The sequence below is a fragment of the Sinohyriopsis cumingii genome, chromosome 2 (assembly GCF_028554795.1).
Source record: "Sinohyriopsis cumingii isolate HCF-2022 chromosome 2, ASM2855479v2, whole genome shotgun sequence".
NCBI classification, from domain to species: Eukaryota; Metazoa; Mollusca; class Bivalvia; order Unionida; family Unionidae; genus Sinohyriopsis; species Sinohyriopsis cumingii.
In genome coordinates, this window is record NC_142962.1 from 5,728,229 (window position 1) to 5,872,407 (window position 144,179).

At 38.7% G+C, this 144,179-nt stretch overlaps 4 protein-coding genes across 9 annotated transcripts in view; 1 reads left to right on the plus strand and 3 right to left on the minus strand.

The window, feature by feature from the left end:
• LOC149804279 (interferon-induced protein 44-like) overlaps nucleotides 1-9,969 on the minus strand; it is a 66,464-nt gene extending 56,495 nt beyond the window's left edge. Inside the window, exon 1 of the mRNA XM_089938348.1 lies at nucleotides 9,800-9,969. The gene's annotated coding sequence lies outside the window, so the exon portion shown is untranslated. The remainder of the gene's footprint in view (nucleotides 1-9,799) is intronic.
• Nucleotides 9,970-39,151: 29,182 nt separating this feature from the next.
• On the minus strand, nucleotides 39,152-99,496 carry LOC149804280 (interferon-induced protein 44-like). 2 transcript variants are annotated; one of them, XM_089938333.1, is made up of 8 exons: nucleotides 99,181-99,496; nucleotides 72,592-72,768; nucleotides 49,634-50,181; nucleotides 46,726-46,784; nucleotides 45,863-46,060; nucleotides 42,123-42,269; nucleotides 41,248-41,419; nucleotides 39,152-39,818 (listed from the first exon to the last, which is right to left on the minus strand). In XM_089938333.1, exons 2-8 carry the CDS (start codon nucleotides 72,621-72,623, stop codon nucleotides 39,508-39,510), a joined length of 1,467 nt encoding a protein of 488 aa, XP_089794459.1. In that variant the 5' UTR covers nucleotides 72,624-72,768; nucleotides 99,181-99,496; the 3' UTR covers nucleotides 39,152-39,507. The 2 variants fall into 2 exon arrangements, with proteins under 2 accessions (XP_089794459.1, XP_089794467.1); XM_089938341.1 differs by lacking the exon at nucleotides 72,592-72,768 and having other exon boundaries at nucleotides 99,181-99,495.
• Nucleotides 99,497-125,835: 26,339 nt separating this feature from the next.
• LOC149804281 (protein CFDP2-like) lies at nucleotides 125,836-126,708 on the plus strand. Its single transcript, XM_089932122.1, has one exon. The coding sequence runs from the start codon at nucleotides 125,836-125,838 to the stop codon at nucleotides 126,706-126,708; it is 873 nt and encodes a 290-aa protein (XP_089788248.1).
• An 11,184-nt stretch (nucleotides 126,709-137,892) lies between these two features.
• The window catches only part of LOC149804282 (interferon-induced protein 44-like), a 74,872-nt gene continuing 68,585 nt past the window's right edge, over nucleotides 137,893-144,179 (minus strand). For all 5 annotated transcript variants that reach the window (XM_089938385.1, XM_089938366.1, XM_089938359.1 and 2 more), the window contains one exon: nucleotides 137,893-140,616. In XM_089938385.1, coding sequence (XP_089794511.1) covers nucleotides 140,303-140,616 — 314 coding nt within the window. In that variant the 3' untranslated portion in view covers nucleotides 137,893-140,302. The remainder of the gene's footprint in view (nucleotides 140,617-144,179) is intronic.

The window sequence follows — 144,179 nt, forward strand, 5'->3', positions numbered from 1 at the left end:
ACGTGTACGACATCAAAGGCATTGTCAAACGCAGAAACCGTAAAGTGGGCAAACGACGTGTCAAAGAAGTCAAAGTACGTTGGAAAGGATATCCACCCAGTTTTGATTCTTGCATCGACGCTTCACACTATAAAAAGAAGTGACCATCATGCCCTTTCACACAGATTCAGCTACTGCGATCACTCCTTCACCCAATTCTTCTTTGCAAGATTTACAAACACAACCCTTGTGGGTGTGGTATGGAAAAAGTGTGCCTAAAACGCAAATCGTCTTTTTCTGCCAAACCTTCGTGGTGTATTGTGTCATCGGTGCATCCATTGCCAATTTGAGTTTGCAACAAGGAGACAAACACTTGTGGACCATTGTATTGAGCAGTTACATCGGTTACCTGCTTCCTAATCCCTCCCTGAAATTCTCCTCGAACGGGAACCACGGGAACCTAGTGTCCAGTGCCAGTGCCAGTCACCAGTCGAACAACAAGAACCACAACAACAACAACAACCCCATTTTGGGCGGAGACACTCCTCTAACTTCCAGTATCGCCTCAGAGAGCCACAAAACTCTGGAATTATGAGCAATAACAACCAATTTTACTTAACCTTACCCAGTGACAGTTACATGGAGGTGTTTCCCAAGAACACGTTGTGCTGTTTACACGGTCAAATTACCTCAGACCATCCAGTTAGATCACGAAGCCCATTGGGAAGTGGCTTTAGTGGAAATCATTCACCCAACACAAATCAAAAACATCACCGAAAAGCAAAACACTTTCGAGGTGGAAATCCTGAATGCCCAATTGGAGGAAGAAATCAACAAAATCGGGTTTTTAGGGGACACAAGACCAGCCAGCAATCCAGCCTTCATTATCTACACCTTGAAAATTCCTTCAGGTTATTATTTTAGTGGTGAACATTTGGTGGACACTATAGCGGACAGGTTCAACTTAGCCTTTGGCAAAGCACTGAACAGAACAAAAAAAAAGTGTGAAGATTGAGTACCATAAAGTGGCTCATCGTCTCGTGATCAAATTTCAAGATACGGACACATTGTCCCTCAGGTTCAATGGTAGTTTGTTTGAAATTTTGGGTGGACATGCAGAAATGGTCGCAAACAATATGAGCCCCAAGATCAAAAGTAATATGGATTTTTACAGAGCTTTTGGAAACCCGGTAGAACTGAACCAAGGACTTAATTTGATCTTTGTGTATTCCGATGTGGTGGAGTACAACGTGGTGGGACACACCTCTGTTCCGTTACTGCGTGTCATTCCTTTCAAAGTGGATAGTACCACAAACAATGACCAGGAAGGTGCAAACACCTATCACGTACACCGTGAATTTGTACATCCTCACTATTTGCCCGTCAGTAAGTCGTATTTAGACACTGTCAACATTGCTATAAAAGGAGATCTGGGACAAAATATTCCATTCTCCAAAGGGAAAGTTACAGTGAAACTCCATTTTCGAAAACGGTTCTCTAACGAATTGTAAGTCAAGACAGCGAGGACGGACATTTTCACCCTATAAAATCCGGCCAGATGCGTGTGGAATTTCAGTTTGCAGAAAATCTACGCGCAGATAATACGGTGAACGTCATCCTGTATGCTGAATTGGACAATACGATATAAACCAACAGTTTGAGAGAAGTCATTCCAGACTATTAGAAGTCATGGAAGACTTTTATCAATGTTTGTATAGTAGGGATTCTTTGGACATGGAATGTGAAGATCCTGAGGAAGGAGAACCCCAAGACAAAGACAAAGAAGTCATCATGATGAAGTCTAGATGGCCAGAACAAGAATCACATTTAGTTTCCTGTTATGCTATAGTCTTGACAGAAAAAAATTAAGGACTTGATCAAGAAAGATTGCTATGGATGTCATAACGATCATCCCAGTGAAATTCAACACGATAAATGCCTGATGCTGAGTCAAGAAGAAAAAATTGGACGAATATCTGGACGAAGCTTGGAGTCTCATCTCGGACGAAGACGTGTTACAACAGTGGTATAAAGGCTTGCGTGAACATTATTGTCCTCCATTAACAACTCAAGAGATCCATCGCATCGAAGCTCTGTTGGATCAGAGTGAGGAGACAAGGTGAAGAAACGGTTACTTGTCAGACATTTTCAAGCAAAAAGTCAGGATCGAATTGATGACTTATCATTACCTGTGAAGAAGAAAAAAAAACAAAAAATGGATACCTGAGAACTTTATTTCCTTTTGAACCATAGTTTGTACACTGCTTCTTGGAATCCTGTCGTCTGTGCTAAAGATGAACTCCCTCAAAGGGCCAATTATGTTAGACAAACGGTATGGCAAACTCAAATGTAATTATCGGAGGCACTACGTTCTTTTCTGGGGCCCCGAGTGGCCGAGTGGTCTAAAGCGCTCTCCGTTACGGATCACTGTCATCTCACCTTTGTCTGCGTGGGTTCGAGTCTCGGATTCGGCTAATGTGGGTATGTGAGAAAGCTTGCCAGTAGCTTCTCGTGGGTCGGTGGTTCTTTCCGGGTTTTTCCCGGGTTCTTCCTCCACCATTAATACTGGCCGCCATGTATAGCCTATCGCGTGCTGAAAAATGGCGTTAAACCCTACAACAACAACAACGTTCTTTTCTCACTCCGATACTACAGGCAATCTCAGCTGAAAGAACAACCACAGCAACAATAACAGCGACAGACACCATAACAGCGGATTTGAAACTATCTACCTCAACTAAAGAATTAGTATCAGAACCAGAAGAGGAAATTGAGGCGGTTGAGGAGGAGGAGGAGGGGGACGCTGACACTCGTTGAGAAGTACACCGAAATGGGACTAGATCAAGCATTGTATGACGTCAACAAAGCAGGGTAGTTTATTAGAGCCATACAATACGTTGCCTACAAATCTCTGGACACCTTTAAACCAAGAACTTCTCAATGGGGATTAGGGTCAGAGTTCTTCCCCAATTCTACAGACAAACCTACACTGGATACCCCCTCAGTCAACTGGTAGAAGCCGCTGCTTACATTGCCGCCCATCATGGCTACGCATTTCCTGATATCAAGAATCATGAGACTAGGAGTGCGGGAAAGAACGTGAAAGCAAAAGAGAGACGTGTTACCTTCTAACAGAAAAAACAGCCTTTTTTAGGGCTCCAAAAGATTGCTTTTTGTTAACTAGGGAACCATATTTGGCTTGGTATCCCTCCTTGACTAAACTATTCTCGAAACAAACTTGACCCATTGGAACACCGCAACAAACTTAACTTTTTAAACCTAACAGTGACCAAACTGGTAAATGTCGCTTAGACATAATAATTTAAATAAGATCAGTATGGCTATTTTTATGTACACTAAGTACTAATATTAGATAGATATGTTAGCAAGTAGGAAATTTAACAGAATCGTTAGATTTGAACTAATTGCACAAGTGGTTAACACATTATTGGTACTTTTTACTGTCCATTAGCAAAAACGGGACTTGATTTGAAATAAGTACGGGCTAGCGTTTTGTTGAGTACTTAACACCCATGGCTGTCTTGCTGAGCACCTTTTCCCTCCTTTACCACGCTCGGACAGAAAAATGAGTGTGTGGTGAGACTATTCCCACTCATGTTTAAAGCCTTTCAGTCAGGTTGTTAAGGACTAGTTAGTCCTACACCTGAGTGGCTAAATTTAAAAGTAGTCTGTGAGTACATAAAAGCCTGGGGGATGAGGCTCTCTTTCCTTCCCCAGGAGTAATTAAAAATCACGCGGTGCGTTATTAAACCAGTGATATATGTACCATTAGAGCGAAAATCACTTTAATTCAAGTAAGCAAGCAAGCAAGTTCGGGTACCGTCTCTAGCACTCTTGATGACACCAACTGTCTGGGTTATTTTCTTTCTTGCAAGCCCCTATGTTCCACTTCTGTTTGTGATAATAACTTGTGATACTTCACATTTTCTAAAGTGGAAATCGTTACAAGCCGTACAAAATACAAAACTTATATGACTTTGGCTTTTGACACTTGCACAGACTCTTCACTTTATAAGTGTCACGTGAAAATTGTATATCCAATTTTTACCATTTTCAAAAACACGCACACACTTGCAGCTTGACCAGAAATATGTACATCTTGTTTTGTGGATAAGTCACAGACAAGTCCAAGCATATATAGGTGGTTATGAACGTTAGAAATATCCCCTCATTTTTTCAGAAATATCAAAGCTTGTATGTGCATTTTCCCTTTTCCACTCTATATTAGTGCTTAGATTTGTTCCAAAAAAGAAAAAAGAAACGAAACAATTTTGAAGAAAAAACAACTGAATTTTGAATTCAGGTTTCTCTCTGTTTATAATTTTTTTTCAAGTTGATGGTGCATGACAGAGTACATTCGCCTACCTTTCCAAAGTGAGAGCCATTTCTTCACATGTCACTGCCTTTGTTAAATTCGGTTTCATTGGTTAGTTATCGTTAATCTTTAATTTTTTGTTGCATTTCTTTTTGATAGAAGATTTAAGGCTTTCTAGTGTTGTAACGGTATTTATGTTGTTTAGTCTGTTGATGAAATTATCTATAGCAAAGTGCTTAAGATTTTTTCAGGTTTTTTATTATTTCAAGCCCTACAAAAGGAGACCAAGTTTGTCTTCAAAGAGGATTGAAGCTCTAAATTACACGGGCGTGAAGAAAAACATCGTTATGTTCATTCTAATCATGCTTGCCGTATCTCTTTGTGTTTTAGAGGTCATATTTCTTCTTAAGTAAATACACTCATCAATAGACAGACAGATTGGGTCATCATCCTTGAGTTTCACTGTACTTTCGGTTCTTTACTTCATACAAACCCCAAATTTATCAGTTTGAAAAAAAAATATAACATGCCCCTCAATACTGTAACACATCTGTTCTGACTCTACCGATGTGAGTGTGAGTGTTTATGTTAAAATGTTTAAGTGAGATATAAAAAAATGGTCAGCTTGAAAACGCGAACCAATACTGTGACGCTCAGTATTTTGATGTGGTAAGAAGAAATGGTACAACACAGACAAAGAGGGCTTGTAAGTTCACATTTCAGTCTGTCTGCACTGTAATGGTAACAACGCAAGAACATAGGGATTATTATGCCACACAGTCCTAGAACAAAACAATGCATCACCCGTTGTAAGCCATTTCATTGGCTATACTTATTTTCTTACCGCGTTCACTTCGAATTGACTTGAGTAGCTATTCAGACAGTGACGAGAATGGCCATGCTTTACTGGTTCTATCCTATAGGCGATTTATATAAAAAATATTTTTAAAAATTAAACTAATGCACGAACAATCGTACTATGGGCGATCCCATGGAAATTGTGTCCGTCTTATTGCAAAATACATCAACATTTAATTTAACCGTGCAGATCGCTAGAACAAACCTCTGATAATATACATTTTGAAAAGTGTTGTGTGACACGGATTGCCATTGTCGCTTGGTGTCTGCTTTCTTGTTCGAAAAGAGATCGTTTCGTCTTGACTATAAAAATTTAATTTGATTAAGTTTTACGCACTACTTGAACTCATACATTTACGTTGTAGGTGTAAGCCGTCGTTCTCAGTTTTCTGGAAGTTCGTTTTTGCGTTTCTCAGATGTGATACTATTTTTTATGGACCGAACGAAATTTCTTTTGGCGTGAATCAGGACTCGTGGTTTTGTGGCATAATTGGAGAGCATTGATTAAAGCTCAGTTATGTCGTCTTCGAAATTGCTGACACGGGTCTGAGCTAACACTTTAGGTTTTGTGTGAGGCGATACGGTACATCATTGCCTTTTACTTCCTCAATGAAATCGTTTCATCTTATTGCAAAATTACATATGACTAGGTTTCATACGCAGCAGGTCCCTGTATATAAGGAGAGTGTCTTAGCGTCAGAGTATTCATTCCGCTCTCAAACGATCACGAAGATGGAAGAGTCAGCACAGATCGACCTGCTGGTCAAATATTTGCTAAAAGTCATACGAAAGCATAATTCACAGGCGAAAGTGGCAACAAAATTTACTCTTTTGGTCGTTGATTTGATGAGAGTCATACGAAAGTGTGTGCTAATGAAGTTTTCTATATCTGCAAAGGTAAATGGGTATTTGTCTCCAAAATACCTGCTTCGTCTAAGAAAGAGAGACAAAAGTCAAGATACCTAATATCGTTGTCAGGAGAAAGGACACTGGAATTCAGAGTGCCCTACGAGAAAAGAGAAGAAACAAAAAACAAGACGAAACAGAGAAGAGGGATTCAGAAGAAGAAGAAGAAATTGAAGATGATGAAGAACTTGTGCCAGTAAAGACATGGAAATGGAAAAATTGACAATGTGAGCCGATGCGTTGGCCCTGATGTGAAATTTCATACTACCTTCTAAAAGAGAATAGACCAGAAAGAAAACGTAAGTGTCTCTTGGTCTTGACATTGTATAATAAGGATGGCGTGTTTTGTTTCTACTCACACTTTATGAAATTGTGCTCTTTCACTTCTCTCTATCCCTCTGGATCATGTTTTAGTTAGAATTGAAATGGAAGGATGTTTTCCTTCACGCACGCTCTTTAGGCATGCAAGTCCGTAAACAATAGTCAGTCTATTCATCCATCATTTTTGTGTCTTGATGTTTCCTAAAGCACACACTGATGCCATAAAATAACGGGTTAAATGGGTTTTGTAGTGTTGGGAGTGGGGGTGGGGTGGGTGTAGGTGTTTGGCAGAGTTGGTGATTGCAGGTGAGGGCTTAGGTGCTTTCAAAAAACTTTTTCTTCTTCACTCTGTGTTGATGGAATATAATGGGTTATTTTCTTCACTCTCTGTTGATAGTATATATAAAGGGTTATTTCTTCACTCCGTGTGGATAGTGTATAATGGTTTTCTTCTTCTTCCCTCTGTGGTGTGCGCGTGTGTGTGTGTGTGTGTGTGTGTGTGGTGTGTGTGTGTGTGTGTGTGTGTTAGCGTAAGTTGTGTAGATCGTATATTTGGTTGTTTTTTTTCTTCCTCCCGAGTGTGGATAGTATATTTGGGGTTTGTATGCGTTCGCGTACGTTTGTGTGGATAGTTTATTTGGGGTTTGTATTATCTCCCCTCTGTGTTGATAGTATATTTGGGGTTTGTTTTTTCCTCTTCCCTCTGTGTGTGTGTGTGTGTGTGTGTGTGTGTGTGTGTGTGTGTGCGTGTGTGTGTGTGAGTGTGTCTGCGCGCGTATGTTGTGTGTGTGTGTGTGTATTGGTCTCTGTTTGTCCCTATAAAACTCACTTTATCCCTATCAGATACACTCTACCTACCTACAGTAGCGCGTATTCAGGTCAGCCACTTGTAACACTGTTGCCATTTGTCCCCTAGTGTTCAGTACAGTGACGTCACTGACGCTGGAAATTTTGAGACTATAAATATCGACTTGGGGATTTCCACATTTTGTAGCTATACATATATACTAGAATTCATAAACAGGAACGTCACTCAAGCTGAGGCTATAAAAAGATAGTGGGATTTTCCAAAGGAATAACCCACAAGTTGGAGCTATAAATAGATAGTGGGATTTCATAGGAATTTCAGCTGATTATAGATACATAGGTATTTATCCACGATCGTCACAGAAGTTGATATTGTAAGTAGTTACTAATTTTATCCATTTTAGTCTAAACCATTGTAACTTAATTTTCGGGGATATGTTTATTTTCCTTTAAATTCTGGGACAATTTCGTCATTTTAACGTTACTTTTAGTCACATCCATTTTGTCGTTGAGCATTTCCTTGATTATAGCTATTTATAGCATCATTACAATTATGCAAATTTTTGAACACCCCAGCAAGATTTCAGGTCTTGGTAATGCTTTATATATAAATCCCACGCTTGTACTAGTGTATGTATGTTTCTGTCTCTGTTGTGTTTGACCCTCTACCATCAATGTCCCTAGATAGTCCCACCATGTTCAATTCCCCTTGACGCTATACAGATCCACCATGTTCAATTTCCATATGTTAAATTCCCTTGAGGCTATATCCCCCAGGGGTTTCCGTAATGTTAAATTTCCCATTGTCCCTAGACAGTCCCACGATCTATTCCCCATGTTAAATTTCCCACTGTCCCTAGACAGTCCCACGATCTATTCCCCATGTTAAATTCCCATTGTCCCTAGACAGACCCACACTATAGTCCCCTGTTCCATTCCCCTTGTCCCTAGACAAGCCCAAACTCTATTCCCCATGTTAATTTCCCTTGTCGCTAGTTAGACCCACACTATAGTTCCATGTTAAATTCCCCTTGTCGGTAAAGTGACCCACGATTTATTCCCATGTTAAATTCCCCTTGTCGGTAAAGTGACCCACGATTTATTCCCATGTTAAATTCCCCTTGTCGGTATATTTGCCCACGATTTTTCTCCATGTTAAATCCCCTTGTCGGTAATCTGACCCACGATTTTTCTCCATGTTAAATTTCCATTGTTGGTAATCTGACCCAGGGGTCTCTGTAATGCTAATTTCCATTGTACGTAAAGTGCCCCCATTCACTACTCAAGAGTACGGCAGAAAACTCGCTAGCAATAATACTAGAATAAAAAAATTGCATAGAAACTGAGGCCATAATCTTTGAAAAAGCGCTATCTTGAAAAGGTAAGTTTTTACCTCGTCTTCTGTTTGAAGCGAAAGTACAGATGGCTCAAGAAATGCAGTTTTGTCCCTCTAGATTTAGCATTCAGATCCATCCAATTCACATATTTCCACAACCCGACCGGTAGTTTTAAGTAATTTCCAATGCTAAATGTCGACTTGTTGGGAAGGAAGGGAAGAGGGTGCTGCATAAGTGGCTTGATGAAAAGTTAGTACATGCTTGTGTTATTTCTAGTAAAGTTTTACTAACCATATTATTAACTGTTTGTTCCTGAGGAAGTTCAACAAATAAGCAATTATTATGTAAACTATGTAATACTGTCAGTTTTAATTAATTACAAAATGTTTAGTTTATGCTGTGTTCATTTAAAGTCATATAGGCAAAATACGTGACGTAATGACCAACGTGGGAGCATAACCCTCAACTACAAAACTCATGAATAAGGGACTCTATATCCTAGGTTGATATCACGTTTGAGCATTCACTACAGTATGCACTCACATTGAGTTGAATCTCCTTTTGGTCTTTTTTTAAAGGAAGATATAGGCCTAGTTGTTACAAATATCGCACATAATGTTCATGTTATAATGCTCCTCGTCGTAAGAGCTAGAACATGCTCGACTCTTCATTTTCGTTATCACCTCTTTTCTAGATTAGGAAAGGCCTATCCTCCTGAGTGTTTGTCTCAATTTTTTCTTAGAAAAAGAAAGCGAAAGTAGAACTAATATTTCTACGAAACGTAGTTAATATTCATTTGTGAACCGTTCAAAGATTTAACTGAGACGACATAAAAGTGAAGGATTCATAAACGAAACTTTAAAAATTATCAAACAAGTTATTATCCATTATTTTTTATTGCTTCTGGGTTCACGGCCCACCCCAACCACTCAGGTCAGAGAATAATGTTAAAACAGGGACGGCTTGGTTGTCTAATCGATGATAGACTTCTTAATTTTGGCATAGACTCAATACATCTGCTGCATAGATAGTACAGAACATTTACGTTTACCTTTTTATAAAAAATCTCAATCCTTGTGCTGAATTTTTAAAAAATCATTTTCAATGATAGACAAAATGAAAGTACTCGTGATGTGCGAGGTATGCCCTATTTCAAAGTCTACATACATTACACACATCACAGCTCATGTGGGTTCAGTTTCATTTCACTGTTAACATGAAGTAAAAAATGATACTAAAGGAAGGTATCATTTACCTGATTAATCCGCGGGTATTTCGTCAGGTGTGTTTATTTCGCGAGAAGACCTATGGCCACGTGTACTATATGTATCAGAGTTTAAAAACAGATATTCGTCTAAGCTGTAGGGAGCGTTCTATGTTAGATGGTGGCGTGGAGTCAGCTATTTCTCCTCGGCTTAGGTCACAATTTACAAACTTCCTGTCTGCGAAGGAGAATTCATTGAAGAAATTCCACACATGAATCAAGCAGAAAAAATGTTTAATGAGAGTAACACAAGGTAAAACCAGGAAAGATGTCACCAGTATACAATATATTTATTGTGTTAAAACATAAATATATGACTCCTGCACAGAGATATAATTTGCTTGCACTCTTGTATTGTAAGAATAAACGAATGAAGTTAATTTTCGAACCAAATAGTATTTTCAGTGCTTAAAAAAGCGAGATAATAATTAAAAATCTTAGAGTGACTCTAACAGAAGAAAGATGAAGCATTAGCGTTTTTAGTCATTTTAACCTAGCAGGGGGTAGCAAATGTATGCAAATCATATGGGCCCTTGAATTATTTTTTTATACTATAGATTAGGCAGGGGCCCATCGGTAAACTTTGCATAGGGGCCCGCACAGGGGCCCAAATATCATAGCGACTCCACTGTAACCTAGGTTACCAATGTGGTGGAAGATAACTGCATGAAAATATGGAAATACAAATTTACTTACTTGAGTATTTCATGATAGAAGCTACATAATTACCAAATTGTATGCATCTACACACATAAAAATACTGACATTCCATTTATGAAAAATATTGCTTCTTTTACTAGCTTTAGCCTACTTAAGGTTTAATGGTTCAAACAATTACAGATATTATTATTACCCAATCAGTCCAAAAATGTATGTTGTTTTTGTTGTTGTGCTGTTGTTGTTCTTCTTCTTCTTCCATTTGTACATGCGATTTCTTACTTGGTACAAACACACCGAGACACAAACTGTATCCTATCCTGAATATATAGTAGCTAATGTCAGAATAACAGTTACACAATGGATCCATTGTGACAGAAATGATAGGGTATAACGGTACTATAGTCTTAATATACCTCCCCGTTTGTTTGTAACCCCCCACCCACCACCACCACCAGAGACGGCGTTAGGAGTTCTCGGGGCCAGAGTATCGGTATCTCTATTGATATGCTACTGCAAACACTGATTATGTCTAGACTAGATCAACTTTTGCGATTTTGGCGCACGAATTTAGTTTTATCATTATTCATAAAAAAAATTCCTGTTTGTGGACAACGACTCCCGCGCAACCCTGCGAAAATTTGAAAAACTGAGATCCAAGTTATGTGACAGCCGTTTCCCGCTAGTGGCGTTAAAAAAATGGCTGCATCTTTCTGCATCTGTGCTGCCACCTGTTAAATGCGTTACGAAGTTGACTAAGTTGACTTCGCAACTTTGCGTGCATTACGTGCGGTCTTTATCAGCGTTTCCAATTTTCAGGAGAATATAGCTTGGCAAACTCATAAGGACGACCTTAGGCCTGAAGAGCGGGGCTTGGGGGGGTTGCCCCACTTGACACCCCCAAAGGCCCTTCATGCCCCCTACGGATTTAAAAAACGAAAATGAGATTAAAATCCACAGAAATTATTCACATCGTCGATCATTGATTTATAATATCAAACTGGATTGTGACCAGTGGGGCCCTAACGCGGTAATTTATGCAAAACCTATAAACGAAATACATTAGCAAGGGAGGTTGCAATTAGGCACGAAAAGTGATGTCCTATAATTGTATTACTCAATCAATCTAACAGTGTTATACAGAGTCAGCATGCTTCACATTATGTTGATGGCAATAAGTTCACTTTGACTTCATGTGAGTGCAAGTGTATATGAATCACATATACCTGTAATATTTAAACATCGATGTCATAGGTCACAGGTAAGAAAGAAAAATAGCGTCCACGAGAACTGAACGTGACCAATAAAAGTTCGTTCACTATGAAATACGAGCAACCTCGAACATTATATTTAATATATGTCTCCGATGTAAAATCTCGACCTTTGACGAGCGTGGTATTTTGATCGAGATGGTAATAGCTCATTGACATATATTTCTTACAGGTACAATAAATATGGGTCTAGTGAACTGGAAGTTCAGTATCATCTAATTATATGGGTCTAGTGAACTGGTAGTTCAGTATCATCTAATTATATGGGCCTAGTGAACTGGAAATTCAGTATCATCTAATTATATGGGTCTAGTGAACTGGAAATTCAGTATCATCTAATTATATGGGTCTAGTGAACTGGAAATTCAGTATCATCTAATTATATGGGTCTAGTGAACTGGAAATTCAGTATCATCTAATTATATGGGTCTAGTGAACTGGAAATTCAGTATCATCTAATTATATGGGTCTAGTGAACTGGAAATTCAGTATCATCTAATTATATGGGTCTAGTGAACTGGAAATTCAGTATCATCTAATTATATGGGTCTAGTGAACTGGTAGTTCAGTATCATCTAATTATATGGGTCTAGTGAACTGGAAATTCAGTATCATCTAATTATATGGGTCTAGTGAACTGGTAGTTCAGTATCATCTAATTATATGGGCCACATGCAGTGTGAGAATATGCTATAAATTGTTAGTCTTTTCGAAAATTGGGAGAAGCTATTCGGTAAAAGTTTTGTAATCAGAGAGCAATTAACTCGCCACCACGATATAATTTCGTCACTGCCCAAGGCCCAACCAGCTAAACATTTTCCACTAATATCTTAAAACAAGCAACATCTCTGATCACATTTATATTGGAATTACTAATCTATAATACAAGTCACATAGCCCATGTACGCGCTCTAAGTCACTTTTTTCAGGTACAGGTGTCATTTTGGAGAATTTGACAACACATACCTTTTAAGTAGCGTTTATTCACTTTACTTCCCGTCTTTTCCACAGGGCGGACAAGGGGTGGGTGGGTCGGGGGCAACCGGGGATATATCGCCGGGGCACAGACCCGTAAGGGGGCCCGAGCCGAACAACACTTTTTAATTTTATAAAAGAAAACTTTTGTTTGAACAAGAACTAAGAGAGACCCGGGTGTTTCTTACCCCACGGCCCGTGATAGCTCTCTACGGCCCTGTTTGTCCATCGAAATTCCTTTGTAGATTATTATATAAATTCCTCGAAAAATGCTTATCGGCAAGTTCAGTGATAATGTATTTGACATTTTTAGGCACAATCAAGCAAGCGGGATGATCTCATTTAAACCGGTTTTGGCGCACGCTATGAAGTAAGAGGGAACGCGCCTGCGGTTGGGAAGAAGTTGTACTTCAAACATAAGCAAAGACGCCACAATGTCATCATTTATAAACAAAGCCATGTGAAAACACTGGCTGGAAGAAAATAATCGGCACTCAAGTCCAAAGTCCAAAATATTGGAGGCAATTATGTGACTTCGTATATATTTTATGCATTGTATGTCATGTCTTTTATTTCAATTCGTACATAATACCTATTTAATAAACGTAAAAGACTAGAAACATGATTGTCAGATCAGAATATTTTAGTTAAATTTTGCATCATGCTAATTGATCATTTGGAGAAAATGTCACATGTACAAGCTAAGAATAAAACTTATTGCATGCTACTCCTCTATCCCATTTTAAGTTGAACATGCATACAGGATATGAATGGAGATGTGCGTGACTTCTAGTTCACGCGATCGTACAGTGATTCCCCCTGCACTATTAATAGTTCAATCCAATATCGACTCTCTTGACCCAATGTGATGCCGAACTGCTATTGTGAAAGTCCATCGCAATCGATAAATTTCGTCTGGAGTGTTTGTATGGACAATTAATGTGTAGATCACTCAAAAAAACACGATTGAATACACTATTTTTATAACAATATTACAATTAAATTTCAAATTTTTTTTTTATATATATAATTAAATGCGCTTGCGTGACCCGTATGAGGTTTACTATTATCGCGTCTTATTCTTTCTCTCCCTCTTACTGTTTTGGAAATTATTCGTGCACGCATGACCGGATTAAGAAGGTAGGGATCGCAGTAACAATTTCAAAAAGCGGACCCCCCCCCCCCAAATAAATAAATCCCATTTCAGTGCCTTGCGGAGTATGCTCCCTAAAGCAACAGCTACATTTGCCCCGTCTTTAACACGGCATTCCATGCATGTTGTAAGTTACAGCCACCGCTGCATACAGACATAAGACGAGATCAGAGTGGAAAATTGAACCTCTTTCTGTTGAGCGTATCTATGATTCCTCGAATAATAAAGCAAAATTAATTTTTTTTTATTTTTATAGAAAGAGGAAGATCAATGCTTCGAGTGACATGAATGGTATTGCTAGTGGATTATGGGTTGCACATCTTCAGTTAAAGTGAGGTTGTGTGTATATAGCGTGACCGAAGCTGGGGGATAAAGACGTGCAATTTCCTCCAGGGTATGGGCCAGATATGCGATGTTTAACGCCACACCCTATGGTGTAAATAAGTGAATATAACCGGATTGAATTGCAAAATCAACAACCTACAGAGAGCGCCTTACTCGTGGCCCATGTATGTACTGACTTTTTCGCCCTTTGTATACAGGAGTGTGCATTTTCATTTGGCGAGATACATCGCTCACCCAGCATCAGTTTTGGTCTTCTGTCTGCATCTAAGGAAGTAAGTGAACATTTTAAAAGGTGTATGGGGCATCCAATAGGTCGCGTGCCGCACCCGCGCGCTGCGACATGTCGATATTTCACATAACACAATCTGCTGAAGCACGCTGATAATCATCCCGTCTGACTACAAATAGTCCCAGTTGCTGTATAGCTTCCTTACGTGCTGGATGACATGGACTAAACTTTGCGTCTTCACGCTCAGCGCCGACGACAAGACGTGCTACGGCAGATCAACTACGCTGCAGTTTCAAGAAGGTTATGCTGCTGACGGAGTGTGCGGACCTCGAGCTGAGTATTGAAACGCCGATTGTTGTCGTGAACTCCGTGATGTTGATCTCCAGCGTCGACGAGGCTCCGGGGCCCGACCACGTGGACCACGGCAGAGATAAAACCATTATCTACGACGACGTTATGCTGGAGACAAATCTTATGCAGGAAAACATGAGAATACCGAACTATATTACATGGCGTATCGCTATTATCGTGTCCGGAACGTGGTCCTTGGCAACGTCAACATTGTCGTAATCTTCTGCGGGACCCACGCCCACAAAGTGCAGAACGTACACGCCACGTGGTGACATGCACGTTTTCGATTTCATTGATGAGGTCAGACCCACGCCACACAACTACGCCATATAAATATCGTAGTGTCTGCCATTTATCGGACAATTAAGAGTGTCCCCATGGGCAGAGGCCAGCAAGCAGTCGGCCCTGTCCATTCAAGATGTGCTGAATATTTATAAGTTCTTCAACAGCCCTATAGGTCTCATAAAATAATACGTCGACGCCAATCACGTGGCCTAAACACTTTGTCATCCGCCAAGGTGATTTAGCTTTCCAAGACTGGCGACATGTGTTAAACAGCGTTGACGTGGTCTCAAACAAGATTGTCAATGTGGCGGACCGATTATAGCCCTAAAATGAGGCAACAAAAGGCTAAGTTCACCGCCGTCGGGAGAGTTCTAATCTCTACTAATTAACACATACCGTGACAATAGTACGTGACTCGCTGAAGGAAAAATGCATGGCTGCATTTGTTTTTGCTATAAGCGGTAAGATATGGAAATTTACCGTAAAGGTAGTTAGCACATGCCATTGCGTCCACCAAGGCTGGGACATCATGCATTTTCTACTGATAGGTAACCCGACGGATGTGAGCGATAATGCTTGACACAAGCCTTCATTGCCCGTTTTCTTATCGATAGGGTGTTAGAGTTCCGACTGAGGCCTACCTTGTTCATCGCTTACAATTTTTTTTATCGTCACGCACTCTCTGTTCTACATATTGGACTGGATTGTCTGAACAAAGACGCAGTATGCCTGTAAGAATCTATTGCCACTTGCGAAGAGCCGGTGCATCTCGGCTCGGTTTCTACAAAACAGTCGTAGGGATGCAACCTGGCGGTACCCACGACAGCGCTTGGCCGTAGTCATCAAAACAAGCTCTCAGCAAGAGTACAAAACACTGGTGTCAGAATACCTGAGCCAAATCAGGGTCGGCAAGGCAAGGTTGGAATGAGGCTGGACACCAGATAAACATAGATAAATGGGGCCACCATGAGAACCCAAATCCAACTAGCTGACAGCTGAACGGTTGTCACGCTTTGGGTACAGAAAACGGTGCCACCTTTTGGGCGAATAGAGCGCAACTATTACGACAACGACAACGCGGAGTTTGGCCCTGATCCTCAAGCGCCGTGGCTTTCCACTTTTGCGGAAAGAATAGCAAGGCGACAGAAAAAACGTGCTTGAGATTGAAAAAGATTAGCTGTGATGTGCCACAGTAATTAACGAAAAGCAACTGCTCATTAAGGAACAATATAGCTGTACCCTCTGCTCGACAATCCTCAGGACTTTCGCCTGAAAAGAATCTTGAATGTAGAAAGAGCACTGCGCGAAAAGGTACGGCCTTTGGAAAAGCACTGACATACTGCCAACGTAGTCTACGCCGTTGCCGACGCTGATTAATGTGTTCATGCGGGGAGGCGAGAGTAGGCTTAGGGGTGGGTTGACGTGGCAGTGGTGTCAGATGTAAGCATGTTGACGGCGATCATTGTAGCCCCATTGCGGTTAGCCTAAAACTCATGTACCTCTTTTACGGCCTGCTGTCCATAGCCCCACGAAGTCCACCCCCACATGACAAAGTCCGTGTCTCTACTAAAGGCAAGCTAAACGCGACATAGAAGCATGCATTTTGGGCGTTGCCCGACAACAACGTCTTTAATGATGACTTCGGATTTATCCTCGACTAACAAGACAACAAGGAGATTCCTCTAAAGCTAACGTTTCTCTCAGTGAAGCAATATAAAGCGTGCTGCTTGCCAGCGCAAGGGACGAAATCCGCGCAGAGTTCCTGAAAAAGATGGTTGTAGTTGGGAAATTGACACCGCCAAGCAAGTTCACCAAAGCATCAGTTTTCAGGGTCTCACCCCCTCACCAAAACTTCTGCACCGTATAACGCGATCTGACGGTGATAAGCCTATATTGCTAAAACTTAAGCACAGAACGTCGGCCGTATTCGGTTCCTTATGAAAGCTTTACGTCGAAACATAACTGAGTTGCTGAAATATGGGGTGAATATCCCTAGTATGCATGACATATTTGGGAAGTGGTCGCACAGAGTTGCACGATCGCATTCCCTGGCCTCTCCGCCGCTTTCCACGAGCGCTGTCACCCGCAGCATACATGCCAACCTGCAAAGACTCCAAAGTTCCCTGGAGACAGCAGTCTGCGGGCTTGGTGCCATGGAATCAGGAAAACCCAAACTCATGAACCGCCCTATGTGGGCGGAACCATAACATTAATATTGCCTCTGATGGGAGAGCTGTAATTCAAGACCCATTAACTCGCCCTGGTCATTGCCTTTATTCTAGTCTACTCTGGCACCGCAGTCAATCGTACAAGAGATAAAGCATAGCGCCCGTGGGCGCCCACCCCTCCCTTTTGTGCTTGAGAACACGCCGCATGCAAAACACAATCTCTATTAATCTACGTCTTAAAAGGCCTGCGAAGAATAGTGTTCGTCGTATATCTCAATCCAACTGGTAACAAACGCCCCATCACACTATTCTTTTTTTAAGCATCGACGCGACGAAATGACGGCTCCTACTAATCTCCCCAATCTAACAACAGACAAAAAAGAGGTAATTATTATTTTTAGATGTATTGCAAATAAATAAACATACCATAAACAGTTATTTAATCCATCACAAAAAGTAATGTCACTTTGTCATAGTTGGTGCGTTATGTCTGAATACGTTTTAGAATTTTGTCTTGATTGGTTCTAATTATTCTTACCTATGTCTGAATTTTTCCTTGACAAAATTAAGATACTTCTCGCAAACCGATTCAGCCTATATTTAGACAATATTCAGAAGATCAACAACCTATGTTCAGGTTGATTCAGCATGATTAAGACATTATTTAAAACATCACTCAGAAACGATTTGGAAATTGTTCGGAACAAAAGTCAGATATTGTTTAGAAAGAATATACTCACATATTTGAGATAGAATTAATTTTTTTCCACAAATTACATACTCTTGGTATGTATTGTGAAAACTTAGTTCTAAGATTATAATCTGGAGTGTCTCATCACCGTTTAAGTGTTCATTTCGACATTAATCAGTCGAAATCACAATATTAATTGCTTTAATCAAATCAATGTCTAAGGCAAACAATTTTCTGTCTTCTGCTTCACAAAACGACGTAAAGTTGGCTGTTAATGGAGATAATGCCAAGTTGATAAGTATGAAGCTAATCTCACTGTGTAAGGACAGGAAGGTTCAGTATTTACACAATTTTAAGACACAATTAACCCATACGGGAACTGCACGCCAACAAGGATGATTATTTGAACATGAACATGGAGAATATAAGGGTTTTGCATCTGTTATTTATTATTACGGTAGCTCATTTTCAAGCAGTTTGTTTATATGTATTACTTTCCCTTTACCTGTGAACGTCTGTCCCTTTACCTGTGAACGTCTGTCGTCGGACCTGCTTAAGATTTTATTTGAAGCTCCGTGCAAAGGTATGAAGTTCGGTGTACGTGAGACTTCGTCTTCCCATTTGTTGTTGTTCCCATCTCAAATTCACCAATCCTGGTTGATATGAATATATTTGTCAATATTTGTCTCGCCCGTGTCGGCAAAAAGTTATATACTTTTGTCTTTTGCATAAGACCATTTCGCTGACGCTATAGCTTGTGCAGACCTGAAGAGTATTAAATGTTTTGATCATGAATGCTTATCACAAGAAAAATATGTCACAGAGGTTTACATTTGATGATGAAGTGGTTGCTGAGTATAATATAATCTTGGGGTTTGTACCGAGAATTTAAAGTTATGGAGTTATGTTATATATGGCGAGCAGGGAGTCAGATTATATAACCCTGCGACTTGCATTTCCATGTCTCAGTGCAAACCCCAACGTAGATTATGTTTCTCACCCAATTTTTTTTCTTTAAAATTAAAAGAACCTTTCATTTGTGCAATAGAGTTTAACACATTATTCATCAGTTCCTAATATTTCTAAACATCTATCTGTAACCCATTCGGTCTTATAATGCGTTATGAAAATCAGTATAATCGTCTGAGCATAATCCAACTATATCCGCCGCTTATATAATCCCATTTCAAAGAGCAATTGAACAGATATAATGGTTACGCTTTGCAATTATTGAATCAAGAGGTACAGAAGCACGTGCAATTAACCACGCAATGGATTATTTATAGATAATTATAGATCTGCATCTTTATCGTATATAACTCTATTTTCTTTGGAGGAGGTGAAACTGTTTATGACATAATGGTGTTGTAATTGATATTTACACCGTGTATGAAAGGCCCTCCAAACACCGTTCCTAACTGACAAGCATGTGCTGGCTTTTCTACTTCACGGTTTTTTTGAAAATGTTTATTTTCTGTCCTGCATAATGGCAAGTATTGCTTTTACTAGTGCAATGAGATGCTACAGACAAATCTGCTTCCTGAATAAAGATAAATGATTCCATGTGATTGGTAAATGCAAGAATTGTCAATTCTGATTGCATTTTCATCTTTGATCTAACTGGGGTACAGGGAGTGTTTGGTAAAGTTTAAGGTACGCATATCTGGCGTAACACATTTCTGGTTGAAAGAGTTCTGAGTTTTGTGGCCATTTTGATGTATGTATATCCTGCGTGTCTGTGACATTTTTTTGTTGGATTCTGACATAAATATGTTTTCACATTTAAGTTTGTAATGCGTTTAGAAGCATACTCAAACACGTTTGCTTTCACAACCATTTATTTTTATTAGTGTCCTAAGCTTCTATGCACTAAACAGTGTCCATATAAAACATTCCTCATTTTAGAAATGGATAGTCAGGATTACAAAGACACTGGGACGTTTGTTCTTATAACATTTGTAGATAGTTATAGGACACATTTTGGAAAAAAGAGTTAACATTCATCCTTGGTATTTCATTTCTCGTGTTTCCTACGTCCACTCTTGTACTTGCCTTTGTCTGTCTATCGTTAAACTCTACATATTCTAACTGACGTCAACAATCCTGCTTTACAAAGATACCTCCCCATTTGTATTTGATGTGTTCATCACCCCATCCCCATACACCAAAAGTGCAACGCATTGTTAAACCACAGCTAGGGATACTAAATAGCTAGACACACACACACTCTCAAAATGTTTTTGTATAGTTTGTTATCCACGTTGGTGAGATCTTAAATTGCTTTATGAATAAATTTCTTTATTTTATAGCAAATATAAGGTTTTAAAGAATACGAGGCCGTTCATTACATAATGTGCTTTGGGTAATCAGCTGATCATTGAATTCATTCATAAATTTATTTCCCTTGTAACAAATTCCAATTATCTATTATTCTGCATAATTTTATTTGCTCATACATTATACTTTAAATTCAATTTTGTAATAGTGGTCAGACTATAGGCCTTCGTTACCTTTCAACATTATTGGCTCTTATTCACTTCCACCATCGGGAAGAATAAAAAGGAAAATTCTTGATATAATATTACTGAGATCCGGTTCTGGCACTTCGTGTAAATGGCATTTCTCATTATTTGTCTGCATACATTCTTCTAAAAGCTATATTTTAACCAATGTTTTACGTTTAGTATTCACATTTTCTAGCTCAAAAAGAAAATATGAAACAAATTCTAAGCCCATTTTCGTAAATCTACTCTCAGTCACCGTTTCAAATTTGTCTTTCCTCTGATGATTATGTTATTTTCTCAGCGAACATTGCATGGATTTCAGAGACACTCGAATTATATTTGTTTCCCAGTCATCGAGTGAAAGGAAAGGTCTTCTGACTCATTTGGTGAATTTGAGCAAATTAATAGCTGATGCGTATCAAAAGTTTGGAAAGTTTCATAATAATAATAATAATAATGAGGACTTTGTATAGCGCCTAATCTTTAAAAGCTATAAGCGCTTTACAACATTAGACAACACCTATAAGATAATAAAAAAACATATAATAATATTATTACAAAAACAAACACCATGAAATTAGAAAAACATTAAAAAATAAAAAACATGCTGAGAATATTTCAGGTAGAAAACATTAGTAGGTCTTTAGGTTTGTTCTTGCAGTCGAAATAAGTGAGTTTTGAGAGCCCTCTTGAATGTGATCACTGTGCCTTTGTGTATAAGTTCAGTGGGCAATTCATTCCACGTTGCTGGGCCCTGGTATGCAAAAGAACACTGTCCATATGACTTTATTTTCATAGTTGGAATAATGAGTATACGATTGTCAGAAGAGGAGCGTAAGTTTCTTGCTGGTGTCTACACGTGGGTGAGATCAGATAGGTATGTTGGACTAGAGTCCGACAGTGAAACGTAGCACAGAGAACAAATTTTGTGTTTCATTCTGGATTGAATGGATAGCCAGTGTAGAGTACAGAGCAGTGGGGAGGTGTGCTCTGATCGTGGTACTCTAAGTACGATCCGAGCAGCTGTGTTTTTAACTTTTTGAAGTTTCTGGAGTAGATATCGAGACGAACCAGACAGAATTGAATTACAATAGTTCAGTCTTGAAAGTACTAATGAACACACAAGTGTTTTAGTGGCATCAGTAAAATTGCCAAGCACCGAAACTATGCCGGCGGCGGTCAGTAAAATAATAAATCAAGCCGCAAATCAAAAACTAGCGGCGCTTGAATCTGACGCGCAAAGAAATATCACAGCAAATTTAATAGCAGGAAGTGGACTGTCATCCATTTGAAATCACACGCAATAGTATAAAATGTTTAAACCGATATCCGATATAGCATTTAATATAGATACGCCGGTTCCCAGAGACAAATCAGTGCGTGATTATCAATTTTATTCCTACGATGCACGAGAACCAAATCAGCGAGGACGTATTGAACTTCAAGTTCACGATACAAGTAGATATTTCTTGCCATCCGAGGCGTTCGTTGAAGTAGAGGGCAATCTTGTAAAGGCGGATGGTACTAACTACGGCGCTAATGACCGAGTTGGTTTTGTCAACAACGGGATCATGGCACTGTTTGATAGCGCCGCATACATGATTGATGGACGAAATATTGAATTGATTCAGAATGATGTCGATGTTGCCACAACAATAATTGGTCTAGCGAGATATTCTGACGACTTTACAAGATCAGCTGGTCCATCAATGATGTTTGCCAAGGATATTACCGACAACGCCGATCATATTCAGTATTATATGAAACGACCAAAAAAGGTCACTACCGCTGCTGATGACGCAGATGTGGAGCCGGTAGTTTTTGGTGCTAGCAGGACTTATAACCTGGCATTTGCAACACGCCAAGCAGCGCTGTCAGGGAATACCAGAAATTTTTCATGAGCGATTCCACTCTCTCACATCTTCGGATTTTGCGGAGACGTCAGAAAGGTCATCTTTGGAGCTAAACACACAGTTATGCTTCATAGAAGAGGCGACGACAATAATGCGATCTGGCGAGGAGCTGGTGATACTGGTATGGTAACAATAACGAAACTTTCATTGTGGATGCCGGTATTAACTCCATCAGTCACAGAAGAGCCGCGATTGCTCTCTTTTATGAATCAAGGTGGTAAATCGTTGTTATCGTGGCTTACAGTAACCACAGACGCCGTCCCAAGTGAAGTCAGGGATGTGTTTACTTGGCATATAGAATCACAACAGGAGGTTTCTGCACCATGACATATATTTATTGCGCTGTAGGATGCTAGTCGGATGGGTAATCAACTAAAGTCCCATATGTTATTTGAAAAACTTGACGTTACTGAGGTTTCGTTGAGAATAAACGGCCAGCAAGAACCATCCGAAGATATATCATTAAGTTATACAAATAATCATGTGGCGCGCGCATATCATCGCTGGCTGACATTCTTGTCGCGTAACACAAATATAGATACTGGCACGCAAATATCACAGCTTGATTTTACAAACTTGTATCCGATTTATTACTTTTCGCTGGACCATCTTGACTTATCCAAGCAGTCTGTTGTTGATATTCACTTTCGAGCTCGTGTCGGCGCGTTACCAATCCCTAATCCTGTTGCTCATGCAGATGTTCCCGGTCCCTACAGAGCAATTGCTGTTATACTCAGCGATAAGGCAATGTAGCTTGAAGGTACTAGTGGTCGAATGAGAATCGTTGATGCGCCAGTAGAAAACACGTAACATTGCTAAAAGCAGCGCAATTAGATCGATCACGTTAATTATAAAAATGTCATATAGTCACGTTAATGTCACTCTGACTCCTGGTCAAGCCAATAAATTACAATCAGCGCGGGCAAGCACATGTGGGGCAAAAATAACTTTAAAACACGATCAAATTACTGGAGGTCCAAACAAGTTATCGTTGACTAAAACACAACTTAACCATTTTAATAAAGCAAAGCAAGCGAAGACTGGGGCCAGGCTTGATTTTTCTCCATCCGCGGTCAAAGACATGATTAAAACCGGTGGTATATTTCCTCTTCTCGCAGCGATACCAGTACTGATTGCCGCTGCTACCCAGCTGTTGCTAAAGCCGCCGCGTTAGGAGCTGTTGCAACCGCTGCCGGAATAGCACTGAAAAAGGCGACCGGGAAAGGATACAAAAAAAGGGACGCGGGCTAAGACTTCCGAGAACTCCGCCATCGTGGTACCCAAAACGGTTTTAGACGTCACTCTGATGTCCAATTTTGATTTACTCGGTGCTGTTAAATAATTAAATATAAAAAATTTCAGAGGCGTCTTTATGCGAGATCAGTTACCGAGCCAACCAAAAAACCCAGAAACCGGAATCTCGATAACAGCGATGGTCCAGGAACTCACTGGGTTGCTTACGCGATCGATCCACGTGGAATTATCTATTTTGATTCGTATGGGTTAGCACCGCCAGTTGAATTTCTCAAATATACAAAAGACGCCCCCACCCCCGACAAAGTCAAAGACAAAAGTTTGGTACTCAACGCTGCCAACACAAACACTGACCGATCCTCCGATATGTGGCCGTGAATATTAAATGAACTTAATGCGATGTCAGCGTCAACCAAACCACCTCACAAAGTTGTGCACGAGTATACCACGGGTCGATTTAAACAGTTTCCTATCAAATAATGGTTGATATTTACGGAAGATCTCTTCTCAACAGAAAAGTGAAGCGCACCGACATAGACTTATCAAAATATGCGACCAAAGATGAAATCGATAATCTTTTAAGTCTGACTGCAATAGACCCAGATGAGGTTGTTATTTTTTAGGACCGACACGGAAAACTAAAAATCAGCGATATCAAATGGCATGAAATAATTTGTAGGGTTATTGGAGCTACTTCGGGTAACATCCCTGTGTTCACTGATAGCGGAAAAATCAGAGATTCGCTGATATCAATCGTGGCGTTTTGAGATGATACGCAGAGAGCTGCAGGGGAACGCGTAAAAAAGACCGGTGATACAATGACAGGTGAACTCAGCATGAACGGTAACAAAATAGTGGTTATAAGAGATCCAACATCCCCGGAAGATGCCGCGAACAAACAATATGTTGACGCCATTGACGGTAAACTAACCACGTTGCGGGCCGAGTATGATGTTCATGTAAACGCGTTCACCAGACTTCGTAGAAACTTTCAAAAAACCGATGCTGCCACGGATAAGTTCTTTGGAACTTCTCCCGTCATCGACATGAAACTTTCTGACATCAAGACCAACATTGACACGATCAAACAAACACAGCAGGATATCGTAGCAGGGATTCCTGATATCGTTAACAAAACCGGTTTGTTTAAAGTCCCCACTGGAGTTACTCCCGGGTATATTGCCAACATAGTATACACGACATCATCTGGATTTGCAACATGGTCTAAACAAAATAATACTATCCAATATACCGCAACAGTCACTGGAGTGTATAGACTTTCTGTGTTCAGCACCGCTAAATTTGAAATTTTTACAACATATCCCTGGAGATATTCCACCGACAAGTTTTCCGGGATTGTGACTATCATATTAAACAAGGGAACCGAAGAAACATTTATACTGGAAGCAGAGGATAAGAAATTAACCGCAACATCTTACTGGTGGTGTTTGGAATTTGTAGCTGAAACACCTCAATTGTTTACTGCTTTATATAATAAAATGGCGCTAATGAAGGCAGCATCAACGACAACGATGGCAGATGCGCAACAATATAGATATGATCAAGTACGCGAATGGCAATCAGAGTTAAAAAATACCATCAACGAATGCACAATAAAAGTAAAAAAATACAAGCGGCGTGTAATCATCCTAGACACAATAGTGTATTCAGTGTCCGCGTTAGTTGCATCCACAGGAGTATAAGTATCAGCGCTAACACCAATGACAACTGCAATAGCGGTCACAATCACAGTTTCAACATCAACGACAATTGCAGGCGTTGCTAATATTATCGCGAAAAAAATATCCTCGTGCGCACTAAAAAAATTGCAGGAATATAAAAAGTTAAACAATGCAGCCACGAGCACCTACTCGAAATTGTCGTCGCTGATATCATCAAGTCTCGACGATACAACAATATCAGATTCCGAATTCGCCGAAATGGCAAAGATATATGAAGACTACACCGGTCATCTGAAGCGACAAAAGATAAATAACAACAATGACGGAATTACTTCAACATATAGTCGAAAATACAAGCCTGAAACGAACATCTTTAATAACAGTAACCTCAACTAGACCAGAATTCAGCATTAATTTTCCAACTGCGATTCCAGTAAACGAGATCGCGTTAGCACAGTTACGAGTATATCACAGTTGGCCCAATATCAGATCAAGATCGTTTGGTGGATTGCCAGCAAATAATTCACTGGTATTTGCATATAAAAATAAACCCGATGGTACACCAGACTGGAACGTCATTGGGTTACCAACCGGGTCTTATCAAATCGAAGAAATCAATGAAGAATTACAACGTCGAATAAAAAGTATCACAACAAAGGAATATAAGATGACAATAACTGTTCATGAGCCAACGCTGTCTTCTGCCATCGAAATAAGCACCCCAGCTTAGCCGTGGATATATACAATAGTTCGATCAGAACAGTGTTAGGATGGCCTGAGATTCCACCCGAGGCCCCACCGATACTATCAGAACCGAAAAAGTCTGATTTTACCTCCGACGAAAGTTCGTATCATAGTTATATTCCAAAATATGAAAATAATCCGTTATGGAAGGCCATAAATGTTAAATCGGATAGGGGCAGATTTGTTACCTCATCGGGTAGTATTAAGCCTTGGACGTGGTATTATGGATCACCGCTGCGACCGTATATCGAGCAAGATATCAAAATTACTTTTGAAGATATTAGTTAAGAGTATGAAACGCACCAAAAAAATTACATCAAATATTAACCGAGTATCTCCTTGACACGTCGTCGGCAAAACATGAAATTATCAAGCAAATAGAAATATTAAATCAAATACAATTTGATTTTGAATTTATTCATCAAAGGTTTATAACAACAGCAGGTAAATCAGCCTTTCTCAGTTATTATAAAATAACAGAGGCTGATTGGCCAAATTTTAAATATCCGGGATTCAACGCAGACGAACTAAAGAAATCAACTGACAAAATCGTTAGTGAGTTCTTTGATGACATACTTGCACAACACAGGCGATCACTACCACCGGCAACTGTCCTCAGACACAACAATGATCCCGAAGGGCAAGGTCGACATGTATCTCCGGGCATCGTAAATATAACTGAAGTGGTCGCGGTCAATCTTGTGTGTGATGTCATTGATGGCAGTTACAGCATGGACACGACAGTATCAAATCAAGCCCAGCAAGGATTGATTCTTTATTCATTTACGCCGAAAGATGTACCACCTGGATATCTAATCGTGCAAGAGCCGATCAATCCGGTCTATCTACGATGTCATAACAAGTGGCTGACCAGAATAAATTTCGCGCTGACAGACCAACGTGGTCATCTTCTTGATTTTCGAGGTGAAACACTACATATTAATCTGCTAGTGAAATCCTAAGGATTTTCAGTCTTAAAACTTTTAATCGTAAAAATATTTTATATATTTTGTGCACACTGTCCGATTTGCTAATTTTGATAGAGTGTTTTCTAGTAAAAATCACAGAAATCGACGAATTTGCTAATTTTGATAGGGTGTTTACTAGTAAAAATCACAGAAATCGTCCAATTTCTAAATTTTGATAGGGTGTTTACTAGTAAAGATCATGCGAATTTAGTAAAAAGCAAAAATATATATATATATTTATTTTTTTACTGAAAAATCGTTTACGATTTCACAATTAATCAAGCAAGTATTATATAATGTATCACCGTGTAAAATGTTTCATACATAACAAGGAACGTCTTGATGAAGCTGTCAGTACCGGAAAAGTTACCCCGGAAATAATAGTCGTCGGTGAACGATTTTATGCTTACTGATAACCAACTACAGCAACTAAAAAACACCATATCGTGAGCGCGTGCTGCAGTATATCTCAAATTTTAAAATATATACGCGTATTTAGATCTTAGATCAGATTTATGAATATGTACCACCGTGTAAAATGTTTCATACATAACAAAGAACTTCTTGATGAAGCTGTCAGTGTTGGAAAAGTTACCCCGGAAAAAATAATTGTTGATGAATACGGCAATGACGATTTTATACTTACTGATATCCAACTACAGCAACTAAATAAAGATCATATTGTGATCGCGCATTGCGGTATACATCAAATTTTAGAATATATACGCGTATTTAGATCTTAGATTAGATTTATAAATCTTAAAATATTATCTAACTGATGAAAGTAAAAAAATATATCATTTTTTTTACTTTCAATTTCATTTCCAAGTGCTTGACTTCTAGGTATCAAATCAATGTGAGGTATTTACTTCCTCGTCAGCCTTGACTTCGTCAGCGGACATACAATTTTTTAACTTCCTTACACGAGTATTTATTATCTTCCTTGTTTCATATTCTTGAGCTAATTCCAAACCTAATCTTTTCAATTGCACGAGACAATGAAACAAATTCATTTATTTGTGCTTCTTCTACTGTAGCAAGCGATTTATATAAATTTGTTTGGATCATCTTTATAAATCGGCACTGAGCAGGAAGAATATAAAACCCTGCGCATTTAACTTCATGTAGTGATTCAAAATCAGACATAATTGTTTCAGGATTTAGTGATATATTAAATCCGCGCTCTTCTAATTTTTTAATAGCAACAATCACATCATTGATATTTTCGTAATTCATATATATTTAAATATTATATATTTAAAAGAAAAAAAGAACAGTAGCCTGATGAGCGGTTATCAATCATGAGTCTTGCATTGGCCTATGGGTCTCCACGAGATCGTTTCAGACTTGAGATTTTTTACTTCCTTGATTTTGTCAAGGTGATTTTTTCTCGGTCTTACAGAGCTTTTCTGATAGTTTCTCGGCATCCCCGTGATCGGTTCTTTTAGCCATATTCTTTTTGACCCATGTGATGTAAAGCTTTATACATCGGCCACTGTTTATTTTTGGGAGCTCCATGTACATACCCCCCCCCCAAATCGAATTCCCAGGGGTGAAAAACACACCACCACGATTCGAGATATGTACACGAGGCCCCTGCTGGAGCCCCCATTTTATTATAAAATCCTATAAATTGGGACCGTCGACAGTATGTCCGTGACGAGATTCGAAAATGGAATCTGATAAAGTCGGGACGAGAGTCAAACGCTTTACCACTGTACCACGGTCACATCTGATAATACAGGATTTAAAAATTATCATATAGGTAACTTGACAGACAGTTAACAAATTCAGAACTAAATTTAAATTCTGAAATGGATTTTAAACACTGAATTTAAGTTCTGAACTGGATTTTAAACAGTGAATCTAAATTTTAACACAGAATTCATATTGCTTATGAAAAATAACACTTACTGACAAACGCGAAAGTGTTATAGACTGTGACGCAGTGTGTATACATTTGGCTGTAAAAAATAATAATAACTGTATATCGCTCTGCCGCGCTGGATAAATTTACCTGTAATGGCATCTCAAGGAGTGTTGCGTAATCACCTTGACAAGGGGGAGATACTTGTATCATTGACTTTTACACAGTCGCTGTAGAGTTATCTACATAAGAAAATATGATTCAGTTGTTAAGCTTGTATGAAAAAGACGATTTGATTTTATTTTCTGCAACACGTTGAACCGAACGCGAGTTAATACCGAAATACTTGGCAGCCGCGGTCATCGACTGAAATATTTTCTTTTCAGGGGTACTTATGTTGAAAGATCTGACAACTCTGGAAATTTTTACAAATTTGCTAGTACCTCCTCGTGCAGAATTTTCGCTCTGTGTTATGGCCTGTAAATTTTGAAGAGAGTTATTAAGTTTTTGTCCCTCAATGTGATCAATTACACAAAGAAACACTCGAACACGAACTTGTGATTATAATAGCTTTTATTCCTTCCAGCAGTAAATCTAAGATAACCAGCATTACTAACAACACCAACTAGTTTTTTTCAGCCTACAATGCCTAACTATTCCCTCACGATTCGCTTCGTAGTTATTGATGATAGGATGCGGGACAAATTCTTGGTTCATTTATATATATAATGTATTTGTCTAATTTATAATTTGTCTGAAAACTTAGTCACGTAATTACGCTCACATTTCAGCGCAACATCGTTATTTTTTTTTTTGTTATAATATCTTTTAAGTTCACGGTATCTCTTTCCTCCGAAACTGGCACATAACTGTGTTTTATCTCTGACCCCAACGCCACATCGCAGGCATGGTGTTGGTCCTAAACTTCCCCTTCGGACGCTTTGGGAATGTTTCCCGCAGAATTCTTTTCTGCAGGATTTATTACAAACAGTTACAGATCCAATTTAAGCCACTTGCACTGGTTCATTATATATATAATATTTCTTATTTAAATGTTTGTCTTAAATATAATATGGAGGAGCTTAAAAGAATCAAGCCCTGGAAAGCTTCTAGATTCGATCTTGATAGGCTAACCCCTGACTCGAGGAGACGAGCCCTGACTGATCTGTTTGATATTATCAGAAATGCCAAAAAAGAATTTCGTAACGACGGTGCATCTTACGTATGGTCCACATTTAAAATTATATGCGAAACCGAAGGTGTCAGGGACGCTACAATGAATGATGCACGAGCGAAAACAATTATTGATTATCTCTTTGATAGTCAGAAATATTTTTTCAGAATAAAATTTATTGTGCAAGCAGATTCCGATACGTGAATTATCCGTGACAAAAATGACCCTGTCCTTGCTAATGGAAAAACCTTTCTGTTAAGTAAAGATTCCAAACCAGGAATGCTGACTGGGATTGATAAACCATATCACGTTCGAGCATATCCTGTGACCGCGGTCATTTATGGAATATATCCGATAAAAAAACCAAAAATCAATAAACTCACCCCGATGAGATTATCAAGGCTGAATTGTGTAGCCGAGCGAGTAATGGAACATTTTAAAAATGCGATGCGCGGAAACGGTCTAACTGATCTAAGACGTTCCAAGATAGCAGTGTGGGCTGAGCGAGTCAAGGATACAGGAGCGTCAATAAACGATGTCGCCGAGCTAGAAAAAGCATTAAGATTTCCCATAACCGTAACAACGATAACAGAAGAAGTATTATACAAATCGAAATATAATCGATACGGAGCTCCAATAAATATCATTGATCATAACGCTCACGCTTGGACTAACGCAGTTACGATATTTCCGTGGGATCGTGATCGTGTTGTGAAATATTATTCGGGAAATATATTTGATTTTATTAAACAAATAAGTAAAAACGACCCTGTGTCGATGTGGTTGTTTAAAAGTTCCGAAGATGGCGAGTATGATCAATTTGTAGGATCCAACGGTGAATTATACCGGACGGAATCTCTGCAACAACAAATGAAAAAAACTCGCAGAGAAATATTCAGAAAACACTGAGCAGTTATTAACTAATTGTTTTACAGTTCCGAGTGTTGCCGCTCACACCGCCAGAGAGAGAAATTCGTGGAAACCAACCCGAAGTGAGTTTCTCGAAGACATACAATTGAGTTGTGTCGAGTATGGACACGGCTGTTTGTGGAATACCAAGTATGACCACAGCGAGATGATTTCCTTGGATATGATTGCATGTTATCCGGGAAGCTTTCTCGGGATGGGCGAGTGTAACGAATACTTTAAAAGATTTGGACATCCCACGAACTCGATGACGCGAGTTGCTATAAACGGTCCTTTACCCGATTATTCCCTGACAGGATTTGCTCGTGCGACGTCGTTTGAATTTGCTAAAGAGCTTCATCTGTGCTGTTATGTTTGGTTTGGCAGTCACTTCTCAGAGAAACGCTGGGCGCCAATAGTGTTATTGCGATATATGCTTGACAGCCGAATACTGGTATCGTTGTTTGTCAGTGAAGCAATCATATCATATCGACCGCAGACTTTGGTTTGGTTACCAACACCGGAGCGTATCAGTCTCGATGAAGTCACTGAAGAATATGCACGAGAGAGTCCAAATACTCCCATGGATGTCATTATTAAAGAAGCTCCTAAAGTTCGTAAGATTAAACTCAACAACAGTGAAAAAACAGCAAAAGATCTTGCTAGAAGAATAATCGGTAAATTTACTCAAGGTGGTGCATATGATCATAAACTACATCACTCACGATTGATTATCGATGATGCTGAATTAAATTTTATAATTGCTGATACCACTGCGAGAAATATATTTTGTAATCGGGGGGACGCTTTTTTGTCCGACGGGAAAAAGTTAGGCACAATTGTTAAGTTATATTAATGGAGAATCACCTCAATACACACATTTAAGATCTTCGATGCTGGCTTATGTTTCTATAAATTTGCTATCAATGATAAATCGATTTCCCGACACTGCAGTTAGAGTTGCAACGAATTCATTTTATATCAATAAAAGATATTCAGAATCACCGGCTCGTTTTACAAGCACTGATGAATCATAGAGTTCGTGGAGAATAAAAAAGGAAATGTTACGTTGTTATTGTGAATCCGCTGATGTTGAAATTAAGGATGATTATTGCAAATCAGAATTATCAGAAATGTCGAATGCACCATCTGTGCATGATCCAATTACCAGACACAAAACCGTTTATTTGAACGGACTGGGTAGTTCTGGTAAGACAACTCGAGCGATTGAATCATTTCGTGGAAAATCGAAGATTTTCGATTCAGATATGATTGTGCTAACACCTACACACAGACTTGCCAGGGAGATGAAACAACGAGGAGTTAATTCTTGCACTTATCACAACTTTTTCAAATGTAGCGGTGGTGTATGGACTCCAGATCGAATGGGAACAAAATATATTCCTGAGAAAGTAATCTGGGACGAAATAGACACAGTGTCGTTAGATATATTAAAATTGTTCCTGGATTGGCTGCTAACAAAAAATACTGCAGTGATAATGTGCGGCGATCACTGTCAGCCACCACCTTTTGTTGGTCTATCTCCGCATTTGTGGTTAAAAGATTTTGTTGATTATTATGAAGAAGTGTCTGATGATCATAGAGCACTTGATGCAACGTTGAAGGAATTTAAAACATTAATCAGATTACAACGAATAAAATTCAATGTGAAATCATGCGCGAGATGATTCCTGAAACTTCAATGAGCAACTTTTGGAAAACGTGGAAACCAGACGATTTGATAGTGGCAAGTAGAAAGATAGTCAGAGACACTCTTCAACAGCAGTTATTTCAATTACAACAAGAAAAGTTTCTAATGTTGCCAGTACCATTGTGTTATAGACCAGCTGATACGCGGTTACAGAATATCGACGTTGATATTCCTGGGAACTTGACCTTGACAGAGTCAAGGAAACAGAATTTAGAATTGAATGATATTGTTGCAGTTGATATCTATGTTGTTGAAGATGCACTAAAAATGAACAAATCCCCGTGGACGCTAGGATACGCAATGACGATACATTCGTCTCAAGGACTAACTATTTCTGATACAGTTGTTTGGATTGTTGATGATCGAATCGAGTGGTCAAACTTAGTTTACTTGGCTGTGTCCAGAGTCAGAAGAATATCTCAACTGCGAAGAATTGTCTTGGAAGAGTCATTGGCTGATAATAATGAAAACAAGAATGATATAATAAGAAAAAACTTGCCGGTTACAAACAGAGTGACAAAAAAAATAATCGCGATTTCGACCTTGATGTTGAATTTATTTTCGCGCTGAAACAACAGCAGAATAATCACTGTGCGAGCTGTAATTGTATAATGTTATGGCAGTATTCGGATAAATATTCAAGACAGTTCACCGTAGATAGAAAAGATAATAGTCGCGGTCATACACGCGATAATGTGATGCTGACCTGTCTTGAGTGTAATCGACGTCGGGGTGCTAGTTAAGTGATTTGGGCGGTACTTGTGTGTCCTCGGGAACTACTTGTAATTGCTCACGTGTGAATCTACGTTGAGGAGCAGTTGAATCCAGCCTGTAGATTGCTGGTCTACCAGTAGATCTAGTTATGTTATTTATCTTGTGCGCGGTGATACTCCAGATAGGATCAGTCGCTCTTTTTTACCACCTTCAAGTTCATCTGGTTCATATAAATATCTCACAGTGACATTACCCAGTATTGATTGTGCTGAAAAACCACGTCGTTGTACAGGTATATGTTTTTTGGTGACCGCGATGGCAGGTTTCATGTTGGTTGTTCGAGTAATTTCATTATTTAATGCAGCTATCACGCTTGGTAATCTTGCAACCCATTCGCGCGATCTCGTATCCTGAATGAATTCCTTCGCGTATTGATATCCAAATAACCGCTCAGCAAGTGTTCGATCAAATCGCTCAACAATTGCCTGATCACGGTGAATTGCAGTATGTCCTCGCCTGATGGTAACGTTATGTTGCTTCATCGTTGATGATACTGCACCCTGAAATTCTCTGCCAGGATCAACTTGTAATAGATGTGGCCATCGTAGACCACCTCGTTGATAAATTCGTTCAAACGCAGAAGCAACCTCAGTTGCTGTTTTAGTCGCTAACGGTTCCGCGTCTTTGTATCTACTTGCAACATCAACTACAGTTAACGCGTACTTGTATGTTTTGCGACGAATGGTATCATGTGGTAGAAATATTATATCAGCCTGATGAACTTCATTTGGCACAATAACATCAAAATGTGCAAAGTGAATTTGTTTAGGCGGTGGTTGGTAAATTTGCCATATTGCTTGTTTGGATAACCAATCTGCTGCAGTATCACGTGTGACTTTTGCTGCACTGGCATGTTTACTAATTGCTGCGCTACCCCTCCAGTATCCTCGTGGGGAATAATGAATCGACTCCATTATAATTAATTACCAGCGCCTAAAACAAGCTTAGATTTCGTTGCAGATTTTATTAGCCAACTAGCTAACTTTTCTTTGAAAGATTTGTCAGTGATGGAATTTAACGCGTGAATTAATTTCACATCCGCGAGATGGCGCTGTTGCATATCTTTACTTCGGTAAGCTACATCATGAACATGACATGCTTTATCGATAGCATTTATCGGATACTCGCCTGGATTGGGCTGATCTAAGGCATCAAATCTGATATCAAGTCGGGTTCCAGGACCACAGTAATTATATCCTGGAAGATGTTTTTCTCCGGGATATTTTGTCCACGGAGCTCCTGTCAGCTTGGATAACTTGGCTGCGATATCACCTCCTTTTTGTTTTTAGATGACTTTGGTTTCGGCACTCCACTGGAGATAAATTTATATTTCTTTGTACCACATCGTTCACACTTGCCTGTAAGCGCTTGTCGATTATTTTTTGTTGTAGTGGTTGTTATGTCCGCAGTTGGAGTACGTGCACTACATTTTACACAATATAAATCCATATTCTTTTATGATATATCTAATGGAGATCACTGACTTTTCTGCTACAAAACGACGAGAGCCTGTTAAGCATAACGCAGCACTACCAAACTCTGTTCGTATGATTATAATTGGTCCATCTGGGAGTGGTAAGACGCAGTTGTTACTTAATTTAATAATGAAATGGATGAAGTGGGATAAGTTGTATTTGGAAGCACCAAGTTTAGACGATCAACGATACTACGAAGTGTTAAAAGAATTTAATGAAAGTGCAAAATCGTTAAACGACGGCGATGATGTTGTTGAGTTTATTACTAGTATTGATGAATCACCGTCTGTGGATGATCTTGATAGGAGTATTAATAATTTAGTTGTGTACGACGATGTGATGTTGGACAAACAATCAAATCCTGCCAGGATATTTTCCAGAGGTAGGCACAAAAACACAGATGTCATTTATGTCACTCAAAAATTAACACAAATACCGCCAGTAATCAGAGAGAATTGTAATATTATTGCTGTGTTTAACGGAGTTGGTAAATACACACTACAATATATTTGCCAAAATTGGTGTGACGGCGACATGGACTATAATCAATTTAAACATTTCTTCGGTCGTGCTAAAATAACCCCGTACGGGTTTGTAACGATTAATTTACATGATCCTCGAACACGGTATCGTGTCGGGTTAGATAAAATTTTTGGATAAATAGAGAGCAGCAGAGAGGGCGACGACAACAAAACGCAGCAACAACGGCGACAATTGAGTTTACAACGGCGTAGGGTTAGCCCTCCATTTCGGCATTTGGAGGCTTCTAAAAAGTTGTGGGATTTGGCCCCTCTGCTGGGGGCGACGACAACAAAACGCAGCAACAACGTTTACAAGCGTCATCGCGGATTTATAAAGGGTTTATTTCGCCCTTTTTGCCTGAAAAGTTGTGGGATTCGCCCTCTCTGCTGTTTCTTCCTTTTCACTTTCTATTTGTAATTCTCTCTCTGCTTGTTCACATTGCATATTTGTTTGCACTTGCCAATCTTCTCCATCTCTCTCTTGCCTTTTTCTGCAATTGTAATGGTATTTGTTTCTTTCTCTCCTCTTTCACCAATTGCAATTGTTTTTCTTTCTCCTGTAACTAGATTTGTCTCTCTCTTTCATCATTCTGATGCTCATACTTTCTTATCTTGATTACATTCTTGTATTGTAATTTCAATTCCATAACCTACAAGTCTGAGTCAGATGGAGTCTTACTAATCACTTTTATCCAAAACATTCTTTTCTACAAAATACTGAACTATAATATTTTTGTTATTTCTTGCTTCGTTAAAGAAGCATTCACCTCAGAAAGATCATAATGTCTGGCAAGCTGGATTACTTCATTCATTTTAAAGGACTCTAACCTTTCCTGGACAGGATTTAAAATAAAGTTATCCACTTTAGATGACATTGATAAAGCTTCTTGGTTTCAATGAAATTTCTAAAATATCTAATCATTAATGGGATTAGAAAATTCCAAACAACGGTGTATATAAATTTCAAAAACAAATGTTTCTAAAATAATTTAGAGAAATTCGTAACCCAAGGAGGAACCTCCAATTTTCTATCACGACGCTATCATCTTAAAAGAAGAAAAAAAAAGTGAAAAGTAACAAGCTTTGCAAAAGTTAACAAATAATTTATGTCCCTAGAATACAAAATGAAAATTGAAATAACGTACTTACGGTATTGCGAATTAAATCCCAAATAATCCTAGAATTACAAACACAAGTCCTAATGATTAGAGTTTTGAACAAACTTTAGTGGAAATCAAAATAAATCCAAATATAGAGGTGTTGATGTGCCTATAGTGGCACGTATAATGGTGACGTTCCAACAGTATTTTGTTGGATCACAATAATACAATTCTAGAATGTATTCTTATTTGAAATTTCACTATAGATTCAAGTCTTTATTTCAAAGAATGTCATTTTTAAGAGCACTTTGCATTTCCAGAGAAGAATCACTTAAATTAAATAATTTGAATACATACATCCAGCCCAAATGAACAATTGGACACAACAATAGTACAACTTATTCTACCTCAAGTTCTTATAGCATGAATAAATAATTGCTTGTAAAACAAGATTAGATAATCTTCTAACTGACCTCAGGTCACAATTAGCATTTTTTAAAACTAGTACTTAATGGAAAATAACCTTCTATAAGCATCTTAATATTAACTAGATAAAATCTCAGTTATAATCTGAACATAAAATGTGATAAAAAATGTCCTAGATTCAGGCAAAAATAATAATCCCAATAGTTAAACCTTACTCATATAGAATATTTTAGCTATACATGAATTGTTAACAGAATTAAAAAAATCAATGATTCAGGTCAGGTGCAAATTGAACTTGACTTTGGACAAGGTCAAGTCCAACATACAATGTTATATTATCAATAGCATATAATGAAATTAAAACAAAATATAAAGCTAACTAGCCAGCAACACAAATTAAATATACATGACAGGAGAAATTGAATGCAACAAGGTATTATTAATACATGTCTCCTGATTAATGGGAAGCAGACGAATTTAAAAACACTGCAGTATATCCAATTTAGAATCAAAATAATATAATATTATTATATACTCATTTTTTTCCGTTACCTTAACATTGTCAGAATCGTGGAAGATTTTATGATATTGCACACATTCATGTTGCACTCACATGCAGCACACGTGTGCCCAATAGCATATTAGGAACTACTTTGTAAACAAATCATGCACACTCGTGTAGCAGACGCTTTACGTTTTGGTTGATTAAATTTTTTTCAGAATGAACTAAAGCAGATGTTACGTGGAAGGCCACATACCAGCCACTTTGCTACATTCCCTTTTAACTTTTTTGATACGTTGTTTTGGATTTTGGCGATGGATGCCATATTTCATAAAATTGGTGAGTACCTACAAATGACATGCAATTTACAAGGCATAAACTGTCTCCTTTATCTGGCAATAAGAATGGCAAAATATACTTAAGTTTTACATCCTGAATTTCCTCAAAATGTACTTTCTTAGTTCTGCAAATCCGAATTACATGAGCCATGTCATGGGTTCTCAAGCTTGATTACGTATTTCGAAATTCTATTGTACTTTCGACTTTATTCCAAGTGCAATTACATCCTCCTTACTGCACTCAAAATGAAATAAACATTATATTCCATAGTGTCTTTTTGATAATCGAAATTGAATGACTTCATATTTTTCCCACATTATGATTTCAAACATTCTATGGCAGAACAGAAACACACCTGCTCCGTCGCCGCTGAAACCCAATGTACTTCATGTAGAATTTGCACATAAATCCAGTCTATAATCACAAAATTTCGTAAAAACGGCAATACTACCAAAATCTATTCATTCCAGATCAAATGGAAAAGTTTTTGCGATGAACATTCATTCACAATATGACTCCAAATTTCAATTTTAGATAGACTAGACGCCATTTTCTTTCAAAATGTATGTCTAGCATGCGAAGAAGTTCATATTTATCTGGGCGGAGCTAAGTGCGCATCAATAATGTTATTGTTGTGTAATGATGATTCTGCGCTTGTGTATTTAGCTTGGAATACGGCATACATTGAGTTACTTTGTTTGGTGAAATGTATTTTTGTTTACATAATAAAGCCTTAGGTAGAATAAGAAAATGATCATATAATAAAAAGGTTACTGCATTTGTATGGGAAAATATGAACTCGTTTTGTCGGATGGATATACTGCACTCCCAAGGTCATGCAGTATTTCCATCCGAAAAACTCGTTCATATTTTCCCAAACAAATGCAGTAACCTATAAATATAAAATAAAAACCATGATCTGCATGGTCATAATCAGTATTAATTTGCATATGGTATGCTCATCAGCAGAAGAAAAATTAGTCACGTGAATCTGACATTATATACAAACCGTCGTACGCACCGCTGTATTGCTCATACTACCGTCTGACTGACCAATTAAGCTAATCAGATTTTATTCGGCTGTGTGCAGATCATATATCAACCTCTAGTCATGTTTGACAAGAAAGGGATAATTAAACAAATTTTATCTGCCAAGCACGGTCTATTGCTTCCGATTTTCGTTGACATAATCACAAACCTGGGCTAATTTTCTTATATTTAACATTACCTTCAGTCATTCTAAATGTCCCAAAATATATGTAATAACAATTTTCGTTTTATTTTAGTGTAATCACATTCCGTAGGCATTATTTAATTATAAAATATTATTATTTGTGAAGAAAAAACAAAGTGATACATTATTCTTTTCAGTATTCATTTATTTTATTACTCGAAGCTTATACACACAAGTTTGCAATGTTTTTAAAATACAATTGAATGTAACAATGACACGAATGTAAATACTTGTAAAGGCTTTTTCAAACCAAAGGTTCATTTATTACATAGCTGTGGTTACAGAGAAGTCTTTTTTAAAGCATTTTTATTCTTTAATGTCTTCAATATATGTAGATAACCATTCAATCCTTTTTCGATTGTTTTGCATTATTTTCAAATCTCCACATATGTAACATTGACACAGTGTGGTTGCTTTATATATCTACCTTATATGTTTGTTTAAACCACCTAATTATGTATAAGAGTTTCTTTCGTGTATTTATTCTTTCATTTCCAGCTTGTTTATCCCTAATCTGTCGGGATTATCCAGAAAGTTGAACAAAAAATCCTGGGAAAACCTCAGAATTTGTCGCAGAGCCAACAGTGCCAGGATGCTGACATTGATATCTAGTTCAAGCTCCTTTTCATAATTCTTCAAGGGCAGCACGTGTCCCCGTGGTAACCCCATGACCTGGGAGACCTTGTCCACAAGACTGGAAATCATCCCACTTTTGAAGATGACGGTAAGGTCCTCTTCTACGTTGCGGCACACTTTGTCTACTTTTGTTAAAAGAACAACTTGAGGAACACCTGAAAATATTCACAATATTTCAAATATTCAGAATTATCGGATATAAGTTGTAACTTTCTTCAAAAGTTCTGTTAAAAGAACTAGTTTAGATACACTGGAGCATTTTCAAACATTTCAGGTATTCTGTATTATCTAAAATCCTTTGACCAAGAGAAAATATGAATTATAGGAATTACTTTGTAAACGTACCCGAAGACCTGTGTATAAAACTCCATTTAACTATCTCAGATACTGTAGCAGTGTGTAACAGATACGGTATTATTTTCAGTCATTGAAATAAAGCTACCATTTACAGTTGTTTTAGATATAGCGTTTGCTATACTTGTGCACAAATACATGGTAAACTCAAATCTTGAAAGTGTATCTTCAGGTCTGCTAATATTGGGATATATAAATTGCATAGAAACAATTATAATACAATTAGTATATTTCTGGCAAATGCAACGTCAAAATGAAAAGAATCTCAGGTTGATTGGATATCACTTACCATCAATAAAGAGTCAATAAAAGTTTATTGTTTCCATTTTAAATCCAATCAAAAGGATATTAAATAAACGAAGCATTGTGCAATTGATGATGCAGTATAAACCATTGTAAATAATGAAATGCAACTACTAGCAGCGATGAAATGAAATGCAACAGAGGAGAAGTCTGAAACTATCACAATAAAAATGGTGAATGTATGGTATCAGGCTTTTTAAAGAGTTTGTTTTATCTCACAATGCTATTGCTTAAAAACTAAAATTAATCACTGCTCAACTGCAAAACACAATTTAGTTTTATATCTATGTGACAAACATTAATTTCTGCCCATTAAAGATTTGAAATTTTTAATAAGAAAACATTTTCATTGTTATGATGCTTAAACATATGGCTGTGATATAACGTGATATAAAATAATACACTTCTTCCAACAAGAAGAAATCCACCATCATAGATCTACAGAAACTACTGAAGAACGACATCATATAAAATCAATACGTATTGATAAAAGAGAAACAATGTTACTGTGTGTCGCAGCATCAAGAACATCATGAACTACTTTTAAACACATAAAGCTATTAAAAGTAAATGTCTGCAAATGAACCTAATAGTTATCCTTCCTGCCATTTTACATGTGAGATTCATGTACATCTGAAATATAAACATGGCTTAATTGAAACCATAACGAGATACGATGGCTTCGCAAATATGAAATAGAAAACCATTCCAATAATTATTTTCTATATGATGATACATCGTCAAATTGATTACTTTAATTATAAAGTAAACGTCAGTGAATCCTCACAAAACATAGTTCAGTCTCCAATATTAGGCTGTTTACGATGAAAGGGTTTGAGAAGGCATAATCTTGTGATATTATATAACGCCTTATTTAATTGATGTTATATAACGCCTTATTTAATTATTTGTACTGATAATCTTTACCTATTTGGTTCATTTTTGTTTGCATAGCTTTCATTCTCTCGAGCGTCTTTTCCTGTAGGACATCAACGGTACTTCCATCCAAAACAAAAGCAACACAGTGGATCATGTCCTTCAATGATGGAGCTTTGATATATCCAGGAGTTTCCCGAGAAAACGGCACTGATGGGTTGAACTGAAAATAGATTAAAGTTCATCATTAACATTAAAATGAAAAAAAGTTCATGGAGCTTTAAAAGAGTTTCTTATTTAAAAGTCTGTATGTATTTTTTGGGTCACATTTACAAGTAGATGCTGGTATATCACAAAACAACAAAACTGACACAATTTTTGTTTGACAAAGAGGGTTAGGCAATGGTATGTGAAGAGTAAAACATACAAGCTTTATAATAAGCATCACAAGTAGTTATTAAGGGATTAAATCTAATGGGGAATATAAAATGTGTTGTTTTAAGAAGCCATGTTACGAGAGAAGAAACTAAATCCATCGATCTGTTAATAGAACGAAAGGCATGGGCCAATCTTATAATATAACCAGTCGATTGTAGGGCAACATCAGTTTGAAAAGTAAGCAAACAAAGTCATGATGATAAAGTTGAAAATAATTTGCTGATAGACTTTGTTAGTGTGATAAGTACTATATTATCGTATTAGAAGTTTTATTAGTAGCATGGATGACAAATTCTTAGTATTAAATGGCCAAATATAAATGCAGCCCAATGTTGCTTCAAGCTTTGATATATATTTCATATTTGGTGAAGTATATTACATATGAAAGTTACATCTAACTTTTGGATATATGCTTCCATGAAACACGTACCAACTTTAACAAAAGTAAATCAAACTATAATAATTATGCAACTGCATCTTGTAAGCACCTGATAACCTTCTGGCACATTCCCATCTATCATAAAGCTGATCTCGTAAGCATCCAAACCCTGACCCTCCTCTAATCCTCGGGTGTCGCACAGTCTAAATGGAAGAGGTTTGCTGGAAGCAGCTGACCGCACTTGGTACATACGATACTAGAGAGAGTTTTAAAGAAGAAAAAGATCAAACAGTATATGGTATGATAATATTGGTGTTTATGATATTCAAACAAAATATTTTCCATTCTGTGAACATTTACTTTACTTGGTTAAATGGTTGTATATCTTAACCATATTATATACCTGGGCACCCGATCAAAGAGCAATTGTATTAAATGTGCTCAAACATGAACTGCTTTGTTGTATGTTGACGTCTGCATGAGCATCATGCACAAGCATATTCTTTCAGTAGTCAAAATATAAATAAACGATTGCTAAATTTGGATTTATTTGTAGAAACATATCAAGTAAATAAAAGGAACAAATGGTTGAGGAAACTGTTGTCTCGCAAATTATCGTAGTAGTCAAAATATAAATAAACGACTGCTCAATTTGGATTTATTTGTATAAACATATCAAGTAAATAAAAGGAACAAATGGTTGAGGAAACTGTTGTCTCACAAATTATCGTGGACAGGTCACCATACATATCGTCTGAGTCGCTTTCCTTGGCCTCAATGTCATATACAGGTGCTTACGTAGAGACTGAGTTTGGGCTTAAATCATGCAGCTTGTGAAATCTATTAAAGGTAGAAACTGAATATGTCAATTGTGTGGCAAGATCCAATATTCACCCTCTGTTACTTGCCACTGAGTAGTAACACTCGCGGCTCAATCAAAGGGCAAAGGGTTGTCATTTGGGAAAACAAGGTAAGAGGTAAGAGATTAAGATCAAACATTTACTGGAAGAGGTAGAACTCTAGTCGCCATTGAACAAATACATGTACTATATTCGTGACTCAATTAAAAGACCTGTCAACTTGAATACAAATTGAGTGCTGCTTTTACTAGCCAAGGGTTTATGGGGCCATGTGCACTGGTAGAAAATTGTATACAGTAAACGGGTACCGGGTGACTCATTTTATTGCCCTGCTTATTATCAACGGACTCGTACCCGAGTACCCAGATACCTGTACACAGCTCTAATCATAATATAATGATGCAGCATTTTATGCGAATGACATCTAACTCCAAAGAATCATCACTGAGTTATGTCAGCGAAATGAATATAATGATTTTTTTAGCTATGAAGGCTTATATAGCTTACGTCATTTGGATCCTAGTTACAATGTATGATTTATAACTTCTGTGCATATTAATTATGTTATCTGTTATATGATACAATTCTTTATTCACAGGGTTTAGTCCGTCAATTGATACAATCCGTTGCACTAAATGAGACGAAATTTGGCATAGCTGCTTCTATGAATAAATTCATAGACCAAGGAGACAGTGAATGACATCTGCGCAAACTTATGAGCTGATCTGGACTTCAAAGATAAATACTATTTGTTGGCTATATATCTCTGCTGAACTATGGTAATCTGGCTCATATCCACGTGATTTTAATATAGTCTCATTTTATGCAAATTTTTTATTAAACTGAATGACATTTTTGGCAATATGCCTACTTTCTTCAGCTCATAATATGCTCTCATAAAGGTAAAACTGAGTTCAAGATTCTTAAATGTATTCTTTAAGGTTAAATCAAGCAAATTCTTTTTGTAAACTCTGCTTAATCTCTGATAAAACCAGTTTAATCTGTGATTTGTCCTACAACAAATTTTAATCATTCGCATTTGTTTTAGCTTCAAAAGAAGACGCATAAGTTAGCCAATAAGACATAGGAACATATGAAAGAATGACGAGATTTGCTAACTTTAGACCATTTTGTTAATTGTTGAATTAATACTGACATTTACAATAATAGCAGGGTATTCACCTCATCTGTCATCATTATACGTTAATTGAATGATACACTACAAAATCACCCAGTTCTTTACTTTATCTCCTCTAGCGTCACATAACTGTCATGCAAATTGAAATCTTGTTTCTACAATAAATGGATATGATAAAATGTTACAATTGTGGTATTGAAAAATCAACGAACCTGTTTGATTAAAGTGCAGTCGTTGACACCTGAGTGCAATACCAGCAAATCATCTAAAGGTTTGGAACGAACACAAAATAATTTACCCTCAATTTTATCTTAGCTCTAAGTCTATATTTTCAAATTAAAGTGAACAAAGTGTAGAAAAGTGAGATACATATGTAGTGTTGAACGTGATATTGCGAAACAGTGTGAACTCCGTAATTAGAACATTTAAAGCATCAGTGCAACAAATGAAAATTTACCTATATCATCAACACAATCCGTATCACATGTTATGCTTTATGTATAATAGCAGATATTGCAAAGGAGTCATTAGATAACATTGATTGCACTGATGAGAGTGGCTGACCACTAATATAACAGATGTAAAGCCACCAATCTGGATTAGAGTTTAAGGCCTGACCTTTGTTGGGTGAACCTGACATTGAACTGGTGACAATACTGATTGGATGTGTCATGAGTATGTGTGTGTGTGTGTGTGTCTGTGTGTGTGTTTGTGTGTGCGTCTGTGTGTGTGTTTGTGTGTGTGTGTATGTGTGTGTGTGTGTTTGTGTGTACTCTGGATTTTTAACGTAGTTTGAAAAAAATTTAGTCCTATCGATGCAATGTATGGAGTGTGTCAGTTTATAATGATGTCTAGCAATGGAACATCATGCCGTCAATAAAATGATGCTTTCATGCTATGCCCATTAAATATTTGTATCGCCTTTTGGAAACTTTAATTCAAATCAGTATAACTTGTCATTTTTTTCTAATTCTGACTAACTTTCAACTAATCACTGTGTTCGCTCCGCAGCTTTTGCATTGTTCCTGCATTGCCATTCAAGCAACTGCACTAGTGACAATTTAAACATGGTATTATTTTGTTCAATATCGCAATAGTAGCAGTTCATCATCTCCATTTATTGTAGAAATTTTCAAATGGAGCAATAGTAAGACTTCGCCAGAGCAGATACTTTCAGACCACTCATTGTGGTTTAGTAGGTTTTGTATTCAATTATTAAATTAACTTTTAATGAAGACACACTGGGGTGAAGTCTCTACCATTGCTGTAACTAACTGCATTACTTCAGTAACTCAACACTGCGCCAGAACGCTTTAGCTTTTTCTTCTTAAAGTTCTTATTTTTTTTAAAGAAACCTGGTAACTAATCGAACTGGTCGACACTCTTTTTTGTCATTTCCTCTACCTTTTACATTTTGGCAAAAGAAAAGGATATAAAAGAACATATCCCACCACACTTTAAAAAAAAATAGATTTGTAATCTTACTTAGACGATGATTTTAACACCAACATAATGATGCATAATTAGTGAACACTATAATGGATCACATTTTACTATAGTCCCGTGCGTAGAATAGTTTTGATAAAAGGAGTGCTTTTTTTGGTCGAGTTTTACTGCTTGCTAGTCTCATGCCAATAGGCCAAGGAAATAATACCTTAATATGATGCAAATCTCAACTCTAAACAAGATACACCACATTCTGAAGATTCTAAAGATGTAAGACAATTGTGAGCTGCACATGTACCCATAAACATCAAATGTTATTGTTTAGCTAGTTCGTTTTAAAACATATTCCACAACACCTGCCTGCTAAAAATTGGCGATGGACTGAAAATATTATCAACCGTGTACCTTGGTAGTCAAGCTGTGCTCTGCGCTTCCACTACAAGCCTGGCTAGTAACATATCCACGAAAAATAGAGCTGATGGAATTGAAGAAACTTGATTTGCCTGCCCCCACAGGTCCTACCAAAAGAATTTTGGCCTGTGATATCTTCAGCTCCTCTAGGGGTACGAAATTCTGAACCTCACACTTCAACGTTTCTAGAAGCTGAATGGACATGACATTTGTAAGAATATTGACATTCTTTAAGTACATGCATAATTTGCATCACTAAGAATCACAGAGCTTGGACAGACATCAGTAAGGGAAATAAATGTGCAATATTAAAGTACGACAAAAATGAATGCAGTGTTAACAGAACTTTTTTTTTAAAAAAAAAGAGAAAGAATTTTTCCAGGGAACTTTACGGCAATATTGCAGTAGGCTATTATTGCCATGCATACTCAATGCCAAAATTTGTCGACAATGACATGCAGAATGTAAGGTGATTGTAAATGCATTGCTGCAACATTAAATGATTTTATTTCAACTAAACAAACATTGATATAATTTTAAAGATTTCACAAAAAGATACACAATAAATAAATAATAATCAAACAAAGCTTGATTCCATCATTAGACTATCAGAAAGCAAACGTGTTATTTTATTATGTCTTGTTCTAGTATAAACAAATATTTATGACATAAAGTCATATCGTCGTACAGGCTCACACGAATGCCATGACCTAAAAGTATTTGAGCAAATACGTTCAGGTACGATGTGATTAAAATTATAATCATACGGCAATGCATGCCTAATATGGAAGATAAGAGCATGAAATTCGTGCTGAGTAAAGCATAATACTGTAATTAAGACAACACAATATACTTACGTCGTGATTCCATTCAGGTGTTGATCTCCATGGTTCTTCCAACTCTAATGTTGGTCCATCTATGAACGAGAATGTAATCAACAATTACGATGATTGCCGCTTTGAAGATTTTAATAAATCCTTAGCAGAGCCATTGTAATCATTATTTATCATGCACAAAAGAAATTCATCCAAATGATACTGAGAACAAAATACTGGTCAATTTTCTAGTGACATTTAAGGGGGGGGGGGGTCATTTTATTATCTTTACAGTTTCAATACTTAACTTTAATTGATAATATATACTAGCGTGTATTGTGCTCATGTACTGTTAAGCCATATACTTATACATATTGCAGCACATAACAGACACAAAAAAAAAATAACAGTCTTACCGATGGCATAAAAGTAGTGTTACTATAATGAATTGATAAAAATCAAAGATCACTTTGTTTAAAAATCAGTGTTCTTAAAATCTTATCATGTTGGTATTGTCACTGTCTATACCAAGAAACCAGATTTTACTGGGTGAATGTCACAAGCTTTAAATAACAATGCAGTAAAAACCAGTATTAAAATCCGTTCATAGTTTCATGGGAAATACAGGCAGCCAACTTGCAATACTCATTATGGAGTTACAACCAGTATTAAAAGCTGTTCATAGTTTCACGGGAAATACATGCTGGGTACTTACAATACTCATACACGTATATAAGACATATCTAACCTGTTGAGGATAACGTATTATAAAGTACAATGCATATAAATTAACATAAACCTTTGTGTCTAAAGTATAAACTGTAGATCACAGTGACCTTCTATATTGTAAGAGTGTAGTACGAAATAAATTAACCTAATTATCAAACATAAACATCGCCCAATAAATGAACTTTAAATATAAAATGTCAGCAAATTCACTGAATCATAATATTAAAGTGACAAAGAACTCTTTTGCAACACAGGTGTGGTATATATCAAGATATATTACTTCGTCAACTGTAGCGATATAGGAAGGACATATAGCAAACAAAAGTGTCATGCAGGAATGAGCAAAATGCAATATAGCCATAAAAAGATGAAATACAGGTCACGATAAGCTTCTTTTCGTGCAAGAATACGACGCTAACAGATAGAAATAGCAATAATTGCATGAGCAGGTCACGCACAGTGGCTGAGAAATAAACATCAAATTCAAACTTTGACCCAAATCAGTGATGTGTAAAATAATGGTTCAGAATGCCCTATTTATGCAATGAGGGAGTAGAGCTCAAGAAGATGCACACACCTCTTAACCTAAGATAGTGAACTGTAAAACTCGTGTTATAGTGGTCTTTTGGTATGGTTGTGGTACTAATAGAGATGCATACAATGTAGCTTAATGATTCCGTCATAATAAAAATTTAAACAAAAGTAGGTGATTCATGAAATATGGGTTAATGTGACCATCTTTATGATGTAAGTTCACCTATCACCAGGGTTTTTAGTCCTGATTTCACTTAAAGTCTTAACAATTATTCAAATATTGAGAGTTTGCATTATCTTACTTAAAATATTAATATTTTTGTTTGGAGTAGGGAATTTGGAAATGATGCAACATCACATTTTGGGTTAAAAATGGAAACCTTTCTAATCTTCAATAAAATGAGGAATTCATAAAATTGGAGGAAATCATCAAAATAGTCTAATAGTTAAGAGAAGCTCCAATGCCAATATGGTGATCCCTAATGCATGCAAAATGTTCTGTGAAAATAAAATCATCATTACTAACCATGTAATAAGAAAGATATTAATAATCTCAAGAATAATCGGAAGAAATTTTGAGATATTTAGTGAAACTGCGGCATGATATAAGAGTATGCATACAGGATGCAAAAAGGAGAAAACCGGTGTGGTCATGAGTTCAAAGTAAACACTTCACCTAATACAGTAAACTGTAATATGTAAGTGACACTGTTCTTTTATTGTAAGAGTGTGTTACTAATATAAGAATCTAGCGTGATGATACTATCATGAACACTGATTGAGAAATAGGCTTATATTCTAACCCAGGTCAGTGCAATATGAAATATGGGTCACATTAACCGGCTTTCTGAATGAGTGCGTAGAACTCATCATTCCTTTACTAAGTTCATGGTTACATATATAACGGTATACATTAAGGTTGCATAAAACGGTGCTAAACTAAAAATATAAAAACCAATCATATAAACATAATGTACATGTATGTACTGAGTTGTTCATTCTAGACAAGTCCCCAAATACTAGATGCTACAAACCCATTCAAGACTGTTGTCATGGATCTATGAAGAAAGAATGGTTGGGATGCAGATCTATTGGCTTTATAGGCCTTTATGAAATATCTCACACAGTCTAATTTTAACTTCTTGGCATGTATTAAAATTACACGTCATCATAAGCAATGCAAGTAGTTTTGACAAAATATAAAACGATATTTTTAACATACTTTTAAAATATTTAGACTGCATCAGTATGTATGTATGTATGTATGTATGCATGTATGTATGTATGTAATACACAGATAAACCAAACAGTAGTATTCTCTCCCAATGGAAGTTCTTCTCTCTGTCCCTTCTTCTCCTTGTCTTTTGCTAGTCTGTCACCATGCATCTGTAGCTCTGTAAATCACTGGAGGACAATGTAAGGTGTAACTGTCCATTACGGTCTTTCCTTTAATTTATCGTCGTTGTAAATACTTAAGAAAATTTCAATTATATGAGCAAGTTCATCATATTTAATTGTTACGTCGTGACTAAAGTACCTTCGTCTTTTGAAAAACAAACTCACCTAGAGTGACAAACTTCCGTTCGATTCACAACTATAAAACAATACTAGCTGGATCACCAATTTTCTCCAGCATTTTTAGATAATAACATTTGCAAAGTACAATTTTAAAAATAAATGAACATACCTGATACCTTGAAAACTTCAAGTTCTGTGAACTGCATATGACCGTTGTTTATTTCTTGCACTTGCACACCACGCGAATCATAGGCATTGTTTAAATTAACGCCACCATTTAAAGTAAAGCAATTGCCAGATTTATTCGCAATGGCAGTGAAGGTGGACAAATCGACAGCACCCCCACCGCCAAAGGTGGGACCATACCCTGCGTGGTCATAGATGGCATAGGTGCTAACTTTAAGGGGAAATTTTTTATATTTTGGTCGTCCGTTGTATCGTAGTGTGAACAAGAATGAGTTGTAATCAATTTGATGGCCACCAGCGCTTTTCCAGGAGACACTTGCATATCCGCCAAATACAGAACCGTCTTTGTTGTACAACACAGTAATAGTTGGTCCTTTATTATTGCAGAGTTGATGAAATGTTGCAGGATTGCACCCATCCCGGTTGATACTGTAAATCAACTCAAATGTTTTGGCTCCGTCTCCTATCCATTGTTCCAACTGGACTTTCTCTTTCTTAGTCAACTGATCAGCCATCTCTTCTCTAAGTATCCTGTTTTGAAAAAACGAAATATTTAACATTATAGTTACCAAAGGTGTCCTGACGAAATGATTCAGTGGAAGTCAGGAAACTATGTGTATAGTTTAACACAGTTTTGGCAAAATAAAAAATAATATAAAAACCCCATCTGCGAATGTAATCAGCATTTTTACTTGCTCTAACGTTTTAAGTTGTGGCAGTAAAATCCCCGATATATATACAGATGGAAAAATTAATATCATAGTGACGTCATGAGTACACGTGACGCAGTATCAACAAGAAAAAACACCTTTGAAACTTTTTTCGATAAAATGTACAAAGGGTAACAGAATAAAACCTCTAAAACTCACTTCGTTACAGTAAAACTCACCACATATTCACCATGAGTATTAGGTATCTATTTGAAGTAACTTCAAGATGATTCAGTTATAAACTGTTCTAGATGCAAGTTGAATAAAATATAAAAGCTTTCTTGTAATCTGAGAAATGGCATTACGGTCACAAAATCAAGTTACCTCTAATATTTTTAAAGACAGTTTCCTAGCAAGTGTCCGGAGATAATATCTCAGAGAAAAGCTGTAGGCAATTTATGGGAAAAGTCTGTATGTTGTACAAATAAATTTATTGTTTTGGTGAGTACTTATAATTATATTCAAAACCTAAGCAGTAGCTAGAGGCAACAACATAATGTTTGGTCAAACGGTACTCTCACATTTATCCCGCATACGCAATAATCACAGAGTTGACTGCCAGTGACATATAATCCTCTACCCGCTGAACAAGCAAAACCGAATAGTAACTGACCTTTTGTGCTCAGTGGTAATATCGGTATCATTTCATTATTTATTCCCCATTCAGGCACAGTTTGCGACAAACAATAACCAATTTCAAAAAGAAAATACAGTCAAATTTAGGTGTTGCACTTCAGATGGAAATAAAACATCAACAAAAACATATTCTTTAATATAATAATAGTATCAGCTATAATATAAATGCTATCATTTGGCATTGTCATCACTGGCATAATGCATATCTTTGCGAAACAAACAAGCAAAGATTAATATTCTAAAGAGAACACACTCTAGTAGTCCAGCTACTTGTAAGTATTTACGTTTATATGCAAATACATTTTGCGTATTACAACCACTCCAAAATTTGACTATCGACAATTTTAACGCATGATTACAAGACGTACTCACAATTACTGGCGAAATCAGTCACGCGAGTAAAATAGAACAGTAATCGGTTAGAATGTTTTAATTCATTTCTTTCATGACTTCTCAGAAAGCATTGATATTTTTAGTAAATGTAAGCTTATGAAAAGAAATTAAGATTTGCTGATCGGGGAGACAGTGGAAAACTAAAATTACAAATGGGTCGATCAGGGGATATTTCAGTACGACTTTAGTTCTTAACATGACGTATCCCTTAGTCATAATACCACATTCTATAGGCTTAACATAACGGTCTTGAATGGAGACATTATTCCTTCATGTTAAAAATGTTTCTGGCCAAGGCAAAAGGTAATGTTAAAACTATATCTACTAACCAACATGTCACATGAGGAAGCAAGACCCAGTTATCTACTAACCAACATGTCACATGAGGAAGCAAGACCCAGTTATCTACTAACCAACATGTCACATGAGGAACCATGACCAAGTTATCTACTACCCAACATGTCACATGAGGAACCATGACCAAGTTAACTACTACCCAACATGCCACATGAGGAACCATGACCAAGTTAACTACTAACCAACATGTCACATGAGGAATCAAGACCCACTTAACTACTAACAACATGCCGTCGAGTTAACCACACTCACTCTTATACTAACAAAGAATCACTCATTTCCTGACCACGCGGGACAGGATGTAATAAAAGGATGAAATCTTACATATATACATACATATATATTATCACGCATAAGGGTAGTAGTGTTCATACATACACAAACATGCTATTACAAACAGGGATAGGAGTGTTTACGTACACGCAAACACAGTATAACACACGCAAGGGTGGGTAAGATGTAGTTGCGAAAGAAATACACACAAACACAAACATAAAACCTACACTATTTTGTAATGGTTGAATAGTACCTCTTTTCTAGCCATCGAAATGAGTAGAATCGTTGTAAATGATAGATACAAGTGTATCCAACAAGTAACCTGCAGGTTTCTTGCTGCTTCTCAATAAGTCACTCACTGTTTCAGACTGCTATTAGGTCATTTGTGTAGCATTTGTTTGAATCGCAATGATGCTTGCTGTGTCTGACAAGCTAGGAGTAGGAGTAGTCATTGTTGTTAGCTTACTAACTTTTTAACTTATTTTGTTTCACTTATGTCTTCCCTTTCGTCTATTTTCCTTCTGCTAAAGAGGGTGTCGTAAGCAAAATCTAACTAAAAATGTTCTGTATAATTTACAACAATGGATAAATATTGTAAAAATAGTTAAATCGGGTACCAGGAGTTACAAAAACAGATATACATAACACTCTTTCTGTAACTTATTTCAACACATTTTAACTCTTTGAAACAACATTCACATAAGGTATCGATTATTTTTTGGGTATTCTTTGAATCAAGTATTCTCGAATCAATGTATTGTATTTGGTCAGTACCTACAAAACATGTCAATATTATCTAAAAGAGGAGAAAGCCCATTTTTCCTTGCTGGAAGTGGTTTATTTGGAGAATGATGGTGCGAACGTATTGAAAACATCTTTGTTTTTGGAGGAAAAAGAAAACTAAAGGGAATCTTATCTAGCACTTCCTCCATTGTTATATTGGGATTCGTTTCTACTGATTGTCAGCACATCGTATAAACTTGACTCTAGGTTGATTGGTTGTTTTGGAGTTTAACGCCATTTTACAGCACGTGATATAAGCAGCCAGTATTACTGGTGAATGACGAATCCAGGAAAATTCAGGTAAGAACCATCAAAACATGGGAAGCTACTGGCAAGCTTTCTCGCAGACCTACATTGGCTGGGCCCGAGACAATAACTCGCGCAGAGAGAGGTGAGATAGGAGTGATAGGTTGTTGTTGTTGTTGTTCTAGGGCTAAACGCCATTTGTCAGCACAAGATATGCCATACATGGCGGCCAGTATAACTGGTGGAGGAAGAACCCTGGAAAACCCAGGGAAGAACCACCGACCCACGAGAAGATACTGGCAGGCTTTCCCACATACCCACACTAGCCAAGCCTTGGACTCGAGCCCACGCAGACAGAGGTGAGATGGCAGTGATCCTAAACGGTGAGCGCTTTAGACCATTTGGCCACGGAGTGATAGGTGGTAAATGCGAGCATTTTGGCCACTATGCAACCCAGGGCTCTTGATAATACTGGAGTTCTCGACGGACTAAATCGTGATAGTTCTTGTTGGAATAAATCCAGTAAATTTTGTAACACACCTATTAGATTGAATACTTTTGCCTTACAAGAGGCAACATTTTTGGCAGCAACAGTAGCAGCTAGAGTAGCAGAATTCATTGCCATCGCCATAATATAGTTTTCCCTTTAGGAAACAGTTTACATTTATTCGTCCAAGTGGGAAAAAGTGATCCTAAGTTGCGTTTGGCAAGCGTCATCATGAACGAAGAAGGAGCAGTCGAAATAGGCGCCTAACACGTTTTTTTTTCTTGAATACGTACATGTTCTTGTGATAGTAGCCCTCTTTGTTGCAGATGTTTTTTTCTTGGGGTTTTTCTTGCGGATGTTAGAGTGTGAACTTGCTGCACCATCTCTCTTCTTTTTCTTATTTACTTTGGCTCCTTTTTTCTTCGGCATTAAGATATCATTTTAAAATTGAATTATGACACCTCATAAAAACTCACATCCACTTGGTTTTAAAATGACTTTTTAAATTTGTTTATCGAACCTTGGATCAGTGAGTGGTTACAGAGCAAATTTATCTTGCTTTTCAATACCCCACCCCACTTTTTCTTTGGTGTGGTATGTGAATGATACCTTGAAGTGACGTGCTGCTAAAGTAAACCATGATAAAACTTCTTTGAGACTAGCTTCTAACAAATGTAAACATGCTTGAGCATTTTCGATCGCGAGTGATTGCATATGGTGCACGAATCGATTTGACAACACGATAATATAGCAAGGAAGTTATTTCGAATACTGTTAGATAAACAAGACGTGAATGATGTTTTTAAGTTCGTTTCTTTTTAGAAAGAGGACGAAGGTGACGTTTAAATGACAGGACCTTTTGAAACATCTAAAATGTTACAGGAGGTGGGTAGTCGTTGGTCAGTGTCTAACCATTTGAACATCTTCAAACTTTTCAGTTTATTAAAGCATTGAGATTCCTAGAGTTCTATTGTCTATGTCGTAAAAGATGTAATTTTTCTTGGCGTTTCACTTAAATCTGTAGAAAGACTCTGTAAATGTGTTCTTGTAGCTCCAAAGGTTAGCTACGAATTTTTTCCTTTAATGTATCCATGTCGATAATAATCAAGACTCACCAAAAGAAGGATAGTGACATCATGGAGACAATTTAGCACATTCCAGGAAAGCTGAATCTTTATACACATATTCGTAGATCTTCTGATCACAACTGAAACACTGTACTTGGTTTCTTCGTCCCAAGTGGATTAATTCAGCACCTGTTGGAGATTTGGCGGTTGATAGTTTATCTGGATATTTAGGCCACGTTTGTATGTGTTAAATAGACTTTCAAAGTCACAATATCGAGGCAAATAAACAAGAAACACTTATTCTTTTTCGATTGTTAATCTCGATGAGCTAAAGTTCTCCAAAGAGGCTTGTGAGTGCATGGATGACATTCATAGACAGCCACACAAATGCATCTATTTTGCTACTAAAGAAGAAAGGTCATCGCGTTCATTTGTTGAGTAGAAAGGTCGTGCTGAATGTTTTCGATGGAACAACAGTACGAGAGCTACGAATGATTCTTGACTCCTGAAATCAAACTACATATTGGGTATTTAAAAAATAAAGGTTCTTTCATACACACTTGTCTAGAGTGTGATCAGCTACGCAAACATTAAGGATGTGAATTCCAGTCTCTTGCGAACATTAAAAAGTAAACAATACAGATAAAATCGACATGTTTCTTTAAGTCGTGTTTTGTTGTCACGGGATACCTCATCGAGTTCAATGTCATTTCTTTGAATGTAACAATTATGGCTGACGTCCACGAATTGCTGATGAAAACGACATCATTTTTATCTTGTACAACCTTAAAATGTTTGTTTTTTTCGTACAAATATGAACTTTTTAGTTGGAATATATTGTCAGTAATCCACAAGAACGTTTCTGTTGTTTTAATTGTTTCATGCTATATCGTTCGTAATGGGTTGTACTGACAAATGTTCGACTCAAAAACAGGAATGCAAGATCTGGAAGCTAAATATCCACAGCAGCTTTCTCCACAATAAATATGGCGCTCTCGACCGTTAAGCCTTTGGTAGCATGGCTCACAATAGTAACTGCATCAAAGAAATCCCGTGATGGTAGTAATGGTATCTAAATTCTATTGATGGTGATAAAAGTGAATATATATTTCGTCTGTAAAAGATGGTTGCCGAAACATTAGAGCGCCCTAAACGATGTCAGGGTATATACTTTCAAAGTATAACGAGGTACCAACACGTCATGGAGTCTTTACACTCTAGGAATGCAACACACGATCCCCTAAATATGTAATGAAACCTGCCGCTTTCTCTTGTGGAGATTCGCAATTGAAATCTACCAATTTCACCATCTACAGGTAAGCCGTCGTTCAAAAAATTTGTGGAAGTTACTTTTTGGGTCTCTCGAAAATCAAAAATAATCTTCAGGAGTTCCCGCACGACTTTCTTAGCTGACATTGACTCTCTCGATATTGTAGTGGATATAGAAGGTATTGACCGAGGCTCACTCATGTCATCTCTAACTTCACTAGCGTCATCTGATGCTAATACTTCACTCAGAGTATCTTCGTCATCTCTTGGTTTCATCTGGTTTCTCCCATGCGAGTTGTGATCGTGTCATCTTTATTCAAAATTTGATTTAACTATGGTGCACTCTTTTTCTCTTTCTCTTTCTCTCTCTTTCCAACCTCGCCGTAACAGAATACATTCATACAGCAATCAGTCTTTGAAAAATAACAATAGATCGAGCTTCTCGTCAGAGATTTACTGAAACTGATTAGAAGGTACACTTCCAACAAGACTTCTAACTACTATGCTCCAGATAAAAGTCAGGACATTTGCTAGGTCTGTCCAGAGTAAGGACACTAGACTCCAGAACGTCCACAACATGAACGAAAAGGAACCGCAACGGCAGGAGAATTGAGAAACAAAAGTAAAGATATATGTTATCTGTGTCAGGAAAAGAGAATTGGCCATCAGAGTCTCCAAAAAACGAAAGAGCGAACTCCAGAAGCAGTAGAATAAACATAACAGAAGAAGAAACCACACCCGTAAAGAAACCCCAAAAGGCGACAAACCTAGTAGAAACTGAAGTAGAAGTAAAAAGAAAGAAGAACATAGACTTTTGTAATGTTATTTGAAATTGCATTGTGATTCTGATATCACAGAAATATACATTGGAAAACAAGTAGTGAATTATTGTCTTCATTATTTTAATTTTCGTATGGATAAGTTCTTCACAAACTGACACAATTTTTTATCAAAGACGTATTTAAGTTTTAATTTTGTTTGGTCAATCATTGAGTAGAATCTTATTTCTAATAGATGCAAGTGGTCCTGAAAAGGACCGTTGGGATTTTGAAATTTATGGACATGACATTAGTTGCATCTGTCTTAAGCGTTCTCCACGTTCAAGTCCTAATCGGTTATTGTGGTAGTGGTATTGATTGCTGCTACTGGCATCTCAGTTGTGGTTAAAGTCCCAGTTGTCAGAGAAGGTTTAGAAGTATTGGATCTTGAGGGACTCTCTGCTCTTGGGCTAAAAAAGGCTGATACGTTTATGGTAGATGCTTTAACACCTGCAGAAAGTCTTTAAGAGGCAAACTGTTTTGTTTTCACTCTCCTCTTTCTGTTCACTGTTCACATTTTTCCTTTTGTTACGTATATTTAATTTATTTTTGATTTAATTTGTGTTTGATTTGATTTGATTGTTTTTGGGTTTTGGAATATTTTTATTTTCTTTATATGTCAATGTAATGTAATTTTGTTTACTAGGAATTTGATATTTTCCAGAAAATTCAGTTTAACCTGAATCTTTTCTAAAATACCTAATAATAGAAAAACTTCTTTTTTTGACAAGGTTCCTTGCCTTGATTGAGGGTCAAGTAAACAACGTTTCTTCGGAGTAAAATGATTGGTTCTTATCAAGGACATACAGTGGCTACGTGATTTTTATATGCAAACATGATAATGTAATCCTCTATTTCGCAATTAGGCATTTCCAAAATTGCGCAATACTTAGTTTTAATAGTGATGTTGAGAGAGAGAGAGAGAGAGAGAGAGAGTTGTTGTTGTTGTAGGGTTTAACGCCATTTTACAGCACAAGATAGGCTATAAATGGCGGCCAGTATAATTGGTGGAGGAAGAACCCTGGAAAACCAGAGATATAGAGAGATCTAAGAGTTTTAGGGCTTTTAAACACTTGATGTCAAGTTGTTTTCTTCTGATGTGTCCAGTATTGAATTTTTGAGTTTCTGAGTTTTATTTGAATTTTTCGGATTCTAAAAGATTAATTCGTTTCTCTGGAAATATTTTGTGCTCATACAGAATTCTTGAACAAAGACATTTCCTAAAAAAATATATTTGGGATTTCCAAAACCGGAGGATTAATTATTGTGTTTTTATAATTAACTATAGACTTCAACACAGTACAGGTTACAGGGAACGTCATCGCCTTCCATCTTGGTTTCTTCATCAGGACTCGAACTTGAATTCATTATAACATTTTATTAGTAGGACTTCTAAAATTGTATTCGTGGCTTATTCTTGTATTACTTTTAGATTTGATTATTAAAACCGTAAGTTCATATTTTTTCATTTTTGCAGACTTTTTCCAGAGAAATAAATTATTATATTTGTCAAACCTTGTTGTTTTCAATCTTTTTTGTGTTACTGTTTATTCGAGCCTAAACACGTAAGATAAGACTCTTCTCATCTGCTTTTTTTCTTCCTCTCCTTGTTGTTTCTTAACAAATACTACACTTGTTCTTCTTCCTGACGTTACGAAAAACCTCAAACTCTTACATTTCGTATATAATAATCAGACACTAGTAATGGTGGCGAAGGAGACGAAGGTAGTACAACCGTCGCAAGCAAATATTCTTGCGAAGGCGATAGGGCATCACAAAAAAGCCAAAATGCAGTCATCTTTGCAACAACAGTAGTAGCAGTTATACCACTATTCCGAAAATACAACGTATCCCAAGCCGATGCACCACAGTGCAATCACACTCGTCATTTTAATTTTGTTGTTATTGTATATGCACTGTTCTGCAATGGTAAATCGTAGTAATGAGGTTGTATGTATGTATGCATGTATGTATGTATGTATGTATGTATGTATGTATGTATGTATGTATTTAAGCAGGTACGTAGGTACGTATGTATGTATTTATACTGTATCATTGATATACCAAGAGAAAAGGAAACGAAAGATACAGCGTACATACTATACATATTTTTTTAACTATATCACATACATATAGACATACTTGCATTTCTAACGCAGTTAAGACTGACTACAAGCAACTGTATATTGACGGAATGAATGAACTCTGCACATCCCTGTCTGGTCTTCTTTGCAAATTAACACGATGCTTCTTTTATTTTTTGAACGTCTATTTGAATTGATTAAATATATATAAAATTTAAATGAAGAAAGTAGAGCACTACAAACACAACATTGTCAACTACTTGATCACTGCACGCGCTGGCTGTCGTATAGTGCTTGGGTGCAAAAAAACCCGGATGCGTCTCGTGAATGTGTTCTGGGCAAATTAAAACAACATGGAAATCTGGCCCGTGAACAGTAATTATATTAAAGAAATTAGTGTTTGTGGTCCTCGAGTGTTCTTACGAAATGCAATCTGGCCCTTCGCCGAAAAAGGGTTTGCAACCCTACCATATTGGCAGGCATATTTAAACGAGTTGGAAATATAAATGAGGAACCGGCAAGAGGTAATTCAAACAACTAAATTTATTTACAGTTTATCTAAGCCTTCATTATGAGTTAATTAACATTGCTAAAACCATAAAATTATCTATATCTTCCATTTATAACTTTCCCCTTTCCATTCCTTCGTGTTACTACATTTCCCATCCTTTTTAGGTATATAGCCATCGTCAGAAGACACTGAAGAAATTCCACAGCGCTCGCATTGTAATGGAATTTTGATAATATCCTTCTACGATCGTCGATCCATCGATCCATCGATCAAGAGAGAGAGAGAGACAGAGACAGAGAGAGACAGAGAGAGATTGTGTGATGTGATTTTGATTTTTAACGTAGCTTTAACAATTTTTCAGTCATATCGCTACGATGTCTGCAGTGTGGCAGTTTATAGTGATATCTATTACTGGGGCATCATGCCGCATACATGCAGCATGGTGTCCCACCCAGTCACATTATCCTGACACCAGGCCGACCAGTCCTAACACTAATCTCTTAATGCTGAGAGCCAAGTGAGGCAACTGTGTGTACCATTTCTGTAAGTCTTTGGTATTAGTCGGCCAGGGATCAAACTCACGACCTCCAGCATCCGAGGCGGACACTCCACTAGGCCACCGGAGTGGTCCCGTTGTTTTCGGGACGGATTATAGCTTGGTTGTCAAATCGATCGTAGACTTCTTAATTTTGACACAGCCTTAATATATCTGCTGCACAGATAGCATATAACATCTAGTTTTATCTTATTTAAAAAAAGAAATTCTCAATCCTTGTGATGAACTTTTTACAATCAATTTCAATGACATACAAAATGAAAGTACTTGTGTTGTGCAAGGTATGTCCAATATGTTGTGTTAGTGTTGTTGCTCTTTTTCTTATTATCATTACTATTACATTTATGCATGCAATTTCTTACTCTTTACAAACACACTAAGACACAAACTGTATCCTATCTTGATTATATAGTAGCTAATGGCAGAAAAACAGTTATACAATGGATACATTGTGACAGAAATGATAGGGAATAACGGTACTAATGTCTTAATATACCTCCCCGCGTTTTTTTGTACCCCCCAACCGATTTAAAAAACGAAAATGAGATTTTAAAAATTAGTCACCTCATTCATTGATTTATAATATAAAAGTGGATTGTGGCCATTATGACACTAACGCCGTAATTTATGCCAAAACTATAAACGAAATACATGTGCTAGGGAGGTGCACGAAATAGTGATGTCCTATAATCATATTACTCAATTAATCTAATAGTTTTATACAGAATCAGCATGGTTCACATATTACTGATGGCAATAAGTTCACTGTGACTTCTTTTGATTGTAAGTTTATATGAATCACATATACCTGTAATATCTAAACATCGATGTCATAGGTCACAGATCACAAACAAAAATAGCGTCCACGAGAACTGGACATGACCAATAAAAGTTTATTCACCGCGAAATACAGGCAACGTGGAACATCATATTTAATACATGTGTCGCAATGTTTTTATGAAGCGACCACAACATGTAGAAACACACTGGGATTAGAAAAAAGTAATAGGGTCATGCAATTTGCGTAAGAAATGGTACTGAATGTCAAATCTCGAGCTTTGACGAGCAACGTGTGGTATCATGATCTAGATGGTAATAGCTAAAGCTCATTGACAGAGATTTCTTACATTATAATAAACATGACTCCGTGGATTATGATCTAGATGGTAATAGCTAAAGCTCATTGACATAGATTTCTTACATTATAATAAACATGACTCCATGGATTATGATCTAGATGGTAATAGCTAAAGTTCATTGACAGAGATTTCTTACATTATAATAAACATGACTCCATGGATTATGATCTAGATGGTAATAGCTAAAGCTCACTGACAGAGATTTCTTACATTATAATAAACATGACTCCAAGGATTATGATCTAGATGGTAATAGCTAAAGCTCATTGACAGAGATTTCTTACATTATAATAAACATGACTCCAAGGATTATGATCTAGATGGTAATAGCTAAAGCTCATTGACAGAGATTTCTTACATTATAATAAACATGACTCCAAGGATTATGATCTAGATGGTAATAGCTAAAGCTCACTGACAGAGATTTGTTACATTATAATAAACATGACTCCAAAGACCACAAGAAGGTTGAGAATATGGCTATGAAGGTTTGTCTTTTTGAAAATGGTCGCATCGAATGGTCAAATTTAGTTTATCTGGATGTGTCTAGAGTAACAAAACTATATCAGTTACGGAGGGTTGTCCATGTTCTGCAGTTGCCAACTAAGCCAAATGAGGAACCGGCAAGAGGCAATTCAAACAATTAAATGTATTTACAGTTCATCTGTTGTTATTGTATTTTTTATTATGATTTTAATTAAAATTGCTCAAACCATGCAATAGTTTCTATCCTCCATTTCTAACTTTCCCCTTTCCATTGCTTCGTTTTACTACATTTTCCATCCTTCACGGGTCCGGAGACATCGCCACTAGACAGAAGAAATTCCGCAACGCTCGCTTTTTAACGGATTTCAGCTGGTATCTTTCTACGATGTTCCAGAGAGAGAGAGAGAGAGAGAGAGAGAGAGGCAGAGAGACAGAGACAGAGAGACGGAGAGAGACAGAGAGAAAGAGAATTACAAATAAACACCAAACGGAACGGAAAGTGCTATCCCTGGATGTAACAGAAGAATACTTGATTATACTAACATAATTTTTACAAATAAGAATAAATGATATAATCATAGTTAGGTAATTTTAATTCATACTCTAAAGAGATTCGAACCAGGGTCAGTGGGTAAACGATACCCATAGCCCTGCCTGCACGCGCCAATCCCTATGCCATCTCGACCATGCACACATCATCATTACATGCTGCTTGAAAGTCGGTGTTTATTGCATTGATGTGTAGAAGACACTCTCTCATGTCGACCCCGTAATTTATTTCTTTCCTAAGTACAGTCATTCCAGATTCTTAAGACAGAAATCAAGGTATATAGAATTATTATGGATAATTAAAAACGTACACAAAACAGTGTGTTGTGATGTGATTTGGATTTTTAACGTAGCTTTAACAATTTTCCAGCCATATCGCTACGATGTCTGCAATGTGGCAGTTTATAGTGATGTCTAGCACTGGGGCATCATGCCGCAGACATATAGCATGATGTCCCACCCAGTCACATTATCCTGACACCGGGCCAACCAGTCCTAACACTAACCTCTTAATGCTGAGCGCCAAGCGAAGCAGCTGTTAGTACCATTTTTGTAAGTCTTTGGTATGACTCGGCCGGGGATCGAACCCACGACCTCCCGCATCCGAGGCTGACGCTCTAACCACTAGCCACCGGAGCGGTGCACAAAATAGAATGGAAAGCGCTATCCGTAAATGCTATAGGTTGTGTCTACTACGCACGAATGCATATACCACAGAATTTGAAACATCATTGTTAAGTGTGTCTTCTTCTTCTTCATCTTTGGCATCCTAGCTAAAGGCTCCATAAACATTAATTAGAATTGAAGAAAACATAAAAACGATGCACGAAATTTGAGAAGGAAGCAAGCATATCAACTCCGATACAAGAAGTTGCAATTATATATGAAATTGATATATTCCATTTGGGATTGTTTTGAAGAACAATATTATAGGCTCCAGAAAACGAGGTTCCTAAGGAAATAATTTGCTTTATTCAATTGGCTCAATAGCATCCAATGAAACCAAGACAATGCTTCTCCAGATGGCGCATGTATACCACGAACATTCTGATTCCCTGTTTCAGAAGCTATGCTTAAGTTGAGAACCAGTTAAGAAATCTCATAGTTCACTTGCCAAATCTCCACAGTCCAATATGTAACCTTGAATGGGGGACTTTTATACTGATTCACCCGATTTCTTAACGCAAGGTCACTAAAAGTTTATTAACAAAATTAGGCATATCTCACTTATAGCTTCTTCCAGACTGTGACATAGAAAAACAACCACCATTCGCTTGAGGATCACTGCTAGCAAGACAGCAGTTGAACAGACGAACTTCTCTGATTAATATTCCAGATTTATTTATGAAAGGATAGATAGGAGTCATATGTTTGGTCTACATGTATTTTAAAAAATTTCTAGGCAAACAACAATAATCTATGGCAGAGATATCGTCGATGTTTAAGTGATGGTCATCAATAAAAATAACCTAAGAACCATGGGTATTAGCGAAGTCCAGAATCCAAGTCCTTCGTTCAAAGTTAGATCTAAAGTATAATTGTTGTTTATATATTTAATAATGCGATATTGAAATATATCACTGGGAGAAAAGTGATAATACCAGTGGCGATACTACTTTTATTAACACAGCGGTGATATCCCCTTTAAAATTAGTTTCTTTTTCTTTTTCCATTCATAGGTATATCTGCCCATATATGGCAAACATAATGTATTTGACTCAGACTAAGATAATGATCGTAATATTTAGCCCACGCTCCTAGAGAAATATTAACTATGTATTATTTGTTTACAAAAATTAAAACAACGTCAGTGTCTCTAGTCACCTACAACATGAACTTGATTTTGGACAAAGTCAAGTCCAAAATATAAAAGTGTATAACATCCCGGAGAAAAAAACCCAACAATACAAATTAAATATACATAACATTCTAACTTTACAGAAAATATAAAATCACTTTTTCTTTTAAATGCATCATACAGGTTTGTTAAGGAGGCAGAAAAGATGTTTATGATTTTTCAAATACGTATCCAGGGTCCTTGATCGAATAATCGACTTAGGGATTATCTTAGACAGACTTTAACCAACCTTATGAAAAAAATAAACGACAAGTCATTTTATGATATTGTGCAGAAAACCATGAAGTCGCTTGTGCTGAGGTGATCCACAGTGGATGAAGTGAGCAGCGAATACTCGAATGATTATGGTGTAACTAACGATTACCTTACATGTAGCAGAGCAGCGATGATCATCAAGAAAAAATAATTAGAGGTGTGACTTTGACATCATAATATAACAATACCATCTACGCTCACCGACCGTGAGAAGAAAAACGAAAACATCATATGACGAGACAGGCGACCATATGTGACACATTTACCAAAAATATATCTCATCATAGAATAGGCAGCATGGATTCAATGTATAAGTATCACAGAACGGTCGAGATTATTGGCTATCAAAGCAAAATCAATGATATACTAGTTGTACGATTATATGATGAATTGGAGGTACATGGGCCTGATTTACGCTTGATGTTAATTTTATCGGAGTTGGTACCTAACCGATTCGGTCAGGATCGGGAAGATGAGCCCGTTTACTTAGCAGAGACTGATTTGAGATTAAAAAGCACTTTCTTTGGTGGAAAACGTAAAGTACTATTCATGACTATCATCCCCAAGATTATGAAGTGTTTACCTTACGTACCACAGAATATAAAGCTAATAAGAAGTTCAATGGCTTTAGGACCCAATCCATGCAAAAGTGTATGCCCTCGAAAATATGAACTCCGCGTCAAAACTTGTCATTACGAATACTGTAAATCGCATTAGCTTGGGTTTTGTCTTGATCTAGGTGCTTCACTATGTCTTAAATGTAGTAATGAATTAACGTTTCTTAATAAGCTTTGCCGACCATGCGGATCTTTTTGTGAGTATCATCGTGCACGCCGTTAGGATTCGCTGAACATATGAACGTAGAAACACCAGACGATATGATCGTATAAACATCCAACATCATCTATCAATAACATACTATATTCAGTGAAATAATAGCAGGACTGAAGCGAATCGATTGCAGTTTCTGATTTTAGTAAAGTAAAAATGCTTAAAACATGTATTGCCAGAATTTGCGGTTAGACAATGATTTCCCCTAATATATCATTACGCCTACCGTTATTCAGTTTAGGTAACTCGCGCGACAACGTAAGATACGAATATCTTACGGTATGAGAAAAGCTACCGTACTTCAGTTATTTTTAGGACCCATACATGAACCACGACCACCTCCTCCGGATCAACGATTAAAAAGATTGTAACGACAACTTTAATAGTACAACAACAAAAACAATCCAAGCATAATATACAAATAGCGAAAAGCAGGAAAAGCTGACATACTACCGTTATTACACATTACAGTTGCACCGCGTCTGACTCTGAGACAACATTGTGAAAATGCAGGACGATTAAATGTCAAAATTCCAACATGAACCAAACGTGCAGAAACTGCGCGGATAACCGAAGATGAGCAAAACTGTTGATGCATCAAAACTGTCTACGTATCGTAGCCACTATTGCCGCTGAGGCAGCTGAGTATGTTCATCAGGAAAACGTCCTAGAAGTTAAGCTGTATAAGACCTCTCGTGATCTTCACGTTTACTGGGCAATGATCTTAGGCGTTTTAAGCCAGACATAGATGGCTCCAAACGTTCACCAATTACGCGTCCAGGAATTAACAACCTTACAGCACTTGGGTGAGATAGTGCTGAAGTCCGGTTTCAAGGTTGACGTTGTTCTCAATGTGGAATTTACCATGCCTGGCCATGTAACCAAAGATGGCTTTACATCATAACAGTCATAGTTTTAAGCTGGTGCCTGTGTGATCTTGAACAATAAACACACATATACATATACTATTAATGTTGAAATTAACAAACGTTCCGCAAAGATTCTTAAGACGTTTGAAAAATAATCACGAGGAATTACAGGATCAATACTTTCCAGGTGCTTGGAAGTCCAGCTTTACATTTCCCCATACAATGTTATTCACAGATCGAGTTACATATCAACACCAAAGGATGTACCACAGCGCGATGACACCCAATATTTTGAATGGTCACTCAAGTTCGCATTGCATCACGCAAATGACAATTATATCAGCCTCGAAAATACAAACAATACCTATGTGAATTCAATTTGGTGACATAAAATTTCCTGTGGAGATAGAAAAATCAACGATGTTTAACTGTCATTGAATCCCTTGCTCAGGTAAAGCTCCAGACTACTTATGCATGTTGACTTGTTTCCAAACTGAGTGCGCATGTGATTATTGGCCACGCTGGATCAAGAAAACACTTGTTAAATGTGACTTTGACATGGCTAATTAAAGGTCTGTTGTACATAATTGTGCTGTCAGCGGACGATCATCTTTTTGGTGGACTCAGAGAGTTTAAGGGAACTCTACAGTCATCACGAAAAGTAAATTGTGCTCCGTTGATTTCTTGTCCACATTCGATGAAGCTCCTACTAGTGACGACCTTGTTCTGAGTGATGATAAATATTTCGTGTCCGATGATGTGATATTTGAACGCCAAGACAATCCCGCGAGCACATTTTGCAAAGGCTGTCACTTAGTCTATGTCGATGTCACACAATGATACGCACACGCACCTAAAGAAATCCAAGACAGCTGTCACTTGATGATATTTAGCGGAATTGGCGAGCATGGCCTTGCTAATATTCTTTGGACTTCGTGTCAAACTGACTACTCGTAGAATGAGCTTCGGAATATGTTTGCCAAGCTCACCAAGACGTTGAATAGTTTCTTCACTATGCCTACACCAGAAGTTCCGGAAAATACCGAGCCGGTTTAGACGCAAGCGTCTAATACAATAGTTTACCAACTGTAATAAACATACACGATGACAATTTCCGTTAGCGATGCCATAGCAGAGGACTCGGATCGACGTAGATAACCGTACTCGATCAACGGGAACGTTTACACAAGTGCATGGATGCTAACAAATGTGCCAAAGATCTGTTACAGTCGAGAAAAAGGACATGGGAAGACTTCACAGCGGGCTTCGAACAAATGTTTGCACCGCTGATTCAACCAATACATGAAATTGTAACCAAGATTGCGCAAAGTACTAAACAAGCGAAAAAAGTTGCGTAAACCCCTACAGCGACGATGGGAACAGACAAACATCCTGGTACCGTAATACATTAGCCAGAACAATTAGCATAAATGGGAAACCAGCTAAGAGGAACTGAAAGACGAAGTTTTAGAGATGCTTCCGCTTGTTTCATAAGAACACCTTTCAAAGTACGTATCAAAGTTAAAGTCAGCTTTTCGAAGATTTAAACAATCAGCAATGCAGCAAATTGTTAACGATTCTATATAGTTTGTCGCTAAAGGACCTGACCCAAAACAACTAAAACCCTCCATATTTGAACATAAGCTGCCAGCGGATACGCGCCCAAGTTAGATCAAAGATAAATTACCGGCATCGGTAGACATGGAGTGGGTTGGACAAAACGATTAAGCAGTACAGATCCTATGTGTTCTGAGTATGAGAAGTTTTTTTTACCCCGTCTCAGAGCATAGGTAAAGAAATGGACAAACAAAATGTAAAGATTTTTCTGGATACATTTAATATAGCTATAGCCGCAATCTATGAAGGCGATTCTAAACAAACTGATGTGTATCCAACAAAAGTAGGAGAACACTATTTCTCCCATCATAGAAAGAACTACCCAAACATGGAAAAAGCCTTTGTAGACCAGCAGCAGTTAAATAAACCCCTGGATTGGAAACACTAGCGCGGTCAGTTTGCGCAGTCAACAACTCACCAGAAGTTGTCAATGAAGCCTCAACGATTTATCAGCAGCTGCTCACCAATGACATCATGGACTCGGGGATGTTTCGCGTGTTGATGAGCGAAGACATGGAAGAAATCGATCATGTATTTAAAACCGATGGTGAGTTCTGAATCACTTTCCATTTAAATACTTTATCTTCTACGAGAAATCAATGCTGAGATGCGACGTGCTGTTGAACATAGTATGCAGAGCAACAACTCGATGATTACAATCTAATCAATGAAACATAATTCTATGTTACTTTCTCAACACCAAAAACAGCAGGGGAATCGTGCACACTTGCAACTGCATTATGGTCGTTGAGTGCGTATTACAGTTGTTCTAATTTCCAATCGCTGCCGTGTGGGGTCTTTACGTGAATAACTTGCTTGTGTTCTCGCCAGAGGTTGGCTCAACTTGGCGTACTGTATAAATTTCCACTGGCGCCGGCGACATGGAACATGTGATGAGTCCAATGAAGGAATTCGTAGATTACTAGTAAAGACTCTAAAATTGTATACGTGATCAGGATACCGTACGCAGTTTCGTCATCCCAGTTGAATCTACGCTATACATGGTTAACATTGGACAGTCGCTTTTGAGAACAGATCTTGGTTGGCACAAAAGTATTTCCAATAAATAAACAAATGCTGCGTGCAGGATGACCTGAAGGGTATGTATATAATATCGCACCAGACAGTAATGATTACCTCGATGATTCAGATCAATTTAACCCGTGGCACCATTAGAGGTAAGAATGCGGAGGTTCTGCAAAGGAAGCTACTCAACATTACCTACTGTTTGGGTTTTCACCAACTGTAGAAACAAGGGACGTGATATCTATTACTCCTGCAATACATGTGTATCTCCATGCCACAATGCACGGGTGACACAATTTCGTCTTACCCTTTTCGACATGGACGGTCATTTGGTAGATCTCATTGGGAAACCTTGATACTACAACTATACATTAGAGATCGACCTGAATTGTAAATACATGACAATATTAGGTGGACGTGTGCTATCACGACATTTTATTAACGCAAGAAAATCTGTTTATATGATAAATGATCTCTCGGACTTGTGCTGGCGCGCTGCACCGATCGCTGCACAATTTGCAATTTGAGTTCTTGGTAGCATTAAAATATTGCTTCTGATCAGTTGAAAAATCTGGGACTGCAAACGGTAAGATCGATTCGAGATCGACTTCTACGATTAGCAACATTGCAACCAAATGCGATTACACTTCCATCAGCCTAAGCAATGCCCGAGTCTGTCAGAAAAATTATCAATGACGCTATTCAACAACACATAACTGATTCAATGATTGCCAACACCACGATGGGAAGCATATTACGGTTATGGACTGGGTCTGGGCACAAGAGACGCCCCAAAAGGTATTAGATAAAACAGATAATGTATATATAAAAAGCCAGCAACATTTGAAGAAGTATTCGATCCTCCGATTGAAATGGATGTGCCTTTAAAGATAGATCTAAGCTATAAAAAAATCAACATTATCCGTACGCAACGAAAGATCCCAATCATAGAGTTCGATTAGACTATCAAGTGCACGATACGTTTCCGTAATTTCTTCTGTGTGAGGCTTTCCTGGAAATTGATGGAAAATTGATACAAACCCATAATAATAATTACGACGACAATGCTCAGGTTGGATTTTTCAAAAACGATATTATGGCGTTATTTCATGGATGGAAAGGAAATCGAAATATCTTTGAGCAATGTGGGTATTGCCACGACAATTCTCGGATTTACAAGATAAAGCGACGATTTTGCAAGATCCGCTAACCGGTCCAAGATGTTTTACAAAGACTCATCCGATGTGGCTGATCATTTCCGTTATAACACTGGAAATGTAACAACCGCAGTAAAGAGATGAAACAACATCAATAATAACTAATTTAAACTTTGCAGCATCGAGGACAACTTCCGGGTGTCCCGTTATTGCTTTTGCCTTGCCAATGGCAAGGGTGTGTTGTGGAAACTGGCATTGTGGATGGCCGTGATAATCAATTCAGTGGCTGTAGAAACACGTTTGTTAGAGCTTATGAGTTCTTGAGGCACACCACCGCAAATTATCGCTTCAAACACTTACTATAGACATTTTTATGATGGCAACGTTCAACAGTTATTACAGTAAATAACTATCCAGTAAGGAATCAACGCACATGAATTTGTGGCATTTCAATATGTAGCTTGGGCGCGTGGTGAGCAGCATGTTACCAAATAATGTTTGAAAAAGTTGCAACATCTGAAGATATTTTCCGGTTAAACGATTAACTGGAACCCGCCCAAGAAATGTTGCTTGTTTTTACCAATAATCATGTCGCACGTGCATATCAAAAGCGGTGGCCGTTCATAGGACGAGATCAAAAGATTGACATGGGACTGCCGATTTCCCTCCCAAAAAAGATTTTGCTATGTTTTGCCCGATTTATTACTTTTGGTTAGAACACCTGGACATATACAGACAGTCTGTGGTCGACCTGGACTTCCATTCACGTGTAACCCAGGTCCCCGATGGCGACCTCGACGTCAATCTTCTAGTCCCTGTCCGAAACAAACGTATTACTGTAACTCTATGATAAGTAGCTTTTGTTAGATGGCACAGGGGGTAGACCGATGGTCATTGACGTACCCGTGCAAAACTTTTAATAAAATAGCATAATGTAAAATAATGTTTCATCACGAAGTTATGGTTAACTGTAGCCCAAACACATCTCAACCAGCTCAATACAGCCAAAGAAAATAACACCTTGGTGACATAAAAATCATTAAAGTCAGAGGTGTTACAAATGCAAAAGCACACGGGCGGGATATTTCCATTCCTCATGGCCATGCCAGTGTTGTTAACTGCTGAGCCTCCTGTGGTCGCATAATCGACTGCGTTCAGGGGCAGTTGGAACATCATCATTTATGGCACTGAATTTTCATTTGTAGGCCGTGTAACGTTTTGTAAACGAATTAAAAAGGAAAGGATATTCGCTTTCCAAGAACAACTCATTGAATACACTCAGTCTGAGTGTCACTCGTGAAAGATCACGCATCCATTGACCAATCTTGATTTAGTCATAACTGCAAAGTCAGTAAGCGTTTTCGTGGTGTCTTTATGCGGAAAGAACTTGCATCGATGATCACACGCTCAAGAGAAACCGCTATTGTTAAAAACAGGACCAAAGAATCATTGTGTTGTACACGCAGTGACACCCAATCATCTTTTCTATGTTGACCCGTAAGGGCCTGAAGCACAATTTTAATTCGCTTATTATTTAAACCGAGGCGGGTAAAGTCGTCTACCGCTGTTTTATTCGACTCTGACATTACGAACCCAGCTGGACAGGCCAATATGTGGATATCTTTTTATTGATGTGTTGCGTGCACTTGATCGTTCACCTATACCACAGCGTACCATAAAAATGTATACTTAACAGGATATGAAATATAAATTATTAACATTTCTGAACGTTACTCAGCCCGACACGGCACTGATGTATATCTGAGCAGGTTTACCAGATTGTTGTTGGTCCGGCTGAGCTTGTGAATTTTCAAGATCAAACAGGAAAACTGCTAACATCCAACGTGGACATTCAAGATGTTGTTGTGAAGATAAGAGGTGTTGTCACAAAGAATCTGGCGGAAATCATTTACATCTGATTAATCAGAGACTCTTTTTGTCTCTGTCAAAGACTATGTTGACGATGCCGATGATACAACAAAGCAACGCGTGGATTAACAGATCACAGAGAGGCACTCGCCACCAAGAAGATGAAAAAACTGAATATAAACTTACAGTTGGTCGAATTATTCTTACTGACGTAAATGAATTTGATAAACCTTAAACTAACGCGAGTTATGATCATATATCTTTAGTATTTCCGATTATTTTGATTATATTAATGGGTTTCATAGAAGTTACACGAGTAACGTCATTATTTAACGCAGCTATCACAGTTGGTAATCTTGAAACCCATTCACGAGACCTCATGTCTTTTTTAACTTTTTTCGGGGATATTTCCTGCGCATACTGATATCCAAACAAACACTAAGTTGTATTTAGTAGTACCATCTGTAGATGATCAGCGATGCTACGATGTACTGAAAGATTTTAATGAAGAAGCGAAGTCGTCGGATAAGACGGTAATGATATTATTGATTTTATAACCAATATTCATGAAGCCCCATCTTTAGATGACCTCGATGGATTTATTAATAATCTCGTAGCATATGATGATGTGATGCTGGACAAACAATCAAATCCAGCTCGGATATTTTCCCGAGGGAGACATAAAAACACAGACTTGATTTATGTTACCCAGCGATATAAACAAATACCTAAAGTGATCAGAGACAAATGTAATAGTTTGGTTCTATTTAACGGAGTCGATACACATACTCTACGAAACATCCATCAGTTTTGTTGTTCAAGAGACATGGATATAATTAAATTCAGAAACTTCTCGCATGCGCAAGCTACCCCACACAGATTTGTCACGATACATTTACATATCATGTAGGTCTCGATACAATTTTTGGTTGAGAGACACAGCAGCAGGGAGGGTGCGATCAACAGCGAGTTCTTGTTCTTGTTGTTGTTGTGGGGTTTAACGCCATTTTTCAGCACACGATATGCTATGCATGGCGGATAGTATTAATGGTGCAGGAAGAAAACGGGAAAACCGCGGGAAGAACCACCTACCCACGAGAAGCTACTGGTAAGCTTTCTGACATGCCCACATTGGCCGCATCCTAGACTAGAACCCACGCAGATAGAGGTGAGATGTTAGTGATCCGTAACGGAGAGCACTTTAGACCATTCGGCCTCTCGGGGCCCCACCAACAGCGAGTGTCCAGACGGTAAAAATCTCATACAAATCTAAAGAAAAAAAACAAACAACGTCAAATATAAAATAACAAAAACGAACTAACAGAGTTAGAGAAGTCTCGTTCGGTTACAGATTTAGGTTTGACGGTATTGACCTTTCATTTTCATTATCATTGGGAGCTTTATTTTCGCGGACTCTTCTAAAAAGTAGTCTTTCACCCTTTCTGCTGCTTTAACTGTTTGCAAGCGTTTATTTAACAGTTTGGCAGTGCAATGATTTGGCATAATAATAACTTTACACGAGGCTACTGCTATGGACGGGGATTGCCGCCAAAATTCTTTGCACGTAGTTTCTAATATTCCTTGATGCATTATTGAAAATGGCTGCTTGCAAGTGCTACTTTTATAAGTCTATCCATGTATGTTGTATTCTTCATTGATGCAAAATGTACGTGGCAGATTGCAAGTGCTACTTTCCTTCTGCATTATTGTCAATTACTGCTTGCAAGTGCTATATTCATAATTATATCCATGTATATTGTATTCTTCATTGATGCAAACTGTACGTGGCAGTTTGCAAGTGCTACTTTCCTTCTGCATTATTGTCAATGGCTGCTTGCAAGTGCTATATTCACAATTCTAGTCAATAAATTTCTATTCTTCATTGATGCAAGCTGTAAATGGCTGCTTACAACTGCTTAGATCTACTTTCCGTCTGCGTTATTGTATCTTGCAATTTGCCACTTTTGAATTGATTTTGTAGTTTTTCGTATGGCAATTGCTATGTCAGTTATTACAAGTTTTAACATTCTATTTATAAACTTGCCATATCACAAGTTGCACAGATTGCACCTTCTAAAATCATGATTATACTGTAGCATAAAGCACGTTGCAAGTTAGCATCACGGAAGTTAGGATAAAATAAACCTCATTATGACAATAGATAGCTCTGTTACACGTCAATTTCTTACAATACGACTACTCCCCTGATCCTAGCAACAAGAGGTCATACCACTTTGTGGCATGTTTGGGCGTCTTATTTCATATATCACTCGAATTATATTGTCACATTACAATCAGCTGATTTCTCACACAGGTGCTCGACGCAAGCTTGATGTTGAGAAAAAAAACAATAATCTAAAGGAGAAAATCATAGAGAATGACAAAAATATCTTAGATTACCCCCATGACCTTCTATTTCCATCTGCTATTTCCGTCTTTAAAGGCACACGTCCATACTATATCGCTTGTATTACTCCTGAGGTATTTTTCTATTCATCAAGCCGTTACTGACTTTTCAGCGTTGTACCAAACTGAAGTTACGGGCCCGAAACATGAGATTTTCGCGATATTTTTCTTTTTGGACAAGTGCCTGCACATGTGAAAACCGGTGAAAAGAGCTACATGTACCATGTTTTCAACTCTATGGTGCATCCCTTCTTGAATTACAGAACAGTGGTAGATGCAAAAGTAAGTTTTTACTTACCATTAACTCGATTCAACTTTACGAATCCTGTTCCATGCAAGAATTCGACATTGTCTTCTTCACTGCAAATACATTGTATACATGCGACTCTATTTTCAAAATAGATAAACTATGCGACACAAACGTCAACGCCGAAATATGATTGGCTCAAACGGTTATGCTTATTATCACATGAGCTCGGACTTGCCTCAGAGTAAACAATCGCACGTTTCGGAGCCCTTAACTTCAGTTAGGTACATCGCAGAGAAGTCAATAATGGCTTGATGAATAGAACAATATCTCAGGAGTAAAACAACCATATAGTATGTTCATGTGTCTTACAAAACGGAAATAGCACAAGGAAATCGAGAGTTATGAGTGGAACGATGTATTTGGAAGTTCCGTACCTTCTCTCTTATATATTATGATAGAAAGGGTCCTATGTCAGAACGGATCATGGGGGTTATCTAATGTATTTTTGTCACTCTGTATGATGTCTTGCTTTCCATTAGATTACTGTTGTGTTTGTATTTCCTCAACATCAAGCTCGCGTCGAGCACTTGTGATTTCTAAGAGTATTAACATTCGGAAGAGAGGTGGCCTGCAAGAAGCACGAAACAAATTAAATGTATCAAATTGTATACACTTAGATGAATTAACACAATGCTATATTTCCGCTAACCATTCACACCCCAATTTATTTGAACATTTTGTGGATGTAATTTACCGTTACCGCACAGTGGCAGAAGAGGATAGCAGCTTACAAGCACGGTTTAAGGTCCTATTTTGTTTCGATATTCTCATTCACAATGCTATCAATTTATAGCATGTTTATTTTAGAGAGCAACGCAAATTCTGTTTTTTATATCAGTAAAGACCTCATAAGGTTTAAGCAAGTTGCAGATAATTGCACATCAATGCCATATTTTCTCTTTCTTGTTTACTCACGAGAGAGAGAGAGAGAGAGAGAGAGAGAGAGAGAGAACGTTACAGAAATGAAGAGTCTGTTTATACTCTCGTCCCTATGAACTTAATTTTGACCGTTAACCTGCAGTTTACAGTCGCAGTTTATATATATATATATATATATATATATATATATATATATATATATATATATATATATATATATATAAAACAAGAAGTAAGTTAAATATTCAAATTATACAGAATTCTTATATATGTATGGCATGGACGATTATGCAATCGCCAGCAAGGATTGTCACTAGTTGTCTGTGACAAATATCTCATTTTCTCCAATGTCATTTTAAATCTTCGCTTCCAATACAATAGCAAGAGGCAAATGACTTTAAACAAGGATATTCCATACAAAGCATAAAATGTTGCTTAGCTATATGCTACAAAATTATGAACTGTTTTCATTATATAAGAAAAGAAAATCTAACAGTATCAAATATATTTTCTATATCTAAACATAAAGAACATTTCCAATTATAAGTTTATTTGCTAGTCCATTTTGTTTTCACTTTCACATAAATGAAACATGAATAAAGACAAGCTTTCCACACAATTTGACTTTTGGATTGGTCATACACTCATAACTGCACATCCTGAGGAATCAAAACTGTAAATTCTGAATTGGCCGAGACATATTTTCTTTTGTATACCAAATACTTTTGCAGATTATGCCTCAAGAACATATTCAACAGTGATCATAAAAATCCTGCATTGTGTAATTATCGAGTAAGTTTAGGAGAGCCCCCCACCCCCGTGTTGGTAATTATCACCAAACGAAAGACTCATGACTACCCTAAATAGCAAAAGACTGTCCAAAACGCCTTCAACTACCCAGGATACATGTAGGCAATTAAATAAAATCGAACCAAATAAAAAGACAGTGATCAGTAAAATTCTACGCTGAATACATATAGAGAAAGTTAGTAGAAATTATTCTCTTGTTGATACTTGCTGAAGGAAAGACCATAAGACTGTTCCAATACACACTCATCGACCAGGATACATGTATACAATTACAATAACTTAATGAGATATGCAGTTTTGGTGCATTCTCTCTCTCTCTCTCTCTCTCTCTGTGATCATTTATAATTCACTAAACTACTTTTACAATGCAAAGAGCAGCACACTTAATAAGATGGAATAATGCGTAACCACATTCATATTACACAAAATTCTTTTAATTTTTTTTTAAATCTCTAATGTGACAAAGGGCAGCTGAGAATTAGAACCTAAGGGTGCTATATTTATATATTTCGAATTCTTGAACCAATTTATTATTTTAAATGGTTTGATAATGGTAAGAACTACAATAAACAAAACTAAAATCTCCTGTAACTATATGTCATTAGTTTTTGATTATTTCTGTTTTTAGAAACAAACATTTTAAACAACGCAAACCAGTTTTAAGGATTTAAAAAAAATACATTCAAAGGTTGGGGTTATGTACATTAGTAGTGAATGGGGTCACTTTAGCGACAATGGGAATTAGCATTAAAAACCACCCTGGGTCACTCTGGCGACAATGGAAATTTAACATTAACCACCCTGGGTCACTTTGGCGACAATGAAAATTTAACACGGGCAAAAAAACCTTGGTAAGATTAGCGACAATGGGAATTTAACATGGGGAATAGAGTTTGGGTCTGTCTAGGGACAAGGGGAATTGAACATGGGAATAGAGTTTGGGCTTGTCTAGGGACAATGGGAATTGAACATGGGAATAGAGTTTGGGTTTGTCTAGGGACAAGGGGAATTGAATATGTTAGAAAAAAAAACTACTTTAGGGACAAGGGGAATTGAACATGGGATATTTTTTTTAAAAAATTTTTTAAAAAAAGGGTAGGCAATGGAACGTCAGTCTCTTTTCGAGAAATGTGGGTGGCCCTGAAAAGGGCCTTTGGGTTTCTTCTTCTTCTTCTTCTAACTCCTTAACTTCTTTATCCATCCTCTTATTTTTTCCATCATTCCTTTCTTCTTCTTCTTTTCTGTTTCTGGTATCCAGTCCGGGTGACCCATGGCTCGGAACTTCTGTTGGATTTCTATCCAGTTAGCGTTCAGTTTCTCTAGTTCTTCCTTTTTCTTTCTATTTTCTTCTTCTTTTCTATCTTTTGCCCACCTGTCCTTCATTTTCTCCACTTCTTCATCTGTCACCTTTCTCATCTTTTCTTCCCCTTTTTTCAATCTTTCAACACTCCTTTTGACAAAGGGCCACTCTGACCTTTTTTCTATCTCTTCCAAAAACCTTCTTACTTCTTCTACCTTCTTCAGGGCCTCTTTTAATGTTCCCACTCTGACATAAGGGGAATTTATTAGCCCTCTCAGTCTCTTCACTTCTTCTTCAATTAATCCTTCTATCATCTCCCTGGCTAATTTTAGTTCGTTCACATAGTGCACACTGGTTCTTAACCTCCAATCTCTTTCAATCCTTTCAACTCCATATTCACCATCCACCATCCAAAAATAAACATGCCTTAAATCACTGAACAGTTGGGACACTTCCATCTTCTTTTTTATTCTTTGTAGAATGGTTTGATCATCAAACCTTGTGGGTTCTTATACGAAAAGCGCGGACGTGATGGAAAACATCCCCCTACTTTCTCATTTCATATAATATACTATCCACATAAGTGAAGCAACATTTAACAAACCCATAATCTACTATCCACACAATCGTACGTGAGCGGTTACAAAACCCAAACTATACTCTCCACATACGCTAAGAAACAATAAACAAATCCATAATCTACTATCCACACAATCGTACGTGAGCGGTTACAAAACCCAAACTATACTCTCCACATACGCTAAGAAACAATAAACAAATCCATAATCTACTATCCACACAATCGTACGTGAACGGTTACAAAACCCAAACTATACTTTCCACATACGCTAAGAAACAATAAACAACCCCATAATCTACTATTCAAACAAACTTACGTGAGCGCTTACAAACACAAACACACAAATACAAACACAAACACATACACTCACACTATGAAAAAAGAGTCAGTGTTTATATACACACTACTCTACCTACACACATTGGCAAATCGATTGTTATTTCTTTTCTAGAGTATTGGGTAGCCCTGAAAAGGGCTGTTGGTTTTTAACTCCAGATGCACCTATCTAATGCTGGCACCTTCCTGGCCTGGCGCCACACACACATCTTCTTCCCCATTCTCTTTTCACTCTTTTTTGGGGGACAGCAGAGGCGGGATATGTGGCTTCAGAATCCCAATTTTCTGTCTCTGGGATTCTGAAATTTCTTCTCTCCTTTTCCTCCTCTTCTTTTTTTCTTCTTTCCTCCTCCTCTCTCATCCTTCCCTCTTCGACAATGGCTTCCGCGGCCAGTTCATTCAACAGGCGCCTGGCATATTCCAGGTGCAACTGGAGTTCTAGCAGTTTCACAATTCTGGTATTCATTCTCTTCATCAATCAACAAGGGTAGCTAGACTGCCCAGCGAGTTTCAATTTATACTGAAAGCGCGGACGTGAAGGAAAACATCCCCAAAACATAAAATTGATCTTACCTAGATCATGACCAAAACAACGCGCGGACCTAAAAGAAACACTCACTTTTTTATACTACCCGTTACTATTCTAAAAAAATTGCATGAATCACTTCAATATACTATCCACATACGCAAAGCAATCCAATCAAACCCCCAAATCTACCCTCCCCACACCTCAAACAGCCAAAAACATGATCTTAATCTACTGTCCACACCAACGTACGTGAGCACTTACAAACACACAATCCTATACACAAACACATACCCTCTCACTATAAAAAAGAGTCAGTGTTTATATTCACACTACTCTACCTACACATATTGGCAAATCGATTCTTATTTCTTTTCTAGAGTATTGGGGTAGCCCTGAAAAGGGCTGTTTTTTTTGGTAGGGTTTTTTTGTTTGCTATGGCAATCTTTTAGTTTCTAAGAATGCGACGTCCTCTGAGGATAAACTTTCTGACGATAGGTCTGCTTCTTCGGAAAGAGAAGAAGAACTCTTTGGTGTCGATACGACAATCGACAAAGCCTCTGTCAGGTTCAGGTTCCTGCTGCTGCTGCTGCTGCTGTTGTTGCTGCTGTTGCTGCTGTCTCTGAAGTCTGTACTTCTCTGTCCATTCTTCTTTCTCCCTGTTCACTTCTTCTCTGAAGAGCTCTTCTATCAGGTCTTCAGTGACTTTTAACATTCTCACATTCTCTATCTCTTCAGCTTTTGGTATCAGACTGTGTCTGACCCTATGCAAATTCACGTAGGCTTCGTTTAGCTTAGCTAGTTTGGAGCACATTTTAGTAGGAGGATCAGTCGACAATGGATGGTTAGACTGTAAACTACCCCGGTTCTTAAAGTCAAAGCGCGGACGTGAAGGAAAACATCCCTCCACGGTTTTCGAGCCGCAACGTTCAATGAGTGTCATGAGAGGGATAGTAAGAAGTCAAAGAGCATAAATCAACATTCTTATAGCCAAACAAACCACAAAGGCATTTTTTTTCAAAACACAACATTTTTTATTCAAAATCACTTAACACTAACCAACAACTCTAACATTTTTAACAATAATCCAACAATATAACATCAAACATTTTTTCAAATGACAAACATTTTTCTTTCAATTCATACTCTACTTTAAACAGGGCTGACAACGTTGTGAATGAAACTGTCATTTCCACTGTTGGAAGTCATTAGGCCATTGATGGACACTACGTTTCCTAGCTTGAGACAAAAGATAAGCATAATGGTCACAAAACCATCGATCTACTTTCACATCGTTTCTAGAAGAAGAACGAGGATCAAAATGAGTCACTAAATGTTCTAAGGAATAGCCCAGGCTGCGATGATGCAGAAAATACACACAGTACTGTCTACACACCAAGGAATCTGTGCCTTGTAATTTCACATTATTGAATCGGGTAGTCTGAGCATTTCTTCTCATAAAGTCGATGACATCGTCTGCCAAAGGGGGCAATCCGTACGAATCGAAATATTCCACACATCCTTCTCGAGGAAAGTAGACGGCTACCCAGTGGGTTCCTGGGAGATGACTGTCGTCCGTGTTGATGACATAAGCTTGATGGTCTTGAGGTTTGCGATGAGGGAGTTCATCTTTAGCACAGACGACAGGATTCCAAGAAGCCGTGTACGAACTGTGGTTCAAAAGGTAATAAAGTTCCCAGGTATCCATGTTTTGTGTGGGTTTTTTTCTTCTTCACAGGTAATGATAAGTGATCAATTCGATCCTGACTTTTTGCTTGAAAATGTCTGACAAATAACCGTTCTTCGTTTCGTCTCGTCACTCTGATTCAGGAGAGCTTCGATACGATGGATCTCTTGAATGGTTAATGGTGGACAAGAATGTTCACGCAAGTCTTTATACCACTGATGCAACACGACTTCGTCCGAGATGAGACTCCAAGCTTCGTCCAGATACTTGTTCAATTTTTCTTCTTGACTCAGCATTAGGCATTTATTGTGTTGAATTTGACTGGGATGATCGTTTTGACATCCATAGCAATTTTTCTTGATCAATTCCGTCATTTTTTCGACCAAGTGTTTGGCAAAACAGGAGACTAAATGGGCTTCTTGTTCTGGCCATCTCGACTTCATCATGACAACTTCTTCGTCTTTGTCTTGAGATTCTTCTTCCACAGTCTCCTCACATTTCATGTCTCAAGTTTCTCCACTAGGTAAAGAGGGATAACAGTCTTCCATGGCTTCTAATAATCTAGAATGACTTCTCTTAAACTGTTGATTTATATGGTGTTATCGAATTCTGCATACAGGATGACGTTCACCGTTACATCAGGGGGTGGGTCTGCAAACTGAAGTTCCACACGAATCTGGCCGGATTTTATAGGGTGAAAATGTCCCTCGTCGCTGCCCTGGTCAGGGGTGAAATCAAAAGCCCACAAAGCATAGCCTCCTGCGTAATCTTCGTACGTAATGCCATGACTGGTGTTGGTTCCTAACTGGCCGGTGGCTTCGTACAGGGACAAGTACGCTCTAAAGTAATTGTTCTGGGTAAAGTTAGGCTCAAAGGGTCGGGTACACAAGGTTATGCCATCGCGACTGACTTCGATTTTCTTCACCTTAAAGTGTTGAAAGTTGAAAGGATTTTCATTGAAGTCTCCGTTGAAGGCTGAATTCAGGACCATACCAAGGATTAAACGCTTGGGTAACTGTCCTTGGAACAGATGATCTTCGATTATGGATTGATGGTAACGGGAAATGGTGAACGTTTTCACTTCCACGCGTCGGATGGGATACTTGGCGGTCGTTCTGCTCAACGTTTGACTGATGTCATTTCCCACTTTAGGTAACACTTCCACGCGTCGTACGTAGAGTTTGGCCTCTTCGATTTTGCTTTTAGGATTGCCAGTCTTAGTAGCATCATCATCAGCCAACAAATGGAAAGCGGCACTGCTGCGATTCAGTCTCAAGCGGACATTGACCCCGTTCAGCAAATATTTCTCTTGCAACCACATGTCCAAATGCATACGATTCATCAGTTCTAAACTCTGTCCTTTTTTTATTTTGTTTCGTCTTTCCTGAAACCGGCATTGTCTTTATCTAATGTGTCAAACTTGCCCGCTTCGTCAGGTTCCCATAGCACACAAGCATTGAGATGAGTATTCTTGGCATCTATTCCGTATGTCAAGAGATTTTCCAGGTAGGCACGGTAAGGGTAAGTATCCATGCTGCTGCTGACCAGTTTGTTATTCAAGTACAAGTCCACTGAGCTGAACAAGGAATGGATGAAATTGTTGACGGGAGCTATATTCTCAGTGTCTTCTGCTTCACCATTATCCTTATCTAGAACTTTGACTTTCAAGTACAAGTAACTGCTATTCAGATCGATGTAATATTCGGGTTGTCCTTTGATTTCAAACTCGATGGGAGCGGAATCGGTCAATGATGAGACGGGGTGAAATTCCACCCACTGGGATTCTTGCATCGTCATCATCGTGGGGGGCATGGCAAACAGATCCAGTTCCGACTTGGAACAGGCGCAAGACTCTCGGTGCATCATTTTTTTTGTTCTTTCTCAATAATCAAAAACGTCTAAGTCTCGAACGGTTCTTCTTTTCTTTGTCTTTCTAGCTTTAGACGTGTGAAGTCTGGTGAAAGGGTGTTTTCTTCGTCGTCTCTTTCTGCCTTGTCCTTGCTGAATGCCTGACTCGGTAGTGTGCAGGGCATTTATAGGTGTTTCTCGTCGGCTCAAAAGGTCTTTACCCGTTTGCAGCAAGACATTTTTGCCTGCCCTCATGAAGGCTTCTTTCGGGTTTTGTTTGTCGATGATGACATTTTGGAGAAATTCTTTGCCTTGTGTCAGTGCCGCATCTTTCAAGGCGTGCAATCCGCGTGTCACCATCGGTTTCAACACCGGGGCCACCGAACGAAAGGCCGATTTCAACATATCTCCTAAACCGTGTCCTCGCTGTCGAGCAACCCCTCGGTACACTGGATACATGACTTACGAGTCGTGAGAGAACCGTTTTCGAAAATGGAGTTTCAACAATACTTTCCCTTTGGTGAATGGAATATTTTGTCCCAGATCTCCTTTTATAGCAATGTTGACCATGTCCAAATATGACTTACTGACAGGCAAATAATGAGGATGTACAAATTCGCGGTGGACGTGATAGGTGTTCCCACCTTCCTGGTCACTGGTCGTGGTACTATCCACTTTGAAAGGAATGACACGCAGTAACGGTACGGAGGTGTGTCCCACCACGTTGTACTCCACCACATCGGAATACACAAACATCAAATTCTGTCCTTGGTTCAGTTCTACAGGGAATCGAAAAAACTTGTAAAATTCCGTATTCCTGTTGATCTTCGGTTTAAAATTTGGAGCCATTTTTGTGTCTCCACCTAAAATATCAAACAAGCCACGATTAAAACTGATGGACAACGTTTGGGTATCCTGAAATTTCATCAGTAAGCGACGAGCCACTTTATGGTACGCCAGGGTGACACTTTTTTTTATTCTGTTCAGGGCTTTGCCAAAGGCTAACTCGAACCTGGAAGCAATGGTGTTCACCAAATGTTGGCCACTAAAGTAAAACCCTGCCGGAATTTTCAAGGTGTAGATATTGAAGGGTGAATTGTTGGCTGGTTTTACGTCGCCTGAAAACCCGATGTCATTCATGGCTTCTTGCAATTGTTGGTTCAGGATTTCGACCTCAAAAGTGTTTTGCTTTTCAGTGATGTTTTGGATTTGTGTAGGGTGAATCATTTCTACCAAAGCCACTTCCCAATAGGCTTCGTGATCTAATGGGATGGCCTGAGGTAATTTGGCCGTGTAACAGCACAACGTGTTGTGGGGAAACACCTCCATGGAACTGTCACTGGGTAAGGTTAAGTAAAATTGGTTTTGATGACTCATAATTCCAGAGTTCTGTGGCTGTCCGAGGGGTTACTGGACGTCAGAGGCGTGTCTCCGCCCAAAATGGGGTTGTTGTTGTTGTTATTAGAGTGGTGACTGGCACTGGCACTGGACACAAGGCTTCCGTGGTTCCCGTTCGAGGAGAATTTCAGGGAGGGATTGGGAAGCAGGTAACCGATGCAGAGGCTTAATAAAATGGTCCACAATTGTTTGTCTCCTTGTTGCAAACTCAAATTGGCAATGGCTGCCCCGATGACACAATACACCACGAAGATTTGGCAGAAAAAGACCATTTGCGTTTTAGGCACACGTTCTCCACACCACACCCACAAGGGTTGTTTTTGTAAATCTTGCACAGAAGAACTGGGTGAAGGAGTGGTCGACGTAGCTGCGTCTGTGTGAAAGGGCATGATGGTCACTTCTTTTTATAGTCGATGACTTGCGAAGCGTCGATCCAAGAATCAAAACTGGGTGGATATCCTTTCCAACGTACTTTGACTTCTTTGACACATCGTTTGCCTACTTTACGGGTTCTGCGTTCGAGAATGCTTTCGATGTCGTACACGTCGTCTTCTTTTTTGGTGACACGTTGTAACTCGGGCAAATAAAACGTTTCTTTGAGCACTTCTCCGTTCATGTCTTCCAATTTATAGACGGCAGGATGACGGCCATGCACTCGTCCAGTGACACGAAACAATTCGGTCGTCCAGTTAGGTAAGTAACCTTTGTCGAAAGTGCGTTTGGTTTTGCCAATGCGCACCCAATCTCCTACGGTCAACTCTCCACTTTTCTTGGGGACAGCCCTCGTCGGGGATGTACCAAACAGGCCCTCAAACACCAACACTTCGTTCTCGGGAGTCACTTCTTGCGGGGCACGTCCGATGCTTCGATGGTAAGATTGGTTGTACGCTTGCACCAGGTGCGGTAAGATGTCGATGTACTTCAGAGTGTGGTGATGCGTAAAATATTTCCACATGCGTTCTTTCAAAGTGCGTTGAAAACGTTCCACGATGCTGGCTTTTGGTTTCGGGATTCTCGGTGGTAAAAAAATGAATGTCACGTTTCTTTAATTCTTTTTGGAAAGCTTGGTTCAGAAATTCGGTACCTTTGTCCGTTTGCCATCGAAGAGGGTGACGACCGCCTTGTTTCAACACTCGTTGCAGGGCTCGCACTAATTCGTTGCTGGATTTGGAAGTCAAGGGCACGATCCAGGCAAATTTGGAAAAGACGTCGATGACACAAAACAAATATTTGTAGCCGCGATTGTAGCTGGCCAAATGAGAGACATCGGCTAAATCGGCTTGCCATTGATGATCGATGCCTTCCACTCGGGTGCGACTTCTGGCAAACTTGCGTCGAATGGGTTTGTGTAAAGTGTAGGTAGCTTCTTCTTGTAACCATCGTTGGTTTTGATGACTCATAATTCCAGAGTTCTGTGGCTGTCCGAGGGGTTACTGGACGTCAGAGGCGTGTCTCCGCCCAAAATGGGGTTGTTGTTGTTGTTATTAGAGTGGTGACTGGCACTGGCACTGGACACAAGGCTTCCGTGGTTCCCGTTCGAGGAGAATTTCAGGGAGGGATTGGGAAGCAGGTAACCGATGCAGAGGCTTAATAAAATGGTCCACAATTGTTTGTCTCCTTGTTGCAAACTCAAATTGGCAATGGCTGCCCCGATGACACAATACACCACGAAGATTTGGCAGAAAAAGACCATTTGCGTTTTAGGCACACGTTCTCCACACCACACCCACAAGGGTTGTTTTTGTAAATCTTGCACAGAAGAACTAGGTAAACGGAGACTTTTCAGTCGCATTTTGGCAGCACGATACAATTTTTGAACTCCTGCGTAACCTGCAGGATGGGAGGGATCGTAGTAAATCCTGGCTAACACTTTTTCTATTATTTTGTGTTTGTGTGTTAATAAGACACCCACTCTTGGAGGATGCTACTCTTTTTCTCTTGGGGTACTTTCTTGGATTGCAATGCTTTGCGTGTGCGACCGGCAATAGGTGTCGAGGAGGAGGATGTGTGAACAGGGGATATCGGTTCTTGTTTCACTTCTGTCTTCACTTCTGTCTTCACTTTCTTTTTCTCTTGTGATGAAGAAGGGGTAGCCATCATCTTTTTAATCCATCCAGTTCTAGAGGTAGGTGATGTTGTTAACTTGCGTACTTTTTCTGGTGGAGTTTGAAACCCTTCTTCTTCTTCTTCTTCTTCTTCTTCTTCTTCTTCTTCTTCTTCTCCTTTTTCTGTCCTGGTCACTGGTAGTGGTGGTACTGGTACTGGTGATGGTGCTGGACTTTTCATCAAGGTCTTAAAATCTTTCAGAGTGGGTAGAGCTGTTTCGTCTAAAGCTTTCTGGTGAAAGAGTTGCAGTCGTTGCAAGAGTTGACCGTACTTTTGCGATTTTTCTGTTTCGGACAAATCTTGGCGATCCATCAAGGATTGCAATTCGTGTTGTAACTGGGACATCTCGCTCAAATGGGGATTGGGAGGTAAATGCGGGGTGCGTTGTTCTTGCCAACGATGGTATTCCATCCATCGTTTGTAAGGTACTAAAGCTAGTTTTCGTCCTTCCATGGGGTTGTCAGGGGTCGATTCTGAGATCTTGGGACTTCAGAGGGCCTTTTTATTTTGCTCCCACCAGTCTTCCCAACATGGTTCCCAAGACTCCTTTCAACAAGGGACCTAACAAGAAGGGTAAAATGCCTCCACGTTGGACCAACATCTTCTTCTTTTGACAAATGGGAATGTTCTTTTGAACCATTTGGGGAAGAACGTGACGATGTTTGCCTAAGCATTGTTTCTGGTGTTTGGACAAAGGGATCGTGCCTTTCAAGACGTTCAAACAGCATTCGCACACGATATCGCTGACCTCTTTGGAGGCTGATTGAATGAGTTTTTTTCGTAGAGGTGGAGAAGCTTTGGACAGGACAGATAACATGTCCCCATGTTTGACTAAACGAGGAGGCAGTCCTTTCCTTTTCTTTCCTTGGGGTTGTTTAGAAGAGGGATGTTTTCTGGAGGGTGACATCTTCAGGAGCACCAAAACACTGATACCCTACTTGGTCACACACCTTTGTTTATACTGGAACGCGTCGCCACTGATTGTCTTTACGTCGTATCAACTTCAGGACAGGCATGACACGTCGTGCAGGGGTACGTAACGGACTAAATCGAGCCAGTTCTTGCTTGGACAAATAAAGTAAACTTTGTAACATGCCCGATCTCTCTTGGACTTTGATTTTGGGAGAAGGTACTTTGTGAGCAGCGGCCACTGCCGCTAAATTGGAGGGACCTGCCACTGGGGAAGTTCTTGGGGTCATCAACGGAGATGTTCTTGGTGTGATCAACGTCTCCAAGTACTCTTCAGTTCTTGGTGTCATCAACGGAGAAGTGGATGAACGTGAGGCTGCCGGAGACGCAGTCACCGCCGTGGCAGGTCGTGGTTTGCGAGTGTAAAGTTGCGTCCTGGCCGAAGTGCCTCTCTTGCGACTAGTTTTCTTCTGTGGGCTTTTCTTTTTCTGGGGACTTTTTCTCTGTTTCTTTTTCTGGGGGCTTCTTTTCTTTTTCCGGGGTGGTGTCTGGTAAGAGGAGGGTCCCGCCACTGGAGAAGTTCTCCTTGGGGACCTGGTCTTTTTCTTCTTAGAGCTTCGTTTGACTTTTTTCTTGGTAAGAAGTTTGGGGGCATTAGGATCCCATCTTAAGAGAGAGCGAATGATGACCCCTCCTAGAGTACCGCTACCTCCAGGTTTCAAAATGATTTGTTTTTTGGTTTGAGTGTCGATGCGGGGATCGGCCAGTTGGGTCAAAGCAACTTTGTTTCGATCAAAAAAGCGTTTGGTTTGATGAGGAATCTGAATGATCCCTTGCAGTAATTGACGTGCCGTCACCGTGAACCATCGTAAGACTTCTTTGAGACTAGCTTCTAAGACACGAGCTCGTATTTGTGGATTTTTTTCTCGACTGATGCCATACAAGGCACCAATCAATTTGACGGGAAGATGCGACTGAAGGGACGTCATGTTCAAAATGTGTGTGAGACAGACGAAAAGGGTCTGAGGTTTTTATAGATTTTTTTGTGGAGTGAAATCAAGTCGAGGACGGAGACGTGTACAGGACAGGCCCTCCGTCTTGGCACCAGTGTTGAAACAAGTGGGTACGAAATCGCAAATCATCGGGGGTCGTAGGTTTCAAATCGACGAGTAAATAGGCGTGTGGAGTTTGAGTAGCATCGTCGTACGCCTGAGTCAACCAAGGCGTTCCTAACTGTTTGGCTAAGACTTGCACTTGCGATTTATCTCGAGGGCTTTTAAACAAGACCACGTAATGCGCATTGAGACTGATGGTGCGATGGGCTTTACTTTGTTGAAACAAATTTTTGGTGATGTAAACGACACTGGCATTACGGTGATGCCCTTTGCGCGTGAACCACAGTTTAATTTCTTCTTCGTCTTCTCCTAACATGTCGTCGAAAATGACCAAATGGGTTTGACAGGAGTCAGAGACGATGCCGTCCTCTTCTTTAGGAATGCCTTCCACAAACACGATGGAATCGCCTTGACTTTCTCGCAAGAGGCTGTACGCCGATTGCCACTCTTTGTAACACCACACGATTCTTTGAGGGGGTCGATCGATCAAATGATGTTTATGTTCGATCAAACGTTTGACGAATTCGGTTTTGCCTGAACCGCTAGGTCCAGCAATGAGCATGTTAAAGGGATGGCGAAGATACAAAGCCTCCCAACTGGCACGATCTAAGTGTTCGTCGATGACTTTGACAGTGGAGGAAGAGGGAGCAGAGACAGCAGAGGTAGCCATAGTGTGAGGAATGTCACTTGTGACACAAAAAACAAACAAGACGAGAGTTTATATACTTTTTTTCAGAACACGTTTATTGAATGTTTTAAACATGAATACGAAAGAGAAAAATACATAAAAGCCAAAGGCTTAACTACAAGGATAAAAGGCACATGATAACCATTAACGTGGAATAAAAACAAGTGTCTGTACAACATGTTTTGGGTAAAGTTCTGACCAGTTCTATAGGGGGTAAGGTCACACAAGTGTCCTCCCGAAAGGGTCTTTCAGGCCTGTCCACGACAGTCCTGTCCTGGGTGACGGGTTCTTCTGGTACTGTCACTAACACAGGTTAAAAAAGTCGCAAGGCTCACAATCGCATTCCACTTCAGAAGCCCCACACTTGAATTGTGCCTTTCTAAACTTGTTTTGTGTTTCTCTGAAAGTATTCATCTTGTTCGCTTGGTAGTCACAATGAACTATCGATCTTGCCTAGGGTTCCTTTTTATATACAGACCAATACCGACGTGTCCATACGGTAAGGTGAAATGATTGGAAAGTCGCACTCGCTTCTGGTACACGATTTGATAGACTTTTTCCAAGGGTCGACTGACGATGTGGTGAGTGGGTGAACGTACAATCTTGTTCGGTTGATAGGTGGTCATTTTAAAGTGTTCATTCTCTCCCGATTGCAAGGCTTCTTTCAATACCCCAAAGTTGACCACACGACTGGTACGATAATTCAGAGTCAATCCTTTAACTTTGCACGTCGTGTGCACTTCTCCTTGTGGGTCCCGGTATTCGTAGCCGTAATTTTTGGGACCGCCACTGACGAAACTTAGAATCTTGTCGTCGGGATGCTTGTCTGTCCAGGCTATTAAACGGTCTCCTTCGATGTCAGGGTGCTGTTGACTCGGGTGCTGGATGTAAATGCAACTGTCCGTGTCAAAGTACAGGACACGTTCTTCTAACAGTTCTAAAGCTTCGTACAATTTTAATCGAGCATGAGCTGTCATGTAAGCCACAATGATGACATTTCCAAAAGGGTCGTCTTGTACAAAGTCCAGATCTTCTTCGTAATTGACCAAGATCAAATCCTCGCGAACGACGTCCTCGTGTTTCATGTATTTGGTTTTGTCGTGAATCATCTGGAAGTAGCGGGAAGGTTCTGTCAAATATTCCGTCTTGGGTAAACAAGGTCGTTGTGCCATTTTACCCCACAAGCAATTTAACATCACTTTGGCAAACGATCGCCTGCCTTCATTTTTCTCGATGTGGTCTAAAGGGATGCCTTCTTGTTCATAGTATTTCTCTTTCAATGTATTTTGGTCTTCGGGAGTGTGACACCAGGACGGATAGCCGCTGGCTTCTTGCTTCAGTTTCAAAAAGGAATCCACGTAGTCGGCGAAAATGCCTTTCTGACTGGGGTCACCCTTGTGGTATTGTTGTGTCTTGGGAAAGTGGCATATTTCGTACACTTCTAACAGTTGGTATCCCATGTCCAGAGCTTTGAACAATTCTACGCTGACCCAGGTTCCCGTCAAGGCCCGTTCTTCCTGGGTGTGCTGACAAGGTTGGTCTTGGTTGCACGTTTCGGCACAAGTACGGCACAAAGAAAACATCAGTTTGCCTTGGCAATGGTGAGGTAAGACGGGATGGTATAGGTTAGTGGGAGGCAAAACTTTACACTTGATCAAGCCTTCGTATTGTCGAATGTTTTTTCAGGTCGATGTGTTCCGTGAACAATTGTGGGTGCCCTGCAGGAAAGCGGCAATATTTGCACACGTAAGGATACAGCGAACACACGCCCAAGTATCTGATTTCTTCTCCTTTCTCTTCGTCGGCTTGGTACAGCAAACAGGTGGCATTGGTCCTTCCTCCGTACAAATTATCCCTCGGGTTCAGGGGGTCCATCAGCTTGTAACTTTCCACGACGCTGTTCTAACTTTAGGCGTCGCTGACAAGTGTCCTGGTACAAGTCTTCCATGGTTCGTTGCAAAAACTGATTTTTAGTGCCACGGTCAGGATAACAGACGGGACATCCGTGAAATAAGCAACCGTTAAACTCATACACGATCTTGGGGTTTTCTAAGTCCCAACCATCGACCGAATACGTTCCGATGGTCTTTTCACCTCCTCCGTTGCGGGCATGCTGAATCCATTTGTCTTCCTTGTCGCACAAGTAATGTAACCAACGTAGGGCTTTGACCGAGTACTGACGTTTGACATAGTGGGTCGTTTGAGGGCTGATGACAGCCACGGTGTTTTCAGGCATGAATCGTTGTCGATACACTAAGGAACACGCTTTGGCAATGGTGCAAGCTTCTTTCAAAGGATCGACCCCTCCGTGTTCCATGAACAGTTCTCGAAATTTTCCACAGCAACGTCGTAAAATGTCCACGTCGGAACGACAATACTTTAACATTTCTTCCTGAAAGTCGAAAGGGTCGGAGGCGTGAGCCTGGTACCAAGCGTAGAAAGCTTCTCGTTGTTCGGTACGCATGTTGTCAGGGTCGTAATAGTGAGCCTCAGGCAAATGGGGTAGAACGGTGTGTTGATTGGCTTCCGTATTGAAAAAGTGTGGAAAGTACCCTTCAGCCATTTCTGTCATTCCAAACGTTTTAGGCATTCGACTCAAAGGCATGGCCAAGTAGCTCATCGAATCTTTAAACTGCACTTGTCCCACTTGCATGAAAATGATTTTGGCTCCGTTCAAAGTCACTTTAGGACGTTCTATGCCTTGTTCCGTATAATACCTCAACAGAAACTGTCCATCGTATCCGGAGAAATTGTGAGCCATCACTGTGGCATGACGATGACAATCTCCGTAACGCTCGATGTCCTCTTGGCTCCACGTCTTGTCGATGGGGTCTAAGACCCATTGGGTACAATCGGCTAACGTGTTCGGTCCTCGAAAGATTTTTTCACACCCTCCGGGAATCTTGCTGCAGTGAGGGCAATGACTGAAGATAGGTTCTTGAATGCACTTCTCGCACGCTCGATGAGCCACGCAGAAATTAGGAACGTGAATGCCAGTCTCTTGCATGCATTCGAAATCGAAAAAAATGAAATTGCCTTTCTTCTTGTGTCCATCCTCTTTCTCTGGTGGGGGTTGGTATTTTTGCAAGTAGCACTGGTGTTCCAAGTCCACGATGTGATGACAAATGTGACATTTTTTTTTCCTGAACATACGTGTGTCTTGGTACTGTTGGTACGTAGGCCTTGTCCACACGTAGGGCACAATCTCAGGAGTTGACAAGCACATTTCTGCTGTGAACCTTGCGTCTTCAGATGTTGTTGGTAACAGGTAGGGCTGACAAACGTACGCAGACAAGCAGGACAATGTACTCTTTCTTGTCCTTCGCTCAGACAGGGTGGAGAAGCCAAACATCCTGAGCATTTCCATCCACAATGTTTGTGTTGTTCTCGATTTTTATAGCCATAGTCCCATTTCTCACAATAATAAACATATCCCAGGAATCCAGTGATAGTGGTAATGGTATCGAAATGGTCATCGTGATAATAGACATGAATGTATTTTCCATCCTTAAAGTCTTTCCCTCGAAACAACAGAGGTCCACGCACTTCTTGAGGGTGCACTTTCAAGGTGTAGCGTGGAGCTAGGACATCTTGCAATTTTTGCATTTCAGGAATGCCACAGGGTGTGTCTTTGGACAGGCCAGCTTGTTGCAACAGGAGTTCTGCTTCGTTTCGTTGTTTGGCTCGGTCGGATCGTTGAATAGTTTTCCAGGCTCTTTTCCATTCTGTCGTCTCGTTCTTGTTGGCATAGGTTCGTCCCACCACGATGGCTCGGGCTAAACACATCTGGCTTGAGGGTTGTTAATTTGGACGAGACTCTTTTTGGTGCTGCGAAGGTCGTTCACCAATAAGACCTTTTTGCGTCCTGTCCCTTGAGGAAGAGAGACGTGGGCCATTTTCAGTGTGGCTTTACCATCGGTGATGTCAAACTGGTCATTAGATTGTTGTACGTGTTGAATCTTGTCCATGACTTTGGAAGGGGTTAGTTCTGCGGGTCTGCTAAACTCGATCCAAACAGGGGATTTCAAGCTGTCGTGATCTATGGATAGTGTCAAGCGATCGTCTTCTTTGGGTTGACATTGTCGCTTGAGTGCGGTAAGCAAAGAATCCCACATCTCGGTGATAAACCCTTCTGCTTTCTCCAATGGCACGTCGGACTTGAAATCTTTAAACTTCGCTGTGTAGGTGTAAGCCGTGGTTCTAAATTTTCTAGAGGAGCGCTTTTCCGTCTCTCGAATAGAATAGTACTTTTCAGGGTTGACTAAGGGTGGTGAACTTTGTTTAGAGGGTTGGGATTCTGGTTCACTCATGTCCTCTTCAAAATCACTGGCATGAATTTGTGCCAATACATCAGCTCTGGTACGAGGCGATAGATCACGTTTCTGCCTCTTACTTTCTTCTTCTTTCTTCTCAAATGAATAGGATCGTTTCATCTTGAGTGCAAAACGTCAAATGACTCAAGTTTAAACACCATAGACTAATTTATAGTCATGGCAAACCAGCGTATATAAAAGGGTGTGTGTCTTGTCCTTTCACTATTCATTTCACTCTCAAACCGAGCACAACGATGGAAGAGACTAACCAAATCGAACGTTTCATCAGAGCTTTGCGAGGGGTCATTAGAAACTTCTCTTCAGACCAGCCGACGGACTACTCTCCTTCCTTTCGAGATAAAAGTCAAGATACTTGCTATATCTGTCAGAAGAAAAGGCATTGGTCTTCAGAGTGTCCCGACCGTCAAAAAAGAAAAAAAAAACAGGGACTAGAAAAGACAAAAGTCAAGATACCTGTTATTATTGTCAAGAAAAAGGACATTGGTCTCCAGACTGCCCAAAAAAGAAACAAGAGGAGTCAGAAGAAAAGAGGGATTCTTCAGAAGAAGAGAGAGATTCTTCAGAGGATGAAAGCAGCCAGGTGAAGAAAAAGAAACAGGAGAAGAAAAGAAGAAGGGAAGAAAGTGAGGAAGAAGAGGAGGAAAAGACTGTGACGGTGAAGAAATTGAAAAAACAGAGAGAGTAAAAAAGAAACAGAAGAAGTGTATGAACTTTATAAAGTGTTCTGTTATAAATTGTGAATTGGATTGTAACTATGGAGAAAAGAATACATTAATTATATAAGGTAAGTGTCTTTGAGTTTTGATTTTAAATAAGAAGCTACACTCACGCACTCATACACAGACACGTAGTATAAGGGTAAAATGGTTTTTTTTGTTGTTGATTTTTGAGTTATTGGCAAATTGAAAGGCTATCTCTTTTCGAGAGAAGTGGGTGGCCCTGAAAAGGGCCTTTTTTGGTGTAGGGGTGAGTTTAAGCAATCAACTTTAACTGCCTTAAGCCTTTGCCACGGCCGAGGCCTACTTCTGATGATGATGATTGGGTTGAAATCACTAAGGGTGGTACGGTAGGCTTAGTCACAGGGTTGGCGTGTTTAGCTCGGGAAGGTCGTATTCTCTTCGGTCGTGATAAAGAAGTCTGATACATTTGTTTCAGACTTCTTAACTCCGCTAAAATGTTCAACAGTACCGTGACCGTTTGATTTTCACCCTCTTGTTTCTTTGCTGCTACTTCTTCTTGTTGTTGTTTTTTTCTTACCTCTTCTTGTTGCTGTTGCTGTTGCTGTAGGAGAAAAGCTTGTTCCGCTTCCTTTTGTCGTTGCATAAGTTTCTCCAATTCTTCTTTCTGTCTCTGTCTAAAATTCTCCACTTGCGGTAATGAAGAATGAGACGAAGGTTCCGGAACAAATTCTTGCAAGGTAAGAAAATCCAGAAAATCCCAATGTACCTCTTCTGAAAGTAAGTCCGGGTTCCCTTGGGCGGTCTCCACTGCTGGTGCACCCCAGTGAATCGTTTTCTGAGTTTCCGACATGTTGGATCACTGTCGCATAGATTGACTGCACACAGGCGCTAGCGAATCTATATAGACCACGTGACGTCACAGACTGCTCTCTACGGATTGGATGCAGGCTGACTGAATTTTGTCACGCGTGTTTGGATTGGTCAATGAACTCAATCCGTTTCAATCCTTCCTCTCCCTATAAATAAGCGCAGTTCAGCGCAATCACTCACCTGTTTTCGGAGCCTCAAGATGTGGACCGACGTTCAATCTTCCACCCTTGTGTCAACAATGATGTTCAGGACGGACATACCCATGTATGTCCGGTCCAAGTGGACTGTTGTCGATAGGACAGATACTAGTCTATGGATGAGAAGAGTTTACATAGAAAGACAAGGATGCCTCAAGAGGGTACTTGTGTATGGACCTGCAGTTAGAAGGAGTTTAAGAAGAAGAAGATGTGACAGATGCCGTCTATGTTAATATTAAGATAAAACCAAAGGCCCTTTTCAGGGCCACCCACATTTCTCGAAAAGAGACTGACTTTCCATTGCCCACCCTTTTTTTAAAACATTTTTTTAAAAAAATCCCATGTTTAATTCCCCTTGTCCCTAAAGTAGCTTTTTTTTTCTAACATGTTCAATTCCCCTTGTCCCTAGACAAACCCAAACTCTATTCCCATGTTCAATTCCCATTGTCCCTAGACAAGCCCAAACTCTATTCCCATGTTCAATTCCCCATGTCCCTAGACAGACCCAAACTCTATTCCCCATGTTCAATTCCCCTTGTCGCTAGACAGACCCAAACTCTATTCCCCATGTTAAATTCCCATTGTCGCTAATCTTACCCAGGGTTTTTTGCCCATGTTAAATTTCCATTGTCGCCAAAGTGACCCAGGGTGGTTAATGTTAAATTTCCATTGTCGCCAAAGTGACCCAGGGTGGTTTTTAATGCTAATTCCCATTGTCGCTAAAGTGACCCCATTCACTACTTACATTAACAATGTAAATTAAGTACTGGAAAATAATCGTACACTAAATCTAATTCTTCTAATCGCACGTAAACCATTTTATCATGATACGAACTTGATTTTCCACAATTTGATTTTTTCGGCTTTTGCGACAAAATATGTTCCAAAATGAAGATTGTGTTAAGAATTAGAAAACCTATCGGAATGCTTAATTTTTTTAATGTCATTTTGCCTATAAACTTTTTTATGTGCTATTGATGTTGCTCTGAAATATATCATTTTACCTATAAATTATTTTAATGTGATATTGATGATGTTCTGAAATATATTATTTTCGCCAGAGGTTAAGTACAACAGTATCTCAGGAAAAAATAGACATCTGTGAGGTGAGTCAAAATGGGCGAAGTGCAATAAGATATTTTCATACAAGGGGTCGTCTGATAAAAGCTCGCTGACTAAAGTACGAGGGAATATATCATTGTCATTTCTCGCCCTTACTTTGCTAAAATAACTAATGTTTCCAAAGTAATGAGAGACATCACTAAGAAACAGATTTCTCAAACGGAGAAACTAAATAGTCAAGTGTGTCAAAACTGGGATTGAGGAAGATGGATCACCCTGTTTTCTTACGGTACCTTAAATCACTTAGCTCTTCAAGAAAGTACATGGTTTTAGAGAACGATTAAAACTTCGTTGTTAACGTACACCTTAAAAAAAAGTACTGAAAGAGTTACAATGTTTATCGACACAAAATGAATGCCGTAAAGCTCCATGGGGAGCTTTAGTTATTTCTGGTAAAGGTAAAAACTTCTGAAATTTGTAGAGCCGTCTGTTGACATATAGTCCGAGTTTCCTCAGACCCTTGCCACCCCATTTTTGATATTTGGACGTTTATGTTGGGGTGTAGGGTCAGAGTCCATTGCCTATCGAAAAGTTGGAATTCGCCGAAATCTTTTGGTGTCGGCATAGGTAGCCGCTTACTGGCTGGCCTAGCAAATTTGAACAACCTTTCATCGAGATATAACTGAATGAAATCGATAGGAATATAATTTATTTTCTCAAATATCGCGAGCAGAGCATTCGTTATATATTTAATCCGCTGACAATCGAGACGAAACTACAGCGTTGCTGAAATTTGACCCGGATATTGCCATTAGCATTCTTAGTTCGTATGACTAAACAAATCACGGAACCTACATGTCAATGACATCAGAGGTCATATAGTCACGTGATATCAGCAATACATCATTGCTAGTGTTGCTGTAGGAAAACACATTGAACATATCAATGAAAGTCACGTAATATTTATTTAAAAAAAATGAAAGAACACAAACTTCTCAAAATATTTATTCTGAAAACAAGGACCGGATATCCATAAATGTTGTAGCAACTTTAAGAAAACTAGATTCATGAAGCAGATAGCACATGTCAATGCGGTAGTCACGTGACACCAACAAAAACGTCGCTCACTAATGGTATCACGGTACCAATTGTTTTTCCATATACCTCGATGCTAATGTTTTGTGAAATAAATATACTTTCTGTCCTACTTGGGCATGCATGTCACACACTGTCATATAGAACAATGCTAGATTGTCAATTTGACAATGACATAACCAGGTACTCCATTGCATTTAAGAGAGATAACTCTACTGGAACTAGACAGGGGTAAGAGTTATCTAGTCACAACAAGCACATTTTCAGCCATGTGTACCATATTTTAAAAAAATCATAAAAAATACAATATATGATCTAGATAGAAATTAACACAACCTCACATGTTGCCAAGAGGCTCAACTTTATTTAAAGCCAATCAGAAAGTACAACTCTTACATAATGCACCAATCACAGCTAGTGTTGTTCTTTAACTCTGAATAAAATGTTCCCTACACATTAAGCTCCGCCCACCTGGACTTGCGCAATTGGTACCGTTAGACCAAATGCTTAGCACTGGTTGAAAATGATTTTCTTCAACCTGTTGCGGTACCGAAAGGATCTGGTCGTTGTTCTCAGAATAAATTTATTTAGAATTAAGTGTGCATTATATTTATTTACAAACATTACGTGACTTCTATGTAATATTTTTAAATTCTATGTACAACAACGTTGGAAATTTGTTTATTGTCAATATCACGTGACTATCTGACCTCTGATGTCATTGACATTTAGGTTGCGAGATTTGTATATTCATGTGTTTCGGAATGCAAATGGCGATATACATGTCAAATTTCAGCAACGATGTACTTTCGTCTTGTCTGTCAGCGGAGTAAAGACACGACAAATGATATGCTCGCAATTTTTGAGAAAATAAATGATATTCATATCGATTTCATGCAGGTATATCTCGATGAAAAATCGTTAAAGTGTGCTAGGCCGGCTAGTAAGCGGCTACCTGCCGACACCAAATGTGTCGGCATATTTCAAACTTTTTGATAAGCAACGGACTCTGACCCTACACACTAACATAAATATCAGAAACGGGGTGGCAAGGGTCGGAGGAAACTCGGACTAGTTGTCATAATGTCATGCTATTCTCATGTATGTCATTATGACAGATGGCGAAACGAGTTGGACAACAAAGACGATGCTGATAAACCTTAGTATTTACATTGTTGCAAGACCAAATCTGTATGAAAACAGCAGTTGGGATGATAAAATTTAATAGAGCAAGTTTATAAACAGAATATACAAAACGTGTATTAACTGAAATAACGTTTGCGATAGGACAAAATGTAGAATTAATTCAGTAGTAGGCAAATTGCAAGACACAAAAACGCAGAAGGAAATTAGATTTTAGGACTTGCACACACCCATTTACAGCTTGCATCAATGAGGAATAGAAAATTGATGACTAGAATTATGAATGTAGCACTTGTAAGCAACCATTGACAATAACGCAGAAGGAAAGAAGCACTTACAAACTGACTCGTACAATTTTCATAAATGAAGAATACAATATACATGGCCAGAATTTCGAACGTACCACTTACAAGCAGCCATTTACAAAGCTTCATCAAGGAAGGTTAGAAACTACACGCATATAATTATGGCAGTAATCCCCTTATACTGCAGGTTACAATCGCGTAGGCTCACCACGGGTTTATGTATATTAACTAAAATCATGCATTTGCTTGTAAGGGAAGGCTGTAATTATGGGCTATTGTGTATTTGACTCCGGTAACTAAAATCGGAAAAGCTCATGATGGTACTTCTCATTAGGAGTTTAAACTGCAAGATGCATGCTCATAAGTCAAATTCAAGCCACACGCAAGGCAGTGTGGTTAACAAATCCCCGAAGGTTCTTTCAGGTTATGTACGAGATAATGCCAAGGACACAGTGGGTTGTAAATAAAGCAAGGTTCGAAAAAAACCCATCTCATACCCAATCAAATAGCATGTCTTAATAGTGTTGATAACCTTTTTATAACTGGTAATTTTCCACAAGCCTCTGTATGCTAGTCTTTATCATTTAATTATCAGCATGACAATATCACTCTGATTATATATCGACTTCTTCCCTTCCCAATCTTTACAAATTTTACTCGATTCTACCAAACTTCCTTTAGTCCAAACTCATGGCTATGAATTATATATCCTACCTAGAGCAGAGTGAGTCATGTGTGTATACGTCAGTGCAATGGATGCACATATGAGTGCATTCTTACATTCCAACCCACCACTTGATCTTTAAACTTTAACAGGTGCATAGACCAATGGACTGTATGCATTGTTGTTTTATATCTCGCATATATACTAATCACGTTTTAGTTCTCCACCCTGTAAAAGACACAACATACCTTAGGAAGCGTATGTTTGTTTTATCGTCTTTTCTGGAAAGAGACGTGTACAATTTTCCTTAGCATTTCTGAGAAAATCAAACGAAAGTAGATCCAGCATTTCTAAGAATAAGTGGCAATATAAGCTACCATTTTTAAAATGTTTAAAGATGAAATTGATTATAAAGACAAAATATAGCACTTACCTAATTAAATCTTGGGCACCTCGGTCGGATTTATGTGTTGTTTTTGGAAATTTCTGAGGAAATAATTAGCACGAGTTTAAGTCCGCAGCTATCGAGAAACGTCCTGGTGAAAGAAATCTACACTCGAAGAAAAGTTGTATGTCTTAACTGCGACATCTACACATTTGTGAAATCTACACTCCAAGGAAAGGTGTACATCTTCACTGCAACGTTGATATACGTTCATATGGTGGATAGTGACGCAAAGAAAACAATCTGGCTCCGACACGCGTCAAGCCCCTCAAATTTCGCCAAGTTGCATATCTTTGAATTTTGTTTTAAAAACTTCAGTGATAATCATGCCGGTTACGAGATTAACCGGAATAAATATATTTACAGGAAAGTATACCGGAATAAAAGTAATTACCGGAATAATTGTATAATATCAAAATGTCACATAGGACTAAGCAGGTTTCTCACCAGTTCAATGACAGTTATATTTCTGAAGAACTTATTTAACAATGCCTTTATGGAGACCACGTTTAAAAACATAAATCAATTTTTATGCAGAAGGACGATAGGGATAGGAATCTTTGACGTAAGAAACAAACATGTACTATGGGAAATGGTAAGGCAAACATCTAGCGAGTACGGTGTACGATTTCCTTCGAGGTAACTAAGGAACGGGATTTAATACGTACAGTTTTTTCTTACATTCTCATCGCTGCAGATATATTTGTGTGGTACATTTACTCAGAGAGTTGCAATAAATCAGGAAGCGAGGCCCGAAACAGGTTTCAGTGTCAAGCACTATTTCGCGAATATCGATTTGACAAAATCATCTATTACATGTATGTGGTCTCTGTACAAATATGTTCGCTAGGGTATGACAGTTCAACACCCGATGTGAAAAAAATAATTGTCAAGCGGCAGCATGGGAAATTGTCTGGCATTTCTTTAAAGGATGTTAGTAAGCCAAACTTTATATAGGCATACGAAGTGGAATGTCAATGTTGATTCTTAAATAGGTTGCGCGACAAAATAGAGATTTATGATACCTTATTTTATATAGTACATGTATGATTTACAGGTAAATTGTTTGCGACGATAAAAGTCCCTGTGATATCAGGTGCCAGGTATAATACTCAGCAAATTTAACCGTACTAAGCACCAGATTCTTCGGCAGAAAGTCGAACTGCAATTCCGCTTATGCTCTACGCTACACGAAGTTGATTCTTAAATATATTGCGCACAAAATATAGAACTGTGATACCTTATTTTATATAGTACATGTATGATTTACAGGTAAATTGTTTGCGACGGTAAACGTCCCTGTGATATCAGGTCCCAGGTATAATACTAAGCAAATTTAACCGTACTAAGCATCAGATTCTTCGGCTTATACTCTAGGGAATAGGTAAATAGAAACATGTGGGAGTGACACGTGGAAAATGGGGTGGGTGGGTGTGATCACCAACGAGCAGAGTAGGCTCTCTGTCGATTTCCCCCTCAAACAAGAAGGTGCAAAAATAGGAAAAGAAGTCTTAGCATTTCAATTTTTTTAACGTATCTTTTAAAAAACATTCAGTCATATCGCTAAAGCCGAATAAGTGTGTGTGTGTGTGTGTGTGTGTGTGTGATTTGGATTTTTAACGTAGCTTTAACAATTTTTCCGTCATATCGCTACGATGTCTTCAGTGGCGTCACTGGGGGGGGGGTGCGGGGGGTGCGGACCGCACCGGGTAACACCATCAGAGGGGGTGACACCCAAATGACTGTCTATAAAATTTTCGACTTTTGTGCAGAAAGTGTTCCATGGGGGTGACACCATGAGTTACTGTACATGACTGTCTATAAAAATTTAGAATTTTTGTATAGGAAGTGTGCCATGGGGGTGACACCATGAGTTACTGTACATGACTGTCTATAAAAATTTAGAATTTTTGTGCAGGAAGGAGGTCCATGGGGGTGACATCATGAGTTACCGCACTGGGTGACACCAACCCTAGTGACGCCACATCATGTCTTTATTGTGGCAGTTTATAGTGATGTCTAGCACTGGGGCATCATGCTGCAGACATGTAGCAGTATGACCCACCCAATCACATTATCCTGACGCCAGGTCAACCAGTCCTCGTAATAACCTCTTAATGCTGAGCACCAAGCGAGGCAGCTGCAAATACCATTTCTATAAGTCTTTGATATGACTCGAACGGGGCTCGAACCTGCGACCTCCTGCATCCTAGGCGGACGCTCTAACCACCCTCTTAGGCCACCGGAGCGGTGAACAAAAGTTTTATGTTTCGCAGTCAATGTTGGTGCTAATTTGATGATCATAAATACAAAAATCTGCATTGCATGCTACATAATTCCATTACGATCATTAATTAACTGAACTGGTGAGGCCCAGTAGAAAGCAAAAGTGTGACTCAGTGCTCGTGTGCAGTTCTAGTACTCAAAACATAAAGTATTATATACATTTTTGCAGCATTCAGTCACATGAAAATAAGCTTGCTGGTATGGAAACTGTTTTCGAGGTTGCCGTTTAATGTTATGCAATAACTGTAGTGAAGCAGAGTAAGAACGTTTAACTGCTTTAAAAACTTTTAATATCATTTGATTCTTATATGAATTATATGACATGAAGAGAGTTGAAAGTGACAATGTTGAATTTTTGTAGGTCCGCTTCTTTGTATATTCGCCAATTTCGGCCTTTCCAGACTGGACAGCGATAATTTCGCCGAAATACCAGAGTCAATGATGAACGCTGACTTATTATGATTCAATACACATAAATAAAATGCCAAGCTTTATCATGATTAATATGATTTCTGGTAAGTACAAAGGTGGAATTAAAATTCCGAGCATTGGCAATACGTGTTAAGGATATTAATCGAATTAACAAAATGTTTATGTTCTCCAAAGATTTCTGCCAGGTAACATTTTAGGTTTGTATCCGAGATTACTACTTAGCAAACGAAACTCTAATCTTTCTAACATTTGATTTCCACATGTCAGTACAATTACCTTGTTATTTAGAGCATTGGCGGCACTGGAGGTCGACTGGTTTGATATAGGAGCCCCTAGTCTGTACTGATATTGACAAGTTATAAACTCATGTAGAACAACACAACCCTACCTAATGAGGCCATTTCGAATTTCGTGTTTATGTCTTTATTTTGCCTTATCTTTGAATGCTGAGCTGTTGCGCTCTTTCTCGAGAAATTGCAAGACCATGAAAAGCGGTACAAATGGGGGTACCTGGGTTAGTTCTTGAGTACGTTGACAGCGGAGAAAGCTATGTGTCAATTTATAGTCGAAGCTGCAGAATTGTTTTTCTCTTTTCATAAGTTTTACGTAAATTAAAAAAAAATAGGTTGTGAAACTGAATCTTGAAAAGTTGTAATAAAGATGTAGATGTTATATTGTATACCCGACCTGTCATGAAATTGCCGTAATTATTACACTAAATGCATATGCACTATATTAAATGAGTAATTTAATGTAAAGACTGGTCGGCCTGGTGTCAGGATAATGTGACTGGGTGGGACATACAGCTACATGTATGTGGCATGATGCCCCAGTGCTGGTCATCACTATAAACTGCCACACTAAACATCCAAATCACACAGACTCTTATTAGGCTTCAATATGGCGGAACTCCATGAGTCAACATTCTCATATATATATATATAACGCCAAAATTACTTACAATGGCATGCATGAATAATGCAACTACTCGGAATGGGCTTCATTACTGTGAAATACCGTTCCATGCGTCAATAATAACAGTCCCTATACGCTTTTTCTACTTTCGTATCTTAAGCTTCTGTCACGAATGATAAAAAGTAACTAATCCAGTTTACAAAATTACAGAACAGAAAACAAAACAAAGAAAGACACATTATTTTTTGAAAATATCTTAAAACTTGCATTCCCAAAAGTAGCAGGATGTTTACAATCTGTTACAAGCCACATTATGCCTTCGAAAAAACGGCATAAGATCACATTAGAGTCGCCCACAATGTTTTAATGCTTCTAATACTATAAATTCATATTGTGCGAGACATTCATTTTTCCTATACATAGAATGAAAATCTCTAAAGATGTTTGCGTATCGAGAAAGATCACAAAAATGTGTAATTACATGTTGTTGAGAGCAATTTCACAAGAAAAGGCTTATTACTAGTTGTCGTACAAAGTTAAAGTTGTACTTTGACCAAAGCATCTTGAAACTCAGAATGGGTACAGAAGGTAGGGTTTTGTCAGTCCACGTCTGTTTCATCTAATCCTGTTAACATTATTTAGTTTTCTGTTTTTATTTCTTTTCAAGAGGGCATGTTTCCATTCATGTTTCCGTTTCCGTCCAATTGTAACATCAGTACTATTTTCCTTGTGGGTGTGCTATCATTTTCTTTAGCTTGTTATGCATTTTATCCCCATTTGGAACTTTTTCCCCATTTGGAATTTTTTCCCTATCTTCCCTTTTTTCTTTCAGGCTGTTTACTTTCCTGCCTTGTACCCTCGTCGTTTGTTTCTTGTGCCATGCAGCCCATACACCATGACTTAACTCTTAAGCCATTCATGTATAATATGGTGTTAAATATTTTGGTCTGTTCTTTCTCAATGGTGAAGATTTTGGCTCCGGTTTGGATTGATGGATATCCCCCATAAGTTGCCATTTGGTAGTATTTGATATCCACATTGAAGTTTGCTTTAAATATATCTACCGCGTATTATATTGGTAGCTCTACTGGGAGTCCAGTTATGTAGACATCTTCGTATTTTATATTATTCATTTTTCTATCCCAGGTGCGTCTATCGCACGAAGTTTTTTCATTTAATTTATATTGTTTCTTTCTTTATTGACTGTGATTCTTCCCTAGGGTGTATAATAAATAATTTATCTTCCTGAGTGAAGACTTGTATTTTGGTAATAATATATATTCCCTCTGTCACCAGGGTGGTTAGTACCTTGCATCATGTTGGTCTTTCTTATTTCGTTAGGGTTGATAGGTCAATCCCGGATATCTCCTTCTTTTGTCCATATATTCTCATGTATATATGTATCCAATATCCGGAGTGGTACTATGTGCTAAATATTCAAATTGAAACTTTCATATACCCCCTTCTGCTTTAGTCTACATATCGTCATTTATATATATGAATACATTCATGAATTCCGGGTAGTATTATATGTAATATATCACGTTCGTCTCTTTTGTACTATTGCGGAAGAGTTTCCTTTTTCAAGACAGCTTCACATTACCGTCCTTACCACGACCAGACATATTGATTTCTTTCTTTAACAAACCATAGAAACAGAAGTACAAAGAAGAGAATGTTGCCTAAATGCTGTATGTAGTTATCAAAGATTGAAATATCATGGCTCATGTTAGGTTATCGACAACGGCAATTTGCACACATTGTACTTATTTTATAAACAGCGGCAGTCAAGGAAGACAATTAGATTAAGAATAATAGTATTGTTACAAAAAAGTCATGTAAATAAGCACAGACTAAAAAAAACAGAGAATTAAATTTAAATTTCAATCTAAAGGTAATCATAAAACTGCAAAACATACAAGAACATCAGCACAGACGAAATAATGCAGAATACTATCTAAACAAAATTATACCTTAGATTACGGAATTTATGGTTTAGTGGAGACTAAACAAATCTGAAGGTAATACTCAATTTCAAAAAATAATGAGAAAAATTGCGGAGACGAAAAAGAAACTGTGAAAGGAATATTTATTTACAAATTGTAAATAAGACAATAAATAAATATTGTAATGTACACATTTCAAATCGTTTTTCGAAATTGTATAAAGGACATTAGTAGTTAAGTGGGATACTATACGTACAATGGGAATTAGCATTACAGACCCCCCCCCCGGTCAATATACGTACAATGGAAATTTAACATGGCGAAAAATCGTGGGTCAATATACGTACAAGGGAAATTAACATGGGAATAAATCGTGGGTCAATACACGTACAAGGGAAATTAACATGGGAATAAATCGTGGGTCAATATACGTACAAGGGGAATTTAACATGGGGAATAGAGTTTGGGCTTGTTTAGGGACAAGGGGATTTTTTTTATATTTTTTTTTAAATTTTTTTTAAAAAAAAGGGGTAGGCAATTGAAAAGCCATTCTCTTTTCGAGAAATATGGGGGCCCTGAAAAGGGCCTTTGGCTTTCCTCTATTTCCTCCATTTACTCATCCAGCGCCTAATTTTTCCCCAAATTCCTTTTTTCTTCTTCTTTTCATTGTCCGGTATCCAGTCCGGGTGACCCATGGCTCGGAACTTCTGTTGGATTTTTATCCAGTTATTGTTCAGTCTCTCATATTCTTCTTTTTTCTTTCTATTCTCTTGTTCTTTTCTATCTTTTGCCCACCTGTCCTTAATTTTCTGCACTTCTTCCTCTATTATCTTTTTCATCTTTTCTTCCGCTTTCTTTAGTTGTTCAATGCCCCTTTTCACGAACTTCCACTCTGACCATTTCTCTAGCTCTTCTAAATAGCATCTCACTGCTTTTACCTTGTCCATAGACTCTTTTATAGTCCCCACTCTTACATACTCTGGTTGAATCAATCCTCTCAATCTCTTAACTTCTTCCTCTATCATCTCCTCTATCATCTTCCTCGCTAATTGTAGTTCATTGACATAGTCGAGACTTTTTTTCAACCTCCATTCTCTTTCTATCCTTTCAATAGTGTACTCTCCATCCATCATCCAAAAGTAAACATTTCTTTCCGAAGAAGCAGACCTATCGCCAGAAAGTCTATCCTCAGAGGACATCGCATTCTTAGAAACTAAAAAAGATTGCCATAGCAAACAAAAAAACAGCCCTTTTCAGGGCTACCCCAATACTCTAGAAAAGATATAACCATCCATTTGCCAATGTACAGGTAGAGTAGTGTGAATATAAACACTAACTCTTTTTTAAAAAATGTGAGGGAATGTGTTTGTGTGTTTGTAAGTGCTCACGTACGTTGGTGTGGATAGTAGATTAAAATGATGTCTTTTTTTATGGTGTTAGAGGTGTAGATTTGGGGTTAGATTGGATTGCTTTGCGTATGTGGATAGTCTATCGAAGTGATTCATGAAAAAAAATTTTTACAATAGTAATGGGTAGCATACAAAAGTGAGTGAGTGTTTCTTTTAGGTCCGCGCGTTTTTGTTTTTGGTCATGACCTAGGTAAGATCAATTTTATGTTTTTTAGGGGATGTTTTCCTTCACGTCCGCGCTTTCAGTATAAATTGAAACTCTCTCGGCAGTCTAGCTACCCTTGTTGATTGATCAACACCAAAAATGAACACGAGACTGGCGAAACTGTTGAAACTTCATGTGCATCTGGAATATGCCAGGCGCCTGTTGAACGAACTGGCCGCGGAAGCCATTGTGGAAGAAGGAAGGATGAGAGAGGAGGAGGAAAGAAGAAATAAAGAAGAGGAGGAGAGAAAATACAAAGAAGAGGAGGAGGAGAGAAGAAACAAAGAAGAGGAGGAGGAAAAGGAGAGAAGAAGAAGAAGAAATTTCAGAATCCCAGAGAGCGAAAATTGGGATTCTGAAGCCACATATCCTGCCTCTGCTTTCTCCCCCCAAAAGGTAAAAAGTAACTGGGGGACAAGATGTGTATGCGGCGCCAGGCCTGGAAGGTTCCACAATTAACCAGGTGTCCATGAAGTTCCAAAAAAAAACCCAGCCCTTTTCAGGGCTACCCCAATACTCTAGAAAAGAAATAACGATCCATTTGCCAATGTGTGTAGGTAGAGTAGTGTGAATATAAACACTAACTCTTTTTTGAGAGTGTGAGTGTATGTATTTGTGTTTGTGTTTGTAACTGCTCATGTAAGTTTGTGTGAATGGCAGATTATGGGTTTCTTTATTATTTATTAGCATATGTGAAGAGTATAGTTTGGGTTTTATTATATGAAATGAGAAAGTATGGGGATGTTTTCCTTCACGTCCGCGCGTTGTTCGGTCATGATCTAGGTAAGATCAATTTTATGTTTTAGGGGATGTTTTTCTTCACGTCCGCGCTTTTCGTATAAGAACCCACAGTATCCGTCGTTCAAGCCATTCTACGGAATAACAGATACAAGATGGAAGTGTCTGTTCTTTCTCAATAATCGAAAACGTCTAAGTCTCGAACGGTTCTTCTTTTCTTGGCCTTTCTAGCTTGAAGTCTGGTGAAACGGTGTTTTCTGCGTCGTCTCTTTCTGCCTTGTCCTTGCTGAATGCCTGACTCGGTAGCGTGCAGGGCATTTATAGGTGTGTCTTGTCGGCCTAAAATGTCTTTGCCCGTTTGCAGCAAGACATTTTTGCCAGCCCTCATGAAGGCTTCTTTAGGGTTTTGTTTGTCGATGATGACATTTTGGAGAAATTCTTTTCCTTGCGTCAGTGCCGCATCTTTCAAGGCGTGCAATCCGCGTGTCACCATCGGTTTCAACACCGGGGCCACCGAACGAAAGGCCGATTTTAACATATCTCCTAAGCCGTGTCCTCGCTGTCGAGCAACCCCTCGGTACACTGGATACATGACTTACGAATCGTGAGAAAACCGTTTTCGAAAATGGAGTTTCACCGTGACTTTTCCTTTGGTGAATGGAATATTTTGTCCCAAATCTCCTTTTATAGTAATGTTGACCGTGTCCAAATACGACTTGCTGACCGGCAAATAGTGAGGATGGACAAATTCGCGGTGGACGTGGTAAGTGTTTCCACCTTCCTCGTCAGCGTTCGCGGCAGAATCTACTTTGAAAGGAATGACACGAAGTAACGGTACGGAGGTGTGTCCCACCACGTTGTATTCCACCACATCGGAATACACGAACATCAAATTCAGTCCTTGATTCAGTTCTACTGGGGTACGAAAGAACTTGCTAAAAGACTCGATGTCGGAAATCGTTGCTTGCTCATCTTTTTGTTCAACTTTCTTTATCATCTCCATGTCTCCGCCCAACATGTCAAACAATTCATGACAAAAAAGAAAGTCAGGGTTTTACCCCCCTCAGGAAATTTTATCAGGAAGCGACGAGCTGTTTTGTGGTATTCCAGGGTGGCACTTTTTCTGACACTCTCCAAAGCTCTCAGAAACACGCCATTAAACCTGGTGGCCATGGTGCTGACCAAATGTTGACCACTAAAATAATAGCCTGGGGGAATCAACAAATGGTAGGTCCACGTTCGAGTTTTGTCATTATAGGTTTTATTGTCATATTTGACTTTCTTATCCAACTCCTGTTGCAATTGCTCGTCATGAACTTCCACATCAAATTTATTTTGATTGGGAAGGACATTGAGGACTTGGGTCGGGTGAATCATTTCTACTAAAGCCACTTCCCAATGGGCTTCGTGATCTAAGGGGATGGCCTGAGGTAATTTGGCCGTGTAACAGCACAACGTGTTGTGGGGAAACACCTCCATGGAACTGTCACTGGGTAAGGTTAAGTAAAATTGGTTTTGGTGACTCATAATTCCAGAGTTCTGTGGCTGTCCGAGGGGTTACTGGACGTCAGAGGCGTGTCTCCGTCTAAAATGGGGTTCTGATTGTGGTTGGAGTGGTGACTGACACTGGCACTTGACACAAGGTTCCCGTTCGAGGAGAATTTCAGGGAGGGATTAGGAAGCAGGTAACCGATGCAACTGCTCAATAAAATGGTCCACAATTGTTTGTCTCCTTGTTGCAAACTCAAATTGACAATGGCTGCCCCGATGACACAATACACCACGAAGATTTGGCAGAAAAAGACGATTTGCGTTTTAGGCACACGTTCTCCACACCACACCCACAAGGTGCGTCTGCTGTGTGAAAGGGCATGATGGTCACTTCTTTTTATAGTCGATGACTTGCGAAGCGTCGATCCAAGAATCAAAACTGGGTGGATATCCTTTCCAACGTACTTTGACTTCTTTGACACGTCGTTTGCCCACTTTACGGGTTCTGCGTTCGAGAATGCTTTCGATGTCGTACACGTCGTCTTCTTTTTTGGTGACACGTTGTAACTCGGGCAAATAAAACGTTCCTTTGAGCACTTCTCCGTTCATGTCTTCCAATTTATAGACGGCAGGATGACGGCCATGCACTCGTCCAGTGACGCGAAACAATTCGGTCGTCCAGTTAGGTAAGTAACCTTTGTCGAAAGTGCGTTTGGTTTTACCAATGCGCACCCAATCTCCTATAGCCAACATTCCACTTTTCTTGGGGACAGCCCTCGTCGGGGACGTACCAAACAGGCGCTCAAACACCAACACTTCGTTGTCGGGAGTCACGTCTTGCGGGGCACGTCCGATGCTTCGATGGTAAGATTGGTTGTACGCTTGCACTAGGTGTGGTAAGATGTCGATGTACTTCAGAGTGTGGTGATGCGTAAAATATTTCCACATGCGTTCTTTCAAAGTGCGTTGAAAACGTTCCACGATGCTGGCTTTGGTTTCGGGATTCTCGGTGGTAAAAAAAATGAATGTCACGTTTCTTTAATTCTTTTTGGAAAGCTTGGTTCAGAAATTCGGTGCCTTTGTCCGTTTGCCATCGAAGAGGGTGACGACCGCTTTGTTTCAGCACTCGTTGCAGGGCTCGCACTAACTCGCTGATCGATTTGTAAGTCAAGGGCACGACCCAGGCAAATTTGGAAAAGACGTCGATGACACAAAACAAATATTTGTAGCCACGATTGTAGCTGGCCAAATGAGAAACATCGGCTAAATCGGCTTGCCATTGATGATCGATGCCTTCCACTCGGGTGCGACTTCTGGCAAACTTGCGTCGAATGGGTTTGTGTAAAGTGTAGGTAGCTTGTTCATGTAACCATCGTTGCACTTGAGGTAAACGGAGACTTTTCAGTCGCGTTTTGGCAGCACGATACAATTTTTGAACTCCTGCGTAACCTGCAGGATGGGAGGGATCGTAGTAAATGCTGGCTAAGACTTTTTCCATTTTTTGTGTTGGTTGGTGTGTTAATAAGACACCCACTCTTGAAGGATGCTACTGTTTTTCTCTTGGGGTATTTTCTTGGATTGCAATGCTTTGCGTGTGCGACCGACAATAGGTGTTGAAGAGGAGGATGTCTGAGCGGGGGATATCGGTTCTTGTTTCACTTCTGTCTTCACTTCTGTCTTCACTTTCTTTTTCTCTTGTGATGAAGAAGGGGTGGCCATCATCTTTTTAATCCATCCAATTCTGGAGGTAGGTGGTGTTGTTAACTTGCGTACTTTTTCTGGTGGAGTTTGAAACCCTTCCTCTTCTTCTCCTTTTTCTGTCTTGGTCACGGGTAGTGATGGTGCTGGTACTGGTACTGGTGATGGTGCTGGACTTTTCATGAAGGTCTTAAAATCTTTCAGAGTGGGTAGAGCTGTTTCGTCTAAAGCTTTTTGGTGAAAGAGTTGCAGTCGTTGCAAGAGTTGACCGTACTTTTGCGATTTCTCTGTTTCGGACAAATCTTGGCGATCCATCAAGGACTGCAATTCGTGTTGTAACTGGGACATTTCACTCAAATGGGGATTGGGAGGTAAATGCGGGGTGTATTGTTCTTGCCACCGATGGTATTCCATCCATCGTTTGTAAGGCACTAAAGCCAGTTTTCGTCCTTCCATGGGGTTGTCAGGGGTCGATTCTGAGATCTTGGGACCTCCGAGGGCCTTTTTATCTTGCTCCCACCAGTCCTCCCAACATGGTTCCCAAGACTCCTTTCAGTAAGGGGCCTAACAAGAGAGGTAAAATACCTCCACGTTGGACCAACATCTTCTTCTTTTGACGAATGGGAATTTTCTTTTGAACCATTTGGCGAAGAACGTGACGATGTTTGCTTAAGCATTGTTTCTGGTGTTTGGACAAAGGGATCGTGCCTTTCAAAACGTTCAAACAACATTCGCACACGGTATCGATGACCTCTTTGGAGGCCGATTGAATGAGTTTTTTTCGTAGGGGTGGAGAAGCTTTGGACAGGACAGATAACATGTCCCCATGTTTGGCTAAACGTGGTGGCAGTCCTTTCCTTTTCTTTCCTTGGGGTTTTCTGGAGGGTGACATCTTTGAGTCCTCAGGAGCACCAAAAAACACTGATACCCTACTTGGTCACACGCCTTTTTTATACTGGAACGCGTCGCCACTGATTGTCTTTACGTCGTATCAGTTTGAGGACAGGCATGACACGTCGTGCAGGGGTACGTAACGGACTAAATCGAGCCAGTTCTTGCTTGGACAAATCCAGTAAACTTTGTAACATGCCCGATCTTTCTTGGACTTTGATTTTGGGAGAAGGTACTTTGTGAGCAGCAGCCACTGCCACTAAATTGGAGGGTCCTGCCACTGGGGAAGTTCTTTTTGGAGTCATCACCGGAGAAGTTCTTGGTGTGATCAACGTCTCCAAGTACTCTTCAGTTCTTGGTGTCATCAACGGAGAAGTGGATGAACGTGAGGATGCCGGAGACGCAGTCACTGCCGTGGCAGATCGTGGTTTGCGAGTGTAAGGTTGCGTCCTGGCCGAAGTGCCTCTCTTGCGACTAGTTTTCTTCTGTGGACTTTTCTTTTTCTGGGGACTTTTTCTCTGTTTCTTTTTTCTGGGGGCTTCTTTTCTTTTTCCGGGGTGGTGTCTGATCAGAGGAGGGTCCTGCCACTGGTGAAGTTCTCCTTGGGGACCTGGTCTTTTTCTTTTTTTTCTTGGGGCTTCGTTGGACTTTTTTCTTGGGATAAATTTGGGGGCATTAGGATCCCATCTTAAGAGAGAGCGAATGATGACCCCTCCAAGAGTACCGCTCCCTCCACGTTTCAAAATGATTTGTTTTTTGGTTTGAGTGTCGATGCGGAGATCGGCCAGTTGGACCAAAGCGACTTTGTTTTGATGGAAAAAGCGTTTGGTTTGATGAGGAATTTGAATGATTCCTTGGAGTATTTGACGTGCCGTCACCGTGAACCATCGTAAGACTTCTTTGAGACTAGCTTCTAAGACACGAGCTCGTGTTTGTGGATTTTTTTCTCGACTGATGCCATACAAGGCACCAATCAATTTGACGGGAAGATGCGACTGAAGGGACGTCATGTTCACACTGTGTGAGACAGACGAAAAAAGGTCTGAGGTTTTTATAGATTTTTTTATGTGGAGTGAAATGAAGTCGAGGACGGAGACGTGTACAGGACAGGCCCTCCGTCTTGGCACCAGTGGTGAAACAAGTGGGTACGAAATCGCAAATCCTCGGGAGTCGTAGGTTTCAAATCGACGAGTAAATAGGCGTGTGGCGTTTGAGTGGCATCGTCGTACGCCTGAGTCAGCCAAGGCGTTCCTAACTGTTTGGCTAAGACTTGCACTTGCGATTTATCTCGAGGGCTTTTAAACAAGACCACGTAATGCGCATTGAGACTGATGGTGCAATGGGCTTTACTTTGTTGAAACAAATTTTGGGTGATGTAAACGACACTGGCATTACGGTGATGCCCTTTGCGCGTGAACCACAATTTAATTTCTTCTTTGTCTTCTCCTAACATGTCGTCGAAAATGACCAAATGGGTTTGACGGGAGTCAGAGACGATGCTGTCGTCTTCTTTAGGAATGCCTTCCACAAACACGATGGAATCGCCTTGACTTTCTCGCAAGAGGTTGTACGCCGATTGCCACTCTTTGTAACACCACACGATCCGTTGAGGTGGCCGATCGATCAAATGATGTTTATGTTCGATCAAACGTTTGACGAATTCGGATTTGCCTGAACCGCTAGGTCCAGCAATGAGCATGTTAAAGGGATGGCGAAGATACAAAGCCTCCCAACTGGCACGATCTAAGTGTTCGTCGATGACTTTGACAGTAGAGGAAGAGGGAGCAGAGACAGCAGTGGTAGCCATTGTGTGAGAAATGTCACTTGTGACACGAAAACAAACAAGACAAGAGGTTATATACTTTTTCAGAACACGTTTATTGAATGTTTTTTTTTTCAAACATGAAAACAAAAGACAAAAATACATAAAAGCCAAAGGCTTAAGTACAAGAATAAAAGGCACATGATAACCATTAACGTGGAATAAAAACAAGTGTCTGTACAACAACAACATGTTTTGGGTAATGTTCTAACCAGTTCTATAGTAGGGGGTAAGGTCACACAAGTGTCCTCCCGAAAGATTCTTTCAGGCCTGTCCACAACAGTCCCGTCCTGGGTGACGGGTTCTTCTGGCACCGTCACTAACACGGGTTGAAAAGTAACTTTTTTCCTTGAACAACTCTCGTGCATACTGGGCCACTTCTTGGGTCCAAGCCTCAAAACCCCATTCTTTCCAGGCACGGACATCTGTCCAATGGGGATGTAAGTCACAAGCTACACACACATCGTCATACACGTCTTGGGTAGCTAAAAGTTGACGAATCTTTTTTTCCTGTTGTGGTCGAGAAGTATCCAGATGAAAACGCAAGGCTTTGAGCAAAAGGAGTTTTTCGTGACCATTTAAGGCCATTGAGGTGGTAAGTACTGATCGTAAAGAGTCCACAAAGAATCGGCTGGTAAACGAAATCCCAGAAAACAAGTCACTAAGACACACACCACTTGTCGTCCCAGATTGAATGGATACAGTTCTTGTAATAATCGATGGTAATGATCCATGGTTTGAATATGGTCATTGAGTTCCTTCCACGGAATCTGTTCAATAATATGTGACATAATCCGTGGCATGGCAACTTGATTTTATAGTGTCTTTGGTTCGGAAGCAATAAAGGTAATTTCTAACCAAACATGTTCGTTCTCCAGTAGGGAATTTAAATGTTACATACTATAACTGAAACGTCAGAGTTTGTCTAGATGTTTCGTCTTTTTCTAAGCATATTCCATGTAACAAATGTTGGTAATCCTTTAACTCGTCTTCCTCAATACGTTGCAGTAAGTGAATCTCGAAGTAACCAAAATTACGAACGTCTAGTCCATCTTCATCCCCAAACTGAAAGTGTTCAACAAGGTCTGACCACTGAAAAAATTTCTGACGAATCAGTCCTCTTATACCATTCAGGTACCAGTGGTTAAAGATCTGGTGACGTAACGGATGCAATTGTTCTTTACGTTTCACTTGTATTTTCACCAGTTCTCGGTAAATCCTTTCTCTCAACTCCTCAGGCAAGCCCAAAATGTTCTCTTGTAAAGTATCCATAAGCATATACACTGTTTTTGGAATCTTTGGGTGGTGGCCATTAGCCAAGTTTAACTTTGTGCCTAATGTAATATCCACTCATAATCAGTCTTCTTGTACTTTGGAACAGAGCATAATTTTAAAACGGATGAATAACTTTGAGTTTGCGTTTCACTTGTATTTTGATCAGTTCTCGGTAAATGCGTTCTCTCAACTCCACAGGCAAAGCACGAATGTTCTCTAGCAAAGTATCCATGAATAGGTCATGCTAAGTCCTCTTTGGTCTGACACAAGAAATGTATTGTTTGCACAAACATGGTTTTACTTCAGTGTCGAATCTAAATCGTTTAGTTACTAATTTGCACATTACAATTCGTTCAGAAGTTTCCTCTTTCACTAAGTTGACATTGTGTTCAAGATGTTGGTAATTCGTTAACTCTTCCTCTGGAATTCGATGCAGTATGTTTACAATGATGTAGATAGAATCGTCCATAACAAACCATTCCTTTTTAAAACTAGAGGATCGTTCATCAATGTCTGTCCGATGGAACACTTTCAATTGAATCAATCCTTGTATAGCCTTCAGGTACCAGTGGTTCAAACACCGGTGACGTAACGGATGAAATTGTTCTTTACGTTTCACTTGTATTTTGACCAGCTCTCGGTAAATGCGTTCTCTCAACTCCACAGGCAAAGCACGAATGTTCTCTTGTAAAGTATCCATGAACAGATTATGGTAAGTTACTTCAATGTCTCGGTCCCACTAAGGGTAAGTAATTACAATTCGGTGACCATCGAGCATGTTCAACGTAGGCCGAATCTTGCGGTTCCCAGTGGTGAAGTGACACACCGCAACTGAAGTACTTGACTTTATCTCCTTCGCCCAAGTAGAAAAATCCGGCTCTGGCTAATTCTTCGGGGGTCGGTCCTCCCAGATACTTTGGCCATTTTCCTTTGAACGGTTGAAGACGATTTTCAAAGTCGCAGTATTCCGACAAACGCACAGGGAACGAATATTCGTCTTTCACAGGTTCGTTTCGATGAGGGTTGAGTGACATGGGTAGGAGTTTGCTCAGGGCTGGATGACATCCGTAGGGGGGTAGACGTGAAGGTGAACATTCCCCTTTGAAACGAAACTCAGTAAAATGTCCAAGAGGACGAGCGGCATCACTTTCGCATCCCTCAGGTTTGACACGCACAGCATCCCTTTCCATGATAGGGGTAGTGACACTAAAGTTCCCATGATACTTTACGGCATCGCTAAGGTCACAGCGTACAGCATCGTACCCATCGCAAGGCTCACAATCGCATTCCACTTCCGAAGCCTCACACTTGAATTGTGCCTTTCTAAACAACTTGTTCTGTGTTTCTCTGAAAGTATTCATCTTGTTCGCTCGGTCTTGGTAGTCACAATGAACTATCGATCTTGCCTAGGGTTCCTTTTTATATACAGACCAATACCGACGTGACCGTACGGCAACGTAAAGTGATTGGGAAGTCTCACTCGCTTCTGGTACACGATTTGATAGACTTTTTCCAAGGGCCGACTGACACTGTGGTGAGTGGGTAAACGTACAATCTTGTTCGGTTGGTAAGTGGTCACTTTAAAGTGTCCATCCTCTCCCGATTGCAAGGCTTCTTTCAATACCCCAAAGTTGACCACTCGACTGGTACGATGATTCAGAGTCAGTCCATTCACTTTGCACGTCGTTTGCACTTCTCCTTGTTTGTCACGGTATTCGTAGCCGTATTTTTTGGGACCGCCACTGACGAAACTTAGAATCTTGTCGTCGGGATGCTCGTCTGTCCAGGCTCCTAAACGGTCTCCTTCGATTTCAGGGTGATGTTGACTCGGGTGATGGATGTAAATGCAACTGTCCGTGTCAAAGTACAGGACGCGTTCCCCTAACAGTTCTAAAGCTTCGTACAATTTTAAGCGAGCATGGGCTGTCACGTAAGCCGCAATGATGACATTTCCAAAAGGGTCGTCTTGTACAAAGTCCAGATCTTCTTCGTAATTGACCAAGATCAAATCCTCTCGAACGACGTCCACGTGTTTCATGTATTTGGTTTTGTCGTGAATCATCTGGAAGTAGCGGGAAGGTTCTGTCAAATATTCCGTCTTGGGTAAACACGGTCGCTGTGCCATTTTACCCCACAAGCAATTTAACATCACCTTGGCAAACGATCGCCTGCCTTCGCTTTTTTCGATGTGGTCTAAAGTGATGCCTTCTTGTTCATAGTATTTCTCTTTGAATTGTATTTGGTCTTCGGGAGTGTGACACCAGGAAGGATAGCCGCTGGCTTCTTGTTTCAGTTTCAAAAAGGCATCCACGTAGTCGGCGAAAATGCCTTTCTGACTGGGATCACCCTTGTGGTATTGTTGTGTCTTGGGAAAGTGGCAAATTTCGTACACTTCTAACAGTTGGTATCCCATGTCCAGAGCTTTGAACAATTCTACGCTGACCCAGGTTCCCGTCAAGGCACGTTCTTCCTGGGTGTGCTGACAAGGTTGGTCTTGGTTGCACGTTTCGGCACAAGTACGGCACAAGGGAAACATCAGTTTGCCTTGACAATGGTGAGGTAAGACGGGATGGTATAGGTTCGTGGGAGGCAAAACATTACACTTGATCAAGCCTTCGTATTGTTGAATGTTTTTCAGGTCGATGTGTTCCGTCAGCAATTGCGGGTGCCCTACAGGAAAGCGACAATATTTGCGCACGTAGGGATACAGCGAACACACGTCCAAGTATTTGATTTCTTCTCCTTTCTCTTCGTCGGCTTGGTACAGCAAACAGGTGGCATTGGTCCTTCCTCCGTACAAACTATCCCTCGGGTTCAGCGGGTCCATGAACTGGTAACTTTCCACGAGACGTTTAAACTCGGGATCGGTTTTCATTCGGTGATCGTACTCGTGTTCCCACATTTCCACCACTTGGTATCCTTACTGTTCTAACTTGAGGCGCCGCTGACAAGTGTCCTGGTACAAGTCTTCCATGGTTCGTTGTAAAAACTGGTTTTAGTGCTACGGTCAGGGTAACAAACGGGACATCCGTGAAATAAGCAACCGTTAAACTCGTACACGATCTTGGGGTTTTCTAAGTCCCAGCCATCGACCGAATACGTTCCGATGGTCTTTTCGCCCCTTCCGTTGCGGCCATGATGAATCCACTTGTCTTCCTTGTCGCACAAGTAATGTAACCAACGTAGGGCTTTCACCGAGTATTGACGTTTGACAAAGTGGGTCGTTTGAGGGCTGATGACAGCCACGGTGTTTTCAGGCATGAATCGTTGTCGATACACTAAGGAACACGCTTTGGCAATGGTGCAAGCTTCTTTCAAAGGATCGACCCCTCCGTGTTCCATGAACAGTTCTCGAAATTTTCCACAGCAACGCCGTAAAATGTCCACGTCGGAACGACAATACTTTAGCATTTCTTCCTGAAAGTCGAAAGGGTCCGAGGCGTGAGCCTGGTACCAAGCGTAGAAAGCTTCTCGTTGTTCGGTACGCATGTTGTCGGGGTCGTAATAGTGAGCCTCAGGCAAATGGGGTAGAACGACGTGTTGATTGGCTTCCGTATTGAAAAAGTGTGGAAAATACCCTTTAGCCATTTCTGTCATTCCAAACGTTTTAGGCATTCGGTTCAAAGGCATGGCCAAATAGCTTATCGAATCTTTAAACTGCACTTGTCCCACTTGCATGAAAATGATTTTGGCTCCGTTCAAAGTCACTTTAGGACGCTCGGTGCCTTGTTCCGTATAGTACCTCAAAAGAAACTGTCCATCGTATCCGGAGAAATTGTGAGCCATCACCGTGGCATGACGATGACAATCTCGGTAACGTTCGATGTCCTCTTGGCTCCACGTCTTGTCGATGGGGTCTAAGACCCATCGAGCGAAATCGGCTAACGTGTTCGGTCCCCGAAAGATTCTTTCACGCCCTCCAGGAATCTTGCTGCAGTGAGGGCAATGACTGAAGATAGGTTCTTGAATGCACTTCTCGCACGCTCGATGAGCCACGCAGAAATTAGGGATGTGAATGCCGGTTTCTTGCATGCATTCGAAATCGAAAAAGATGAAATTGCCTTTCTTCTTGTGACCGTCCTCTTTCTCTGGTGGGGGTTGGTATTTTTGCACGTAGCATTGGTGTTCCAAGTCCACGATGCAGTAACAAATGTGACATTTTTTGTTTCCTCGACATACGTGTGCCTTGGCATTATTGGTACATAAGCCTTGTCCACAGGTAGGGCACAATCTCAGGAGTTGACAAGCACATTTCTGCTGTGAACCTTGCGTCTTCAAATGTTGTTGGTAACAGGTAGGGCTGACAAACGTGCGCAGACAAGTTGAACAAGGCACTGGTTCTTCGCTCAGACAGGGTGGAGAGGCCAAACATCCTGGACATTTCATTCCACAATGCTTGTGTTGCTCTCGATTGTTATAACCTTAATCACATTTCTCACAATAATAACCGTATCCCAGGAATCCGGTGATGGTGGTAATGGTATCGAAATGGTCATCGTGATAATAAACATGAATGTATTTTCCGTCCTTAAAATCTTGGCATCGAAACAACAGAGGCCCGCGCATTTCTTGAGGGTGCACTTTCAAGGTGTAGCGTTGAGCTAGGACATCTTACAATTTTTGCATCTCAGGAATGCCACAGGGTGTGTCTTTGGACAGGCCAGCTTGTTGCAACAGGAGTTCTGCTTCGTTTCGTTGTTTGGCTCGATAGGAACGTTGAATAGTGTTCCAGGTTCTTTTCCATTCTACCGTGTCGTTCTTGTTGGCATAGGTTCGTCCTACAACGATGGCACGGGCTAAACACATCTGGTCATGAGGATTGTGAATTTGGACAAGGCTACGCTTAATGCTGCGAAGCTCGTTCACCAATAACATCTTTTTGCGTCCGATTCCCTTGAGGAGGAGAGACGTGGGTCATGTCCAGTGTGGCTTTTCCATCGGTGATGTCAAACTGGTCATTAGATTGTTGCACGTGTTGAATCGTGTCCATGACTTTGGAAGCGGTCAATTTTGCAGGGGTGCTAAACTCGATCCAAACAGGGGATTTCAAACCGTCGTGTTGTATGGAAAGTCTCAAGCGATCGTCTTCTTTGGGTTGACATTGTCGCTTGAGTGCAGTGAGCAGAGAATCCCACACCCCAGTGATAAACACTTCTGCTTTCTCTAACGGCACTTCAGCCTTGAAATCTTTAAACTTCACCGTGTATTTGTAAGCCGTGGTTCTAAATTTTCTAGAGGAGCGCTTTTCCGTCTCTCGAATGGAATAGTATTTTTCAGGGTTGACTAAGGGTGGTGAACTTGGTTTAGAGGTTTCAAATTCTGGTTCACTCATGTCCTCTTCAAAATCACTGGCATGAATTTGTGCCAAGATTTCAGCCCTGGTACGAGGCGATAGATCATGTTTCTGCCTCTTACTTTCTTCTTCTTTCTTCTCGAATGAATAGGATCGTTTCATCTTGAGTGCAAAACGTCAAATGACTCAAGTTTAAACACCATAGACTAATTTATAGTCATGGCAGACCAGCGTATATAAAAGGGTGTGTGTCTTGTCCTTTCACTATTCATTTCACTCTCAAGCCGAGCACAACGATGGAAGAGACTAACCAAATCGAACGTTTCGTCAGAGCTTTGCGAGGGGTCATTAGAAAATTCTCTTCAGACCAGCCCACGGACTACTCTCCTTCCTTTCGAGATAAAAGTCAAGATACTTGCTATATCTGTCAGAAGAAAGGGCATTGGTCTTCAGAGTGTCCAGACCGTCAAAAAAGAAAAAAAACAGGGGCTAAAAAAGACAAAAGTCAAGATACCTGTTATTATTGTAAAGAAAAAATACATTGGTCTCCAGATTGCCCCAAAAAGAAACAAGAGGAGTCAGAAGAAAAGAGGAATTCTTCAGAAGAAGAGAGGGATTCTTCAGAGGAAGAGAGGGATTCTTCAGAGGAAGAGAGAGATTCTTCAGAGGAAGAAGAGGAAGAAAGAAGACAATTCTATTTACAAGAGGCAAAGAAACAGGAGAAGAAAAGAAGAAGGGAAGAAAATGAGGAGAAAGAAAAGGAAAAGACGGTGAAGAAATTTAAAAAACAGAGAGACTAAAAAGGAGAAAGAAGAAGTCAATGAACTTTTAATTAAAGTGTTCTGTTGTGAATTGTGAATTGTGAATTGGATTGTAAAAATGGAGAAAATAATAAATTAATGATACAAGGTAAGTGTCTTTGAGTTTTGATTTTAAAATAAGAAGCTACACTCACGCACTCATACAAAGACACGTACTATAAGGGTAAAATGGGTGGGGTTTTTTTGAGTGATTGTCAAATTGAAATTGTATTTCTTTCCGAGAAATGTGGGTGGCCCTGAAAAGGGCCTTTTTTGGTGTAGGGGTGAGTTTAAGCAATCAACTTTAACTGCCTTAAGCCTTTGCCACGGCCAAGGCCTACTTCTGGACTGCGTAATGTTGATGATGATGATTGGGTTGAAATCACTAAGGATGGTACGGTAGGCTTAGTCACAGGGTTAACGTGTTTAGCTCGGGGAGGTCGTATTCTCTTCGGTCGTAGTAAAGAAGTCTGATACATTTGTTTCAGACTTCTTACTCCGCTAAAATGTCCAACAGTACCGTGACCGTTTGATTTTCACCCTCTTGTTTCTTTGCTGCTACTTCTTCTTGCTGTTGTTGCTGTTGTTTTTTTCTTACCTCTTCTTCTTGCTGCTGTTGCTGTAGGAGAAAAGCTTGTTCCGCTTCCTTTTGTCGTTGTATAAATTTCAGCAATTCTTCTTTCTGTCTCTGTCTAAAATTCTCCACTTGCGATAATGAAGAAGGTAACGAAGGTTCCGGAACAAATTCTTGCGAGGAGAGAAAATCCACAAAATCCCAATTCACCTCTTCTGAAAGTAAGTCCGGGTTCCCTTGGGCAGTCTCCCCTGCTGATGCACCCCAATGGATCGTTTTCTGAGTTCCCGTCATGTTGAATCACTGTCGCATAGATTGACTGCACACAAGCGCTAGCGAATCTATATAGACCACGTGACGTCACAGACTGCTCTCTTCTGATTGAATGCGGGCTGACTGAATTTTGTAACGCGTGTTCGGATTGGTGAATGAACTCAATCCGTTTCAATCCTTCCTCTACCTATAAATAAGCGCAGTTCACTGCATTGATTCACCTGTTCTCGTCGCTTCAAGATGTGGACCGATGTGCAATCTTCTACGCTTGTGTCTTCCATGATGTTCAGAACGGACATGCTCATGTATGTCCGATCCAAGTGGACCGTTGTCCACAGGACAAACACCAGTCTGTGGATACGTAGGATCTACGTAGAAAGACAAGGATGCCTCAAAAGAGTGCTGATTTACGGACCAACAGTGAGACGCAGCCTAAGGACAAGAAGAAGACCAATGCGGTGCCCTTTATGTCAATGGATACATTAACATAAAGCCAAAGGCCCTTTTCAGGGCCCCCATATTTCTTGAAAAGAGAATGACTTTTCAATTGCCTACCCCTTTTCTTTAAAAAAAAATTTAAAAAAAAAAAAAAAATCCCCTTGTCCCTAAACAAGCCCAAACTCTATTCCCCATGTTAAATTCCCCTTGTACGTATATTGACCCACGATTTATTCCCATGTTAAATTCCCTTGTACGTATATTGACCCACGATTTATTCCCATGTTAATTTCCCTTGTACGTATATTGACCCACGATTTTTCGCCATGTTAAATTTCCATTGTACGTATATTGACCCAGGGGGGGTCTGTAATGCTAATTCCCATTGTACGTATAGTATCCCACTTAACTACTGACATTTAAAAAAATAAACTAACCTGATTTTAAATCATGGTTTTTCTTAATGTTTAAAAAGTACAAATGGCAATATAACAATTACATCTGACAAACCATTTTACAAAATAATTTTTAAAATATTTTAAAAGTTACAGTTTGCATACTTTTTGGTTCCAATAGTAGCTTCTGTAAACAACAAAAGTAGACAGAAACAATTACTGCTGAGCAATATATATGTATCCACTCAAAATAGCAAATAAACTTGGAGACAAGTTGAAAAATGAGTTTTGCTTTTGGGCAATTTTAATGTTTACGATGAGGTTCCATGGTAATCATTAACAAACACCAACTTGTTTTGTCTCAGAAATTTAGTATTACTTTTAGCTTTAGCCATATTAATTCGTTTTTGTTCGTTTTGTTATTTGTCTAGTATATTACTATTCCTTATTAATGTTGACATTTTGTCACTACTTTTAACTTAAGCCAATATTTTAAACAAATTAGTTTTGTTTTGGTCTCCGCTAAATTGTGTATCAGTTTCTGAAATGTAGTTTTACTTTCACTCTGAGCAATAAGTTGTAATAGAACATTATGGATTGTTTTAGTCGCGATTCAAGTTCGTGTCAGCTTTATAACTTTCGTATTACTTTAATTCAATCATTTTGATACAATGTTCTTGTTGTCTTTAGTCGTTTCGTAATTTTAGCATTACCATTACAGCTATTTATAACATCAGTATAACATATGGATATTTGACAACACCGCCAACATAATCTGAGGTATAGATAATGGCTTAATTTTAATATCGGATGTTTGCATGTAACCACTGGGCAGCAATCTGCCCTTGGGACTTTCTGTTGTATGATTGGTTTCTAAAAGGATGAGTATTGGATGATGATAGTAGTTTACTCCTTACTTTATATCCTACTCATACCATTAACATATCTATTTTTAGGTGTGAGTGTTACTCAATTTACGCTAGTGTTAGTCGGTTGGCGCTGGTACTGGTCAGTAAGACGATGTGATGGTCGAAAAGCGTGAGCATTGGCTAGAGAACACTGTTGATCAGTAAATATTGGGGCTGGTTAGTAGGTGTGTGTTCGTTAGTTTATATAGTTGCTAGTCAATAGGTGCGGATGCAGCTTAGCAGTTGTTGCTGTTGATAAATAAGACTTTGTCATGGACAGTAGGTGAGGACATTGCTCAGCCACAGTGGGTATTGGTGAATACTCTCCATTATTGCTACTTTATGGTCAAAACGAAATAACAGAAAGAAGTGAAACCAACAGGTTTTGTACAACCTAACCGATAATGCAATTATCAAAGTTATAAATAAAAATTTAAAAGGAATTAGAGCATTGTGGATATAATCCAAATAATCATTAAAAATGTTTTATAAAAGTCCAAAAGAATCCAATGTTCCGATTGAATTCTAGATCCTCGAATGTACTGGTCTGTCAACAGTCCTGATGTATCAAAAAGGCAATGGCTAGAATTCCTTCAAATAAATTCACAATAGTGCCAGAATAATATGAACGCTTTGTAATTCCAATGAACAATCCAATCAAGTGTTTCCTCTCAGATTATATCTCAACACAACTTTAAATTTAATTGCAGTCAAATAAACAAGAATATAGAAGATAAGACTGAACTAATTTTCTATCACTCCAGTTACTTATATGCACACATATAGTCATAAAACATAATTTTTCTCTATTTACCCCATGTCTTAAAAGAACCCACCAGTCCGATCCATCCAATGGAAAATGACTTAATTCTTCGACGAACCCACCTGATATTACTAGTAATTAGATATTGCTACAAACTTGTCAATATGTTCCATATTTAGGCTTTATTTAAATCGCAAATACCTATTTATAGTTCAATATCTTTATAATGATATTTATACCATGGACAAAGGTTTAGCAACGTATTATTTTGTTTATTTTTGTTTACAGATGATCACTACAATTTAAGTGAACAAAATTACATGTTATGTATTGTCAAGTAAAGTTTCCAAAAATTGGAGCACTTAAGGTTTTATCATTACAACTTATATTTTCTGAATACCTCGGATTTTATCGCTAAGTATTAGTAAAATTTGGATTAGCAGTGGACTTTATTCTTTAAACACAAAATGTTTCAGAATATGTTGAATTTTATCATTAAAGATATCCAGTTTAGGAATACCTCAAACTTTATTATGTAATTTGGATGTAATCCGTCTTTCTGTCATTAAACATAACTGAATACCTTGGATTTTATCATTAAAACATAGGAATTTTCAGAATACATCTGACTTGATTTGTTCAGAATATTTAAATGTTGGGATAATCTTAGATTTTATCATGAAAAGATATAAAAAAATCAGAGTACCTTTGAATGTATCAGTAAAAGTAATTGTTTGCAATACTTCAGAATTTATTGTTAACTAATATAACCTTTGCTCGGATTGCATTACATTTTATTTTTTAAATATGTTTCTTTTTAATTTTGACACGTTGTAAAACTCTTTAAACCTAACAATTAATTTAGAAAATGTTAAGATTAAATTTTGCTTAGTTTTATAAGTACAAAAGCAGTGTCTTTATCATATCATTGAAAAACCACAAAGTGATGCACTAATATGAGCAGTAGCTAAATGATGACTTTTTGAAAATGAATTATAAATACATTTATACCGTTTGAACGATTTTTCTCTTTACATGTTTGCTTAGACCATTTTGTTAACAAAGACTTGGTGCTTGCTTATATCAAAAACGTTGTAAATAAACAAAATGTTGTAGAAAAATTTCAATCCTTTATAAAAAGTTAAGTTTTTTACATAGTATTATGGCGTCATAATTTACAATGGCATCATATCGGATCAGTATTTTTATGGTAAGAAAAGCAGTTAAGACCTTAAAAAGATTAAAAATGAAGAAGCAAGGATATTGAAATTATGGCCACACTTAGATCAGTTCGTTTACTTAAAGTAAAAACTTTTTTCTATGTTTATCATCAGAAACGCATAATTTATAGATTGAAAAATCATTATTATATGATCTGTAGGTATAAAAAAGTCAAGATTTTTTTTCCCAAGAGCATGTGTGATAAAACAAAGACAAGTACAGTATAATGATTGAAATTTTATATAAAGGAAACTGCTAATCTGATTTTCTTCCTTGGTAGGTATTATGGCTTTTTGCTACATGTAATGTTTGGTAATTCGTCGTGCTAGAAATTATTTTTATTTGACACATAAAGACGTAAAATGTTTTTGCAGTATAAAATACAAGTAAAGAAGTATAAACTACATGATTTTTTATTTTAATACACAATGATTAAACAAGGATTTATAGAAAAAAGAATTAGAAATCATGTTTTATATTGCAAAACAGTCTGGAGATTATTTAGTTATTAAAAGATAGAGTCTGCAAAGAAAGTTTATATGAATTTAAAAATAATTGGATATAAAAACTTACCTTGTTATTCAGTACAAACAAATTTTGTACAAAAGCTAAAAGAGCCAATAAAGTGATATATATATATAACTCCGCCAAGCAAGGTCCCAAGCCCATTTGAAAAAGGAGGAGGGTTGGGCGTGGGGCTAGCAACTCGACCTCGGTAAATACAACTCTTGCTACGGAAGCAACAACAAGGGAACAAACGACAACCGGCGCTGGGAGCGAAGCGGACCAGGTAACCGGCTCTATGACGGATGGAGAACAAAACCGCAAGGAACTCCCCATCCCGATAGCGGAACTCCTGACGCCGAAAGCATGGATCAGAGTTGGATGCTGAAACGTGCGAACGCTCAACCAGACTTTAAAACTGGAGCAAGCAGTGAGCGAGTTGAATCACTACACTTGACCCTCATGGGCGTAACAGAAGCACGATGGACTGGTGCCAGCAAGCAGAAGTTGAACTCCGGTGAAGTAATCATCTGGTCCGGAAGGAAGAACAATGACCACCGGGAGGGGGTCGCCATCATTATCAGCAATAACAAGACTAATACCGTTCTACAGTGGAAGCCAGTGAACGAGCGCCTCGTGTACGTCAGGATGAACTCCAAGTACGCCAAACTGTCTGTTGTTGTGGCCTATGCACCAGTAGACGACGCGGAAGAAGAGGACAAATACACCTTCTACGACGCTCTTCAAGCCGTTTTAGACGACGTACCTCGACATGACGTGCTGTTGCTACTTGGCGACTTCAACGCTAGGGCCCGCTGCGACAATAAAGACAGAGAGAGGACCATGGGGCGCCATGGAGTAGGTGTGATGACCGACAACGGGGAAAGACTGGTCAACCTTGGTGAAGAGAATGACTTGGTTATAGGAAGGAACCTGTTCGAGCACAAGAACATCCACAAGCTCACATGGACGTCACCAGACGGTATAACTCAGAACCAGATCGACCACATCATCATCAACGGCCGATGGAAACACTCCCTGCAGGACGTGCGAGTGTTGCGACACGCTGACATCGGCAGGGACCATAGTCTTCTGGTGGCCAAGGTGACTTTGAAGCTTACGAAAGTTAGGATAGGGGTCTCCAGGAATCAGCGCTTCGATGTGGCCAAGCTGAAAGATCCAAAAGGGAAGGAAGAGTTTAGGCTGGCCCTAAGGAATAGGCTGTGTTCTAGAAGATGATACAGCGCTGACCATAGACAATTTCAACAGAGTAATGAAGGAAGCAGGAGAAGTAGTTTTAGGTTATAGGAATAGTCAGAAGACAGAGTGGATATCAGTAGGGACGTGGGCTCGCATAAACGGGAGAAGAAGATTAAGAAGAGACTTTTGGACTCCAAGTCACCAAGACTGAAAGAGAGAATTTCGAAGGAGTATAGAGGAAAAGACAAGGAGGTGAAGAAATCAGCAAGGAGAGACAGGAGAGAATACACAGAGAGACTGGCAAAGGAGGCGGAGGCAGCAGCAGAGCAGACAGACATGAAGACGGTGTACCAGAACACCAAGAAGCTGAAAGGCGACTACGGCCAGCACCACAACCTTTTAGTGAGAGATGAAGATGGAACTCATGTCAAAGTGGAGGAGGAGAAGCTGAAGAGATTGAAGCAACACTTTGAGTCCATACTGAATCGCCCAGACCCAGCAGTACTCGCTGCCATTCCTGAAGCAGAGGAGGACCTTGACATCAACTGCGACGACATCACTGTTGAGGAGGTCAAGCAGGCCATCCACAAGCTGAAGAATGGGAAGGCACCTGGCGATGATGGAGTATGTCCCGAGATGCTGAAGATAGAAGACACAAAGACACCGCAGTTTCTTTGCCAGAGCCTCCAAAAGATATGGGATAGTGAAGAAACACCGAAAACAGGAATCATCGTCAAACTTCCCAAGAAAGAAAATCTGGGGAACTGCAACAACTGGCGAGGAAGCACCTTACCATCCATTTCAAGTAAGATTTTTAGTCCCATCATTCTCCAACGCATCACAAAAGCTGTGGACAGCATCCTACACCAGGAACAGGCAGGCTTTAGGAAGGGCAAATCCTGCATCGAGTACATCTTTGTTCTGAGACAGATCCTTCAGCAGTCCCATGAGTGGAATGGATCACTTTATGTGGTCTTTGTGGACTTTGAGAAGGCCTTCGACAGCCTGCACCGAGCCTCTCTGTGGAAGATCCTTCGACACTACGGTCTCCCCCAGAAATTTGTCAACGTCATCAGGTCCCTCTACGAGAACTTTGAGTGCCGAGTCACACACAACAACCTACTCACTGAACCATTCAAGGTGGAAACCGGAGTGAAGCAAGGATGCATTCTCTCGCCGATCCTCTTCTCACTGGCCATTGACTGGATCATGTGCCGCACCACATAGGGCAGGAGGCAAGGAAAACAGTGGACGCTGACCTCAATGCTGGATGACCTGGATTATTCCGACGACATCGGTTGCAGGCAAGCATACACCAGGATATCCAACAGAAGACACAACAGATGGTACAGACAGCAAGCACCATAGGTCTTCGAGTCAACATAGGGAAGATACATGTCTTGAGGAAGAACACTAGAGTGGGCGACCCAATCGCGATCAACGACCAGCCTCTGCAAGAAGTAGACGAATGCACGTACCTGGGCAGCAAGGTCGCCACGGATGGTGATTGCACAAGGGAAGTCACCACAAGAATCAGCAAGGCCATCCAGGCCTTCGCAATGCTGAAACCCATCTGGAGGACAACAAACCTCAGCGCCCACACGAAGATCCGTATCTTCAAGAGCAATGTGCTGAGCGTCCTTTTGTACGGGTCAGAGTGTTGGAAGACCACTGCTAACATATAACGCAAGCTCGAAGTCTTCCAGACTAAGTGCCTGCGACGGATCATGAGGATCTTCTGGCCAAACATGACCTCGAACGAGGAACTCCGGCACAGAGCGGGCGCAAGCAACGTCGCTGCGACCATTGCAACTCATAGATGGAGACGGCTCGGCCACGTCTGAAGAATGGGGACACTGACTCACTACCAAGGGTGGCACTGAGATTGACTCCACAGGGGAAAATGAACCGTGGCAGACCCAAAGAGACCTGGCGTCGAACCGTGGAGCGAGAACTCAAGATCAGAGGTCTCACCCTGCAGACCGCCCCCATAACAGCAGCCGACAGACCAAAATGGTGCTCCCTTGCTGTCGCCTCAAGCACCAGATGGTGCAGAGAGGATTGATTGATTGATTGATTACCGTGGGATGGAGATTGAGCATATGTAAGTAATTTAAACGATTTTAATAAAGATTACATATTTTTGTTAGTTATTATAGATGCTTTTTCATGTAACACTTTAGTACAACCATTAAAAACATCCCACTAGTATTATTTATGCATTTGAAATGGTTCTAGAATAAAACAATAATAAAAGCCCCAATAATATCACATACTGAGGTAGTGAATTTATTAATCTTTTTTCAAACAATCTTACACAAAAGGTTGATAGTCTTAACAAATACAAAGCTGACTTTTCTAAATTTACTTCGTTGTACTTTGAAGATAAGTAAACTTTTAAATATTCAGATATACGACTTTGCTCAAACTTTAAATACTGCACATCCTCCTAGTTTATATGGTTACAAACCCATTGAAATTGATGACAATGCCCAATATAGCTAAACCTGTCTTGAGAGACTACCTGTTTCGAGAGACCATGATTTCCATGTACAGATGTATTGTTTCTAAAGTGTTATGACATGTTCTGAGAGAAGTGGTTGTCTTTCAAGACCGGTTCTACTCTACGTAATTTGGAATAAATATAGGAAAACCGAAGAAAAGGACATTGAAAATGTTGAGTAAAGAGAAAATATGCAAGAAGAAAACATTTTTTTTCTTCACATTAGAAACCATGTAAATTTAAGTTGTAAATAAAGAACATTTCAAAGAGATTATGAACAAATATTGACTGAAGAAAAGTTTATTATTGAACACTTATCTATTAGAAACTTTAGAAGTGTTATAAAATTGAACATTATGCAGGTGATCCATTGCCAGGTCCTGTTAATGAATAGGAAATGTCAGACGCTGATACAGATCCAAATGCTACTTAGAAGTTGATAAAGTTGTCACAAGTAGATCTAAAAAAAAGAAAAAAAGAGGGTATTACTACTTTTGTTAGGTTTTTGGTCTAAAAATTTGATAGTTGGATCGATGCATCCAGTATAGAACCCACATCATTATCATCATTAACATAAACGAAACATTGTTTGCTAAAATATTTAGATCTTTTGTGTTGGTTTATATGTCTTTTCATTTTATAATTAAGTTATTTAAATGTAAAAAAAAGATAATGAATGATAAAATATATCCATAATATCATTTTTTTTTTTGCTTTCTTGATTTATGTATGTATTATAATTGTACATTTTGTCTGCCTATACCGCCCTCCTCCTAGTAGAAAAAAACAAGCTGGCTGACTCTTACTATTTGGAGCAGTTTCCAAAACTCCTGGACTATGGAAATTCGATAGGTGGCAACCTGATTATTCTTGAAGATTTCAACTTTCACTTTGACTTTCCCGGAAACCCAAATACATAAAAACTCATAGATTCCATTACTGTTTTCAACCTCAAACAGTCAGTTAACCATCCCACCCATAAACATGGTCACATTTTAGACGGGATTTTTCATAGACCTGATAATAACATTCTACGGTCCTCCTTGGTATCCCATGACCTTGCGTCAGATCACCTCTGCATTATATGCCATCTTGACGTATCAGTCCCTAACCCTCCACCTTTATCTGCTACTAAGAAACCTCCGTATGATAAATAGAACCAAACTAATGCACGACATCCAAGCTAAACTAACAACTTGCTTACCTCCTACCGCAGAACAACTCCATAACTGCCTGAGTTCATTACTTGACAAACATGCCCAAGCTACCAAGTGCAGAGTATCAATTCAAAAGTGTTCTCCATGGTGTAGCAGTGTTAGGGACCAACTTCGCACTGCTAAAAGAGACCGCCGTACAGCTGTGAGGCTTTGGCTTTCCACCAGACTCACTATTCATAAGCAAATCTATGAAGCCGCTAAGACGAATGTCATAAATATAGTCCATGCAGCGAAATCAGCCCACTACAATACTAAGATCATGGAAAGTTCCAGCTGCAAAGAGCTCTTCGAGATTACTAACAAGCTAATGTCAAGGAACAAATCAACACCACTTCCAACTACCTTCTCTCCAGTCGACCTTCCGGACATGTTTGCAAATTTCTTCCGTGACAAAGTACAGACCATTAGAGATAAGCTTGACACCACAATTTCAATTGCCTCGTCGTCACAATACAGTTGCGATACAGAATTTGAGCAGCAACCATTAGCAGCATTTGAACCTGTCTCTATGGATTTCGTGCGTACAATCCTTATGAAGAGTGCACCAAAGTCATGTGAACTTAATCCAATTCCATCATCACTGCTGCTTGAGTGCTTAGATCCAGTATTGCCATCACTAACTGATGTTATTAATACCTCTCCCTTATCCGGGGAATTCCCATCATTTTACAAAACTGCCATTGTAAAGCCTCTGCAGAAGAAACCAACACTAGACCATAACGATTTAAAAAAACTACCGCCCAGTTTCTAATCTCCCATTCATATAAAAAATCTTAGAAAAGGTTGTTCTATTCCAGCTTGTATCTCATCTAAATTCAAACACTCTTCTAAAAGTAGTTAATGACATTCTCTCTGCGTTGGATAGCGGAAAGATTACAGTCCTCACCCTCCTTGATGTGTCTGCAGCATTTCACACAATAGACCATGATATATTACTTCAAGTCTCCAGCATGTATTTGGCATTCATGATACAGCCTTACTGTGGTTCAAGTCCTACTTGGTCAACATGACACAAATTGTAGCTGCAAATGGAATACACTCTGGCCCAGTTAATCTATGTTGTGGTGTTCCACAGGGGTCTGTTCTTGGACCTGTTATCTTCATTCTGTACACTCAGTCACTCTCAAGTGTCATAGATCATCATCCAGTGTCTCACCAACTGTAAGCTGATGACACCCAAATATACAAATCTAGCAACCCATCTGAAGTTGATGCTACCACCCACGGTGTATAGAGGTGCATTTCTGATGTGAAATCATGGATGACATGTAACAAGCTGCAGATGAATGATGATAAAACTGAGGCCATTCTGATCACAACATAAAGACTTTCTCATACACATCCTTTACCTCAAACAATAAATATCAGCAACACCAACATTAAATTCACACAATCAGTACGAAACCTACGTGTTTCTTTGGACAGTACTCTCACATTGCACCAACATGTCATGAACATATGCAAGGCTGCATATCTTGAGCTGAGACGAATCAGCTCAATTCGCAAATATCTTTCAGTTGACGCCACTAAACACTTGTGTGTTCATTAATACTTTCAAGACTGGACTATTATAACTCAATTCTGTCTGGTTCAATATCTGCTCCAGAAACTTCAAAAAAGTTCAAAACACAGCTGCTCGGATCATACTTAGAGTACCACGATCAGAGCCCACCTCCCTGCTTGCTCTGTACCCTACACTGGCTATCCATTGGATCCAGAATCAAGCACAAAATTTGTTCTCTGTGCTACGTTTCACTGTCTGACTCTAGTCCAACATACCTATCCGTCTTCACCCATGTGTACACACCAGCAAGATACTTACGCTCCTCTTCTGACAATCGTATACTCATTATTACCACTATGAAAACAAAGTCATACGGACAGCGTTCTTTTGCATACCAGGGCCCAGCAACGTGGAATGAATTGCCCACTGAACTTAGACACAAAGACACAGTGATCACATTCAAGAGGGCTCTCAAAACTCACTTATTTCCACTGCAAGAACAAACTGAAAGACCTAATAATGTTTCCTACCTTAAATTTTCTCAGAATGTTTTTAAATCTTTTCTTATTTCATGGTGTTTGTTTTTGTAATCATATCGTTATATGTTTTTTTATCTTATAGATGATGTCTAATGTTGAAAAGCGCTTAGAGCTTAAAGATTAGGCGCTACACAAAGTCCTCATTATCATTATTATTATTATTATTATTATTATTATTATTATTATTATTATTATCTCCCGTTGGTTTAAAAACGTATAATTATAGGATTTGTATTTTATTTATAATAATTTCGATTATTATTATGCATGTTACTTTGGCTTATTTATTCTGCTTGTATTGATTATTCTTATCTTTGTTTTAGTTTTGCACTTTTTTATACTGAACAAAAAACAGATCCAGTTAACTTTGTATTTTATAAGCATATAATTCCCTTGAGGGAAAGTATACCGATACTGATGAAGTTTGGGTCATTCAGTGAGTGATTCAGAGGTAACTGAAAGGACACACAAGGGTTGTACAAAGGTCACAGCTGGATTGTGAAGCTCACAGACATTAATGGTATGGATAACCCTTGAGTAAAGTTTCTTCAGTGGAAACTGAATGAACAAATTTCAGACTGGGCTGTTCAATTTAAATTGTGGATGCCAGGGGCCACCATGTGGACTTCACTCGATGGTTTTAGTTTTAAGATACAAAATAGGGCTCACATCAGCTTGGTGGTTGAACAAAATAGAATGTATTGAAGCTAATGCACAAAGAGAACAGATGTTGTAACCCAAGAATTTAATAAAAAAGGGAAAAATTACCGTATTCCTTTACATAATTAACAGTGATATTAACAATAGTCAAATAAGAAAGGTACATTTACAAGTACAGATACATTGAAACTGGCAAAAAACAGCATGCAATATTAGACACTAGTTTAAATGATCACAATACACCTGGGGCAAATCGTATGAAAGTGATCTGCATCAGCCAAGTACTGACTTTGTCAATGTGAAGCACATCAGAAGAGACTTGCGGAGTTAGCATATTTATGTAGATAGTACAATACCTGCATTTGAAGCAATAGTGGGCTTATATAAGGCATGTAGATACACTGATAACTACTTTGAGAAGTCCGACATTGAGGCTTTATACAAATTTAAAACTTCTTCCTAAAAATAATGCACACGATTTTTATTTAAGTTCAGTTCAAGGTTAGATTATTTAATAAGTGATGGGGGGGATTCATTTAATTGCTTCTCAACTTTTGAAAAGAAAACAATCCAATTATTATACCAATTAAAGTCACATTTTAAAGACCATTCTCTTTTAAAAGGAATATGTTTAATACAATGTTACTATATAATCCATAGATTTAAATTTAAAAATGTTAAGAAACAAAAATGTAATTTTATTGAATGTAAACCAAGTTTGCAACCGTCTTTTAGATTAAATTTATATACAGGTTTTACTGGCGAACAAATAGGATTAAAAAGAAAACTTGGGAAACGACATTTTATCTTTATTTAGTTCATAAAGGTGTAACATTTTCATGGGCCAACCTGATATATGGAAATTAGAATTACGTTCAGGGCATGGAGTTTATGTGTAGCACATAAAGAACAATTACGTCAAGGTTTAACAATTAATTATCCAATTATTTTTAATAATCTTATAATGCAAGCACATAAGCGATTTACTTTTTTCTCTGAATAGTGTGTGTGTGTGTGTGATTTGGAATTTTAACGTACCTTTAACAATTTTTCATACATATCGCCACGATGTCTGCAATGACACTTCATATTGAGTTTACCATTGGGAAATCATGCCTCAAACATATAGAATGATGATACACCCACTCATATCATCCTGACACCAGGCCGACCAGTCCTAACACTAACCTCTTACTACTGACAGCGAAGGGAGGCAGATGTTAGTACCATTTTTTAAGTCTTTGGTATGATTCGTCCAGGGATCGAACCCACGACCTCCAGCATCCGAGGCGGACGCTCTAACCACTAGGCCACCGGAGCGGTATTTTATCTTTCTGTGAAGGAAGATGCTTTAGTAGGAGCAAACATTAAAAGCCAAATGCCTTTTGAGAAGTTGATTGTCAGTGTATACTAAAAATCACTTATATCATTCCGAACCCATTAAAAAGACTTTTGTAATTGTTTTTTTACCTTATCAAACTTATTTCTTGCCTCATTTTGGCCATACTTATATGAAAAGTGGTTTTCATCATTATAATTATTACATTTATTAAACCTTGTACATTATTTGCCATTCCTATTCATGCTGTTTATACTGTATTTGATGATGCTCAATCTGATTGCAATTTAATACAAACAGCGTGACATTGAAATTTAAATCTACTTTATCATATAACTATGGACTTTCTGTTATTTATTAAGCCACTCAACTTTTCAAAAATGATACAAATTGATTAGTGAATTTTTGAAAACAATCCATAATAAAAAAGGACTTTATATTTTAAGAAGATATAAATTACAAATGGCTTTCTTTAATGATACAGATGAAAATTTGCTTTACAAAATCTTGTTTTATTTAGTAGAGTTAACAGTCAAATTGCTGTAGAATCTTTTCAGATTCAAACCTTTTATCATCAAACAAGTATTGAAAATAAATATGTACAATATCTTCCTTATCATCCAAATAATAGTAACACATTTCTTTACCATTAATCAGATGATGTAATATTATCCAACTTTCTTACTGAAGATTTTATTTGTTCAAACATTTCCAAATAGTGCTGAAGATATTCATTTAAAGAAATATTTTAATAATGTAAAAAAAATAATTATAAAAACACAACACTAAACAACAGAAAACTCGACGTTTACAACTAGTAATATAAGATTGCCTTTAACTGGAATCGACATTAATCAAAGTTGTATTTAGACGAACCATTTTTATTGCGAACTCGAGCTCACATAGAATATCCATTTAAATCTTATTCTATTAATAGCAAAAGTTGTATTTAGACGAACCATTTTTATTGCGAACTCGAGCTCACATAGAATATCCATTTAAATCTTATTCTATTAATAGTAAAAGTTGTATTTAGACGAACCATTTTTATTGCGAACTCGAGCTCACATAGAATATCCATTTAAATCTTATTCTATTAATAGTAAAAGTTTTGACGGAACTTACATTTAGTTTATTGGGAAAATATTTTTAATAATTATTTAACGCCAGGATTTATTTAGTTTGTTTGACAAGCTGCATTGAATGGTAGTTATTAAAACCCTTTATATTCTCAAAATCTAATAATTACTTAATCTAATCTTTATGTTAATGAATCATTAACTGCCGCGAAAGTTATTAAGTTGGATATATAAAATAAAACAACACAAGAACTTAAAATTAAACGTAAACTTTTACCGATACAAGTGAGAAACACAGTTTTTACATTCAATATTTCACGTCTCCCAATTAAAATTGGGTGTTCATGATTCCGCTTTCAAAGAGCTATGAACATATTACGAACTAAGTAACTTGTATTTCAATCTAAAAGTTTACTTTCTTTGATAACCTTTATAAACAAACCACGACCACCTGAATTAATCAAAGTACCAAACTATTTGGAGTACGGTGATCTTTGATTTTTGTCTAACGTCAGTCGATTTACAGTTTATGCACTCGTTAGTACGTACCTGATATATGTCTAGAATGTTGCTGGTCAGCAGACAGTGACTTTCCTAGTCCACACGTATCAAAAGAGCAGAATTTCAGCTTCTCTCCTCTCCTGGCAGAGCAAACTTTGGTACCAGACAAACAGGCTATACACATCGCTGCCTACATAAAAACAAAATCTCTCAAGAACCATCAAAATGCACGCCGACAACAGCCAGAAATGTTTTATATCAGAACTGTGTTCTTCAAACTTTGTCAAACACCTTTAATCGGCCCCAATGGCATCGATCATAATAGTGCAATTGCAAACGAAAACCCATGCAGTTACCAGTCGGAAATATTCAGCATCAGTCCACACTCTATTCTACAAGATTTCCATGTAGCGTATCATTGCACTAGCAATAGGAACACTTGCCACATTTCCAACGCATAAAATATAAATTTCCAAGAAATGATGAATTAGAAATCTCCTCAGTCATTACACACTTTGTTAGAGCTATACACTTATCGTACCATTGACTACTGAACTTTTCCAAATTAGAAGTGATGAAAGTTAAAAGTAATTCTTATAAGCTATATTAATTATCTATTGGTGTTTTCATATGGTATCCATGATAATATAGTAATAATATCAAATGATTTTATGTTTCTATTTTATCATGCGTAGAACTTGTGTACTTTGAGTCGACTGGTTACACCACTGCTGTTATTAACATATTATTATTAATGCGCGTTTACAAATAATAGCAAGTGACTCGAGACGCTCGTGATGCACTACTTACAACATGTAACAAGCATAACGTTTTCTTGTTTTTTTTTTCTTTTAGCGGCATATATAGTAAAATTTTACTTAAAAAAATTATTCAGATTACCATAAAAAGTATAAGACTTGATGACCTGTATAAAAGAGAGATAGGCAAAGATATAACCTGGGTGTATTGATCTGCAAACAATATTGCAAAAATGCAGGGTTATTTTCAATGGAAAATAGTGGGTAACAAAAATAACCTTTATTTGTGTCTGAACCAAGTCCAGGAAATTCCAGTCGTGTGGTTGCATTGTCTCCCCACGAGCCCAGGTTGAATAGATAACAGTGAAAGGAACTTAGGAGCTGATTTTCAGGTTAGAGTTTATTTCCCACACGCAACGACTGCAAGTAACCACAAAATGACTACTCAGTTGCTGTATGAAATTCTGCAACTATTCCTTGTTTTCTACTTTTTATCATGATATTTACATATACAAAGTTTGCTTAAGTTAACTTCAAATAATATTTGTAACGTTATAGGTCAGTGTCTAAGCACAAAATATTTTTGTAAGAAGAATGATATTTAAAAACATTCTACAGAGTTTTGCATGGCTTGCTGAATGACGTCAAATTTTATTTAAGGATGCCTTATTAATACTTATTATTATTTCCATAGGTGAAGTCTGTAACGTACAATCAACACTCATTAAAAACTAAAAACACTTGACTTGGAGAGGATTATTGAACGGGTCACGTCATAGTTAGTGGCAACAGAAGTAAAAAAAAAACCACTTATTTCATCTGTCTTAAATAATGTATATTCGAAAAAACACCCAAACAATCTGTGGACATTTTGATAAACTTATGAAGACTTCAGTGTTAAACGTACGGCACAAGGGTGGTTAATCGAAAACGTTACACAGCAGTGAATTATACAGAAAGAAAAGAAAGGGAGGACCCCCCCCCCACGAAAAGCACGGAAGAAAAACCCAAAGCATCCCCACCAATTATATAGTTATTCTACTGGCGAATGTTAAAGGGCGTTTCTACGAAAAGAATGTACAAGGTTGATTTATTGAGAGACAAAGAATGCAAACCATTTACATTATGATTAAAGACTTTATTACTCCCATTCACGCAAGCATACATATGAAGCTAAAGATAACAGGTTCTACTTGAAAAAACTTTTGAAACACTTCACAAAAATACACACGATACTAGAATACTATGCAATCTGATAACTAAAATAAAACATAAGAAAAAGAAAGAAAGAAAGAAAAGTCAGCAATGAAAAACGAACCTGTGCCATTTCTCACTGCGTGTACTAGCGCTATCGACGCTATATATGACACGAGCGAAGACATGAATATCCTTTATAGAGGCTAAATTGGTCACGCTAAGGTAGCCAATGTATCGCTTAGATTTACGAAACAAAGAATTTAAACAAAGAATTACTACATTTCACTTTCTTTGTTGTTTTAAAATTGATTGACCTGCAAAGTGCAGATAGCTTCGATGCAGTAGTACTTTGCGAATCGACGCATTTTCGATTATGGTAAACGTGTTTCACTCATTATGACATATTTTAATTAGCTGCCCATATGTATGGTTTATTTTGCTCTACACCACTGCATATATCATAATCGCTTGAAACTGTTTACATAATTTGCAATGAATTCAATCAAAATATATGTAAGTTAGCAAAGTCAAGTACAAAAGTTTGTTTCATGTAAGATCTCCAAACTATTTCTTTCAACATATAGAGACATTTACCACTTAAGTTTTCAATCTTAATAATATATATTAAATACATAAGTTGAACAGATCAACTATGACAACAAGATTTCATTATGTCAAACTAAGTTACAGCGATGCGGTTGTGCTTGTTGTTAAACCCTAAGATGAGTTAGTAGTTAAGCATGAAGACACTCAAACAGTATTTAGGATTAAACATGTATGTGCTAAAATACTGTTCGAATTTATGATACGTGGTCTATCAATTCATAGTTGTTGCAGTGTTGATACATTATCATTTATCAGGTTTAGCATGCACTATTAAAAGGTCGCCACATTAAATACAAAGCACATGGTTACTATTCATTCTCAGCAAAATCCATCTTTGTTTCAGGAAGAATAATGCTCAGATAATGCATGTTACTTGCAAACATAGTGAAAACAGAGATCCTTTCACTTACCAATTCCAGGGCAGCCATTTTCTTCCACTTACTAACACTAGGACCGCCATTGAAGGAAGAAGATTTGATATTATTCATTCCATTTACTGCACAAGTTCACTGCGGCTCTGCATGCAGTTTTTCTCAGTTACATGAGCCATTTTCCGTGCTCTGTGTAACCGGTTGATTATTGTGAGTAAATGTATGCGTTGTACTTTTAGCATTCCAATACACGCAAAAGATCTTGTACTTGTATATGAAGTTAATGCCCTCTTATATTTAAATGCACATGGGTTAGTGGAGTTCGTGTTTTCTTTTGTCTTGATACTCTTCTATTTATGACAAGAGTCGTTAAAAACACACGCAAACTGATGAATTATATCAGTTACAACAAACGGTTATTTGTTTCAGAGTCATCAACTAATTGCTGTTTAGGTAAGTGGAATAAACTTTCATTTCAACTCTGTCAGTTTTCTCACAGAAAGCAATGTACAGGGCGCATAATGTATGTTCACGCACATCTAAATTGATACTTATTCCTGCAATGAAACAATAGATCGTCATCTTTTCTTAAAGCTGTATAACATACTGTGTTTTTATATCCTGAATCAGATTTTCTGTGTTTACAGCACCACTTATGTGTTTATTGAGGCATTTGTAATCGAAAATTGCGTTCATCAAGTCAACCACTTTGTGTGAAGAAAACATGTCAATGTTGTCGTTTACAAAGAGACAGAAAACAAATTTGGTTACAAAATGTTTCTGGTCCATTTTCATGCTGTTTTTCACTGTCAAAGGTTTGACCGATTCTGAGTGTAACGAAATTCCTTTGAGATTTAGACAAGACATGACGAATGCAGATTCCAGTTATTAATTTTGTATATCAGTTTGTTTTGATCCAGGTATTTAAGAATTTCATCAGTTCATAAATCTTGTTGTGCTGAAGCCAACGTGAAATGGTTTATCTGATTTATCACTCTAAGAGTCGAAATGATTCCACGGAGTTAATTTAAGTTTTGAAAGATAAGTACATCTAGATTAATACACTTATAGGTTATGTTAATTAAGCTCAGTCTAATACATTTATATTACGTGTTATGCTAGTAAATCTGTAAATGTTTTGGAACTACGTCAAATTGGAGACAATATCCATTACCTTTCAATGGCCACCTTAGATTACATTGCACTTTTGAATTATTTTTGACAATGAAATGCAAGCACAATTAACAAAAAAGAAGAAAAATCAGTTATGGATATACAGATGATGATAGGTTGATATGAAAATAACAGTATAAGTAAACCTTCCTATGGTACCAGTGCCATAATATAATAAAAATTACACTAGTCAATATTTCGATTGGATGCTTTTCTATCAACCTTTTCGACCACATCAGGTTGGTCAGCCAAAAAGTCCTCTGCAAAGTTGATAATCTGGTCCAGAGCCAAGAGGGCCAGACAGCTGGCGCCGTCGTCTAGGCATATTTCATTCTCGTAGTTCTTGATGGGGAGAACATTGCCGCGTGGCACACCAATCATCTGTGATGCTTTATCTACCGCCTCTTTGACTTCTTCACTCTCAAAAACTTTGGACACGTCATCCTGCACAGCCTTTGATAGTTTATCAATCTTCGTCAGCAGAACCACTCGCGGTAGTCCTGTTAATATACATATTATAATCACAATGACTTGAATCTCTTTTGACTTTGCTCCTTCGCTCTCTATCTCAACTTGCATATATATATATATATATATATATATATATATATATATATATATATATATATATACAGATCTCTGTGTGTATGTGTTCTTCCGCATGTAGAAATAGGGTGCAAGTCATTGTCATTGCTGGCCACTTTCCTGACTTTGAATGGAACATAATGATATTAGTTAACCAAACATTTGCTATATATTTACAGCATAACAATCTGGACAAAGTCAACAGAGTGAACGTGCTAAGAAACCGAATAATGAGATACAGCATATAATACAGAAATTTTCTGAGACTGCAACCGCCGTAAATTATATACTGAGCAGACTCAAACCTAAACTACATATTTACAGAAATATAACTGTTCGAACAAAATACGTTTAGTAAAGGTGCTAACAATTTCAACACCGAGACAAGCGGCATTATAAAACAATGAGACTGTAGAAGCCGTATACGCTTGTAAGAGATACAACCGCCTAAAATGTGAGCAAATGGTGAAAAAACATATCATTTACAACAAGATAGCATATAGCAATTATATATAGGGAGGTATGATGGGGTGGAGGTGGGAAAATTTATACAGAAAAAGACAACGCGACCAGCAGGAGAGGAGGTGAACAGACCAAAGTTTCGTAGGATTTATTTTTACAAATAAAGCTTCCTACAAAAATGAAAATGCAAGCGTCAACAACGTTAAACATCGGGGAGGGTGAATAGATCCGCTTTTAGAAGTTTTTATTTTGGTTGAAAATAAAGCTTCCTATGAAAATGTACAGACAAGAGTCAATAACGTTAAACCGATACCTCTAACAGTGTTGCACTAAACCGAGGTCTCTGACAGGGTTAGCGCAGTTTTGCTTTATTTTGACGTTTGTGTGTCAAATTTGTATGCGTCTTCGCTTGCCGATCCCGACATTCACTGTTGGTTGTCACCCTCCCTGCTGTAGCAATATATCAATAATAACGCTAACCATGGAATCTCGTACAGATAAACTAGCTCGACAGCCAATTGAGGAAATTAACAAATATCTTTCCGTCCGTGATTCTGTAAAGTAGCAACTAAAACAGCGTCAGTAGGCTCAAGTGGAATTTGCAGAGGATATAGCAGAATTATTTAAACCGGTTACAAAGGCTACCAAAGGTCTTCTTCCCACGTTAGAGAAAACCGCTAAAGCAACTGGAAAAATATAATGAACTAAACAAAAAAATATTTTATACGAGAACTTCCAGATGAAATAGCTGCTGCTCAACCGCAATTACAAGAAGGAAAACAACAAGCAATTGAGGGTATTACCAAAGTCACCTAATAAGGCAAGAAATAACTTGGTTTTGCCTTAGAACGATAAGACCATTGTTTCGTTGTACATGCGTACAACGTTAGCTAGGGCGAATAATTGTTTTTCCAGGCAAGCGACTGTACTAGCGCGTATCTCGTAGAAAATTACTTTCGGCGAGAGACACTAATAGCACAGTATACACGGGTATTTTAACCTGACTATTACACACTCTCCTATGGATTCATAGTAGATTCCATTTCTAACCGACACTGGTCGTTTTGGATCTTGTCAAGGAGTGTACGCTCTGCATTGTGTTCTCCAGCCATAGGGGTAAGTGTTAAATTCATATTTTATTTGATATGTGAAGCTTATTCAGGTTTTAATGCCGTTTCGTGTAATGATGCATTTACTAGTACGCAGATTTGAAACGTTGTGAACTTTGAATTACAAGTTGCTATTAGAGTTTAATGTATTAGCTTATATCTGAAGATTGTTCAGATCCCATTATTATGACCAGCTTGGTTTTATTGTAGCTGTTCATGCATGTTTAGAGCTGACTGAAGCTGTTCAGGGCTGTTTAGAGCTGACTGAAGATGTATAGGGCTGACGGTAGCTGTTTAGGGCTGACTGTAGCTGTGTAAGGCTGACTGTAGCTGTTTAGCGCTGCGTGCTGTATATATGTATGTGCATACGTGTATCTGTACACGTGGTGGAGCCACGAATGTGGACGTAGCCAATACAAGGGTGCTATATGCTGTCTGTGTGTCTACGTATGTCTGTCTGTACATGTGGTGGATCCGTGAAGGGTGTGAGCGGCCGATAAAAGTGTCGGCCAACCCAAAGTGTCAAGAGTCATATGTTTGTTCCAGTTGAGTACATTTTCAAATAAATTACATTATTTTGAATCTTATTTGTATTTCATAGATTATGTGAATCTCGCTTACATTGCATATTATATGGGATTATGTGAATCACACTTACAGCGCATACTATTATTTGAAACATATCTGAATTCCTTGAGATTATTTGAATTTTAATCTTATTCCATACGTGAGATTATGTGAATCTCTCTTACACTGCTTACTATTATTTGAAACGTATTTGCAGTCCATGAGGTTTTTTGAATCTCACTTTCCATACGTAAGATTACATGAATCATATTTTCATTTTTCAATTTGTGAATGTTTGTGTAGAGTGACCGGATCAATCGTATATATATATATATATATATATATATATATATATATATATATATATATATATATATATATATATATATATATTAATTTTATAAATTTCCATCGTCCATCACATTGCGTTTGCGTTATTCATTTAATCCAAAACCCACTCTGTTTCTATCTTGTTACAAACAAACTGTATGAGGAGGTAGGCGATGAGAAGCATACTGTTGCATCAAACCATGACCAAAACCAAAACCACCAGCCCGATTTACCGAAGAAGGTCGTAAACTACTTTGAGAGAGAACTATAGTGGTTGACGAAATAGGATATTCAAATCGTGTTAAATTATTAGATCCAAACACCGCCAGTGTTTTGAGAAAAAGATTGGGTTCCTTTTTATTTCGACTGTGCTATGGTATATCTAGAATTACTGACAATATAGGGATAAATGTTTATATTTTGTGAGACAAGTCGAAGAACTTAAAAGAAATCCATTTCTCGGAGATATGTTACCTTCCGAAAAATTGCCATTTGGACCACCCCTTATTAAGGAAGAAGAATCAGACGAAAGAACTCAACCACCACCCTCTCAACCTCCTCACCCACAACCTGAAATTCAGCCGCCTCTAAAAAATGAAACTGTTGCAATAGATAAATTATGCCGTCAGGTATTGCCGCTATCAGGAATCCAAACCAAATTAAAGATGTTGCCGCGTATGTATACGATGAAAGACACAATTATGTAAAACCCGAATATGTTAAAATTGATACGTGACAATTGGATTTTAAATGTATATCGCGTCGCTAATACTATTCTGCAGGTCAGACTTGAACATGAAAATTACAATAATTTTAAACGGGAAGTAAACGAGCATGAAAAACAAAAACAAAAAAATGGAATCAGACTTATCAAAAGGTAATACAAAACTGGAAGTGGTTTGTCAACGGTGGCCTTGATAACTTTGTTCGAATAATGTTCTTGCCGATGTTGATAAAATTATAAATTCTGACTGGTGGAAGGTGAGCCACTAATAATTCCCTAGAAATCC

What these genes read in the sequence shown, in the direction of transcription:
- LOC149804280 (XM_089938333.1), bottom strand. Translation starts at nt 72,623, where the DNA reads ATGTCAGAAAGCTTACCAGTAGCTTCTCGTGG. An exon ending in TGAAGTTTTCAAGGTATCAG is followed by an intron (nt 46,785 to 49,633) that starts GTATGTTCATTT and finishes TCTCGTTCATAG; the next exon opens with ATGGACCAACATTAGAGTTG. An exon ending in AACAAAAATGAACCAAATAG is followed by an intron (nt 39,819 to 41,247) that starts GTAAAGATTATC and finishes GAATATTTTCAG; the next exon opens with GTGTTCCTCAAGTTGTTCTT.
- LOC149804281 (XM_089932122.1), top strand. Translation starts at nt 125,836, where the DNA reads ATGGATCAGAGTTGGATGCTGAAACGTGCGAACGCTCAACCAGACTTT.